The 144,179-nt window shown below is 41.2% G+C and overlaps 6 protein-coding genes across 7 annotated transcripts in view; 5 read left to right on the top strand and 1 right to left on the bottom strand.

The window, feature by feature from the left end:
- Positions 1-7,001, bottom strand: part of plekhb1 (pleckstrin homology domain containing B1) — a gene marked incomplete at both ends in the record, with an annotated part of 8,572 nt that extends 1,571 nt beyond the window's left edge. Inside the window, 5 exons of the mRNA XM_083987372.1 lie at positions 831-921; positions 1,009-1,048; positions 1,132-1,234; positions 1,341-1,493; positions 6,962-7,001. Of these exons, the coding sequence (XP_083843498.1) occupies positions 831-921; positions 1,009-1,048; positions 1,132-1,234; positions 1,341-1,493; positions 6,962-7,001 (427 nt within the window). The remainder of the gene's footprint in view (positions 1-830; positions 922-1,008; positions 1,049-1,131; positions 1,235-1,340; positions 1,494-6,961) is intronic.
- A 6,590-nt stretch (positions 7,002-13,591) lies between these two features.
- On the top strand, positions 13,592-55,617 carry tecta (tectorin alpha). The gene is made up of 31 exons (XM_083987371.1): positions 13,592-13,668; positions 14,811-14,872; positions 16,786-16,946; positions 17,185-17,324; positions 19,222-19,403; positions 20,059-20,315; positions 20,402-20,528; positions 20,672-20,788; positions 36,714-36,778; positions 36,881-37,020; positions 37,114-37,401; positions 38,125-38,262; positions 38,393-38,558; positions 38,704-39,116; positions 39,341-39,911; positions 40,002-40,612; positions 40,696-41,266; positions 42,154-42,782; positions 43,703-44,360; positions 45,264-45,463; positions 45,993-46,373; positions 48,028-48,314; positions 49,063-49,343; positions 49,580-49,690; positions 50,336-50,538; positions 51,675-51,838; positions 51,949-52,197; positions 52,509-52,671; positions 52,761-52,845; positions 53,008-53,127; positions 55,445-55,617. The coding sequence occupies exons 3-31, from the start codon at positions 16,808-16,810 to the stop codon at positions 55,546-55,548; spliced, it is 7,560 nt and encodes a 2,519-aa protein (XP_083843497.1). The 5' UTR covers positions 13,592-13,668; positions 14,811-14,872; positions 16,786-16,807; the 3' UTR covers positions 55,549-55,617.
- A 10,340-nt stretch (positions 55,618-65,957) lies between these two features.
- LOC310996633 (ubiquitin carboxyl-terminal hydrolase 2-like) lies at positions 65,958-74,976 on the top strand. 2 transcript variants are annotated; one of them, XM_083986065.1, is made up of 12 exons: positions 65,958-66,205; positions 70,520-70,567; positions 70,686-70,809; positions 71,780-71,891; positions 71,977-72,087; positions 72,251-72,315; positions 72,420-72,523; positions 72,661-72,741; positions 72,835-72,913; positions 73,463-73,570; positions 73,660-73,780; positions 74,121-74,976. In XM_083986065.1, the coding sequence occupies exons 1-12, from the start codon at positions 66,047-66,049 to the stop codon at positions 74,224-74,226; spliced, it is 1,218 nt and encodes a 405-aa protein (XP_083842191.1). In that variant the 5' UTR covers positions 65,958-66,046; the 3' UTR covers positions 74,227-74,976. The 2 variants fall into 2 exon arrangements, with proteins under 2 accessions (XP_083842191.1, XP_083842190.1); XM_083986064.1 differs by having other exon boundaries at positions 65,961-66,205; positions 70,517-70,567.
- A 12,684-nt stretch (positions 74,977-87,660) lies between these two features.
- tlcd3a (TLC domain containing 3A) lies at positions 87,661-123,246 on the top strand. Its single transcript, XM_083986284.1, has 5 exons — positions 87,661-88,002; positions 99,046-99,132; positions 103,059-103,278; positions 109,840-109,935; positions 114,690-123,246. Exons 1-5 carry the CDS (start codon positions 87,881-87,883, stop codon positions 114,993-114,995), a joined length of 831 nt encoding a protein of 276 aa, XP_083842410.1. The 5' UTR covers positions 87,661-87,880; the 3' UTR covers positions 114,996-123,246.
- A 1,250-nt stretch (positions 123,247-124,496) lies between these two features.
- On the top strand, positions 124,497-135,728 carry LOC310997681 (uncharacterized protein). Its single transcript, XM_083987469.1, has 14 exons — positions 124,497-124,683; positions 124,766-125,637; positions 130,477-130,537; positions 130,626-130,775; positions 131,132-131,290; positions 131,564-131,725; positions 132,014-132,205; positions 132,290-132,439; positions 132,546-132,608; positions 132,683-132,740; positions 132,819-132,944; positions 133,044-133,158; positions 133,679-133,830; positions 134,152-135,728. Exons 2-14 carry the CDS (start codon positions 125,113-125,115, stop codon positions 134,276-134,278), a joined length of 2,040 nt encoding a protein of 679 aa, XP_083843595.1. The 5' UTR covers positions 124,497-124,683; positions 124,766-125,112; the 3' UTR covers positions 134,279-135,728.
- Positions 135,729-136,890: 1,162 nt separating this feature from the next.
- On the top strand, positions 136,891-143,941 carry LOC310997102 (adapter molecule crk-like). Its single transcript, XM_083986707.1, has 3 exons — positions 136,891-137,383; positions 139,355-139,956; positions 142,120-143,941. Exons 1-3 carry the CDS (start codon positions 137,164-137,166, stop codon positions 142,252-142,254), a joined length of 957 nt encoding a protein of 318 aa, XP_083842833.1. The 5' UTR covers positions 136,891-137,163; the 3' UTR covers positions 142,255-143,941.
- Positions 143,942-144,179: the final 238 nt, after the last annotated feature.

The following is a 144,179-nucleotide window of genomic DNA, read 5'->3' as shown; positions in this document are numbered from 1 at the left end:
TGATTTCTCGTATTTTATTTGTTCAGTTAACTGAAGCTTGTTTGCATTTTCTCTGACATGAAGCTTTAAATGCTGCTTTCAAGTCCTCCACTCCCAATAATTAGATTCTGTGGGAAAATAGCTATCAGACTTTGTCTATTTATTTCTTATTGTCCCAGAGGTAGTCAAAATTAAATATGTTGAGTCCACAAATAATGGAATTGGCTTGAAATATTCACGATGTGTTTGACTGTAACTCCTCAGATGATTGAAACCTACATACACTACTAAGTACATTTATTCAAGCACTGTACTTGTGAATAATTTTGAGGGACTTGTTCTGTACTTGTGCATTTTTATTTCATGCTTCTTTATGCTCCACTTATCTGACAGCTTAAGTTACTAGTTACTTTAAAGATTAAGAGTTTACACAGTGGATGATATAACAAAGTTTTAAAATACAGCACATTGCTAAAGGTCACAAAAGTGGTTGACAACTTTTTTTTTTCACCTTTAATCGATAGTATATTCAAGAGAAAGACATGAAATGGGAGGCAGACAGAGGGGGGACATGCAGCAAAGGGCCACCTGAATCGGGATTTGATACAGTGCCGGCTGCAGCGAGGAGTGGACTACTGTATAGCCTTTACATATGGGGTGCCTGCTCTACCAACTGAGCTAAACAACGCCCCTGGCAACCTTTTATCCCGCAGAAAGAAATCCAACAATACTTTAGATTTAATTATTAAAGTAATAATCATAATAAGTAAAGGCAAAACAACAGACAGACAGTTCATGTTGAGGACTCGCACACAGCCTACTGTGTTTTCTGGGTATCTGTGGTAACATACCTGGTCCTGCTCCAGGTGTGATGTAAACAGTGCGGTAGTTATTGAGGGGGATGGCCTGGTAGGAGTCATCATATGGGTCATAAATGAATACCTAAAAACACAGAAAAAGCAGCATTTTTAGCACAGGAGTGAAAACAGGATCATGTTTCTGTCATAACCATGAACACAGCTCACTGACCGGGTTCCTTCTGGTCTCCATCAGGGTCAGTTTCCATGCTCTGTAAAAATTAGATAAACAGGAATGAGGGAGTGATTGTAAAGGAGGAGGCAGGACAGAGGAGAGTGTGTTGAGAGCACCTACATAGATTCATCTTCACTGTTGGCACACAGGTTGACTGTTGAGCCGTCCTTGAGCTGGACCACGATGAGATTCTCCCTGGGATTACTCTCTGGAGGAGTCACACCTGCAGCCAAGTTAAGAGAGCATCTTGTCAGTCTCTATAACAGACATTGCATTAGGTTCGGTACTTTAGTGTATTTGGCACTACAATCATGGTCTGTAACCAATACCTCCACACTCCAGACCAGATCGCACATCTACACATCTGGTCTTGAGGCTGACGCGGTGCTCCAGCTCCCGTCTGCTGTCAGTCTTGTAGAAACAAAGGCTCCCATCAATCCAAAGGTCGCACCAATTTAACTTCCAGCGCTTTAGGACAGAAGCTGTAAGACACATGTCACAGTGTTACATTGTTGTTTGTCCACATGAAGATCAGGGAAGTCAGTGTGTATTGGGTATTTACTGTAATCAGCAATATTTAAATCATCTTGGCAACAGCACATTTTAGTCCATGCCAAAAAATCAATTGGGTTAAATTTTGTTTTACATTTTGTAGTTTTCAGCTGATCATTGATAAAAAGAGAGTTCTGCCCGGCCTGTCAATCATCTTGGGATTAGCCCCCTTGCAGGCTATTTACATTTGAAACATGAGATTCTGAATGTAAACACAAACAGGTGGGGGAAAGCTACAGTAGAAGCACTGACACTCCTGTTCAGTGTTCACAGTTGTGACTTTTACAGACCAGTGTGACTGTTACAGACCAACCACCCCCACTGCCGTAGACGAGGGCCAGGCCCAAATCATGGAAGAACAACAAAACTGGATGTTCCAACTTTCCCAGGAGATGGAGTGGACCAAACACGAGCTGGCCAAGCAGAAGTCTCTCAAGAAAATGTTCATCAACAGAGAGAAGGAGACGAGAAGAACACTGGAGAAGCTCCAGAAGTACAGCGACGCAGAAACCCTAAGCACGGCAAAGATCGCCACCCAGGTTCAGAATAGCATCAAGCAGAAGAAGAAAAAACTCCTGCAAAAAGACTATGAGGAGCTACAGGTGGCGTATCTTCTGAGCCAGGAGAAGTTCACAGCTGAGCTCCAGAAGGAGAAGACGACCAACGCTGCCCTCCAAGAAAAACTGGAGAAACTCAGGGCTTCACACAGAGAAATCAGCCTGAGGTATGAAGCTGAAATCCTCACTATTAGGCAGCAGGCTGACAACCTTCAGCGAGAGCTTGACAAAGAAGTGACGGCTCGTGCTGACAGGGTGTCAGAGGACCACATGGTGGGGAGAAACCTGAGGGCAGAGATGGTCGTCCTCCATCGAAAGATGGCAGAGATCAGCCCCACTCAGAGAAATACATTCGAGCAGGAGCCGGCTCTGCAAAGAGACATTGAGCAGATAATGACTCAACTCAGTGTTCAGCTCTCACTCAACTGTGAGTTAACAGCGGAGCTCGAGGCTGAGGAGGGACAGAGGAACCAGCCTCCCCAAGAGACCACCAGCCCAGAGAGCCAGGAGGAGAAGCCTGGGGTTCAGCCCAGCAAAGAACTAGAGGAACCAGAGGAGCCTCTCCTTGTTCCTGATCCTCAACCCAACGCCGTGGCAATTGGGGTGTCGACAGAGATCCTGAACACCAAACCAAACAAGTCAGTCTGGAAGAGAGCCTGCCACTTTCTGGGGCTAAGTGAACCACAGACAAGGATTAACACCAGGGATGAAGACTTATCCAACTAAAAAATATTTTCTTTGCTTTTTCTTTCTTTTAATCTCTTCAGTTATTTTATTGGATGGAGTAATAAACACCACAAAAAATAACGTTCTAAAGATGTGTTTCCTGTATTACTGCATTACTTGTTCAGTGTCAGATATAGATATGCAGCTGTTCTTACTTGGGACATTTTATATCTCATTTCATTTCAGTTTGAATATAAATTGTGTGCTGTTTTTTTAAAGATAGCATTTTAAACTGAGAGAATTCAATGAGACAGGTTTGTAATAACACCTGATGGTAACTTAGCAACAGGTTTGAATTGAGCATATCCTAACTTTCATGACTGACTTGTAAATGTAAAGGCAAAGCAAGTTTATTTTGCCCATTTTTACAAACAGTTTGTCTCAGAAGGCTTTAAATAGTATCATATCTCTGCCGTTACATCCTCACATCAACTTTTCTTTTTGAAAAATAAATTGTATGAGTGTGTGGAGGGGTCCTAATCCCAGACAAAGAACAGACCGATTGAAAGTAAACTGATAAGATGAAATGGATTCATACAATAGCCTACTAATGTTAGCTCATCACAGCCGATATGTGGCCTAAATAGGAAATTGCAATAAAGGAATCCTAATGGTCTGTTTGATCTAGTTATTCATTAATTGATTTTAAAAGAATGAATCAGCAGCCAATGTATTGTAAATGAGAGTTTTTAAAATCCTCAAATATTGTTATCAGTCAGTCACAGTAGTTCCGTAAGATTAATGCCACGTCCCATTTCTCCCCCTTAAAACTTCCACTTGGTTTAACCTATAAGAAGAGTAGGTAGGACACTGTACATGACCCCAGGAATGGATTAACATTATGTCCCAGCGCTGTCCATCTGACCTGATCATAACATTGCCACAGAGATGCACTATGTTCTTTATTACAGTGGAACCTGTACATTATGTAAAGTTTGTGTTTTTATTTTGTTAAAGGCCCCATGGCATGAAAAATGTGATTTTTGTTATTTTTTCGTGCTTGGGGAGGTCTCTGGGCCACGTATATACTGCCCCATGCATCAAACTGGCCATAAACGGAGAAACACACACCGCCCATTTGTAGGAACATTCTCTTTAAGACGAGCAGATCGCACTTCCTCCTTTCTGTGATGTCACACACAAGGTAACTCCGCCCACCGTGACCAGTTGTTTTCTTTCAATTTTTATGAATGCAGCTTAGGTTTCAGTTACTTGCCTGTGATTGGCCCGACCACATGCCACTCAAAAACAGTCAGCCAATCAGAGGAGATGTTCTCATTCTCTCTTCTGATTGGCCAAATGACCTGTGCCTGCTAGAACACCAGAAAGAGGCAACAGAAAGGGGAAGTATTAACGATATTAAGCAGATCACAGGTACTCAAAACCAATGATACATCTTGTTAGGGATATCAGCAGGTAAATAAACCCAGAGAAAAGTGCACAGCATGGGGCCTTTAAATTGAGCCTTGTGTCATAATATTGTATTATTATATTAGGGTAAAATACATTGTTCTTGTGTATGTAGTTACAGATATTTCTATATTTAATTTCTGTTTTTCAAACGCCATGAAAAAAATACAGTTGAAGATCAGGGAGGTCAATGTATTGTGTTTTTTTCTAAGGAATATTTGAACGGTCTTGGCAATAATACATTTTTGTCCATGCTATTGAATCCGAATAATTATATTTTGTTCAGCTGATCTTTGTAAAAACAAAACAAAAAAAGCAGTGCTTTTGTATTTGGCCTGTCAGTCTGCTTGGGATCAATAACATACCTTGCATGCCCTTGTTTACATTTGAATGATGATATTCTGAATGTAAACAAACACGGGGGGGGAAAGTATATGGAACACTCATCTTTAAGAGAATGATTCCATTGTGACATCATAATAGTATCAGTCAGATATAGAAGTGTGAGGAAGAGAACATTTCACTTTACAACAGAAACAGCATAGACATAGCGTCCAGTCAACGTTCACAGCGTGACTTTACAATCAAGTCTTTGACAAAACCTTCAACCTCAACCAATGGCAACTCGCAGCTTAAACGCACAAAATGGGATGACCACCCGCCTCCCCACTGATGAGGGCCAGGCACAAATGATGGTGACCATGGAGCCTCAACATGAAATCTTTAACCTCAATGTCCTCTTGGGGAAGAAGAGAGCCAACTGTGAAGAACAGGAAAACCGGATGTTCCAACTTTCCCAGGAGTTGGAGTGGACCAAACAGGAGCTGGCCCGGCAGAAGTCTCTTAAGGAAATGTTCATTATCAGAGAGATGGAGACGAGAAGAAAACTGAAGAGGTTCCAGAATAACAGCGACGCAGAAACCCTAAGCACGGCAAAGATCGCCACCCAGATTCAGAATAATATCAAGCAGAAGAAGAAAAAACTCCTGCATAAGGACTATGAGGAGTTGAAAGTGGCGTGGCTTGAGAGCCAGGAGAAGTTCACAACTGAACTCCAGAAGGAGAAGACGACCAACGCTGCCCTCCAAGAAGAACTGGAGAAACTCAGGACTTCACACAGAGAAATCAGCCTGAGGTATGAAGGTGAAATCCTCACTATTAGGCAGCAGGCTGACAACCTTCAGCGAGAGCTTGACAAAGAAGTGACGGCTCGTGCTGACAGGGTGTCAGAGGACCACATGGTGGGGAGAAACCTGAGGGCAGAGATGGTCGTCCTCCGTCGAAAGATGGCAGAGATAACTCAACCCAGTGTTCAGCTCTCACTCAACCACAAGTAAACCACAAAGCTCGAGGCTGAGGGACAGAGGAACCAGCTTCCCCAAGAGACCACCAGCCCAGAAAGCACCTACTGAAACCACTTAGGCCTAACCTTTTTCATCTCTTTTTTCTCTTCTGGTTGTTTCCTGTCATTCTTTTCATTTCTTGGGGGTTTTTTTGTTCTTTTATTCTTCAAGCAAATCTAATAAACATAAAAAAAGAGATATGTTTCCTGTATATATTGCAACATGCTGCAAGTACTATTGATATATTGATATATTGATATATTGATATTATTGATTGATGTTGTTGTGTGCAGTGTTTTTCCAGCACTTACATCCCAACTGCCTAACCATGATAAGCCACTTTAAGACATGACCAAGGACAATAAATAGGATTATAAATTACAAAGAGTTTCATAACAGGTGAACTTGTCACTCTCTAGAAAATGCTCCAGTAGACCTGTTTAAAATGCAGCCCTGTTAGTCATCCGTGTTCATACTGAATGACGAATTCAGGTGATGTTTTTCTAGTGAAAAATATAATGTACAGTACTGGTATGTGGGGAAATTCAAATCACATACAACAGCACACACAATCACAACAGCACTGATCAAAAGTGAACTGATGAGATTAAATGGATTTATACAGATGTTAGCCCATCACAGCCGATATTTGGCCTAAATTAATAATAAGAAATTGCCATAAAGGAACCCCAATTGTATGTTTGATCTAGTTATTCATTTATTGTTTTTAAAAGAATAAATCAGCAGCCAATATAGTGTATATTTTAAGACCATTAAATGATTGATTTCAGCCTCAAAAATTAATTTTCCATTTTCCATCCAAATGTATAATCTTAATAATTTAGTGGTTAGACCTATGACCAGAAGATCAACACATTTCTACTCTACTGAGTTAGTTTATATATTGAAATTTAAAGTACAAGTTCCTTTACAAAGAGAAAGAGAGATACACATAATTTATTGTTGATCTATTAGGTCCTCAGAGGTATCATCTGATTGCAAAGAGAGAAGCTTTGCTTTCATATTTTCAATATTTGAACCGTAAAATCAGAGTAAATTTTTCTCTTTTTAGTCAAATTACGAAATTTGTTTTTGGTCTTAGCTTAAAAGTAAAGTCCCTGTTCGGCTGTTTGCACTGTAATAAATGCCATGTTTTGTATCAGTTCATATTAAAGTTCATACAGATAAATGTCCTCAGCAAGTTGTCAGAACCAGAGAACCTGTTATGTGCCAAAATATTATTTTGTCTAACATCTTACTGAGTTAGTTTTTAGTTTGTATTTAATTAAAATAATTATTATGGGTGAAATAAATAAGCTCTTCCCTCCTTGATGTCTGTGAAAACAACCCGTGTCCACTCACTCTGTCTCCACAGCCAGCCTGACCTCAGGAGGAGCGCCATTTTTAGCAACAGCAGTTATGATGACGATGGTGGTGATGCTGATGATGATTGTAATCCAGTATGAGCGGAATGAGGAATTGAGATTTTAGTATTTACAAGTCTAAATGATCCAGCATGTGGTTTTTGGCCTCTTCTGCCTCGGTTTATATTCCCTCCGTCCACGGGCAGTGAGGTAGATTATTCTTTCCTGGCCGGGACAGAGTGTGACTCACAGGATCATCGAGGATTAGCGAGTGTGGCCACGCCCTCTCATCTCCTCTCATCTTCCTCCTTCTTTCTAGAATGACACTTTCTTCCTCTACCTCACACCATGAGTCATACCTTGTTTATATAGTTGAATCCTCTGTATGCTCACAAACTAAACTCACGTGAGCTCTGTGCCATTCATTTCTGTGCACATCTCTAGCGTGCTTTTACAAATTAATCCCGGCACTGAAATAACAACATGGGGATTAGCCTGATTGTTACAGTCCCCAGGTCAGTTATGAGAGTCTTCCCAGGATTTCTGGGATATGCTGATGACATAATTTACTTAGCCTGTAAAGAAAATGCTAGACTCTCCTGTGTCACCTGAGTCACTTGATTGTGTTCTTCTCTTACATTTCTGGTCATTCTCCTCACCGGTCTAAAAGCCTGCTTTTGTTTTCCTCCATGAAGCCAGAGGGCAGTGGGGCTGTTTTATTGTGGTAAATATATCAGACAAGTGTAACAGCTTGGCCACCTACTGTGTATCTGTAGCTCCTCCAGGAGAGATTGCTTTTGTTTTTGGGAATCACAGAGTTTGTTCTTGTGGTTTAAACACCTGGACCAGCGTCTACTGCTGCATTCAGTGACTAGTGGCAGTTGTCTGCATATACCAACATTTAAGTTTCAAAACAGACATTTTTCCAGGGGTGAAAGGGGAGCATTTAATTTTATTTAATTTTATTCAGGTCAAAGTTGAAAGTAAATAAATAAATTATATTAATATCATACATATTAAATAAAGGAATACATTTAATTTGATTTATTTAATCAAATACATCACATGGCAATTCATATTTATTATTAGTTGACCATAAAATTTGTTAATTGAACAACAAGTAATTAATTCTGTTTTCAAATGTCCTGCCAGAGAGCAGCTGCACAAACTTGAATTGGGTGCAGGTTGCCAAGTTGTGGTAACAGATGGGTTGAAATTGTATGTACAAATATGTGTGGATTGTGTGCCCAGCTTGTGTTTTATACACAATCTGCCACCTTGGATAAGATCAGACATATTGTCCATACCAAGACCATGGGTCTGTGCATGATGATTATTTATGATGGAGGCTGAGAGCCATGCAAATTACTGGGGTTTCCCAGGAGAAACAACAAATCGGGAGGATGTCTGGAGATTACCTTGGAATACAAGAGACTCCTGGGGTGTTGGCACATATGTGTTTGTGATCTGCATCCATCATCTTCCTCCAGAGTCCTTCAAACAGACGGCTGTAGAAAGCATTTAATTTGACATAATACAATCCATTGAATCGTATCAAACCTCATGGGCATGTTGGGCATCGGCCAGAACTGACAGATTCACATTTAATATTTACATATGTTCTGCTTTACCCCATTCATTTGCTGCAGTGTGCATAGCATGATGTAGTATAAGACACTGGTGTTATCAATTATTGCATGTAATTCTAAGGAAGCTATTTTGCAACGTTGCCTATATAATGTAATAATGTTTGTTAATTGTTTTACTATATGTGCAGTGTATTACCATATGTTTAACAACGTTTGATTAAAGACAGAAAACAACCAGTAGCTTTATATCAAATTAATGATCAAACGTTTATTAAGCATACAAATAAGAAATATGGCTATGCACACTTTAAGGCCCCCAAATTAACTTATTTTTTTGTATGTGGCTTCTTAAAGCAACTCTCGTGGCTCTAAGAGAAATCACATGCAGGACATGTTAGTAAAGTTCAGGCTATTTCAACTGCTTGTTATTAGTTCGATAGTTGGTTAAATTAAACAGGCTTTGTTTGCTGTTTGATGTTTGATGGGACTATCTGAAATATGAGAGAGACACATGATCATTTTCCTTTAAAAAAAGAAAAAAGGATCTACTGTTTTCAATGTGCTGCCTCAGGCGAGACAGTTCAGTTACTGTTAGGTAAACTCGGTTTTGTATTGTGATGTTAACCTGGTGGTCGAGATGAGCAGCTGTATTATTGGAGCCATGGGTGGTGCTGTAACTGCTCCAGAATGGGACGCAGCTTTGGGACTTTAGACACACATAACCTCAACAACTGCTGACAATCTGGACAGAGAACAAGAGGCAGGCTGTCATCCTGTAGCCAGTTGACAGGTTGTATAAGGTTGTAGCTTATCTTGAGGTTCAGATATTTTCCCCAAGGAAAAGAATTGAACTTGAACAGTGTCTCTGAACTGTGCAAATGACTTTTGACACAGCTAAAAGGTAAAAAAAATTAAAAACTTCTTTAAACGGATGGGATTCTAATGGAGTCTGCTGAACCAATATATGAATACACATGATAGATCATGTGTAACTCAAACTGAGTGTGTGTGCATTGCTTACCAGCTCACTGTTGATGACGAGTTTGTTACTCAGGGTGTCAAATGATGGGTGTCCTTTCAGCATCCCATAGAGCACCACTCCCAGCTGCCACACGGTGGTAGGACGAGCCTTATTTTGCCTATGCATGAACCACTCAGGAGGGGCGTACTGAGGGGTCTAGGTCAGAGACAGACACAGACAGCTTTCTCCATGTTCAACACTTTCAACCAGAGATCATTAACTCAGCTGAACATTGCACCTGAGGAGAGGCGATAATGTCCTCTCGATTATACAAACACATGGGACATCAGATCCTGTTTGTACTATTATGTTTTCATGGTGAAGCTCTATGGCTGCTTCAGCTGCCACATCACGATCTGACTCAGGAAAAGAGAAGTGATAGAGGGATACATATCAGATCCACAGCATAAAGGCACCATTACCATAAAATGCTGTACACCCGCAAAAAGCCATTCTGTGACATATACAGTATGTCCCTATATCAACAGTGAAGTTGCCATAGGCCTCTGCAGTATTTCACATAAGCCTTAAGGGGATGATTATCATATCTCCTGGATCTATGAAGCTATAAATGTATTATATGTGAATTATCATAATGAAATAAGCCTAGTGTTACCCTCACATATTTCATTTAATTGTGCAAGTTTATTAAAATAGAATACCGACTTCTATATATTAATATTGAATATGTATATCAAAGTAGTGTCAGACATTTGGAACCTTATATGTAATATTAACATAATACTGACAGCTTTAGGGATGATATTCTTGTGTGACATACAGTATGTCTGTATTTATAACCATACAGTTGTATGGGTTAGACATACGTATAGGTTGGCTAAATGCATAATAAATTACTTTTCCATATGGGATACCTTTGCTTCGTGCTCATGCAACCACCCTCTGTTTTCCTTGCAGTACTGACTGACGTCCACACAGGGGTCTCTCCAGAACCAGCATCAACTCCTGGTCCAGATTGTACCAGTCCAGGAGGGACATTGCTGCAGAGCCCCCTGCTAACTGTGGTCCCCCTGTTGCGTTTAATGTAAGAACCACCTCTATAGGGACTTACCTCCCCATTTACTGTGAAGACATATGGACGAGTGAGACAATCATGAGTGTCCTGAACAGGCTGATCAGTAAAATTCATTATAGGAAGGACAGTAAGGTTAGTGATTGTGTTAAATGGAAAAACAAGGCCTTTGGGAATGTGTTTAATAGCCACCTTCAAGATAGAGACACAAATAATTTTCTGAAGATACAGTGTATTTCATGTGTGCATGAATGTGTGTGCAAGTCTTACAGGTAACTCGTCTGATATCTGAAAGCCAACAAACATTGAACCAAAACTTCCCTCTCCAAGTAGCTCCAGCTCCTCATATTTGGTGTCAAAATCAACTACACATAAACAGTGTCTGCGATTAGGCTAGTCTTACTTAATGACATAATCCTAATTTCAAGCCAGCCTTGAGTAATGAATTAGACATGCAAAGGCTACTGTTGCCCTTGACACAGCCTTAGTCCTGTTTTCACATTATCAACTCACTGATGCTGTTTCCTGATGGTGTGACATTGCTATTAAGGGAGCGTGTGGTAAATCTGGCCTGAGTGAAGGGTTGTAGGAGGCAGACTCATGAAGCAGGGTTCAAGTATCAAAAATATATATTTATTTTTTTACAAAAAGTGCCACCAAAAATGCACAGTGAACCCAAACAACAAAAAGATATTTACAAAAAGTATCAAAGAAATAACAGTTAACTCAGCTTAACTGAAAAGAACTCAACTCAACTCTAAAGTGAAACAAACTGTGCACTCTCCTGCACACCTGATGTCCTCTCTCTCTGACACCACACACTCAACTGATTTCCCCTGCATGCTGGGAGTCAAAGACAGGAGTCCACCTGGACTCAACCAAGCAGCAGGGAAGACTCCTATTTCCTGCAACAGGTAAGCATACAGTACATACTATCAATCTTCACTTCATCACACAATGGGACTTACCGGTAATATAATCTTCTCTCTCTCACACACACACACACATCTGTGCTCCAATACATGATATAATATCAAAACCATAAACATTTTACACTCACACACAATCTACATCCCCCCATAGATGGTTTACCTGATGACCTCACTAATGATGTCATCCAGGATATAAAAGCAGGAAGTACTGATCCTGTCCTCCTTTTGCCACTGAACCACATGGTGAGTATAAAACCAAAACCAGCAAAACAATGTATCTGTAAAAGTTACTTAATTGCACATAAACTGAATCAAACCAATAAACGTATTTAACTTAACATTACTTGTCCGTGTTTGATTTATCTGGACATGTTGATGTAAATGATCTGTACTTAAATATATAATGCAAACTCAAACCAAACCCAGGATTGAACAAAGATGGAATAAACAAATTACACAAGCATGCTAACTCAAATAGAAATGAAATGTAAAGGGACAAATGGTGTGGCCTCACCCACAGGTGAATGGTCCTTGAAGCTGTGACTAATGTCCTTTTGAGTGACAGAGTGCAGGGCTATTTGACCTTTAACCTTCTTTGGCTGCTGGTCTCCCCAGGCTCCTCACTGTCACAGCTGCCTTTTCTCTTGCTCCTCTTTTTCCTGGCCCCATCCTGGGAGACTTTGCTTTTGCAGAGCTGTCACCGACCGTGGAGTAAAGTGCAGATAGTTAGTGACCATGAAAGTTTAAAATGGCCTCTGTTCAGTCAGAGATCCCCGATCATAAAAAACAGGCCTCTTCACAGAGGATATTTTGACATGTTACAACAGGAAATTCACCTCGTAAATAATTGAAATTAGATTAATAATGGTTGAAATGAACTAAATTAAGAAGTACATACTTGAGCTCTGATGTGTGCTTTCTTTTGGACTACATTTCTAAGGAAGAAACTAAGTAACACCTGGCAACACATCAAGTTTGACCTGATAACAGTGAATCATAGCAGGTCTTTGTGAGCGCTTACCCAGGTGTTTCACAGAGGCTGAGGAAAGAACAGCATTTAACCCACTTGACATGGAAGCCATTGCAATAATATGCAATCGTGTTTGTTAGTATGAGGGAACATCAGGGAAACAGGGCGATGTGTTCAGAATGTGTGACATAGGCCTACCTGTTCTAAATACTGAGGGGATCCTAATCAATCTGAATGATGATAAAACTATTAGGCCTACACTATTACAAGCAACTGTTGCTAAGGTACTGTAGGCTACTGAGTGTAATTTCAAGGCACTGGTGAGCAAAATTTCAGGCTAGGTTACATTTCACTACATTATTGCTTTGCTTTATCCATTTGACAGCTGTAGTTACTATTAATATTAGGAGTTTTTGCAACAAAGAAACACTATAGTTGAAGGTGAAGACCAACATCAGACCTGTTACTAGCTTTCAGTTGTCCTTTGGTTGCATGTGGAGTTAGAGTGAGCACCACGTATTTGAACCATAACATATACGTTACTGCCACCTGGTGGCAGCATAAGGTATGTCTCTCCTGCTCCATTAAAACTACACACAGCCTACAGCATCTTGCTACTTTTCATCACTTTTCATATCTTCCAAAAAAAAAAAACATTGGACAAGTAAAATAGATCGATTAAAATCACTTTCAGACAAACACTATATCTGATCAAATGATTAATTGTTATCCCACCTCTCCCATCTCACTATAACTGGTTGCATGAAAGGCACAAAGTTATCCTGCTGTCTAATAACTACCAGTTGAATGACCTGATCAGAACATTTTCATTCAGACATTAATAATTATCAACAGCGAAAGCCAAAAAGGTTTCCTGCTTCATCTTATTATGTCAGAAATCATTCTATTTATAATATGTGCCATTTTTCAAAATAAGTAAAATGTATATGGCATTTGAATTGCTTCATTTTCCGAGCCCCCTCTGAAAAAAACCGAAAAAAACAAAACAAAAACGTAATGTACAGTAAGCAAACGAAAGGAGGAAAAACAAACAGACATTTAAATTACGTCAGTTCCGGTCGAGTAGGCGTGTCTTAAACTGTCAACTAACCCAAGAACAACAAAAACAAACACAGCACCAACGGGGGTTCCGGGGAATGGTGAGTGCAACTGTTTCAAAATATACACTATCAGTCACAAAAAAACACCAATAACAGATGAATGTGGTGGTAAAGGGAGGTCACGACGATGACTCGGCTTCAGCAGCCACCAAGTGTTATTACCCTTACCTCTGTGTGGAGGTAAAGTTAGCAACACCGCTGCACAACCTGCCTTTTCTGTACGTTGCACCCGTCGAGGTTAACGGACGGACACGGGCACCGTCGCCTGCTTTTCTGCCTGTGATATGAATAATATCCTCTCTCTGCTGCTGTCACTATGTCGAGGCCCAGCTTGTTGTTTTTCTACACTGGCTCCTGCACGGGCGACGGTACGGAGCCAGGCCTCGGTCTGTAACAGCCCCTCAAACGTGCCGTGCTCGGTCGGTGAAAGAATGTGTGGCCGAGCCCCGTTGAAAAACCGGTTTGTTTAAAACGGTTTTGCTCGTTACCAAATGTGTACAACAGATATAGTGAGAACTTTTGAGCTTTTCTGAATCAATTAAGGCGAAGCTTGAATACGGCATTACTAATTACTATTGCTAGTCGTTATTTTGTGGAAAAAGTGTAACTCTTTAAACCAGTTTGGCAAGTGGTGGAAGGCGACCGAGGGGGGCAGTAGAGAGCAGTTGTAAACATACAAAAAACTTACAGTATTTATAAAATTATTTGTCACAAATTGAATAAAGGTTCAAACATTTCTCATGAAAATGTAGCTACATCACTTAGAAACCGAGGCTGATCACTGATGATGTAGCCAAATGACTGTCAGTGGTAACAAAGGTAATGCAATATGGGCAGGTTTTTAAATGGACTGACATGTGTTTATCAGGCTTCTCTGAAAGTTGGGCTGGACTGAACCCCACCTACCATATCGTGAGTTGTTTACTCTGCTTTATCAGGAGCCCAGCTGTCACTGTACCTTTGCTTTGTCAGCCACACGTTTCTGTACCTTTGATGTGGGGTCGAGGCTGTCTTCCTGTGCAGTTTTTCCACGATTCATATACCACAGAGGTGTCAAAGACGTTTCACATTTACATCCTGCATGTACATGAATATTTCACTGGCTCCCAAATTCAGTTTATCTTGTTTTTGTGCTCTTCTGCTTCATCATCAAAGTTCTCATCAACATTTTCTCTCACCAGGGGAGGAGGCATGTGATGTGATGTGTTGCTGAAAACATCCTTTGGTCTCTGCTACATCAGAGGTAAGAAACAGGTGATCTGTGTAATGAGAAACTATCTATGACAGAAACATCAGGCAGAGTCCGGACGTAACGCTCAGTCTCTTGGCAAACACACAACCTCAGGTGGGCTGATTTTAAGATGATCAGACCCAGTTGTCTGAAACTGATAGGACTGATCGGAGTTGTGAGTCCAGGGCACCTGGTTAGTGTGTGTCTGTGTGTGTGAACAGTATGTTCTGAGGTAATCCCAAAATCTTAGTAGTACTGCAAAATTCTCATTTTTATTGTGCATTATTAATAGACTAATGTGACAATATTAAAGCAGGAAAATTAGTGACAGAAAGGTTTACTTACAGTTAGAATGAGTAAACTGTAGTCTCTGGCTTTTATGGTCCATAAAAAGTCAGTGTACACACTAAAAGTAGTTAAAGATTCTATCAAAATTATAGTCTGATTTTCTCTATTTGGGTATGTTCCTGCAGAATTTTATTTTTACTAATCAATAAGAATTTGCTTAACTGTTAAAATATATGAAAACACAGAAAAATGCACATTACAGCTTCCCAGTGTCCAAATCATCTTACAATGGTAGAATAGATAGTATATAGAAGAACAGCTTATCAAGAACTAGGAAAAGTTCATTTTTGCTAAGTTTTCCCATGAGATTGATTGATTAGTGAAATTGCTCCTGATTAATTTTGCAGTCACTTTGTCGAGTAATTGTTTCAGCTCTTGAGAAAATGACTTTCAGTAGGAACAGGTGGCTCAGCTTCACCGCATTATTAGTGTCAGCTGTGCACCTGCTCTTGTCAATGCTGCTTTGCCTCTCACGTTTCTGCTGCTGTGACTGGTGGGTTACACTGTGATGATGATGATGATGATGATGATGATGATGATGATGATGATGATGGGATATTTTTAGATGCTTTTATCCAACACATGGAGAGAAAAGAACCAAATGCAGAAGAAAACTTACAGGGTCCAGTGAAATGGTTTGAAGTGGATGATTGTAGCTGATTGACAGGGGGCAAGTGTGTACAGACAAACCTCCACTTAAACACAATCTGCATCCCTATATCTGTGAACAGCTGTGAACAGGCTAATTTTACCTCAGGTGTTAAACAAACACCACTGCTATTACTGCTACTGTTATATTATTAGGGCATGCTATTGCTAATGTAATCACTTTCAGTGGTATTACCAATCAATCTCTACTGGGAATACAGGGTTTATATTCCTTATCTGGGTTGACTTTATTCTTGGTCAGGGAATGTTTTTGAACAGACAACCTAGGCACTTTAGAAAATGCACATGTTGAGCTGTCTAATTAATTGGCTTTGAATGAAGAAATAGTTATAGCTAATGGGAAGAAAGGAAGTGCCATGGAGGGTAGAAGTAACAGATAAGATTCAGCTGTATTCGGTTTTATTTATTTGTCACAAAATACCTCAAAAAGACTATGATTTAATGGTTCATTGACAGAAGCCTAAGACAAATACATTCTGTCATGTTGTTTTGATCAGTACATCCTCTCACCTACTGTCACAAAACACCTTTATCTTGATGTTGTTTAAATAACCTGTAATGTTATTTGATATTGAGCTGCAGCACTGTATTAGATAGCATGTCTCTTCAACTCCATGAGCACATCAACTGTAGTTTATTTTGGACTTGATCTCACGTGTCACTATAAATACTCACTGGAGTAACATGGCCACCGCTAAAAATAGTCCTCTAGAAGTAGCCTACATTACTTCCTGCTAGAGGTATGTGTACTAGAAACTACAGTGTTGCACTGTTTCATATGTATACATTTACAAATATGCTTTGAGGGACAAAATGTTAAACTGAGCAACTAATAACTGATCCAGACCAAGGCCTGGGCCTGGTGTAACTGTGATAGTGACTGTACTGGGTGCTCTTTCCCTTCTCAGAAACCTGCTCAGGGTTGGAACCATGGAGTCTTCTTCTGATGAAGAGGAGGTTCGCACCTTCGTCCAGGTCATCAGTGAGAAGTACAACCCTGAGAATTTCCCCTATGGCCAAGGTGTGGGAATAGTGATCCTGCCCAGCCCTCCGGGATCCCCTGTCAAGGGTGAGAGATGATGCAGGGGACTATGTCGGCATTGACACCACTTTTTAGAAGTAGCCTTCAATAACACTTAATGTGAAGCCTCTTGGAGTGCCTTAGAAAAGCGTAATTATTATTGTTGTTTTTTTTGTTGTTTTTTTTTTGCCTACATCATCATATTATTATGTCTTTGAATAAATCAGAACATTAGATCTCCTCAATGTTTTAAAATCTGATCTGACATCAGTTCCCCTGTTTGCAGATCGCCTGTTTCTGCCGAGTGTGTTGGTTCTGAATTACTGTGGAATCAGTAAAGCTGGTGACAAGTCCGACATCGCAACTTTCTGCGCCCATGTGGTCGAGTTGGACCTGTCTCACAATCAGCTTAATGACTGGGGAGAGGTGGGTATCCTTTACAGATTTGGAAATCAAGAAGATTGGAGTTTGACTTGTGTATAATGCTTCTTAACAGCAGAGATAGGCTTTAGACAGAAATTATCTTTTTCATTTGTCTGCTCTGGCCTGGCCTGTCCTGTCCTGACTCTTAACTCCAACTTTTATTTGAGTGGTAACTGTAAGTTTCTAATAACATAATTCAATACTCAGTAGTATTTCATTATCAGTTGATATCAGAGGCACTGTGTCTTGTGACTCTCTTTTGTTAATGGGAGAGACAAATAAGCCCATGTGATATGTACTTGCCAAAAAAGTAGGGCAGTAATAAATCTGTGCAAGGAGGCGTGTTAGTTTTACTATGAGGGATGCTGACTAGTTAAGTGTGTGGTATCTTTAGCTGCTGCGGCGAGATTTCAGTAATGAAGAAGAAGAAGAAAAACTTAATTCATCCCCTGGAGGGAAATTCAAATTGTCCAGCAGCTTATATAACCTAAAATGATATGATATAAACGTGTATAGCCTAACAAATGGCATTATGCATTTTGATGGCAGCAGGAATGAAGGATTTCCTGAATCTTTCTGTTCTGCAGGTCAGGGAGATGAGCCTGTTCCTGTGGCTGCTCCTCTGACCTGTGAGAGTCTTGTGTAGAGGGTGTTGGGGGTCACCTAGAGTGGCCTTCAGCTTACACCCCGTCCTCCACTTAACCACAGCCTCCACCAGCTCCGCTCCCCCTCCCATCACAGAGCTACATTTCTTGATGAGCTTGTCTAGTCTGTTCCTGTCCCTTACCCTGATGTTGCCATCCCAGCAGACAATAGCAAAGAATGTAACACTTGCAATGATGGACTGATAAAACATGCGCAGCATTACATTACAGATTTCAAAGGACCTGAGTCTTCTCAAAAAGAAGAGCCTGCTTTGTGTCTTTTCGTACAAGGTAGTTTTAAGACTGAACCCACTCCATGTCCACCCCATCCATAGTCACGGGCCAAAAGGATCTCTTGGACCTGCCAAAGTCAATAATCATTTCTTTGGTCTTTGAAGTATTAAACAACAAGTTGTTCTTGTTGCACCAGTCCTTGAACGCCCCCACCAGGTCCCTGTATACATCTTCCTGTCCCTTCTTCACACATGCCACGATGGCCGAATCGTCAGGAAATTCTGAACATGGCAAAATACAGATTTAGATGTAAAATCCGCAGTGAACAGTGTGAAGAGGTAAGGTGAAACACAGTACACTGTGGTACTCCCACGCTGCTCACCACTGTGTCTGATATGAAGTTCCCCAGCCTCACATACTGTGGCCGCTCTGTAAGACAGTTATAGACCCACAAGATGATGGTTGGATCTACACCCATCTTCTCCAGCTTGCCAGAATTCTGGGTTACATTGTGTTGAAGGCACTGGAGAAGTCAAGAAACAGCAGTCTCACATATCGCCCAGGCTCATAATGGGACTGTCGCTGAGGCTGGTATTGTGCTTCAAAGAAAATTGACTAATGGCGCTCTGATCCATTGAAGTGCCTGAGTAACTAATGCCTGTGAATCAGCATGCACAGTATCAGTGCCTGGGAAATGGATCAGAGGCAGCAATAATGTTATTAATTTCACATTTGACATGCCTAAATGTGCAGTCTGCAGTGAAAAAGGCTTGGATAATGAATGATGCTGAACAAGTGTTAATAATAATGTAATTTGGAAGCCCAGGTGACGGTGTGACAGTGAGACAGCATGCGTAATACCAGGAGTTTGACACTGAATTATCATTATTGCATTATCTACTTCATCCTTTACTCCTGTGATTTCACTATAGTACAACTGTGCTAGGATGCAGTTCATACACTTCATGTTTTTACTGATGTTTCTTTTGTGTTCTGTATTTTCTATTAACATGGGTTGCCAGATCTGCACAATTGTGTCCAATATCCCCCACCTGGACTTCCTCAACCTGAGCATGAACCCTCTGAATGGCGTGGAGCTGGAGCCCAGCATGGCTGACATTTTCTCCAGGGTCCGACGACTCGTCCTGATTAACACACATGTCAGCTGGGACACCGTGCACACGCTCACACAGCATACACCGGAGTAAGTGACGAAACGTGGTCTAGTTCACTGTAAGCATGGAAAGGCCACCATACGGTGCAAATGTGTTTGTATGTTCTGTGCCTTTTTTTTTTTTTTTAACCACTGTGACCATGCCAAAGATGATAATATATACACTGCCTGGAGGCAATGGAAAAAGTAGGACACTGTCAACAGCAATCTGCAAAATATGTTTTGATGCTAGAAGCAGATTAGCCTCAGTTAGGTTATGTGTTTTAAAAAGAATGAAGACTATTTGTCAATCCACAGCTGAAAATAGTTTCAAGCAAATGCACAGTTTAGCTGGATACGTTTACTAGACACCACAGATTCCAGTTGATTTAGGAGATTATTCAAACATTTTTCATAAAAACAGAATAGAAACTATAAATTTGCAGGATGTGTTAGAGATGAACATTTCTTAGTCAAGGCAAATGATCTCAGAGACGGGGTGGGATCGTCAGAGGATATCAAGAAATTAACTTGCACCCTGTTTGTTTTGATGTTTTTATTGGATTTGTTAATAATATGACCTTCATCAACCATGAATATAGAGGGCTTAACGTATAGAGCCAGGGGGGAAAAAATGTAAACTCAAAATGCAGATTTGGTCCCATAGATCTCAAACTTGAACAATTCACTGTACCTCATAATCCAGGCTGGAGGAGCTCTTCCTGTGCCTGAACGGCTACAAGACTGTGTCAGAGTCCAAGGCACCCTGTCCGTCGCTACGCCTGCTGCAGATCACAGACAACCAGCTGCAGCAGTGGGCAGAGGTGAGGAAGTTTGGTGAGATGTACCCTTGTCTGAGCACCCTCGTGCTGGCAAAAAACAGCGTGGACTCGGTGGGGGACACTCAGGAAACGCTGCCGCGCCTCTTCCCCAACCTGCGCAGCATCAATCTCAACAACTCAGGTCAGAGAGAGATACTGAAGTGCTCAGTTCACATGTTAAGTGCATGGTGAAAACAAATATTCACTGTGTGATGTTTTGTCATTCAGGGCTTAGTAAATGGGAGGACATTCAACGGCTGAATTTCTTCCCCAAGCTGGAGGAAGTCAAAGCGATGGGGATACCTTTACTGCAGCCTTACACCACACATGAGAGACGTAGCCTCCTTCTAGCACAGTGAGTCCGAACCTTAACACATGAACATCAAATCCCCATTGCCATAAACACATGAGAAAGTTTGCTACCCTATTTAGTGTCTAATCATCATCACTCTCAGATATAAATATGCATAATGTTTGGGCCGCTGCTCCTGCCTGCAGGTTGCCATCTGTGGTGGTGCTGAATGGAGGCGCAGTGTCTGATGGAGAGAGAGAGGATGCTGAGAGGTTCTTCATTAGGTACTACCAGGACCGCCCAGAACAGGAGCCTCCTGAGAGGTACTCACACGCACACAAACATTTCTCACTTTACACCTAATTTTAAAGGAGGGTGTGTTCAGTGATGGATCATAAGCTTTTAATTCATTATAAATGCTCAGATGGTACTTATTTACAGTCTAAGCTACGCAATCTGCACCTTTTTGTCAATATTTTGGATTTAAACCAAAGCCAAAAGGGAACCTGATAAGAGAATAAGGGAATAGGTAAGCTGTCTGATGTCACCTTGGATTTGGTATCTAACAGTACTTCTCAACTGGGACAGTTGTCAGATTTGTAGGAACTGGGGTTTGATTGATCACTGAAAGTGAAGCCTGGTGGGTTGATGATGATTTTTATTAATAAAATTGTTTAATCTTTGAATTTAAAATCCTTTTTTTTAAGTTGTTTTTTTTCCTGTCTAGTGCAAAAAAAAAGCAGAAACTCATCACATCAGAGAATATGTTTGTCATCTTCACCTGACCAAACAGTTGAAAGAGTCATCTATCAAGATGGATGTCAGTTAATTTTCTGTCACGTCAGTTAATGGACTAATAGCACTAAAACTCACTGTTGCCAACATGTTTTTATCAATATATAAGTGTTTCAGTGTCTCAGACCCATAAATACAGCTGTGAGGCTCCATGAACCTGAATTGGGAAGAATGTACACCACCAAGTGTTAAAGGTACAGTATGTAAGAATGTGGCCAAAAACGGTTACAGCAGTCCAAATCAAAACACAGTGATCTGGTTTTTTCTCCCAGCCGTAGCGGCAGCTCAGTGGAAGCAGACTGAGGCTGAAACGCCACTGACGCCGCCGTGACTGGGAGAGAGCGCTAGGTGGCGCAACATGTAAATACGAAAATTCAAAACATAAACATGATTTGCAGTCTGCAAAAAAAAGATTTTTAATACGAATACTCTGGCTGTGCTATTGTTGTTGGTGAGTTCATCGTGTTATATGAACATTATTCCTGAGTCTCTGTGACATATTAGGAGGATTTTACGGCCACTTGCTTTAGATTTCTTACATACTGTACCTTTAACACTTGCTTCCACTGAAATGGCTCAGGTCTCTGTGAACACCTGTGCAGTTGTAACAATAGCAACAACCAGCACTTTGTCCTCAGCGCCTTGACAGTACGTGATATAATTTTCGGAAAGCGCCGCCCTCCTCTGGGGGCTCGACAGCGGTCAAAAAATTGCCCACGCTCTTCGCCGACTGCGTTCCACTTAACCTGCACAGAATGTTGGGGAGGGATTTGTGAAGGAAGGTGTAGTCCCTGAGTGGGGGAAACTAACCTTTGGGAGACAATGCCACCAGTCTCTCCGTGCTCAATGAGTCCTTTGTGCCGGGAATTCTCTGATTGGAAAAGTGATACATGAAGTAGCAGGTTGATTTTTTTCGTTTCTATTTTTTTAAATATATTCCGTCTGAAAATTGTAAACTGAGAGATTGATTTGTTTTCTGATGTAACAGAGCGGGAATATGATGGAGACAAAGTGGTATTTTGCATGCTTCACTGCGAGTATCCACACACAGGCCTTTGGACATGTTCGTCATATTAAATGAACGTTCAACTCCACGTTTAGACTTCCTGCTGGTAAATGCTGTGCTCACTGTCTTGGTTCAGAGCCAGATTCTCAGTGTAGGTCCAAGGTTAGGGGATTGCCATGAGTGCATGTGTGAGGGGTGTCGGACACGCTCGGTAAGCAGTGAACACACCACTATCCGCTTTCCCTTCAGATTGGGCTGTGGCCCTGCTAGCCTGAGAGATCAGAGCACTGCGGGGTAGGTCACAGCCTCTCAGGTGAACACATATGACTCTGGCTCTGAGTCAACAGTTCAAAACATAAAACCTATATCAGACTGAGGGAGGCTGATACACCACAATGAACAGAACTGTATGGAATCCGGGAAAAGGGGATAACAGTTGTGGGAACAGGAAACAGAAAAATAAAGAATGAAATGTGTTTGCTGGACAGGAAGGATTAGTTGCAAGAAAAGGGAGAAAGAGAAGGACCGGTTTGAAAAAAGAAATTTGAGAGTCGTGTTTCCAGTGGTCTAAGTAGAGAGGGACTGAAAAGGGGACTAGGAACTGGAGGGGAAGAGGGGAAATCAGCATTTTAACTTTTTAATCAGGTCGTCTTTCAACTGGAGATCTGGAGAAATGAGACGAAGTGGAAGTACGACTGAGTCAGCTAAGATCTGAGCTGGATAGCCTCTGAGTTTAGCTCCAATTCATGTTGTTTTTGCTGCTACTTTACTGTCCATTATCAAAGAATGCTGGAAAAGACAACTTGGAATGCTGGCTTGTTATCACCTGCAGCATTATTTGCCCCCATTATACCATGCTTACCACCCTTTAAATGAAGCCTTTTAGCTAAATGGCTTTTCCTAGAATGGCACTTTGTGCATGGTGGCTCTAGAGGAGAATTCCCAGGGTGGACCACAAGTTTTGGCCAGAAACCCCAGGCCAGGGGACCGGCTTTGTGGAGGAGGTTTGGGGAGGGAAGGGAAATTGCTTTGATTGGCCCAGCTGTTACAGTACCTTTGAAAGCGCTGGTCTTTTCTCCTGGATTTTATTTAATCGTTCCTGGGTCCTTATCTCAAACACGCATTCCCTTGAGGTGGCTGAGAGCTTTCTCACGGCGAGCCAGAGGCAGAGGCAGTGTTTCTCTGCCTCTGAAGCACACACAAGGAACATTTCCAACCACCTGTTTGAGCACCAATTTTTTATTTACTCATAAAAAATGAGTGAAGTTTGCAGAAAAACCTGAAATATCACCAAAAAATGTTTTTGTTTTCGTTGAATTTGGCAAATCCAAAATGGAATATGCAGCAAAGCCAAATAGAGACAGATTTTTCATTGAAAAATCTGTCTCTATTTGCCTTTGCAGACCTCAACATTGTTTGTGCCTTTTCTATGGTAGGTAAAACAAATCATGCTTCCTTTCACTGTTCAATGCACCATGTCCATCACAAAGAGTGAAATATGAAAGAATAAGTGAATAACCACAACGTCCATGGGTTCATCTTGAGAGGACTCTGTGTTGTATGTTGCCTCTTTATCACTATAAGAGCCAAAAACTGGACACATGGATCAAAAGAGATGATCCTCTCTATCTAGAATATATGTCAAGTCCTTTTTATATATATATATTTTGGCTTTTTGCCTTTATTCGATAGCACACAGTAGAGATAGACAGGAAAGGGGGAGGCAGAGAGAGGGGGAATGACATGCAGGAAAGGGCTGCCCGACGCGGGATTCAAACCGGGGCCGCCTGCGGTGAGGACTGTAGCCCCTTCATGGGGCGGCCGCTTTACCCACTGTGCCACGCACCACCCCATGTCAAGTCCTTTTTGAGATATCCAGAGAAGGAAAGTAATGGAAACGGCCTCAAGTTAAATATTTTTGGGGCTGAAAATTCAAAGAATAGGTCAACGTTTTGGAAAACAATTCAGTTTTATTCAGTTCTAGTGTAAACTACCCGTAATAACTCATACTGTTTAATGACATTTCTCCAATGTCTCTAGCTACAGTATAGATTTATAGATGCATGCAAATGTCAACATTTAATGGCACAACCAAATGTAACCAAAGAATCAGAACACAACCCCCCAAAAAAACCAATGGCTGGGTTCATTTGTCGATCTTTGTATAGCTTGGCCTATACAGATACAGGTAACATCTTTTGGGAGCTGTAACATGTCTTACAAGGACTCCAGTTGTTTTTGCCAAACTCTAAAATGATTCTGTTGCTCCACAGGGCCAGGTTGACCTGGCTGGCACCCACCTTAAGTTGGCATTCATTCCCCTGTTTATCCTAAAACCATATCTCAAATACTTCAACCAGACCATTGTGTTGTTTCCACTTAGTTATCACAGACACAAACACAGAAATTCCACCACAAAATCTCCCTTCGAGGCCAAAAGTGTTGTGTTTACATCTCTGCAACATGTGCATGGTGGGTTACCTGGTGGCTGTATTTCTAGATATTACATTTTGTAAAGAGCCGAGTTATCTGATTCCAGTCTTCTTCCTGTCTTCATGCTACTGTAAGCGAGGCTATTTGCCTCCCAGCCTTATCACAGATTGACATTAGTCTTCTCCTTACACTTTAGGAAAGAAAGCAAATAACGTGTTTCCTAAAATGTTGAACTGTCCCTTCAAAATTTTAGAAAAATTGTTGTGGAAATACAGCTGTTTTCATTATTGTTTATAATTGTTTGTTTTACATCTTCGTGGTTTCTCAGTGTCACAAGTAGCAAAGGCCTTCAGTGATCTGACCTGTGCCCATGCTTTCTCCCAGGTACCACATCCTCGTCTCCAAGTATGGTCACCTGGCACCACTGGCCGAGGTGGATCTGACCCCACGCGGCACCATGGTGGATGTTCGCTGGGGGGATAGGGTGGAGGCAGTGAGCCTCCGCCTGGAGCAGACAGTGGGTGACCTGAAGAAACAGCTGAGAGCTCTGCTCCAGCTGCCCACCAACGGGATCAGGCTTTTCTACATCAACCGGGAGATGTGCTCTGTCTTGGGACCTGAGGAGTTGAAGTGTGGCTGCCGGGCCCTCCACTCCTACAGAATCCAAGATGGGGATGAAATTCTAGTAGTGCCCAAAGTCAAAAGCCGCTGCAGCTCCTCAGATCTATGAGTGTGGCTTTAAATAAATAGGACCTAATAAGTTTTAGATAATGGACACTTACTGGATACTAAGTTTTGACTTGAGCCTTTTTTAAGATTAAAAAGGGTGATTTTTCAGCCTTGAATGTAAACGTAGTTGCTGTCCACCGTATTGAACAAATTTCTACAATAGTATATTTGCACAGACTCCAACATCCAGAAAGTTTGTGACTTAAGCCCAAGTCACAAATTTCTACACTTCAAGTGGCTCTAGCTAAGAAAATAATTTACATCTCAGTTAAGAAAAACGTTATGCAAATTCAGATTTTTTCTAAAAGAAAAAAACAGCTGCCATCGTTAGAATTAGACGCACGAATTGCACATTACTGTCTAAAACTAAAACCACTTTATAATTGGTGTTAATCTGAATTGGATTGAAGGGAAATCTATATATGGCTTTGAGGGATGGATCATTCTAAACCAAACTACTAATTTTAAGGCAACACAGTGGCAGGCAATGAATCTTAATGACTGCAGCCAATCTGAATCCACTAATTATTGGCTAATAGTATAACAAAGAATTTGTGTAACCTACAGCTCATGATTATGATCATGGTCATGAGAGGCTCAAAGAGGCTCCGAGTTTCTAACCTTTACTCAAAGAAAATAAGTTTACTGACGAGAATCATCTATCCTCTTCCTGGCCTGTCTGCTTCACGTGACTCTGGTTAAATGTCCTGGGATAACCTGCGAGCTGATGCACAAATGCAGTGTGTTTGGGATAACATAGAGCACATGGGTATGGCGCCCTGGCAGAAAGACGAGACAAGCCTGAGGTGAGCTTGGGTCTGGGACGGAGAAAAGAAAGGAGCGGTGATGCTCAAGTTACTGCAAGTCTTCTGGCTGTCCAGTTCATGAATGGAGCAGCTCTCTGTCCCTGCAGAAGCAGCTGAGAAACGTTGAGGCCCGGTCTGTACGGAAACCACACACCATTTGCTGTGTCATGCACACTGCTGGTTAGAATGGGTTCACCCAACAGGCTCAAGCCCCTCACCCACCACTCACCTCAAATCTGTCCTTTACATCCGTCTCACAAACCTGACACTTCTGGAGTCTTTTCATTCACAGGATGTGAGGTTGTGAACTTTAACATTGCCTTACATTTTCAAAACAGGGGCAAAATACAATATAAAGTATTTAACCAAAGGTAGTACGCTCTTCTCAGAAAGGCATCAGCCCCCCAATAAGAATACAATCTAAGATAAAGTACAAAAAAACAACTCCTGGAGCTGAGCTGAACGTTTTCTTTAGCAACCCCTGTGCAAGCTGCAGAACATTGGTACTGGTCTTCTTTCAGATGTAGATAAATATAAGACTCAGATTTTGATACCGGCAGAGAGAGGATGAGGTTGTCTCTCAACACTGTTGGTACTGTGTCATATTCTTTGCTCTTTCCACCACATGTTGTATAAACTAATTACCTTCCCTTTTCGAATTGCTAAAACAATTTCCCTCTGAGAATAGCCAGCAAACGTTCTCCTTTTTTTTTTTTAAGTATTGATCGTCCTGGTAGATACATAATATTTAAAAAATTATGCTTACTGCTGTTGTGTTCAATGTAAATGCTGTAGCTGCTCAGCAAGCATAGAATGGTGGAAACTAAAGCTCATGGCCATGGCAGCATGTGTAGTGGTGCCGTTTTCATTTTAGTGAACCTGCACAAACATAGGGAGAACTTGCAAACTCCATTCACAAGCAAGCCTACTAGCAAGAACTAGCCATGATCTGCCAGCCCAGTGCTGAAACATGCCTATGGTAGCCTCTCGTATAAAGCTACAGAGCAAGATATTGCCAATATTAACAAACCCTGAGCTGGGTGTTACAAGAAGGTGGTACAGCCTTGGCCTCAGTGCAGCTCGAGCTCAACAGAGGCTCTAAATGACATTTCAGCTGTTGGTGTTCACAGGAGAATCACAACTCCAACATCAACTGCTTTTGTTTGTGAAAAGAGTCTTGAGACTTAAAATGCAAAAGGGGTTTATTGTTTTTAAAATGTTTCTCTTGAACACTTTTATACCAACTTTACCTTCAAATGAAGCAAACGATGTTTAGCCTTGTGTTAACAAAATCATGTGAAAATGTGCTGAGGTGCCGTCAGCCTGTGGCAGGTTTGCTGTGCTGTCCTGATCGCGCCTCTGATACAGACCTTTTGTGTAGTAGATGACTGGAGATCTCTTTTGTTTATTCTGTCTTGACTCATTTATAGTATAATATTATTGTGACAGAGTCGGTGGATACCTGGGAAGTAATGGGATGAGCGTTTGTTTCTGGATCGCTGTGTTGGTTTGCATGTTCTGGTATTTTGTGATGTGTTTGGTATAAAAATGTGTGTGAGATCTGTCATTTCAGGGAATCAGTGTTGTTTATGGGCATTTGTAATTTTGACATCTTTAAAATATCAATGTTCCCGTCACCCTTACCCTCTTATCCTTCAGTAATACCAAATACAAAGATTATTAATAATTAAAAAAAAAAACTATAAGATAGTTGTTAATCTGAAATGCAGTTTACCTTGTGATATGGTGTTTAATTTATGCCACGTTTGCTCTCTGTAGTTTCTTGTGTGTATCTTGACATTTGTTTTCCTTCTTAAGATCATAGTTTAATGCAATTTCCACACCTGTACTATATAATGGTGCTTTCACTTCACTTAAAGAAATAAATTATAATTATTCCACTTTATTACAGTGTGAGTTTTTCATAGTTCAGGTCCACAAATTGAGTCTGCAGCTGAACTTCCTTAATGCAGCAGCAACACTCAACATGAAGCAATTAATTTCACATTTGATGTATGTGGAATTCAAGTTAATGATGCAAACAAATAAAAACTTAAGGAAATGCTGAAAGATACTGTGGCAGTAACCATCTTCCCCCTGCCAACCTCCACCATGCATCATGAACATGGCAGTAATCACCCACCCTCACCAGATGCCATGGAGAACATCTGCAGCCACTGGTTAGTTGAATTCATTTTGTAATGACATCCGTCTGGTCATTTGCATATCTTGGAAAATGAGACAGGTGATAACTTTACAGCCATTGTTTAAGAATGTAAAAATATTAAACCGATAAATTAGTTTATCCCACTAGTAGCTATTATCAGTTTAGCATACTTCCAGTCTTAACCATTAATGTCCAACCTGTCACATTAAGCAGGGTGATAATATTTTTAACACATTAGGCCATGAGTAATTATATTACCATTTGCTGAGTTGTATCCCTTTTTGTTCACATATTTGCTCTTATTTGCATGGCTAGCCGTTAACATTGCTTGTTCAACAGGCCATGCGTTTTCATAATTGCTGGGATTCCGTGCTATTTTCCTGGCTTTAGCTGAGGACAGCACATGTAATCTTCACAAATTCACATAAGCCCGTGTTTATCTCTTTGTGTAACACTAGAAAACAATGTGCCGGTTTCATTATGAAATAAAGCCTTTGCCACTGACCCGGTTTTAATTAAATTCAAAGATGCATACTGAGAATATACACTTCAGCAAAAAACAAGGCAGGTAGGCTATAGAAATAGTACAAATATGACAAGGGAATAATAGGCGTCAAGAAGAAGAAACAGGGCAACAGACAAAGCACTTCTCTGCGAAAATGCCTGACGTCAGGTGAATAGGAAAAGCTGATTGGTCATGTGAAAAGCCCGCCATTTTCCGTTTAAATACGCATGACGCAGTAGTAGCCTATGTGTTGAGGCCGTCGAATCTCTCTTCAGCTCGCTTCAGCTCTGTGTACAGGCCGGGGTCAAGATAAAGCCATGGTTCTCCTAATAATTAACTGCTCTGAGGTTAGTCCAAGAGTTTACTTTGTTTTAAGAGATCGTAGTGTGTTTGCCGAGATTTGAGCTTGTAAAAATTGTAGACAGTAGTTTGACTAAAAATGCTTCAAAACATGACCATCTAGTCAGTTGAAAAATCCTTACTGGGACATTGTGTAACTTATCCTGTTATCTATTCACGAAAATCAATTATTTCGTTCAAAAGTATGTTTTTCATTAATCAGTAATCACCCCCATCAACGAACTTAGTGTTCTGGTAAGCTCTGAATGTGCTGTTCATATCATTCGTGCATCCAGCGGGTAAGCTCGGTGCTGGCTGCCATGTCGTGTCGCCATGTTTTTACGTTCAGTGGCAGCGTGACGGAGACACCGGAGCTGTCAGCTCAGGTCGAGGTGGCCTCTGACCTATTGAAATTTAATAAAGTAAAAAAAAAAAAAAAAAAAATGTTCCAGTGTATTGTGCCATGTGGTGTAGTTTGACAAGCTCTGGAAAGTACTGATAGTTTTGTTTGTGTATTTTTTTTTTCTTCTTTAACTTTGGGATGCCAGAATCCACCTCAGGCCAGTACCTTAAGGTCCTACACAGCCAGCAAGAAATGGTAAGCCATGCACATAGCTACTCCCCTTTTCTACATCTACTAGTTTGTGTATGTGAAGAAATTGTAATTGTGTAGATGACATTGTTTCAGTCAGAAACAACAGAAAATATGAACAAATGGCATTAGTGATGAGCTAACACAAAGTGCTTTTGCAGGGAACTAAGTGCTGAAAACCAGCAATTGTGTAACATTGAAGTTCCAAGTTGAAGTTAGGCTATTTTTACAACTAAAATAAATTATTCTTGTAACCTGCAGTATGACAAACTGTGCAGACAGTTTTTATTATTCAGTGCTGTAAGTCAGAAAACCTATATTTGCCTATCGGACTTGGTTGGGAGAGGTGCAATGTGGCAGATCTACAAGATGGTAATACTAGTTTTAACTTTTGATTACTACTTATTCTGTTTTGTACCACAGGGAGTCCTCCTTTGACACCTGGACATTTCATGATTGCAGTGGACAAGACCACTGTGACTGGCAATGTACTGCTGTTTGCATCATACTACTGACTAAGCATCAGCTATCCACCACAACTGGCAGCACTCTGGAATTCTTGCAGAGACACAACTTGTGCCCAGATTGAAAGGTAAGGAATGAAGTGGGGTACTCGGTGACAAAATCCCTCATGTTACAGGCAGAAAGTACACGTGACTGGCATACCACGCTTGCAGATTTTTCTCTCATTCTGGAAGCTGCGTTTCATTCAAGCTGCAAAAAGTCCATTCCATACGTGTCAGGCGGTGTTGTGTTTCTGGGACATTCCCTCCCATTTCCCCCTCCTCCTCTTCTAACAGCATGGCTTTAATCCTCTGTGTGATACCTCTAGATAGATGCCACCCACCACAAACGACCACCACCACTCAACACCCCATTGCCAGCAAAGCCCACTTCTCAGGGTTTGAAAGCCAATAAGCTGTAATGCCATCATTCAGTCATAATAATACTCTGAATCACTTTTTTATGGACTGCAAGCAGCAGCTCTACATACACTGAAGTTCACAAGTAAAGTACGAGTTGTTATACTTTGGTTACTTCTCTAAACAAAATTCTTCTCAAAGTTAGTCTCTTTGGGTTTTCATTGAGGTTACCCAATATCCAAGTATAAAATGGACTGAAATGCATTTCAATACATACTGTCCTCAGAAGATCAGTCCTCAAGACTTAGGTGATCCTTGGATTTAAATCCAGCTCCACTAACAGGTCAGCCTTAAGGCAGCTGATGCCTTTGGTGTTTCCCTTTCATTTTTGAGCTAACACCTCCAACAGGTTGGCATTTTTTGGTTCAGAATGAAATATTTCATCAGATATCTCCACTTAACTCTGTCAGTGAGCTTGGAGATGCTCACCATTGGGAAGTTGGACTGATGGTAGAAGATGTATGCAGATGTATTGTATCGATCGCACCTTGCAACTTGTTGAGTAAAGAGGACCTGGCTCTGCAGTTGGTACTCTGATCTGCCCCATTGCATTATGAAGTGGGACCTAGGGCAGGGGGCCTGAACAGGGCCTTTTGTGTGCTAAGGTGAAGGAGTCATTAGGGCAAGCAGGTTTGGGTTACTGGAAGGAGGTTCACCATTGTCAATGGAAAGGAAGGAGAGGAGGGCAGGGCAGAGCCAACCGCTGGGCATAAGGGTTGAAATAGAGTGGCCCGATCCACGGATTAGGTGACTGCCAAAGAGCTCAACAGGTATCCAGTCCAGGACCTTCTTTGTGAAGGTCAAGCTTGATGGATTCTCCAGAACTTGTGATGCTGGATACTTTGACCCTGTTCCCACACAGTACCACCCTGCTGTGTAGAAACCTTTGATCCATTTTCTCTGTTTCTTGATAGCAATTTCCAAAAAGTGACTGGAGTGGCTTTGCATTCACTGGGGCTCCTCCATGTTAAACCTTTTGGACATAAGATGATCACAAGGTCTCAGGACCTTCCCAGCAGCTGTTACCTACTCTTATCACGTGACTGGGCAATTCTACCATCAAAAGTGAAGTTTCACTATGTGTTTTGATGCACTGTGGGATATAGCTAACAATCCCTTGGAAGTAGACAGATTAACTGTAAATGAGCAAATATGATAAGACATTTAACTGACAAACTAATTGGATCTTAATTGTTCAAATCCATCAATCATTTCCCTTAAAGGTTACAACTTTTCATTAAAACGATTAATTAAAAAAACAAAAAAACATCCACAGAACATCTAGAGGGGTGCGGAATTAAAGTATTAATTTTACTGGAGAAAAAAAAGTGTAGTGTAGAAATAATTGTTTTATAAATTTTGACGGGTCCAAAATATGTAAATATTTACATTGGCAATGTCGACAGGAAATGATCTCTGCACCAACAGCATTAGTACGTTGATTTCACGTGACAAGGCGCTCAGGGGGTGCCAGATCGTGCTGTCATGCTAACCAACGGTCAGCTGGTACTGTCAACATGGGAGCTGCTGCTCGTTAAATACGGTTAGCGTTAGCTTAGCTTTAGCTACTAGCCACTCCCTATAGTCATACCTGGCAACCAGCGAGAGCGGGCGAGTGCGAGTGCGACACCTATTGGCCGGCAGGAATTAAAGCTGTAGCTAACACCTTTAAGTCAAAAATCGAAGAAAAAAAAAAGTGCATTATTGTACACCAAGTGCCATAACAAATATAAAGCCTACCTGTACAGATGCATGGTTATTCTCTACTGGTTCTTTTCTACAAACCTCTTTGCATATAATCTTGGTTATATTGGTTATATTGGTGGTTGACCACCCACATTCAGAGAAGAAAAAAAGGATCGTTATCGTTGCCGATTATGTTTTATTTTCCTATTGAATTGTCCTGATGAATGGGAGAGTAAGGATGCAAGTGTGAGAAATCAGGTGTATCAACCCTTTCCCACATCTCCATCCTCAACATTTCCCAAAACACACACAGCCCCTAGATCAGGAAGACCCCCTCCCACCCCAGCCCATAGGTCACCTGTTACTGTTGAATTATTTGTCCGTCTTTGTGTGACACTCTTCTTAAGAGTATGTGACCATTTACACAACAAGGCGTGGGATGTATAAAAGATGCCTCTACAGAGAGCCTCGATGCTGCTTAATGGGGGCTCGGGCCCTGCCCTCAGTCCTGGAGCCTTTCACACATCTTGCTCCCTGCCTCTCCAATTACTTCCACTGTCCTACTGCAACAAAGACCTAACTGACTGCCCTCTCCTTCCCAGACCCTATCAGCACGGATCCACCTGAGATTTCCCCATGCTATCTCTCCAGCATCTATGGAAATGAAGTGTCTTGAGGCTGTACCTAATTAAAAAAGGAGGTCCACAGAGTATCCAAAGTGACTCATGTTAATTCTGTAACTCTACCTACCACAGAGCTTGAAAAGCAAGGCTTCAGACTGTGTGTGTGTTTTTGGTTTTTGTCCATAAATGCCCAGGAGTGAGACTGTACTACTTTGGCGAGTTTGTGTGCTCAGGTGCCCTGAGCCTTAAATGTACTGAGTGAACTCAGGAGAATTACTGTTACAGAATTAACATGAGTCACTTTGGATACTCTGTGGACCTCCTCCTCTGGTAAAGTCTATTCTACAAGAGAGGCTGAATCCAAAGTCAGCATTGAGGTGGACTTTGTTTTACACCAGCCATGATAAAAACAATTTGATTGGGGGAGAAAGATGCATTGTTCATTTTGAGAGATATTAACACAAAAATGTTTTAATGCCTCAGATGCTGAGTCTAACATTACGTCTGTTATTCAAACCTATTTGTCCCAAAAGCAGATACAGTGCACACAGTGCTTTCTACCAAATTTTTTCACCAAAGACATTTTATCATCATTTGGCTCATTGCAGGTGTAAATGACAGATCCTGCCCCAAAAGCTTGACATTGATCTCTTGTGAGAGCCTCTCTTTGTACAAAACATTCCTCTTCTCCTGTATTTAAAATATGTCTGAAAGCAGCATTTCCCCTTTTGGTGTTTTTTGTCCACCTGCCTCCATCATTTCCAAATCTCTGACCTTCTCTCTCTCCTTACATATTGCTCTGTTTCTACTCCCTCGCTTCCCCAGATTCCTATGCTGTCCCTCCCCTCAACTACCCTATCCTCCTCACCCACCCCCTTTCCCCAAACACTGATCTCAGATTAAGTTGAACACTATCCCAGGTAAAGTTTGCACCTGTTTCCAGGGGTAAAAGCTCCTTTCCACAGCTACAACGGGAGCTTTTCAAATTGCACACTTTTCTAAGGACAACATTACTTTACAGCCAACACAAACCTGTGGATTGTTGTTGCTACTACTGACAGTGCTGTGGAGCTGGAATTGGACACGAAGAGCTCTTCTATCCGGACATTCAACTCCTCCACAGACCCTCTTCTCCCCCTCTTCTCTTTTCATCACCTCAGCTGCTATCACCTCTACTGCCTCCTTTTACTCCCTCCATCACCACCACCACTCTGTGGATGGTCCTCAGCTGGATGGGACTCTGCTGTGAGGAGGTTGCCAGGTTAGACTAGTGTGGTGCTAGATGTCCGTCTTCTGAAGGCAGGTGAGTATTAAATCCCCTTCTTTACATAATTTCATGATTTAACAGTTTTTCAACAAGGAACCCGGGCCTTTTTCTCATCAGATACATTATCTTACAATTTCATAATGCTCCAAACATGGACTTTTCCTACATGTCGGTTATGTCACACAATTTATTACGGTTTGGATAGCATCTCTAAATGGCATCGCCTAAATGGCAATGTTATTATTATTATTATTATTAATATTAATCATTGTTAGTGATCCTGTCGTTGCACACAGGCAGACCCTTAACATTGAAATGATTATGTCTGTTTCAACTCAAGGTGAAAGTGTAAATTTGAGTAATAAGCAGGTAAATTAAAAAGAGCTAGATATTAAGAGTGAGAATTTTTCACAACCTGATGAATATTTCTTTCCTTTATCTTGGACCTCTAACATTTTTCTTTTGACCCTTGGTGTTTGTTCCAAGCCCATGATTGTGATTTTTCTACTCTTTCTACTAATATTAGAATTTAGTCTGACACTGACAGGTCATTGACATTTATTTGCTTTTACTGTTCATGTTAATTGTAGTATTTTCACCACAGTGGAATTCTAAATCCATCTACACAACTGAATATCGTTCTGGTTGAGTTGTTCACCTCAGAGATAAACATGTCAAAGTGTACTGCATCTTTTAGTTTCTATGGGGCTTTATCTTAATTGCCCCGCTAAAAGGCACCAAGTTAATGCCCGTCAGATAAGATGGTGAGTTACAAGAGTCAAAAGAGCAATTGTGTTAATCTCTCAGTTGACAGTGTATGATGAGAGGCTGATGACATTACAGCAGACCTCTCTCAGCAGTGCCCACTAACCTTGGCACACCTGAACACAATTTACCAACAAGCTGAAAAGAACTTACACATCAATAGAAATTAGAGATTAGAAGGAAGAATCCAATTGACCTCACATACCTTGTGCATCAGTACTGGCAGTCTTGGCTGTGTATACATAGACTCAGTCAGAAATCAAACCAAAGTCCAGATTGAAAAAAAAAAATCGAACAAAGATGGCAGCACCACTGTAGTATTTTTAAATAACACTTAATTGGCCAGTTCAAGTGTACAAGATCAGCCACACTTAGATGTAACCACACACCTGTGGTCTGACAAAATAATCGAAACGAAAGAGTCCACTTACTAACGTTTTCAGGGTTTTAACTGGCAACTTGAGGTCAACAGATACACCTGTTATTCTCACTTTAATGTGTATTTATATTATGATGTTCTGGAAGATCCAAACATGAATGCAGGAGAAGCCAAAACAAATAAACCTTAATTTTGCCCACAGCCAAATCAACATTACAGTTGATTATAGATATTGACCCAGTAACTGAAATTTATTTCAAAAGTATTTATATATACTGTATCTATAAATCGCTCAGGTACAGGTACGCTCAGTGGTGAATTTTAAAAGGCTTGCTGAAGTTCACATGTTATTTCTGGGACGCCCAGAAAAAACAGCTGGTAGGTAGCAGGAGGCCAGATGGTCACCCCTCATCACATCTCTAAAGTGTCAGAATATGTTTTTTATTCATTATTTTGTTGACAAACTAATACATACTTGAAACATTATGGTTAATTCTTTCACCTAAAAATCATCTGACTAAATTTGGTTAAGTCTGAAATGACACAGTAAAAGGTGACAGTTTAGATTGAGAAAGGCAGAATGTCAGTATCAAGGTTAAGTTTTATGTCCTGTGTGAAGTTTCATTGTATTTCATCAAACAATGAAGATTAGTGCCATATGGTGACTGTAAAACTTGGCTGTACATTCTACTTTGCCGATGGGAATCTTGCCAAACCAGGCACTGAACAGCCCCAAAGGGCCACTGCAAGGACCTTGGCAATTCAAACCTGCTCACTTAAAGCCATTAGTGCCCCAGTGTTTATGCTCTTCTCTCTTCAGCCAACAAGGCATGGATGGTTCCCAAACAGAAGTGGTAATGAGGTCCTAAGCAGCCTTGCTGCTGCAGACACAGAGACCCAGTTTGATCACCTGCAGGGAACGAAGGCACAGAGAGGCCTGTAGTTCGCTGTTGCCGGGGTCACATGGGACTGTAAGGCAAATGTGATCCTGACACATTGTTCTGGCATGCATAATGGGGCCTTTTCAGGACTCCTCAGGGGAGACCTGGGAGCCTGATCTTAAAGAAGTAAGGAGACGTTGCTTTGATGACTCTCCATCCTCTCCGTTTTTGCTAACAGCCTTGTTTATGAGTAATTGTAAAATGACTCAAATCTGCCCACGTTTCCACGAATTTAAGACAGATAAAGTAATGTTAGTGCAATACGATGTCTAATCTCACTCTGTTTTCTTAGAATGGTCAGGCCAGGCTGTCCAGTCATTCTGCTCCACCTGTTCAGCATCTTTGCACAGACAGGAGGTACGATGATATAATTCAGTATCACAACATTTTTTTCATCTTTTAGGTGTCAAAAAAAGTCAAACTTTTTAATGAGCTTTTATGTTTTATTCTCATTTTTAGCAAGTGCTCAGGATATCCTGTATCCATATGGACCCGGCCATAGGGATCTAGAGACCCCCAAGATGGATGATGGGAGTTCTCTGGAAATTACTTTGCTCATTCCCTTTGTTTTCTTCAATGTCCCCTACCGTTCCATCTACGTAAGCCTTGAACATGCTCTTACTATTTGACAGAAAGCTATGCTCCATCAGCCTGTGATGCTTTAAACACAAGCGTTTTCTTTCTGTCCACAGGTCAACAACAATGGGGTGATCTCCTTCCATGTGCAGGTCAGCCAGTTCACACCAGAAGCTTTTCCCCTGAGTGACAGCAGATCGTTCATCGCTCCACTCTGGGCAGATGTGCACAATGGCATCCGTGGAGACGTCTACTACAGGGAGTCGACTGAGCAAGAAATACTGGAAAGGGCAACACAAGATGTCCGGAAGTACTTCAAAAATATGCCCACCTTCACCGCCGCCTGGGTCTTTATCGCAACATGGCACCAAGTCACCTTCTATGGAGGAAGCCAGACAACCCCAGTAAAGTCACATCAAATCATATCAAGCTTTCATACCTTAAAAAATGTTTTCAGTGTTAATTTCGAAACAAAATCAGTTTTAGCTCTATGTTGTATGGAGAAAGATCCAATGTGTTCAGCCCTCTGAACAGAAAACTGCTGACATCTCAATCATCTCAAATCAAGATCACCTTATTTCATTTGCAAAGAGCGTCGGTGCAGGTACAGACATTCACATAACAACGACAGCCTCAACAGCACATCACATGGCAGTAGCCACATAAACACACATGTGTACATGGAGGTGCAGTTGTTAGCACTGTTGCCTCTCAGCAAGAACATTCTGGGTTTGATTCCCAGGCCTGGGGCCTTTCCTGGTGGAGTTTCTATGTTCTCCCATTTCCTGCATAGGTTCACTTGGGGTTCTCCAGCTTCCTTCCACAGTCCAGACATGTACATAAGGTTGATTAGCGACTCGAAATTACCCGTATAGGTGAATGTCTCTATGTGACGGCCCTACGATCAACTGGAAACCTGTCCAGGGTGTACTTGTGGCAGCTGGCTCCAGCTTCCCCACGACCCTGCATGGACAAACCATATAGATGATGGGTGGACAACATAATATATTAAATGTTGAGAGAATTGGTCTTCTTTATAGTATTTCTCTCTTTTATTAAAGTTCTATAATGGATGGACTTTTTTTCCTCTTTGTAACATCATTTTAATCCTCTTGTTTGGTTACCAGGTGAACACATTCCAAACTGTATTAATCTCCGATGGCGTAACGTCGTTTAGTATGTTCAACTATGGAGAAATCACATGGAGCACGGGCACAGCCAGTGGTGGAGATCCACTGACAGGACTGGGTGGGACAACAGCTCAGGTATTCTCACAGTGGCCACAAGATCATTTCATTAATGATGATGATGATGATGATAATAATAATGGTAATAATTAATGGTATTTTGATAAATATTCAACCTCACATTCCTCACACCGTTCCCCATTTTCAGTCAGGTTTTAATGGCGGAGACATTGGTCACTTCTTCAACCTGCCAGGATCACGGTCAAACGATGTAGTGAACATTGAGCAGTCGACCAACGTGAATATTCCCGGGCGCTGGTTCTTCCGCGTAGACACTGAACTGATAGATCCAGCCAACGGCTGCAGTTACAATGGTAAGTTCTAACGTCATACACAGATGATGATGTCTATAAAGGTTAATCATAGCACCTACAGCGTCTTCAGTTCAGCAAATACAAGAATGGTCTATGAAAATCTGGAATAAAAAACCCCCATCTGTTTTTCCCGCATGCTCTTCAGGGCGTTATTACAGACGAGGGGAAATCTTCTGGTTGTCTGACCAGTGCTCCCAGAGATGCCGCTGCCTTGATATTGACAACGATGTTCAGTGTCAAGAGGCCCCATGTGGTCAGCTGGAGACCTGCGAGCAGCAGGAAGGGGCCTTTTACTGCCAGCCCACCCGCACCAGCACATGTGTGGTGTTCGGTGACCCTCATTACCACACCTTCGACGGCTTCCTCTACCACTTCCAGGGCACCTGCTCCTACTTGCTGGCTCGGCCTTGCTGGGAGGTGGCAGGGCTGCCCTACTTCAGTGTGGAGGCCAAGAATGAGAACCGTGGCATGGCCTCAGTGTCCTGGCTCAGGGATGTCACAGTGGACGTGTACGGTCACCGAATCCTGTTACCCAAAGGCAGTTTAGGAGCAGTCCAGGTGAGACTCCTTAATATCTCAAACAGTGTTTGCATCTTGGTTAACCTCTTGGAAGAGTTGATTACTCATTACCTCGTCGATGCTTCTTCCTTGATGTTTTTTGAAATATCTGACCATAAGCTGATGATCAAAAACATGTTTCAAGTGAGAGTATTTTAAATTTGCCTAGGTATGAACGGCATCCTTTGTTCTATTTCTGAATTTCCCTCTGTCCCTGTCTCTAGGTGGATGGCTTGATGAAGACCTTACCTGTGCAACTCCAGCTTGGTGCTGTCCGGGTGTATCAGTCTGGGGTGGCCATTGCCCTAGAAACCGACTTTGGACTGTTGGTAACCTATGACGGCCAACACTATGCATCCATCTCCCTACCCAGCTCCTACTTCAACAACACTTGTGGCCTTTGTGGCAACTATAACGATGACCCTGCCGATGATCCTGTGCTACCTGACGGCTCTCTAGCAGAAAGTGTGGTGGAGCTGGGGGGCAGCTGGAGAGCAGAGGACACAGACTGGCGCTGTACTGACGGCTGTGCCCAGAACTGCAGTGTGTGTGACCCGTTCACTGAAGCCTTCTACTTTCGCTCAGACTACTGTGGGCTCATCAACAAAACCGATGGACCTTTCAGGGACTGTAGAGCTGTGGTGGACCCCACAGCCTTTGTGTATAGCTGTGTATATGACATGTGCAGCAACAGGGATAACATTACCACACTCTGCCAGGCCATCCAGGCCTACGCTCTGGCCTGTCAGGCCCTGGGCGTCACGATACGACCCTGGAGATCTCGCACCTTCTGTGGTGAGACTCTGTTTGATAGCACAACTCTTCATCTTACATTTGTTTGTTTGTGCCGTCTTACATAATTTCTTCTCTCCTATTGGCTCTCAGCTTTGTCGTGTCCAGGGTCCAGCCATTACCAAGTGTGCACAAGTGCCTGCCCTGCCTCCTGCTCGGACCTCACAGCTCCCTTGTATTGCGCCCACCCTTGCACCGAGGGCTGCCAGTGTGACCCGGGCTATGTCCTCAGTGGCAGCCGCTGTGTACAGCGTGAAGACTGTGGCTGCGAGCATAACGGCCTCTATTACCCCCTCAATGACACTTTCTGGGCAGGCACCAGTGGTGAAGAAGGTGAATGCACCCTCCGCTGCTCCTGCGGGCCTGCCGGGGAAGTATCCTGCTTCAATGAGTCCTGTAAGGAAGGAGAGGTGTGTGTGGCGGAGGTGGGCCTGCTGGGTTGCTACCCTCGGAGGGAGGGAGTGTGTTCAGTCACCCAGAACTCGGTCACATCCTCCTTTGACGGCACCTTCCTGCTGTTCCCAGATGACAGCTCTTACTACCTGCTGAAGCTGTGCGGTGCAGTGCCGGCTAATGCTTCCTTGGTGGAGGTGAAGATAGGCCGACGGCTGGTCAACAAAGGCCCTGATTGGAAAAGACCTGTGGTAGTTAGGGTGGCTAACCTGGAAGCTCAGGTGGGAGGGACAGATTTCGACACAGTGAAGGTTAGTATACTGTTTGTTTTTTTTGTTTTTGTTTTTTCAGATGCTAAATGTCTATGGCTATCACTTATTTCTTTGTGTTCCAGGTGAATGGTGAGCAGGTGGGGCTTCCGTACGTCCATCCAATGGAGACAATGATGATCTACAAAGCACCAGGCAACACCACAGTGGTAGAGTCCCGTGGGCTGCTTCGTGTCCACTACGCACGGCAGGGATTCCTCAACATCTCCCTCTCCACCCTCTTCTACAATGTCACTTGTGGTCTGTGTGGTGTCTTCAATCGTAATGCCACTGATGACCTCCGCCTCCCTAATGGACGTCATGCGGACTCAGCTGAACAGTTTACAGAGGGCTGGCGTGCCATTGCCGACGACCTCACCTGCAATGGTGACTGTGATGACCTGTATCGCATGTGCACAGACCTGCGTCTCTACCAGAGTCCGTGGATGTGCGGCAACATCAACGACCCAGGGAATAGTTCATTTCTGGCGTGTCACGCTGTGGTCAACCCTTCGCCGTTCTTCAGAAACTGCTTGTATAACATGTGTGTAAAGGAGGGGAACCATTCAGCCCTGTGCTCTTCGCTTCAAGCTTACGCCAGTGCCTGTCAGGATGCTCAAGTCGGACTGGCTTCCTGGAGGAGTGCCACCAATTGCCGTGAGTAGATACAGCTGTACTTTAAAGGACCAGGCTTTAATTCAGGCTTAAACACTCATCCTGACTCTCCCAACAGAAAAATGTCCCAACAAATCCAAATCATCATTATCATGCATCTTGGTAAACAAGCTAGTTCACAACCATCGAAAAGTAAAATGTCTATCAATACAGTGTCTGTTTGGTATAGGATATGTTTTCATCCTTCAATTTGGGAACAGGATTTTTTTTTAATTACCTCTGCAGCTTTGTTTCAAATAATGTCAAAATGTGTAAATATCTTGCTTGCATGCTAGCATCAGATCCCTGATTTCTCCTTATCCCTAATTAAGATTTGCAGACCTTCCCACAGCAGCCATATTTGTTTGGAATATCAGCAAAAATACAAATAATATTAATTAATGATAGCTCCAATTATGCAATATTGCATACTTGCAGTTAATTAGACCTGAGGTGAACACATTAAATTATCTGTGTGTAAAGATCCACTAAGATTCTACTGTACTTTGATTTCACCACTGGTCATAGTAATGAATTGATATTTAACTCTTTTGTTAAAAGGTGTATTCCATCAAAACCACACCCTAGGGCTTGAAAAAAAAACCATTCTGAAGATTAGATTGGATTTACAATAGTTACTCAGATCCCTAGTGACAACACAGTTTGAAAATGTAGTGAAACTTCTCAAATCACAGTAATAGCATCATCAACCTCACAACTGGCTGTTCATATGCAACAAAGTTTTTATTTTTCTACTTCTGTTTGTCATTAACAACGTTAACTTCAACTTTAACTTAAAATCACTTTTTAGTCCTACATGGATTGGATTGGATTATTCTACTAATATGAATTTGACCTTCTCTGTTTCTTCCTCCACTCTTCTGTCTCAGCTCTTCCCTGTCCTGAGAACAGTCATTTTGATGAGTGCACCGGCGCCTGCCCTCTGACCTGTGCCAACTTGGATGAACCTGAAGAGCCATGTCCTCTGCCATGCCAAGAGGGGTGTCAATGTGAGGAGGGCTTCGCACAGCGGGACGGTCTGTGTGTGGCACGCAGTGACTGTGGCTGCATGAGCCACGGGCGCCAGCTGGCCACTAATCAGACTTTCTGGACCGACTGGGAATGCCAGGAGCGCTGCTACTGCAACGGCTCTGACAACAGTGTATACTGTCAGCTCGCACCTTGTCGCCTTGAGGAGTACTGCCAGGAGAGTGACGGCCTGTATTTCTGCCAGCCGCGCACCGAGGCCCTGTGTGTGGCTGCTGGTTATGGACATTTTCTCCCATTTGGTGATGTACCATTTGAGCTTCAGAGCTCTTGCACTCTTAGGATGGCCACCACCAATTGTGGGAGAGAGCAAGGGGACCAAGCAGCAATCACTGGATTGTTTCCTCAATTCAAACTGGCAGCTCGTAATGAGGAGAGAGACACAGGCCAGGCGATTTGGGTGAGGGGCTTTGTACTGGAGGTCTACAATTATGAGATTGAAGTTTCTCAAACCTACAAAAACACTGTTACGGTAAGCACACAAAGTCCTACAATTTTTTTTATTCTGTTGGGGTTACCTGGATAGAGGGGTGAGGCATTGGCACTGAAAGAACCCACTGAATTTTGGTGCCAGTTCAGGTTCCCCACTTTCCATAAGATATGCCATTTTTTTTACCCTTTTAAAAGTCTCAGGAAACAACATTTGGCTCTTGATGTAGAAATGTTGTCATATTTATTATGTATGAACTGGATCTGACAGATATGTAGGATTATTTGGCCTTGGCAGAGGTTTTTTCAGTGGATATTTATGATTTAATTTTTCGCATGACCTGTGAAGGTTGAATTTATTTATTTTTATGTGAGGACATGTTATTTCTAATCAAGCCGATAGAATAACCAGTCAGAGGGTAAATTCCTCTTTGATTGGCTTAAGGTGGATCTAATTTCAATGGGCATCTTTTATCGGGCTGGATTTGGCTCAGACAAAACCCCGACCCTGAGCGACATTTGGACTGGGTTCACAAACTGCCTAAAAGATCTGAGTGAGAACAGAAATGACACACATTACCCAACACACTCCCTCTCTCTCTCTCTCTCTCTCTCTCTCTCTCTCTCTCTCTCTCTCTCTCTCTCTCTCTCTCTCTCTCTCTCTCTCTCTCTCTCTCTCCCTCACACACACACGTACACACTCACACACTTTTTTTCCCCATACTTTATGTTTCTGTGTTTTCCCCAGCTTTCATTTCAATTATATGAGAAACACACAGGAGCTCTTTATTTTGTCATCCAGTGGTACCTGGGTTTCCCCACATACTTTGAAAATATGCAGGTCATTTGGATTAGAAACTCTACACTGGTACTTAAACACTTAACATAGGAATATGTGTCAGCTGAAGGGAGGTGAAACCTGTTCAAACTAAAGCCCGTCTCTTTGAATTTCTCCTCACTCAGGTCAATAAGGAGCGTTTGTACCTTCCTCTGAAGCTGGGCCCAGGAAAGGTCAACATCTTCACCTTGGGCATGCAGCTCATTCTGGAGACAGACTTTGGCTTGAAGGTGGCCTTTGACTGGAACACTCTCCTCCTGTTGACTTTGCCCCGCGACCTCTACAACGCCTCCTGCGGCCTGTGCCAAGGCATGCCCTTATCTCCACCCACCCTTACCACCACTGACTGGGGCATGGCCTGGGCAGAGAGGGACACCTTCTGCCAGGTGGGTTGTGGAGATTCCTGCCCGCGCTGTGGCCTGGGAGAGAAAAGCGTGCAAAACGACGCCCCTCTCACTGTGGCTGATGCCAACTTGAACATGGGGGCAGACGACATGGCGAACAACGTAAACACAGGCATACGTTTCCACATCGGGGACGGGCTGTATGTGTTTGTGGAGCCCGAGGCGGTGAGGCTGTGCGGGCTAATTGTGGATAGAGGAGGTGTGTTTGCACGCTGTCACAGCAAGGTGGCACCAGCCTTCTTTTATCAAAGCTGTCTGCAGGACACCTGTTTGGACCAGGGAGCTCAGGATACAATCTGCAATTGGCTGCAGATCTATGCCAGCACCTGTCAGACCCAGGGAGTATCTGTCACTGGCTGGAGGAGTGACACACCATGTGGTGAGTCTGGGCTCACCTTGATTATCTCTGCAGTGGTCCTTGTATTGCTATGAATGTTATTTACCCATGCAGATAGTTTCATCATCTCTATCTCTGAGATTCCTACATCCACTACAATACAGTGGAAGTGAACAGAGTGTGTTTGTGGTTCTCACACTGCTGCAAAACTTTAAAATGTCCTTAGTTGGTGTGAATAACCCACAGAACACACTGTCAGCATTTTAATAGGAACTGTTTCTTCAGATTATGGTACCATTAAAAGTTTTATCTATCTATCTATCTATCTATCTATCTATCTATCTATCTATCTATCTATCTATCTATCTATCTATCTATCTATCTATCTATCTATCTATCTATCTATCTATCTATCTATCTATCTATCTAAATTAGATTTTTCAATGTAATAAGTACCTAAAAAACAAATTTGGTTGACCTGTATTTTACTGAGTTTGAAGCATCTGAACACTGAATGAATATATAAATCACTGAAATTTCATAACTCTATTAACACATCTAAAATATGCAATTATATAAATAGCAATCACAGTTTATATTTTAATGGGGATTAATCAAATTAGATCCATGTGTTAATTTGTGATTTTTATTGTGCTGGTTGTGATATTTAGTCTTTATGCTAAGCTATGCTAATGAAGCTATATGTCCATTTATATGAGACTTGCATTATTTTCAACCTGTTGTTTCTCACAGTGTTGAGCTCTTTGAAACAGCGGTTGTGGAGTCACATGAGTTCTCCATGTGGACAAATGAGCCTCCCTCAAATATTGTCCACAAATATTTCCCTTTGAAAAATCAACACTTATTAACACTGTAACATTTCCTGTGTGTACACTGGTCGGTACAATGATTAGCTAATATCTTTGCCAACCTGCCTGCTCCCAGTCCAGAGCTGTCCACCTAACAGCCATTACTCCAGTTGCATGTCGGTTTGCCCGCCTCAGTGCGCCCCAGCCCGGGGCCAGAGGGACTGCAGCCAGGACTGTGTGGAGGGCTGCCAGTGTGACCAGGGCTACGTGCTCAATGGCAAGAGCTGCATCCTGCCTCAGAACTGTGGCTGCTACACGGATGGCAAATACTATGAGGTCAGTGTTACATCCAGCACCATATGTCTGTTTAATTAATCTCTTCCTTAGCCTAGTCAGTCACAGTACATAATGGCAGTGACACCAGCAACACTCAGTGAGGCTGGTTTTACAAACTATCCTCACCTTTAACACATGTGAGCTTCATTTTCTTCCAGTTTAATGTCAGATGCATTATGCATAATCGGACCATGAAACATCCCGTGAAGAGGGGGAATGGTGTGTGGAGGGGGAAAAAGTCTGAATCATGTTCATGTAAATATTTGCTTTGGATAGGACTGCAACTACCAATTATTTCCATGATAGATGTCGGTCTGTTTTATTTCTTTCACATTTTTATGAGACAATTCATTAATTAGACATTTGAAAATAAAGGAAAATATCATCATTTCAAAGTCCAATGTGAATAACTGTTCCCTCACTAAGAGCTCTAACCCTCTATAAACATTCATGCCACAGTTACAGTTTTTTTTTTAAACAATGTTTTCATTGACAGCCTCTTTTCAGTGGACTAACTTCTTTACTTCAGCCCAAACAGCTGTTTTGGAACGGTGACTGTACCAAACGCTGCCAGTGCATCGGACGCAACCTGATCCAATGCGACCCGAGGCGCTGCAAGGCGGAAGAAGAGTGCACCCTGCGCTACGGAGTGCGGGGCTGCTTCGCGCGCCGCTCGCAACACTGTGTAGCGTCAGGCGGTGGAGTCTTCAGAACCTTCGACGGGGCGTCGCTGCGGCTTCCGGCCTCCTGCTCCTTCGTCCTGTCTACCAACTGTCACAAGCTGCCGGACCTCTCCTTCCAGCTCATTGCCAACTTCGATAAATGGAGCACGCCCAACCTCACCACCATTTCTCATGTCTACCTTTACATTAATGAGGAGAATATACTCATCTCTGGCAGCACTATCAAGGTGAGGGAAGTATTAAACCATGTGAATTATTGATTATAGTTTTTCAGCCAAATATTGGAAATTACTGATTAACCATTATTATGCTCTTAGATTTAAAATTAAACCCCTAAAATGACTTCCTGTCAAAACTGCATTAATCAATAGTCAATATTGATGATGCATCACTGAGCTACATGTGATTGAAAGGTTTTGCTCATGTAGAACTATCACCCTACATCATGGCATCAGGTCAATCAAAAGAGACTTCATTCTGATTTAACAAGTAAACTTTTATTGCCGTGAGAAAAACAAGAGTGGGAAAGTGAGAGAGAGATGTGAGTCTTTGGCAATTAGACGCCATTATAGCCTCACCATATGAAAAGCGGATGAGCAGCACAGTTCAATGATCTTCACCTGGATATGTAGACCTGAAGTGAATGTGGAGGCACAGCAGTACAGATGACAGCCGGAGAGAGGAGAACAGATTTTAAAGTTTGACTGGCTCAATATGACTGGCTGGTTGGGATCACAACGAGATCTGACTGGTAACCGAAAACACCAGTTGACTGATTATAAGAGTTGAATGAGAGAGAATTGGCTTAATTTCTATAGAGCCTTGTAGCATCTCTCAGCTCATTGTCTTTTAGTTTTATCACCTGCTGCTTTAATGCTGTGATTTATCCTCACAGCTCTCATCAGCCAGCAGAATAAGTTCCTATAAATCAAGTCTATCTTGTCAGCACCAAGTGGAAGAGAGACAAAGAAACCAACCACAGCATTTAACAGATAATGGGATATTGTATTACTTCCTTCTTCCCAACATAGCCCATCTCGGTTTAATAGAACTATTATCTCTATTAGGAGATTTCTTTTTGTATATATTACCATCTTATTTTCCTCTGGCTTTGTGCTGCCTGTGGTCAAAGACGTCTTTATCAAACTTCTCCTTGAGAAACTAAACAAACAGATCCAGTTCAAATCTCCCTTTTCTTACTTGAAAGAGTGCTTGAAGTCCAATTTACCAATTACCCTTGCACTAATAGTCTGTTAGATATCCTTCAGTTCTGGCTTTAGGCCACATCGTTCTACTGAGAGTCCACTCACAGAGGTAATCAGCAGGTCATTAACTACCTCTAACTATGGCTCCCAGTGAGTCTTAATCCTCCTCGATCTAACTGAGCCATTGACTAAAAGATTTTTTTAAATTTCCTTAAGAACCATGTCGGAATCAGTACAAGTGCCTTTAAGTGGCTCAGGTCATATTCACCAAAGCACAGAGTAATTATGGTTCCATATCAGATTGTCACAATCTTTGCTTGAAGCAGTCTCCTTTCTTCTCTCTTACATGCTGCCACTCGGTGATATCTTTAGAGTGTATGAAAACAATTTATACAATCCCTAATCCCAAATGTTTTCTATCAATGATTTGACAAGGAAGTAATCTTTCCCTCTGACACAAAGAAATATTATCACTTTTTATTTTTCCCTGCATATTTACTGTTCACAAAAAAAGAGTAAATATACGTATATATTTAATGCTCAATCTGTATAACACTAATTCTGTTCTCATTTTACTGACAGTCAAACTTTAGGTGAGAGCGTCAAGTCTAATTTTAATGATGTGTTAATGAAAATGAATGAATCTAAGTTGCGACTGTGTCCTGTCTGTTCCCAGGTCAATGGCACACCAGTATCTGTGCCGTTTCTAACTGGGCTCATGACGCGTCTGTCCTCATCCGAGGGCTTCATCGTCATTGACACACCCCAGGACATCCAGGTTCGATACAACCGCTTTAACACGCTGAGCATCACCATGGGCCAGAGGCTGCAGAACAAGGTGTGTGGGCTCTGTGGGAATTACAACGGAGACCCCAGCGACGACTACATCACCTCCAGAGGCAAGCCGGCTGTCAGCGCCCTGGAGCTGGCCCAGAGCTGGAAGACCAACGGTATGCAGAACAGGTGGGTGAGGCCCGGCACAGGCACTGTCTACTCAACCTGTTCTTGTGAAACCTTTTGCAGACTGAAAATGATCTAACAAATATACAGAGACATTACCCAACTAAGCAGCAGTCTTTCTAGCTTCTTTTATCTCATTTACTGTACCTTATCCATTTGGTTCTCTAGTGTCTCCTCAACAATTTCTCCAGCAATTGAGGGTGTAACTAAAAATGCTCTGATATTCACTTCCTGGCCTGTACAAAAGGGTTCACTTTTACAACTGGCTGGTGAAAGTGAAACATCCAGGAACCTAAGAGGATACCTCCACCCGCAGAAACCAAAACAGAACCAAGATGAGCCTGAATATCTTTTAAATTCTCTCTTAAAGAATGCTAAAGTTGCATCTGATTGATATATGGTCTGTTGAAGAAAAGAAGTAGAAGTAAAGGGAAATTTTGTGGATGACTTTAGATACACTCAGGTTCACTGGCTTCTTTTTCTAAGGGACCTGACCAGTAGCTTAGAGAGCACCCTCTGCAGGTACCCATTGATTTAACACCTCATGTTGTTTATACAATTCATCCCCCACATTCACTAACCCAACACTCAAAAGCCGCATACACGGACTGTATTGGAACAGACTATTCACTGGAGTAGTACTCACTTAGTTTCTGACAATTTGAGTCCATAAATACTACACTAAGTCCCCATATTTTGCAGATAGCAAAACTGTCTGTCTGTCTGTTAACTATCTGTCTTTCCTCTCTAGTTGCGATGAGACCCAGTACGTGGCTCTGGCCCAGTCTTGTGACAACACAGCCGTGCTGACGCTTCAGGGTGAGGACGCCTGTCAGAAGCTCACCCAGCTGAAGGGCTTCTTCCAGCCCTGCCACGGCCTCCTGGACCCCCGGCCCTTCTACCAGTCCTGCTACCTGGACGGCTGCTACAATCACCGAAAGGCTCAGGTCTGCGGCTCACTGGCAGCCTACGCCGAGGCCTGTCGCTCCCTGGGCACCCTCACCACCAAGTGGATCACCCAAGAGAACTGCTGTAAGGGCACCGCGAGACACTGGCCACGTTGTTTAAAACAAATACTGATTTTGATTCTTGCACACTCAAACTCAGTATTTTCATTTGAACTCTTCCCAAGACCCACTACAACAAAAGTGAAACCAGAAATTTAACACTGTCCTTTTTCTCACCTGATCAGTCAGAAAACTGTACATCGATGTTTAACAGAGCCGCGTGTGTGTGACAGTTAACATTGTGTGTGGACCTGTCTTTAGCAGAATGGATCTACGACCCCTGTGCAGGAGAGATCTGCACAAACTTTACCTGTGAGCTGGAGAACGGAGGAGACCTGTGTGGCTGTCCAGAACTACCCACCTCCACTGGAGGTGAGGGCTTCACAGGACGGCACCAAGATGTCCTCCACATATATCATATATCAAATAGTGTCATGCGGTTAATAAATTAATAATATCAAAATACTCTTTAACATTCAGCAACTAGACGACAGTTGTAAATACTATTGATGTTATAATCTTACATCAATTTGTATTCATTTTTTTTAATATACACATTTTTGGGTTATTTAGGACATTGTACCGAGATATGTGATAAACATCTTTTCCTTTTTCGAAAAATACAATAATCGGTACTATTTTATTGTTGTTTACCATCTTATAAAGAAGCCGATGCTCATATCAGTGATAAGCTGAAATTGACTGATTGTATCAGCCATGTTTTACTTGGCTCTGTTGTCAGAATCATATTGCTGCCCCTTTTTAAACTGTACTTTGTCGTTTCTGAGACCATAGAAAGTCAATTCATTTAAACTCTGGAAATGGCTACTCTGAATGAAACAATTTAACATCCTGGTTATCGCAGTGGTGGTAGATAAATGGTAGAATGAAGTTGAGGGGGAAAAAACTTTGTGTTCACTAACTTTTACTAAGCATTTTTGTTTTTATTTTTTTATTATCATCATTGACCTTCCTGTGCACTTACAGTGGAGTAAATGTGATGTTTACCTGTGGCAGGTGATGATGACATCATACAGGCCGAGGTGACCTGTAAGCACGCGCAGATGGAGGTCTCCATCTCCAAGTGTAAGCTCTTCCAGCTGGGCTTCGAACGAGAGGACGTCAGGATCAACGACGAGCACTGCGCCGGCATCGAGGGAGAGGACTTCATCTCCTTCCACATCAACAACACCAAGGGACACTGCGGCTCCATTGTACAGGTGAGTGAACTGACATTACTTCATGGTCTTTCTTCAGGAGTACAAATACTTGTTTGTTTTTTTTGTCTGTAGTTTTTGTTTTACAAGAGACATGGTAAGGCAAGGCATCTTTATTTACGTATATAGCGCATTTCATACCAAGGCAACTCAATGTGCTTTACATAAAGACAAAACATTTAAAAAGAACAGCATAAAACAGCATAAAAACAAACAATTTTAAAAAAATAAAAAAGTAAACATAAAACAGAGTTAAAAGCAAGAACAAAGGAAAATAAAAAAGTAGAAGAAAAGAAAATGGATAAAGTTTAAAGTTGCTCACAGTTGGGGCTGATTTCAGTTCTGCTGGTAGTTTGTTCCAGTTGTGTGCAGCATAACAGCTAAATGCTGCTTCACCATGTCTAGTTTGATGTGCTCCACTATCTGGCCTGAGTCAGTAGATCTCAGAGCTCTACTGGGTTTATACTCTAACATGTCATTCATGTATTCTGGACCTAAACCATTCAGTGATTTGTAAACCAGTAGCAGAACTTTAAAATCTATTCTGTAGCTGACTGGGAGCCAATGTAAGGTCTTAATAACTGGGGTGATGTGATCTGATCTCTTTGTTCTGGTTAAAACTCGAGCTGCAGCGTTCTGAATGAGCTGCAGCTGTCTGATGCTTTTTTGGGACCGTTACAGTAGTCTAGTCTACTGGAGATGAAAGCATGAACCAGCTTCTCCTGATCAGTTTGGGACATGAAACCCTTAATTCTGGATATGTTCTTAAATTGATAAAAGGCTGATTTGGTGACTGATTTGATATGATGTTGAAGGCAAGGTTTCAGACTTGGTCTTTAGTTTCTAGAGACAGTGACTCAAGATGTTTACTGACAGCAGAGTTTTAGTGGGCTGTTTCCCTAGCTAGGCTAACTGGGCCCTGACTCTAGCCGCAGATTTAATGGACAGAAATGAGTTTGAAACGGATTGTGTCAACTCAGGAGGAGAGAGAATCAGTTTATTTCCTGAACTTGTCAGCCATGTAAATGATCTAATATGAAATGAAAACAGGTTAGTGATGTGTGGACTGTCCATTCAAGCATCCTTGCTTCTGTTTTTTGTTGCTGAATGTTCTCAATGTCCCTTGATCCCTGTGACAGTCGAACGGTACACACATCATGTACAAAAACACAGTCTGGATAGAGAGTGTGAACAACACAGGGAACGTCATCACGAGAGACCGCACCATCAACGTGGAGTTTTCCTGCGCCTACGAACTGGACCTGAAGATCTCACTGGAGACTGTCCTCAGACCGATGCTCAGGTCAGACAGAGCGCAGCAATAATACGTTTAGCTCTGATTAAACTAAATGTCACGACTACACGGTCGGCTGCTTTTACTCATCCTCCCTTTCCCTCCCCCCTGTGCTCCAGCGTGATAAACCTCACCTTACCGACCCAGGAGGGGAACTTCATCACTAAGATGGCTCTGTACAAGAACTCCTCGTACCGGCATCCATACAGGGAGGGGGAGGTGGTGCTCAGCACACGGGACATCCTCTTCGTGGGCGTCTTTGTGGAAGGGGCAGATGAAAATCAGCTCATCCTCATAGTGAACATGTGCTGGGCCACTCCGTCCCGCTACAGCAGCGACCGACTCCGCTACATCATCATAGAGAGAGGGTGGGCACTCAAACACACACACATATCCACAAATAGGGCACACACTTCTTTTTTATGTTTTGTTTAATTTGTATTATTCATTGTATGAGAATATCAGAAAATTGAGTCTCCTCATCAAAATATTTTAAATTGTTGGACAACATTGAGATATGACCTCAGCTTTCTAGTTATTTGATAAGAATTTAGCAAAGTTTGATGATTCAAGTGGCTGCTGAATAAATATGTGCTGCAAAAAACCACCACACAGAGGAAAACCTGAACTCAACACAGTTTATTCCTTTGATGTCTGGCTGATGTCTGGCTCTCACCAGGTGTCCAAACATCAAGGACAACACCATTGGCATGGCTGAGAACGGCGTATCTCTCACCTGCCGCTTCCACGTCACCGTCTTCAAGTTCATTGGGGATTATGATGAGGTCCACCTCCACTGCGATGTTACCCTGTGTGACTCGGAAACAAACGCCTGTAAAGTGGTGAGACACGAGGAAAAAAAAACATTTAGAAAGTGGCAATGAAACAAATGTCGGCTGCGTTAATGTTTGTGTGTGTGCTGTACATGCAGAACTGTCCACACAAAAGAAGGATGTACTCGGAGGACAGCGACCATAAAGAGCACATACTGTCCGTGGGGCCTATAAGAAGGAGAGGTAAGTATTTTCTCACCATGAGTCCATGTGTAAAACATCTTCTCCCCCCTGGATGATTAATCCCAGAAAGTCCAACAAGGATTCAAAGAGCAGGAATGATGCTGCCGATATTTTCCAGCTCTGTTTGTCAGCTTTCTTGACTCTCGTGTCATGTCCTCTCAGAATCAGACTGGTGTGAGGATAACAATGGCGGCTGTGAGCAGGTCTGCTCTAGTAAGGGAACTGGGCCGGTCTGCAGCTGTGTGACTGGGATGCTGCAACGAGACGGGAAAAGCTGCCGGAGTAAGAAGCAAACACACACATGCACAGACGATAAAGGATAAAAATGTCTAACTTCCGCTTTACTCAATCATACTATATCATACTAATAATGATGAGTAAATATTAGCAACAAATTAGTTTTGTTTCCCATAAACCAGGTTTAAATAATTATGCCCAAAAGTTGCCATTGAATTTTATTCTGGTTCTACGTAGGTTTATCGCACCAGTTTTAACTAGTGTTGGTGGTAACACAAACAGTCTTCACAGTTTACAGTAAATTTACTGCGTGTACATCTGAATCTAGTTACATTGAATAAAACAAATAAATCATTAAACCATAAGCTGACAATGAAAGTAGTATTTTTATCATTTGCTGTCTTATGTAATGTAAACAAATTAAATGAACTAAAAGTGCCACAAACCGAGAAATATAATTTCAATTTTCAAGACAGTCAATATGAAGGGCATTAATGCAGTATGTTTATGACAATAGCGCAAATAGAGTTGAATTACCCAACTTAAATTTCTGTAAAATGTTACCTCACTTGATGTTGGTGCATCTTATTTTCTACCTCTAAGCTTCAAAGTTCACTTTCATGTATCATAGCATTTAAAATGCAGAGTTAAAATTCACATTCACACTGGCCTTGAACCCCAAGATGCCACGATGACAAGCAGAGCTGCAACAAACTGCTTTAATGTGTCAACACTCATATGTATTTTCCATTCTCAGTGTGCAAACATCACCATTCTACCTTTCAACCTGCTTATGAAACACACCTGGTTTGGAGATTTCTCCCACATGTTTATTGATGAAATGGCAACACAAGTTGGATATTTGATCCGTAACAGAGACATTAAGAACCTGCGTCACACTCGCTGCAGAGCTAACCTAACACTACCTTGATGGAGATAAGAAACAAATTAACTAAACAACATTTGTGGTCTGACTCATTTACTCAAGCACTTTCTATTGCCATTGTGTGCAGGGCGTTGTATGCAGGATATTTGTCAGCTACAGTGCTGTTCAGTTTGGGTTTGGTTGCATTATGGAGAGTTCTACTTAATCCCTGTAATCAGGAGGGTGTGAGTGAGAAAGTGACACTGCCAGAGTCCAGTTTAAGGTAAACACTGAGGCCCATATTCAGCACAGGGAACAGTTATGAGCACACCATTCACAATTGAGTGAGGGGAGGATGCTAAAGTATGGTAGCAATTACCCTGTTGCATTGCGTCATTGTCATGCATAGGAAAGTAAATATTATTATTTTTGCCATAGGCGTAAAGGCATTTAACAAACAGACTGGTCTATTCACACAGACTGCCTTCAGTCATGGATCAGAAGACTGTGTCGCCTGCAAATCAATGAGCAGGGCAAAGAGTTCCCAGAGCAGATAAGAGTCTAAAGCTTAGCTGCAAAGATGAGGGAAAAAATAAAGTTTGAAAGGGGAATAATAAGAACCTAGAATAGTATTATAGGTGAAACACAATGACAAACTTAAAGGGATAGTTCAACGGAACGTTAAGAGACAGAGTTGTTTTCGAGGCAAATGCAGAGACTGCTTGCCGAAAAACTGCCCCTGACAGGAACGCGCATCAGCTGTTTTCCATGAATTTACCACGAAAACAACTCTGTCTCGGAACGTTCCGTTTATTGGATTGTGTATTTGATTTTAGAACGCTGTTCTAAAAATAGCTTGCATTGACAATTAAAGGAACGAACCTACTCCTAAAACTATAAAGATTATGGCAATGGGCCAATTTGCCAAAATGTTGAACTATCCCTTCAGGCAAAACACTACCGCTTTGGTCCACAGGCGCCGCCAAACTCAACCAAAACAGAAAGTTCTTTAGTATTGCTTTAAGGTGAGTGATCTCTTCAGGACGCCGAGCAAATCGGCCTGCACACATGAAGTCTGGGGTTTATTATTGTAATTTTATTCAACTTTGTTGAAGCCACAAAAACAAACTGTGTTGAAATAATCTAATTTACTGGTAGAGAATTTATCACAAAAAAACTATTCTAACAATTAATAATGCATTATTTTACTAAGTTTTCACATATGTACAAGTCATTGGAAAAGGCAGGCTGTCTTTAAGTTACTCTTTACAATTGTAGTTTGTTGTTATTATTAGGTATTTTTTGTTGCGACACCACATTATTTAGATCAATTAAAAAATTGGTATTTTCATAGAGAAGCCCAAAAATGTGTATTAAAAAATAAAAGACTTTACAGTCCTCCAAAAGGCAATTTAATGAATAAAAAAGCAGTATAAATGTATATTTATTCAATTTGAAGTAGCGTCGTCTACAGTTGATGATGTCTTCTTTTCCCAGCCGTGAGCTCCAGCTGTCACGTTACACCTGTGGTTCCTGTGCTGATTGTCAGCGCCCTGATCTCCATGCTGCTGCCTCGCACTCACACTCCTCTCTCTTCCTAACACCCCACGAGCAAAGGAAGGACACAGACGAAAACAAATCAAACACATAAAAAGACTTGAAGATGCACAGTGTATCAGCAGTGATTAGCCGTGTAGATCAGCCGCGCGCCAGTGTGCACGTGTAGACAGAAAACATACAGTACCTGTGTCTCTAAACCCCTCCACTTCACAATGTGGTATTCTCCAGCTCCACCTCCTATCATTCCCCTACACCAGGGATGCCAAAACAACTTGTCAGTCACTTAAAGCCACCAAATGTAGATTTTGTTTGAGAGATTATAACAGTAACAGATTGCTCTGATGGTTTGTGCCACAGTGTCTGAATGACGCCAAAGAAAAAGTTCTAATCCTACACAAAGTGGATTTTTATGTATATTTAATGCAAGACAACTAAAACCATGTGGTTATGGTCAAACAGTGAAAAAGTCAATGACAGGTAAGAAAACAGATGTGAGCAGTGGTGTGAAATACAGATGCTACTTACCAACCTCCACCTGCTTTACATTCCTTACATTATCTTCTACATTGGAACTGAACATTACTACTCAATGTACAGAACAGAAGCATGATGAGTGCAATTTCAAAGAGACACAGCGGCATTGTCTGGATAATAACATGTACATCTACACGTGCTATTAATTCTCATTATCATGACTGAGCCGGCATTGTGATTGGTTCTCTATATGCAAACATTAGTTGGTTGCAGCAGCTACAGAGCGCATGTCAAGTGAGGGGTCCTCCTAATGAGGCCCTGCACGCTCCTCGTGAGGAGCTGCCATCGTGCACGAGGCGATTGTCACGTGACGGTGACATCACTTGCAGACTCGTGGACTTGATGGGTACATCCCTGGGACGTCTGCAGGTCTCGAGGGCTGTTTAAGCCAGGAATAAATCAAGTTCATGAGAGGCATCAAGGCGACTTTCTAAAAACTTCTAGACAGTTTATCTGTCTTATACTCTGACCTAAGCAGCTAGAGTTAATTACTCATTTCATCAATCTGTTGATTGAGAGAAAAAAATAATCAGGAACTGGACTGATAACTCTATAGACATTTTAGAAATGTTAAGGTGTCACATTTGGCTTCAGAACACTGGTCTCTTACATCATAGTGAAATCAAATTGATTCTTCAAAGAAACGATCAGCAATCAACGATAGAAATTTTGTTTATTTGTTTGTTTCGTCTAAAATCTAATTTAGGCTTCAAAATGTCTAATATCATGTGATAAGACCTATTAATTGATTGAATTATAAAGCATTACTTTTATAAAGTACATCCAGCTCAACAACTCATTTAATGGTTGATTGATGCCTGTTAAAAACAAGTCTCACCAGGTCTTAAGCCTTAAGAAAACAGAAACATTACAGCGGCCCTGAAAGCTCAACGCCCAACCACTTCAAACACATGCAGAAAGACAAGGTGCTTTGTGGAAACAAGGCTCTGAAACTGATGGCCTGAATGTGTCTTAATTTTTCTTTTGCTGAAAGGCTCACTTGATGCAAGTTAGTTGACCTTATAGTTTAGTATGTGCAGTACATAATCTAAAATGTGGCCAAACATACAAATGTCATTGACACCTGGTCGAGATCCAATCACAATGCAATCCCAACCACTTCCAAATATGGTCTGTCTAGTTTGATAGTATTTCCGTTACAATGCATTCGGTGTGTATTTGCATGTCCTTATCCAGACAGATTTTTACCATGTGTACATGTACTCTAAATTTCCTACTGTAATAGAGTCTGAGAAAAGTGCATGAATATGAACACTCCCTACTACCTATTAGACAGTAGTACTACTACTGGCTACCTTAAACCTCATTTATTTACTTCCTACTTGACCTCCAGATCAATGACTGTACTGTAACTTAGTAGTGTTAACCGAAACTTACAACAGCTTGGGGTGGCTCCAAGGCTGTGGATCATGTAAAACTCCTGTGACAGGATATTTTATTCTACAAACACTGACATCCCACATCCAAAAATGTACCGCCCATTGTCTTATGCCAAAGTGGAGTTTATAAGTGAGTATTTATCTCTGAGGAGAGCACCTTGTAAAATGAATTCTCTATATTTTAAAGTCAGATTTTAGTGTCACAGGATGTGTTGTGGCTGTAAAGTGATGCAGTCTGTTGTGCCATTAAAATATTTCATTTCTGTCTTCATCAGTTATAGTCTTCTCATATCATCACACGTAGTTTCTAACGCACACTGACTCTCTGCTGATTCTGAACGTCAGTTGGCTGAGGAGGATGGACATGTGAGGATGTGATACTGTCATACTATCAACAGAGAAAGTATTGGATTGTGTACGGACGGTCCCCAGACAATGGCTCTCAATTTGGCACCTTATGTGATATATGTCAATGTGTCGCTTGATAACTTGTGTGGAAACCTTCAGTGTTCCTTACTGAAGCCAGTTGAGATTCTCAGTTTTGGTTAAGTCAAATATAGGTATTAGTCGTGTTTTGCTACCTTCTATGTACAAATGTACAGTCCTTTTCAGTTTGGTGGTTTATGTCTGACTTCTTTTTTGTGTGACCATGACCAAAAGATGTTTTATCTTCTGAGAGCAGCATCACCCTACTATGAATAAATGAAGTTCTCAAAGTCAATGTGAGTTGAGCTCATTTGATGCACTATATGAAGTAGCCATGTACAAGTCAGGGCTCTACCTCCACCTCGCTCAAAATGCAATGTCTTGTATTGGTCATGAAATGTACAACAAATAGATAATAATAGATAAATGTGACCGGCACTAGGGTTACTAATGTATGACAACGCCACTCTCTTTAAGGGGAGAGACCCTGGACCAATGACTAATTTACAGCAAACATTCCCCACTCAGATTAATGCCTATGGCAAGGACAAGCAGAGACTCTTAAACTTATGTACAAAAATAACAAGTTCATTTCAACAATATTCCATAAGCAATAAGATGAATACGTTTTTTATAGGATAAAGCAACTAGTTGGACACACATATAACCAGGTGAATACCACTATGCATTTAAAGGTTCGAAGGCACTGCACGCTTCAAAGGCACTACTAATAAAAGACTACATTGGAAGTAAAGACTGTGCTATCAGCTAGCTAACATTAGTGAGCTACATATACAGTCTATGGTAATAATCCACTTGTTTGGAGATTTAAGGACATGAAGCCAACAGATGCCCAAGGTTTAGAAATCATTCAGTCCACTTTACAGGTTTTTAAATGTGAGACCCAAGAACAAATCAAGGCAATATGTAAGTATAAGTATAATGTTTCAACACCCCTGAACTGCTGTTTGTACCTCTTTTTTTAAGTTTCCATCAAGAAGAGTTAGACTTTCCTTCTTAATTCAGATTTACCTAATTCGAACCCTGGTAGAGATTTGACATGGTAAAACTAAAGGAATAAAAACAGGATTTCGAACAGTGAGTGGAGATGTCACATCCGTCCCCAGTGGAAGTTGCGTCCTTGACACATGCACAGCATAATAAGAGGTAACTTATGTAGAAGGCACACTTAAAGTGACTGCACAGTACAATTTCAGTTTAAGGCAACACTCCACTCACACAAACAATGTTAGCCACATGGATATGAATCAGTTTATAGGCCCTCCAACAGCATTATTGTCCTTATATCTAATCACAAATGGTAATTCCATCTCTAATACATAATACATTATGAAACCTCTTCTGTTTCACTTTATTGCTTCAGTTCCACTGTTGTCTGAACACATACACAACATAGAAGTGGCTGCAAATGGCAGGTTGACATAGTAAACAATGAGTGTGAACCCTCTTATTGATAAGACCATGCAGAAGTAAGGTCAGTGATCTACTTTGGGAATTGCATGTTTAAATGAACTGAATAACATTCAGTAGCTGATTTTAGTTACAGTAAGTATTGTTCTACTACACAAGTAAAAGCAACAATCCAGTTAAAAATATTTCAGCCCATTCAGTCTTATTCTGTCACATGTAGGTCAGTCAGGACTCCGATTACTTAACAGGCCTTCAGTTATGTTGACATGCTGGTATTGAAAACACTGCTCAAGTACATGGCTGCCTCTTGTCCTCATTTGCTACCCTTTGTGGTGAATGTTGAACCTGTTGTGTATCTATGGTTACATAAGTTTGTAGGTGTGTGTACTGTATTTATGGGTGTGTTTGCAAGTATTTGTGTGTGTGTCAGACTCTTTTCATTTGTCAGATTGTCATCCATAATTACACATCTAAATATGTGTTGCACTGTAATTGTTGTATTATTGCGTTGCATTTTTCTGTTTCCTTTCTTTTCGTACTGCTAATATTACGTATATTGCTGGACACAATTACATCTTCTGGAAAAAGCAAAAAATCAAAGGCAGTATTTTTCCAAGTGAGGCATCATATTTGTCTGCCTCTCAGAGAGTCAGATAATAGAAATATTTAATTTGAGTGGCTGGCTGCATTAGGTTTTCGATGGATTGTTCACCCGAGGAATTTAAATTCACAGAGAAAATGTTTTGTTGCTGTCCTATGTTACATCCCTATTTATCCAGAACTACCAGTATCAAATATAAACCACTTCCAAAGTTTTTGTCATAGTTGATGTGTGACAAGATTTCCTTGAAAAGTTCTTGAGATTTCACGCTCACAAGATGGATTATTTTTTTCAGGCCACTGTGACCTTCATGGCTGACCTTTACTCGCCAAAAGCTTATCAGTTTGTCTTTGAGCTGAAGTGAGTGTTTTTGCCACATTCAAATGGTCTTCTAAGGAGTAACAGAGATATAGCATTTATAATAATTGGACAGACAGCCAACCTGAAAATGATTCATGTTTTAACATTCATTATGCCCCTGGTTGTGACTGATGCCAACACACAGTCATAATAATTGTAAAAATAAAAAAATAAAAAAAATTAACAGAGTGATAAAGTCCTCAAGCTGAAGAAAGAACAATAATAATCCAACCATTCTGCAACATCTGTGAGGCCTTGGTTCTTTTACAGCCAATTACAACCAATAAAACACCAATTCTATTATAGTTCAATTCAGTTTTATTAGTGCTAAAACATAGCAGACACTATCACAAGGCATGTTGGGTAAGGATAAAACCTTCTCAACTAATAGCCTACAATACAAGATTTTTTCGAAATTATTTACTCAGGTTTTACTGAAATCAAACTCAAGAGGGTCAAAGATCCAGTTTTTACGAGTAAACTAATTCACAAAAACAACCAAACATCTATAACTATTTAATAAGCTTGTAGAATAAATTTAAGTTTGACTCTCACAGGAAGTTATGCACCATATAACAGTGAGATAGATCAATCAAAGATATTCACCGTCTTTGGATCAATCAGTTCATGTTTAAAAAATCTTGCGCGATTTGCACTGACGCCGGTGCAAATCGTGCGAGATTTGGACGGACCAGGAAGAGGAGCGTCCACTACAAACAAGCTTGAAATCTAATATAATACATAGGCTACATGCTTGAAATATAGACTTATTTAATTTTTTTCCGGAACAATTTCGCATTTCGGGGCTTCAATACAAGACGGACATTACATACGAGCAGCATGGAGGTATTTGGATGTTTTTTGGTGTGTCTTTTTGTTACGAAGAAAAGTGGTATCCATTTGCAACCGTTATATGGACATGCACTGCTATGCCGAGACCCCCTGTAACTCAGAGAAGCCACGGATAACTCTGAAACTTCTCCCAGCCCTTAGTCGACATGAGGGTGAGTACATAATGAGTGCAATTTGAATTTTGGGTGAACTATCCCTTTAACAGAGATTTGTTTTGACCTTCTGTAAGTTGGTACATATTGATAATTGATATTAGGCCTACTGACGTCTGCAACATTTGGCTCCCGTAATTATTAGTATTATTATTATTATTATCATTATTGAATATTTTCCAAAGCAGGCCTCTCATAATAACACTGCAACAATGCAACAAATTTGGCTTTGATCAGCCGAACCACATATAAAGGTAGTTTTCATTCTTCTGTTACATGTTATGTAATGTTGCTATTGAGTCACGCATGACTCAGTCCTCTGCATAAAGGCAGCAGAGTGGTGACTCCCTGTAAACTTTAGGTAACTACTGTGTTTATAGAAAAGAAGGTTTGCTCAAACATGAGCACTGCTGAAGGTATTCCCTCCCTGACGTGCATTTGTGTGGGATGTGGGCCTCGCCTGGGGGTGGAGGGGCCGAGTGGAGGTGTGTGTTTGCATGCGTTTGAATGAAGGGATCGGCTCTGCTGTCGTGGGAGGAGAGTGTTTGAAGTTGTAATTAAAGCAATTACTTTTGAGAGGGCTTTCACAGTGATTTTATCTCACACCAGGAGCAGTAGAATCCTGAAACCTGTATATCTGAGATCATTCATTTTTATTGCACGCATGTTCTCTCTCTTCTCTGTCTTACATAACTGAGAATGCTCAGGTGATTATTAACGATCGTTCCAACACACGGTGTACTGTCCATGGCTGTTAATCCATTAAGTCTATAAATTACCAGTGTGTAAATGTCCATTTGGCCCAAGAGTTTATACCAAATAGAAACAAAAGGCCACTGGGGTCAAAATGGCTTCATCACACTTTGGACTCACGCATTCAGGGTGTCAGGGTGGGTCTGGTTATTCATTTTTTTTAATTTTACTTTCAAGACCCCTTTAGTTCAACTGGTTCTGTGTTTTTGGAGCATTTTTCAGATTATTTTTATTACATAAATTTTACTTTTGTGTTGTTGTTTTTTTTCCTTTACTTGGCACGTATGCAGGAAATGTTGGAAAAGTTCAGATAAATAATGTGCAAATCTCAGCATTAATCTGTGTATAACTTTAGGTACTGTGGCTCAGGAGGTAGAGTGGGTTGTTTACTAGTCAGGAAGGTTGGTGGTTTGATCCCCAGCTCCTCTTGTCTTTATCTTGGTCATTTGGCAAAATACTGGACCTCGAAAAATAGAAAAGTACTGAAGGCACTGTACAGTATGTGTCAGTAGCTTGTGAAGTGCTTGTGAGTGGTTGACAAGAGCTTTTAAAAAAACAGACTCATTAGTGTGAGTTTAAAAATCTCATTGGTTTATCCTGTGGCGACACTGAATATCCAAAGCAAATATTTCTGAATTGGCAAAGTTGTGTTTTAGCCACACTGGCAGATAGAACTGGGTTTGAGGAACATTATCTCACAGATTATCTCCTCTAGCCTCCCTGAGTGCTGTCACAGGTCACTCCTTAGCAACTTCTCCCTGACATAAACCTGGAAGCGTCTGTCCCTGTTGAACCTGCAGCGACAACGAGCCGCGACTGGAATGTGACAGAGTCATCAGTTTGCATTCTTCTTCTGTGAATGTAAATTACTGCTCCTGCTGGGTTTACCTGGATACCAGTACTGTTTGAGGTGTTCCCCCCGTTCACATACTGCGTGTACATTAATTGTTTCCATGGTGTGGTTGTTTGGTATGAATGGAATTACATTTCCTCGTTAGTTACTGGACAATACAGTTTCATTTTTAGCACAGATACAGCTGAAATTCATCAGTTTGTTCTTCACCACTGGGCTCTTAGGTTTTGTCAGAGTAAATGCCATATTGAGTGTCATAAAAACACAATAGCACAGACTTAACGCATAGTTAAAACCTGATTCCTCTGCTCAGTACGGTCTGATACGAGAGAGCTCTGGACTTTGCTCAGTTATTTTAACATCCTCTCATTGCAGCCAAAAGACGAAAGCGAGTATAGAGGGGTCGAAGGACCTGTAAAGGTTTACGAGGCAGTAATCAGGCTTCTTATCAGGTCAGAGCTGGACCTGTTTCAAGTGAGATGTGCAGTATAAAGATTTAAATCAAGGTCAACACGTCTCTCTGTGAGGGGCTGAAGTTTTGGATGGTGGAAAGGAGCTGATGAGAATTTTTATTTTCTGTCAGCACATGATATTCTTTCCACCTTTGGTTAAGCATCTGCATATTTGGTGTTAGATTATCTCTGACAACAACAGAGAAAGATGCCAAATGCTGATGGTTAAAAGTAAAACAGCTCACCGTATCTTCTACTGGACAGTGAAATGTGAATACTGTGGTACCTTCGTTTCTGCCCATTTCAGAGCCATTTCTGCAGAGATCAGTTCATTTTAAAAACACAACAATGACTATAGTCAGATGGTCTCTCAGCCAAAGTGCTTCCTATGCTGTTTCTTCATTATCAGCACTGATATGCTGACTGAAGTGGTGACTAAACCCAAAGCTCTGCACTTGCTGCACCTGCGCCCTTGATACTAAATCATACAGCATATAGCTCTATTCATAAGGTCTTATTGTTGTCTGGCTGTTAAATTGTTAAGCACTGAATAAAAAAAAGATTATTACATAATGCATCTATTCAGTTTCCAGCTCTCTAAACCAGTACCAGCTCGATCTCCTGTGAAAACAAACGTTGCATGCTTTGGCTTACAAGAAGGATAACAAAATAAATGGCTTCTGTAAACTGCAGTGGTTGATTGCAGAGAAGAAACTGAATGTTTAAGTTTCTTCATTGCCTGTCCAGAAATTGCCGTTATTTCCCGATATCACAGTCTGTGTATCAATGGTTTGGGTATCAAAATTTACGTAAAGGTGTTCAGAAATGGCCGTTTGTCCTGTTTGTCGCGCCTCCTTCTACGAGTTTCCACGAGCTGCAACACGAGTTTACCCAAGTAAGGAAAACAAATTTGATTGGTCGTTATCGAGCGGGCAGAATATTCAATGTTTGGGGCGAGACCGAGCTCGGTGTGTGTGTAGACCACAGTCTATGGTGTTGTCTCAGACGTTTGATTGACGGATGACGGATCCAATATCAGTGGCTGATGAATCACGAGCAGCATGACGCATAATTCATGCGCCTGCATTATCCAATGCGAAAAAACGCACTTTCATTACTTGAAAATAGAATTTTGCACAAAGTTTCGGCTACATCGTCTGATAGATGAGTTATTAGCTACACTAATTTTATGACCCAGAGTGGAATCAAATTCATTTTTCTTTTCTGTACACCTTTAAAATACCAAATACTCAGGAAGAATATTTCCTTTGATTTTTGTTATTTTCATTGTAGCAATGTGCAAACACTGCTTTAATGTTGCAGCTGTAAAAGCGAGGTTACTTTTAACAGTTTCATATGCTGCTGGGTAATCCATATTAACCCTAACCCTTAATAAAGGTAGTGTAACAAAGGTAAAATATTTCTCTCAAAGGTGAGAAGAGAAGACTGTGGCATAAAGGTGAATGTACTTCATTCCATGTCAATGTCTTCACCTGAGTAGGTTACAGGTATTTTATATGACAAATTAATGAGTCAGAGACGACTTCATTTTGTCCGACAGTGCTAAAAGACCTTTAACTCAGGTCCTGTACAATCTGAAGACCTGGATTAACATCAGGTGACCTGTAACACTCATGCATCTTCTTTAACTCTGCAGTTGAGCTGAGAAACAAGTGTAACCATCCTTATAATCCATAACTGTAAAATCTAATAGTTCAATAATGCAAGTCCAGCATATTTATTTGGCATATGTTACTAATTGCTGTTCTGGTTAAGTCATTCTCAATAAAAAAAATTAAGAAAGAAAATCTCATAAAATTAGTTAACAATTAAACCAGTGTCTCCTAACCATTTGGCTTGTGGTCACTTACAATGTCTGCTTGTGGCCCTTTGTGCTGGCCCCAAATACTACTCACGACTTAGTTCTGATGTCAGCATTGTCCTGGTTTGCTGGACGCAAAGCAAGTAGGGTTTTTACATGGGCTTTTGGATTTCTGCAAAAAAAAGAAATACAAATAGTAGCTACACCTTTTGTTCAGCACAGTAGGCTAATTCAATATCCAATCCAAAGTAAAAAGCTAATGTTAGGTTATACACTGATGTAGCCATTTTTAAGGCTGATGAGGGGGTCAAAAATGGCCGGAATTCTCCTTTAAATCCAAAATAGCTTGGCTGAACCCTAATAGTAGCAAAGTAGGCTATAGCTCCAGCTTCAAAATGTTACAGAATGGAACATCAATCAATCAATTTGTTTTTTACATAGTGGTGTTCACACATAGGCTAATGTAGCCTACCTACATGCAAAACCTACTTTCATTTAAATTGTGAATTTGTATTTTCATAGTTTCTTTCAATGCGCCAAAGCAGTGCTATGACGGTTTTAATGTTTCCAACAGCACGTAAAGGCAGCACCGGTCGTCTCGGGGGTGGGAGTGGGCGTTAACGTCACACAGTAAAAACTCCGACACACGCCGCCGCTGTGTTAGTTAGTGTTCACCACGGTGAGGTTGTGCACAGGTGCCCGACGTCACACACCGACACACTGCAGGACAGGACGACCACCGACCACCGACCCGACTCGACAAGACTCCACTCACCGCCGCTTCGCCTGCACTTGGTGAGCGACTTGAGCGGGATTTCACCGTGTCTGGCCGCATACAGTAGCTAGACACCCCGGTTCTTGAACACCAACAGCAGCAGCAGCAGCAACAACAACAACAACACCATGCCGTCTCTGCGTCACTCCTACACGGTGACGGTGCTGGAGGAGCCGCCGGCCGCTTTACCCTTGGACAGACACGACTCGCGGCGAAAGAGCCCTTCTTCACTGTCCCGGTCCGTGCTGGTGTCCACGTTCATGGGTCTGATCATCAACCAGGCCAAGGTGAGTCCAGTCCCGCAGCACTACCTCTTTATTCCCTTGTTATTCACGCAACTTTTATAAATCTGGTCCTCAGAGACTTTTAAAGTTGTTATGCACTTGTCAGAAAAGGGGTGCAACAACTCTAAAGATCAAATTATTCACGTTTTAACTGTGATGTTTATAAGTATGAACAGTAAGTTTTGTCCTAACTATAACATGAATCTACATGATTGGAGGGTTTGGATATTTTTACATCACAATGTAAAATAGAAAACTCGATATATTTCACCTATCTATAATAAATCTGTGTATTTGTTGATATGTTTCTGCACTGACAGTTTGCTGGCTGGTTATGAACACCAATACAGCTGACAATGACATCAACAGCCACGCAAATATAGCATAACTGTAAACGATGATTCATGTCCACAGAAATATCACGGTGGTACTGCAGGAGAGAGGGGGGATAGAGTCCATTAAATGCAGCATAATGCATGCACACAGTCTGTGAATGAAACCAGAGGAAGAAATAGTTTTAAAAAATCTGACCATGATATTTAACTTTCCAGTGACATAAGAAGGAGGGGGCTCCTTTGTGGTGACCTTTAGGTTCTTATCAGTGCACAGGGACAGGGCTGGAGGGCTGTGTTTGTGTGGGGAGATGGTGTTAGGTTTAAGAAAAGCAGAAGCCTGTATCAGAGCAACAATTAGTGTGTGGCATTTGTTGCGTAATGGGAAGGAGCTCTGCTGATAAGGAATGTGTCCAGACTGTCACCTGCCTTATCATCCGCCCCGGTACATTTTGTTCGCTCCAAGCTCTCAGCCCACAGCCTGCACATTCAGAACGAGTGCATGTGGGTTTGAGGTGTTTACGGAAGCGTGGTGGTGTGTGCAGCCTGAGGTCACCGTCTACACTTGATGTCCTTGTGTGGTTGGTTGGTCGGTTTCCCACAGATGATCTGCGCTCTCTCGGTGGTCTGCATGCCGCTTGTGTTTGCACAGCACAGATATTTATAGCACCAACTTATCTTGGTGTAACTGAGGAGGTTTGTCAATGTAGTTGTCAGTGCTTATGTAACCAGACGTCAGGTGTATCAGTACACCACTTTGCTCCAAACTGAAGTATCTTCTCCGTGGTGAGTTTGGAGCAGAGACATTCATAGTCCCCAGAGGATTAATGCCATTGGCTCTGCAACAAACAACGTAACAACATCAGTTCAAGAAAAAGTTACATTGAAATGCTCATTACAGTTTCCCAAAAGCCCAACGTGATGTCTTCTGATTGGTTGGTTGGTCCAACCAGTCGTCCTCCATCCAACAGATGATGACTTTATTGTCACCACAAGACTGAAAAAAGAGACAAATCTTCACACTGAAGATGCTGCAGACAGGAAATGTAGCATTAGCCTATTATAAAAAATGACAATAAAGAATGATTGCAGATTAGTTTTCTTCATTAACTAATGATAAACTAAAATGGAACTGTTAAAAGTAACTCCACAACTTCTATCTAAGAAGATATTAAAGATTTCTTTTTTTAATTTCATGTTTTCCTCTTTTAGGACAGTAGCAGAAAAGTTCCTCTACTTCAGTGTGGTGTGTTGGACCTTCCCCCAGCCCTGCTGTTAATGTAGCAGGAGTTTTTTTTTTCTCCTTGTGTTTATACTGTATCCATGGGAGTGGCATAGCTGGCTCCATGTGTTGCTTCTTTCGTCACATAACACGGCCTTGACCAGGCATGCAAAGCTGGGTAAGGACATCACGTTCTCCAGCTCCCTGTCTCTCTCTGAACTCATGCCAGTGGACCGGCGTTGTTCACAACACACATTTACCAGATTCACGCATCACTTCCTCCCTTTTCTTGGACGGGTCTTTCAAATTACAAGCCGCCTGCCGAGCGTGTGCCGAAGGGGGTCCGCTGTGGTCAGTACTCACCGGAGCAGTGCGGCAGATTGGGACTCGCACCATATGGTCACCTTCAAATGCTGCAGGGAAAAGAAGGGGAAGATAATTGTAGCCAAGCAGGCAAGGAAACAGACTGTGGACTGTTTATAGCTTATATTGTCACAGATCTATTTTCAGGACTGAAAAGCTTTTGGAACAACATGATAAACAACACGAGGCACCAAACCTCTCCTCTGAGAAGTGTCGATAAGGATAACAGCACGTTAGGATTTACTAATCTCTTCATATTTACTTAAAACAGCAAATTGCTCTGTTCTCCACTTATCTCAAGTTCTAACCACTGTAGACCAAATGTAATGAATGTGCAAACAGAAGTGCTGCTGATGTACTGTACTGTATAGTGCACTGGGTAATACAATGGAAAACTCCAACTCTTTAACGCCGGTATGTTCAGTGATTCACAGGGAGCTGCTGTTGTGTGTTTGCACATATGTGTAGCGGTGCCCTCATTTACACTTCCGTCAGTGCATCGCTGGCCTGACGCTTGGGCGTCAGCAGAGGCGTCGGTGCATGACCGCGCTGACTCGCTCCGAGTCATCATGTTACACAGTTACTATGTTCCCTCATTCAGAACGAGCTGCAGGTCGCAGGTCAAGATGTCATTCAGGCGGCGGCCAGAAGGGCCTGCGCGGTGTGTATGGGTGGTGCAGGAAATGTCAAGTATGTTCACCACAGTTTTATAACCTGTGTGTTCAAGGACAATCGTAATTAGGTCAGTTGTACTTAAATGAAGTTTGACCTCAAATGAAAGCTTATGCAATAAAATGCATGGAGAGGTCAATCCAGGTTGGCTTGGCTGACGACCAAGCATTAAAGGAGGATTGTGTTGGCGGCGGTAGGAAGATTCACTCTGCAGCAGCTTGTCAGACTCAACCTGAACACAACCAACTGTTTCTGCCACGGTTCAGATCTGAAGCTATATCTTCGGGTTACATCCACAAATGTATGTCTTAACACAGTCTGAGAAGAAAACAGTACATTTTCTCACAAAAATCAGGTTTGAAAAACTTAACCTGAAACTAGGCTTTTGTTGAAAAATGTCAGAATTTAATCGCAGGATTTAATCATCCATGACTGGTTTGATTTACTGACTTGACATTTATGGATTAACTTTCTGACGATAAGATTTCATCCCATTTGAAAGCAGCTCATGATTGTGCAGCCTAAATTTGGTTTGAAAGTGGAGAAACGTCTCAGTCACAGCAGGGTATGAGTGACCGTGTTCCATCCTGAAGTAGTCCCTACTATACATTTCACCCAGTGTCTGGATGTCTTAACGGGTGTTGAGTCCGGTTCATCCAGGACACATAGACCTGATACAGATACAGTTCACATGTGCCATAATGGCCTGTGTGTTTCCAGCCTGACAATAAAAGTCATGGGTGGGAGACGCTGGCTGCTCGTGATTGCTCCCAGATTTCATGGTGATACAAACATCAAGAGTCTAAAATCTAAGAGTTAAATCATCCGTTGTTTCAGATTGTTGCATCAGTCTGATTAACACCACGCACACCACCAGTGGCGCCAGATAAAACCAGAACCAAAGAAGTTGATCCGTGAACTCATGCAATGATTGGCAAAACAGACACCACGTCCACCGTCCTCTCCTGATTCTCAGTAAAGCCGCCCCCCCCCCCCCCCTCCTCAACGTATGTCAGATGCTCGTGTTGAGGTCAGGAAGCATGCGGAACAGCAGTTGATCACCAGTGTGACCGTCATATGAATTGAATTAATTCTTTGCAGTCCCTTCGGGGGGAGTTCACGCTGGAGGAATGTAAAAGAGATGCTGTCACTGTCACTGTCACACCGAGACCTCGTGCGAGCTTGATCTGACATTCGGATATGACTGTCAGCGTGATGCGAACACATGCTCAGCCCATGTGATAATTAAACACCCTGAAGGACCACACCTCTGGCTCCCCGGGGCCTTATCAGCAGCACATATGTTGTGAGTCAAACATAAAAGTGGAAATAAGGACTTTCACTTTGACTCAATCTCGGTTGGACCCACATCGGTCGACATTTTCCTTTTTTCGATTGACCAACCTGCTTGTACTCATTTGACGATCGATAATCAAATTCGATTGGATTTGTCTTTTTTTATAAAGTGGCAAACTCGTCTTAAAAAGTCAGTGAAAAAGTTACATCAAGCACAATGAGTTTGAGGTTTGTAGTCTGCTCACACACGCCCTCCTCAACCCTCCAGAACTTTTTATGGTCGACTAAATTCATTATGCTGTTTTATTCGCTGTCTAGCTGCCTGTCAAGTGTCTCTCATCCTGCGCCGTCTAAGACCTTTCTGTTAAACTTGTCATTCCCACCGGAATACTCGGGAGTTAAAGCAAATCTCTCCTCTTTGTCTTTCAGCAGAACAAGAGCCCCCAAGGCCTGGTGGGACTGAGGAACCTGGGCAACACGGTGAGTGTTTGTCCCGTCACCGTGCACTTTGACCCTAACCCTCACCGCCTGAGTCTGGACCTTCTTCTTTTTCTTCTGATTAATTCTTGTGTTTTATGTTCTGTTTTGTGGTTTCCAGTGCTTCATGAACTCCATCCTTCAGTGTCTGAGCAACACTCCAGAGCTGAGAGATTACTGCCTGAGGAACGTCCACCGCACAGACCTCAACAACAACTGCCGGACCAACGTGGCTCTCATGGAAGGTAGGACGAGACTCTGAGCTCTCACACCACATCTTATCAGCGACAGCGAGGAACATGAGTCACTTTATGGCTGAGCAAGAGTAGGTCAAGCTATTTTCAATTATATGTAATTTGTACTCGTCAGACCCAAATCATTCAGCTGTTATCAGTAAAGCCACCTAACTGCAGACGTCACATCATACTCCTACAGCTACTATTAGTCAACATATAAAAAGCCTGAATTTCTTCTACTGCAACTTTGATAATTGCAGTTTAGTTGTTTTTTTCTTCTTGATTTATGTAACAACCTAATCTTCACTTAGTAGCTGTTCATGAGCTTTCAACATCATCTCATGGTCTTCATCAGGCTTGGGTGTTGTCACATGACTCCCATTTACTGATGAAGATCATGAGATAGTAAGTGGGCGTTGAGTTGAGCGTATTTAATCACACATATAAAATCGCCTAGGCAACCAGCTGGTGCATTTTCTATTTGCTCTTTGTCTCTTCAAACTGTTTCAAACTTTTTGTTTTAGACACTTTTTGTTTTTTGGTTGTGTTGTTATTTTATTTGCACAAACACCTTGTAACGGAAAGGTGCTGTATAAAAAAAGTTTATTATTATTATTATAAGGTCAAAAGTAACACATTACAGTTGGTAAGGTGGATATTTTTTATCATGATTTTTGGTACTTAACAATAAAAATCCAACTGCAACAAATTACCTTGGCTTCATATGTATCAGGGTTAAAATATAATCTTTATTTTCTTTTAAATAAATTGTACCATTTCTAGAAATTTCTTAAAACGTTGCTGAATTTTTACTAAAAAGCAGAATAAATTAGTTTGGAGAGGAACTCATTGGTATCATCATAAAGGGTTAAAGTTAAGTTAGGGTGTATATCCTGTGACGGATGTTCTTGCAGATGTGTGAACCACAGAAACATTGTGTTTCATGCTTGTGGTGTCCTCTCTCCACCTCCTGTCTCAGAGTTTGCAAAGCTGACTCAGAGCCTGTGGACGTCTGTGAACAACGAGGCCATCAGCCCCTCGGACTTCAGGAACCAGATCCAGAGATACGCTCCCAAATTCGTCGGCTGCAAGTAAGTCTCCCCTCGGCCTGCCTGTTAAGTTGTGTCATTTTCATGTGGTTGGGAAATAAGTAATTCTCCCTCTGTTTCTGTGCAGTCAGCAGGACGCCCAGGAGTTTCTGCGCTCCTTATTGGACGGTCTTCACACTGAAGTGAACAGGGTGACAGTCCGCCCCAAGGTGTCAGTCGAGGACTTTGACCACCTCTCGTAAGTCATCACGCCAGCCACCTCTCACCTTCACCCTCAATATGTCACTCATAATATCCCGTGTCTGCTGCAGGGCAGGCAGTGGTGCAGTTTTATGGCTGTTTCTGAACTTTATATTCCTCTCCAGTTATGTGAAATAATGTGATATGACGTCTGTTCACAGGGATGATGAGAAAGGCAGGAGGATGTGGAATATGTACTTGCAGAGAGAGGACAGCAAAGTCGTGGGTAAGTCTTTTTTGGGGGGCTGCAGCTGCATCATAACCTCCAAACCACTGCTGAATTTGGATCCATATTAAATGCAATCCTCCATCTTTTACTTCTGTCTTTAGATCTATTCGTCGGTCAACTGAAAAGCTCTCTGACCTGCACCGCCTGTGGCTTCCGCTCCACCATGTTTGATCCATTCTGGGACCTATCAATACCTATTGCACAGGTCAGCACACACATAGACTTTTCAAACGTTTTCCACATATGGGCTAACCTTCAATATTTTATATTATAGTATCGGATGGGCTATTGAGTCTTGTAGTTTTGCTTCTTCTTGACTTGACACACTTTGCGTCTCCACAGAAGAACTCAGGAGAAGTGACTCTCAAAGACTGTTTGAAACTCTTCACAAAAGAGGACGTGCTGGATGGAGACGAGCGGCCGGTGAGAAGCCACACCGCACTCCTTTGTAACCATAATGTACAGGCCGTAGAGCTGCAGCGTCTCACTTCCTCTCTGTGTTTACCTCTCCCTCAGACATGCAACAGATGCAAAGCCAGAAGGAAATGCACTAAAAGATTCAGCATCCAGAAGTTCCCTCAGATCCTTGTGCTTCGTATCCTTTTCCCCACATCTCAACACCATTTAAGACTTAAGAGTATTCATATGCATTTGAATTATTATCAAACACTCATTTACACTATAATCTTATTATACATTAATTTGTTATGTATTCAGCAAAGAAAAGCTTGGACAAACCCTATACTGAGCGTCTCCCAGGAGGTGGAGACCAAACATAGAGCTAAAACAAGACTAGGCATGAAACATAGAATAAAAACACTGCAAATTAATCTTAATGTTGCTACTTGTCAAATTTATTATTCACGTCTAATCTGTTGATCCCAATAACTTTATTTGTCTTGTTGGCATGTTCTGCTGCCATCCAGGGGCCAAAAAATCGATGAACAATCAAACGTGACGATTATTGAGAATGTGTCAGTGCATCATATTTCATGTGCTGATCGTCTTCACCTGTTGCATAACTCAGCCAAGAGATGCTGCAGAGACGTGAAATAATCCTGTGTGTTGTCTTCAAATTGCCCTTGAAGTACAACAGTGTTATTCTGAAGCGGTTTCTGTTCCTTGACTCGGTTTACCCACTCAGACCTGAAGCGTTTCTCAGACTCTAACAACCGAGCCAGCAAACTCTCCACTTACGTCAACTTCCCACTCAAAGAGCTGGACCTGCGGGAGTTTGCCTCAGAGAGCAGCGGTAAGTGTCTGCAGAGGACGACATGTACTTTCCAAGGTCAGCGGGATTTGATGAGCGTTGACTGACAGTGATGTCTCTCCCCTTTACAGAGCGTGCTGTGTACAACCTGTACGCTGTGTCCAACCACACTGGAAATGCTTTGGGAGGCCATTACACGGCGTACTGCAGGAACCCTGCACTGGGAGAGTGGTACAGCTACAATGACTCCAGGTATCTAGTTACATCCACTCAACTGTCATCGTATTACCTCTATGTTATCTTATGAGATTGGCAGTAAAGCTGTGCAGTATAATTATATTGTACAGCGTGTACCTGCTGTCATGACATTGGCCTCTTTCTAAAAGGTGTGTCAGCATGATGGTTATTAAATGTGCAGGTTGGGTGTGTACATGTGTGTACCTGTCTGTGCGTGTCAGTCACTGGGAGTGGGACGGTTCTGCAGCAATTTTTAATCAAATAAATATGTAAATAGTAATTAAAAAAAGGTACCAAGGAGCATTTGTTTTGTTGTTGTGTTATAACTACGGTGTGTGCTGTGTGTTTTCTGCAGGGTGAGCCCAATGTCCTCCAGCCAGGTTCGCAGCAGCAACGCCTACGTCCTCTTCTACGAGCTGGCCGCCTCCCCACACAGCAAATATCAGACATGTCGGCTTTAGATGCTGTAAAAGAGAGAGGAGCGGTGCTAAAAGCTGGGCCTGAGAGAAAAATGGAGCAAGACAGCGCCTGTTAGGAGAGAGCTCCACCTAGTGGAGACTTTTCTGCCATGACAGACTGGATACGAAGCACAGAGACGGGTTGCTGAGGAAAACAAACACACCCTTTAACCTCCATCTCATGCGTTTTTTGAGACAGAAAGTGAATGTGAAACCACGTTGCACTTCAGGGTTTCAGACTGAGCTCTTCAGCTGGTTGGAGCTGAAGTGACTCTGGAAAAAACAGAAGAAAATCAGCTCCAGATTGTGAAAAATAATGTTTTCCAGTTTATTTTCACTCCAAAATAAGACATTTTACAGCCGATCATGAACATATTCTGTTCATTAAGCGGATTTTTCTTTTTTTACACTTTAAACATGGACTATTAACCTTAAGGACATGGTTGTGGGTGGACATTGCAGTGACAGAACACCCCACACACTGAATGCAAGATCTAATTTATTCTATTTAATATGATGTCAGTAATTTAAAGTGTGCACTGCATATGTCATTTAACAAAGGCTGGTAGGTTTCCTCTGAGAACAGTCAAAAACGCGAATGAAGAGGGGACGTTTTATGTCAAAGCACATTTTATTTTTGTATAGTATTTATGGGCAGCGCAGTGAATGTAACTGTACTGTGGGGAAAAACCTGCCCGCACCAAAGCAGCTGTGTAAATATGCATCAGTGATACTTCTACCAGGAATAAAGTTGCTGAGTTTAAAATGAAAGCCTGTTCCGAGTCTTCACATGGTCAAAGTTCAATGTTGCCTTGTACCGTATTATGTCTTTCCTCTTGTTTTACCTTTATTTATTCAATAGAAGCTGGGGTTCACAAGTGCTGCATTAATAATAAAGACATTATATGTTTTATCCGTTGGACGCAATCTAATCATGTGACATACACATCGCAACAAAAATGCTTCTAATTCATAACTGGATGCATGATGATTTGCCATAGAGTGTCACTAATCGAATTCAACCAGCAATAACTGATTCTTTTTGCCACTTGGAGCTAGAGGTTCAATCTGAAAACATAACATCCGACATGTATAACCTTACAAAGTCACTGTGACAGACATGTTAGCAAACAGTTACCTTTTTATACTTGTAGCAGACAAAGGGCCTTCAAAGTCATGTGTCTGTCCTCCTGACAGTTTATATAGCTTGATTCTCCTTTGAGCTCATTTCTTTTGTCTACAACTCTACACCAACTTTCAGAGGAGAGTATCTGATGTTCATTTGCCTAATGTTAGAGATTGTTTCAGCACATCGCTCACTTTGTATGACATTTGGTGCTGGGCAGGTAGAGTACAATTGGTTCATGAGATAATTTTTTGGCTGTGAAAATTAGGATTTTGAGCATAGATAGATAGATAGATAGATAGATAGATAGATATACTTCTGGGGTAAATGAGCAGATTGTGGTCAGACTGAATTTATGTCAGAAGCACCTATGACCCACATAAAACAAGGCCATCTGCAAGAGGTGCTTGTTTCACTTTGCACCGCTAGAGGGAGCCATGTGCCCTGGTGATCAGGGGGTTTGAGCGTATTTGTGTGTGTCACGTCATGTTCAATCGTCACACCTGATTTGATCTGATATTCAACAAACATAATAAAACCAACACATGATCTGCACCCACAGGTGTACCATTGACAGCTCGCATGTAGCTATTTTCTCTCTTTCGTCTTTAAGTCAATTCTTATCCACACGCCACTGAGCTTGTTGCCATGCCATCTGAGGGAAAAGAAATGACCATGTGTGTGAGTGTGTGTGATAGGGTTTCTGGGGCTGAGACAGATGATCTGTCTGTGACTCGGCCAGATTGTGAGGAGAAAAGATAAAGTTATCGGAGCGGAGGCCGAGTGTTGTTGCAGCTGTAACACTAACTGAGACTCTCCCACAGGGATAGTTCAGATGTCACTCTGTCTGTGGGATCAAAGACATGGTAGCAAAACATACAAGCGTTGTGAGAGTGAGGGGTTTTCAGATTGATTGATTGATTGATTGATTGATTGATTGATTGATTGATTGATTGATTGATTGATTGATTGATTGATTGATTGATTGACTGAGTGGAGAACTGTTTGGACGTGGTTTAAAATTCCTGTGGCACGGTCCTTAGCACAGTGCCATCAGTTCAGACTTGAACTATCCAGGCTTAGGTCTACTCAAAGTTAGCTGGATAATGATCTAAAGGTTTTTCAGGTTCACCCTTAGCTCCAGTGACCTCAGAACTCTGTGTGGCACTCACATTAGCTGGTCACATAGTGTTAAAGAAACCTCAGGGGAAAAAATGAAAATATTATCTTTAGCCACGCAGCCAGGGGTGGCAACATTAGTCTGTTGGTTCAACACATTTACAGTAAGTCCAGACTGAAATGTCTTGTAGTTATGTATGTAGAGGAATGTCATACCAGAAGACTGTTCTTGCCAATAATGCAGATACAATGAGAGTTTCTATTTAAAAATTAAATAAGACCTTAGTCTTATTCAGAGATCTGATATTTCAACAAGGGAGATATGGACATATGGACATCGATTCAGTGATGGAATATTTACAAAAATCAAGCAATAGATGAAAAATTTAAAATACTAGAATAATAGAACCGATTACTCACGTATATAATAATTTATTAAAGCTATATATATATATATATACAAATACATAATGTGTGTCTTTATTCATAATAAACACAGAGATAGGACACTCCCCTCCCCCAACATGCTCACATAAGTACACATATGCACACACTCCCTCTGGCTCCCATGCACACCATATGGGCTGATCACACAGCTCAGGGTATTAACAGTAATTTGTCTGCATGGGAGCAGTGCTGTTTTCAGTGTTCTTACTGAGCACTCCCAATGTTGACACTTCCATGGCTAATGACCATACCATAAAACCACGATGGCCTTCTGTGGGCTAAAGTCCATGGATCCATGCTGAGTGAGCTCTAAGGGTTGATGTTCGGCCCCAGACACGGCAGGAGTGTAACCCATTACAGTAGTAACCTCTCATTAGATTATCTTTTTGTCTTTTAGTGATAACAAATTATGTTTTTTGTCAAAAGTAATTTTTTTATTGACATGTCACAGAGCAATCACCGATACCACCTTTAGAGTGATTTTTTTTTTTTTTTTTTTACCAGTAACAGACAAAGGATCGTCTCCAATTAGGCTATTAATTACAAAAAACGCTTTTATTTTACCATTACGGTTCAAATCTCAAACAGACATCAGATTCTTTCTTTCTTTCTTTTTTTAGTGGCCTTTTTTAATTGATAGGACAGTATAGAGACAGACGGGAAAGGTGGAGGCAGAGAGAGGGGAAATGACATGCAGCAAAGGGCACACAGGGGGATTCAAACCGAGGCCGGCTGCAGCTAGGACTAGCCTCTGTATATGGGGCACCTGCTCAACCCACTGAGCTATATGCCTCCCCCCTTCAACAGATTCTTTATTGCAACTTCACCTTTCCCGCTGTAAATGATTAATATGCTGACATACTGTAGGAGACCCCAGCCTCAATCTTTAGGCTACAGTCTCTAATATATTGATTATCACACGTTAAATCTTACCAGTCCCCTAATAAATTAACAAAATGTGTTGACAATTAACTCATCATCAAATAGAAGATATAGCCTATGCTTAGCAACTAAATGTCTCACTCCAATGCTTGTTACTGTATGCTCCACCATTGGAGTATTCTAGCATCTTTTAACTGACTATTTTGGTTTTGGTGTTTCTAGTAGCAGCTCACAGAAATTTTGAGCAACTAAACTGAATGTTTTTTCAACACTAGCCTAATTAGTAGGACTGAACTTAGAAGAATATGATTTTAGCAAACTAAGTGAAACTTAGCTAGAGCTTAGCTAGAACTCAGGTAGTTGCCATTGGTAGGCTACATTTTCTAGCATTTAATCAGGGCAAGTTGTATTTTTTAATACTTAGTTTTTGTTTTTTGTTCAAACATGTTAATTTTAGAGATGCTGGTCGGCAGGATTTGTTTTCACTGGATAAATCAGTTTTTAAGCCTATGCTAAGATAAGATGGACTAAGCTCACTGGCTGCTAGCTGTTGGACAAATTGGTATTGATCTTTTCGTCTAACTCTCTGTAATAAACTAACCAAACCAAACTACTCCTTAAAATAATTCAGAACAATTTGACTTGATACATGATTTCTTTGGATGCTAAGACTTAGCAGCTACACCATGCAAGTTTTCTTTATGGCTTCCTTCCCTTGCCTTTCTTTTTCTTTACAGATTAGGCCTACAGATGTGGCTGCTAGCTAGCCAGATGTGGGAACAAAACATGTTTAGGCGTTTTCCTCATTTATGCTACCATTCCCTGCACCAGGCTAAAACCAAGACCTTTCTCAAAGAAGACCTAAAAACGAATCTGATGTTGTTCTCCCTAACTCAAAAGTCAGTAAGGCATTAAAGCACTATAGACATAGTGACTATAATTTTTTGCTCAGAAAAGTATTACATCACACTAAGGCTTTACAATTTCAGAGGTCAATAGTCTGTGGTTTTCAGTAGTTTTACACTCTTTCAGTTTGCCAAGTGGATATGTTATCAGTTTGGGGAGATAACAATAGCCTATCAGATTGCACTTCAATTAACTAAAGTTAGACTTTGACTTCTTCCTTATTAGTGCTGCTTATTTGGTTTTTAGACAAAAGTGTTCTCAAGAATGAATTTTCACATTGAGTATTTACCAATAGGCTATTGGATGGAAGGACTGAGCTGAGACCAGTTTGTCTAAAATTACATGGAAAGTTTTTTTCTAATCACACAATCTCATGTCTTTGTCATGTTGTACATGTACACATTAACCTTATTGCACTCATAAAATGGACAAACAACTTAGACTTGCCAGGAAGTAGGCTATTCTACTTATATAATCGACACCTGGACTTTAATCAGAGATCATTGTTGATTGTCTTGTTTTAAAGATGTAACAGAAATCAAAGGAGTCAATTAAAGGGAAAACGTTTTTTTTATTAAATGTACAAAGTAATTTCAAAGCATTTTCTCTATACAATAAAGACCCAGTGTTTAAACGTTAAGACAGGCAAAGTGGCACACAGGTCTAATGACAATCCGGCTCATTATTAAATACATTCCACCACACTAAGGAAATACAAAAGACCAGATAAGTCAACTTACTTCAATTCCCTGAATGTTATTTTTTTTATCAACAAAAGATAAAGGTCTAACATACAACCAGAAGTAAATAAGCAAAGCAGTCAAATTAATATTTTATGTCTTCCTCCTTGCCCATTACGTACATCATCATAGTTCATTTACACACATTGGGCCTCTCAGACAAGTTATATAAAGTTATTGGGTTCAGTAGTGAATCTATTAGAATTTAGGATGGTAAATATTTAGCTCAGGATCCATGACCATGTAAATTATTGTTTGGCAAGAACTGGTCTCAGAGCCTCCCAGTGTACTTCAGTGCACCAAAGACACCACCACCTGAAAAGAGACAGATGACTTTAAGTTTTCATTGTTGTACATGCAAATGTGAAGCAGTCACAGTATGGACTGTTAGGTCATTTATTGTAGATATAACTTTAGTTTCCCATGCTACTCTTCATTCTTACCAGCTGATGTTTGCATCATTCAAAAAATGCCTTTTTAATTTTACATAGGCTAATGTGAAATTTATGTAAGTGTGAATGTGCAACATTCTCAAAAACATGGTTAGAATTGGCATTGCTACAATTTTGAATGTTTTTACTGGCAATTTGACAGCAACTTCCATAGATGGGCAGCTGATTCATATGAAAAGGTATAAGAATAAAATGTATGAAGTGTGAAAGGCCAAATCAAGGTTATGTCAAAACAAAAGTTCAAATAACAGATAATGGTAAAGAAATGTTTTTGCATATTTTAATATTTTTGTGCTTGCAAGTTTGATTTGACTTGATTTTTTTATGTTTCTACCCTTCCTCCTCAGCTGTTCCTGCTATCACACCAGTTACTGTGCATCTCTTGACAGGCTGATTTCATTAGAGAGATTTGCAGTGGTTCAGATGCTCAAGATTAACAAGGAGCCCTCATTGTACTCACCAATTGCAGCTACCCCAGCTAAAGAGCCGATGGTAATACCAGCTATGGCACCAGGTGAGAGCCCTTCTGTAACTGCCACAGTGGTACCTGATCCTTCATTTGGGGTTGTTTGGTCAGCTGTGGTGGGTGTATCAGCTGTGGTGGGTGTATCAGCTGTGGCGGGTGTAGCTGTGTTGGGCAGACTGGTGGCGGGTGTAGCTGTGTTGGGCAGACTTGTGGCGGGTGTAGCTGTGTTGGGCAGACTTGTGGCGGGTGTAGCTGTGTTGGGCAGACTTGTGGCGGGTGTAGCTGTGTTGGGCGGATTTGTGGCGGGTGCACTAGCTGTGTTGGGCGGATTTGTGGCGGGTGCACTAGCTGTGTTGGGCGGATTTGTGGCGGGTGCACTAGCTGTGTTGGGCGGATTTGTGGCGGGTGCACTAGCTGTGTTGGGCGGATTTGTGGCGGGTGCACTAGCTGTGTTGGGCGGATTTGTGGCGGGTGTAGCTGTGTTGGGCGGATTTGGGGTGGGTGGGGGGTCCTGAGTGGTGGTTAAACCAGCTGTGGTGGAGACAGAAAGGGTTGAAGAAGAGTCATTAAAATGCTGCACATGAATATCTGCTTAACAATATTGACATCTACATTAAAGGTAGGGTTGGAGATCCTATTCTGGAGCTTTTTTTTCTTCACAAAATTGTTTAAAATCCTCCTACTCCGATTGCAACCAATTAATTAATTGCTTTTTCACAAAAATGAAAAAAGTCAGTCACCAGGAATAATCCTGTAAAAACACCATCCAATCATCGTGAATGCAACGTTAAAGTCAATTGGATCATGATGTGTCAATAAAGCTACTGTCTCTTTCCCTCCCTCCCTCCCTCCCTCCTCTTCGCTTACCACTCTTCGTTCACTAATCGCATGCGTAATCAGAGTCTTCAGCAAGTTACGACCGCACAAAAGACAACAACAGTAACCCAGAGTAGCCTACCGCACTCCAGTCTGGTAGGTGGTAATCTACAACTAAACTTGATGCTGGATGGTTCATTATGATTTTAGGTGTTTTCTTTCACGTGAATGAGCCATGAGAAAAAGCTGGAGGAAAGTTAGCGATGCTGCTCAGTGACAAGCCGAGTCACTCACATTGGGATTACATTGGGTCGCGCCGCTTAACCTTGATGTGAACCAACACTGAACAAGCATTGCGTGTTCCTGTGCTCTGGAGGTGTGGCTTCAGAGGGAAGTCTGAGGAAAGGGGCTTGGACTTTTGACCTGTGTATTTTCAAAATGTGGTCTGCTGGAACCGTTTTTCCAGGATCTCCAACCCTATACTTTTAAATTACATGCCGTGTTTTGATAATGGGGTAATGCCAAAGATAATAAAGCTAATCTTTGACCCAGGAGCTCCACCAAAGAAGCCTGGCTAACCCTTTTAACAAACACTATCATAATTTATTTCTCTGGTTCACTTGAGATATGAGAAGTTGTAAAGTAGCCTAATACATTTCATTCTCACAATAAACAGCTGTCATTGTACAGTCATGCAACCAAGTGTACTGTGTATGATTTTTTTCTAAATTACATTCTTCCAATGTTTTAATTATTTTTCCTCCACCATAAAACAATTAAATGTTGTGATTTGGTGCCAAATGGATCAAATAATCATCAAACCAAGTGCAACTGTTAGGGCGTAACAATTTTGGGTATACGGTTGGGGATGGGCCTCCCAAGAATGCTTTGATGAAAAATTTATGGTCAGGTTTCAACCTATAATAAATTGATAAAATTCCAACAGTAAACCAGGAAGTTCAACGTCATAACTTTAAAACTGAGTTAAACATTGTCCTGTGCCCCATCAACCTCTACACATTCATTTTCAATTCCCTCTCCTCAGTTGAACTCACTCTTGTGCTCCTTAATTAAATAATTTATAAAAATGTCAATTTGTTGCTCTAATGGTTAATTAACACTTTAGTAATGCTTTGTATAATAAGCATTAGCATTGTGTTGCCAGTTTGTGAAGAAAGTTCTGATTGAACAGTTTGACCACTTACCATCTAATCTATACCACAACGTATTAATACCCATTCGTAATGATAATTAATTAACAACATTGGAACATTTGTGTTAAGACAACATGAGAAACCCATGAACATTTATTAAAGGGATAGTTCAACATTTTGGCAAATTGGTCTATTGGAATGCTCCCTAGGTTCGTTACCTGTGATTGTCGGTGCAAGCTATTTTTAGAATCGCAGAGCAAAGCCGCGAGCTGCTCAAAGCTATGCTACAGAGGCTAATGGGATTTCTTGGTTTCCCTAATCAAACTCATCAAATACACAATCCAACAACTCTTAAACGCTCTCATGGAGAAGTTGTGACCTGCACATTCACCACGCCATGAGATAATAACGGAACGTTACGAGACAAAGTTGCTTTCGAGGCAAATGCAGAGACTGCTTGCTGAAAAACTGGCTCCGACGGGAACGCGCATTTGCATGAATTTACCTAGAAAGCAACTCTGTCTCGTAATGTTCCAATTTGCCAAAATGTTGAACTATCCCTTTAACAGACTCCCAGCATTCACATCTCAATTAGTAGGCTATTGTAGTATAGCCTTTATTGTCATTGCAAAAAGACAAAATGTAACAAAATTTGCAGTGTCACAAACAAAGAATCAGAAAACAGAGGGTTGACCTACAGTAGCAATAATTGTGTTTTAATAATGGTTAGTTTTAATAACTGATTTATAAACATGTTACAGCTTTCTTAAGGGATGGATATCATGTTTTTACCTGTGCCAAGAAGGCAAAGAGTCAGTACGATGAGATTTACTTTCATTGTCCCGAAGATTCGTGTCAGCGCCAGAAAAACAGGAAATAAATCGATGTTTGGAGGCTATGCTGCAAAACATAAGTACAAACAGAGACAGGCAATTAATTTATGTGTAAACACATATGTAATATTCTTCTAGTTCCTCTCACATTGGCAGGAAATGTCTGCACACCACATTCATCATATCCACCTCTATGGCGTCACATCTTCAAATTTAGTAGTAAACTCCCCTAAACTGATTGATGCTATTTTGAAAACTAATGCAAATGTATCACTGTTCCTGTCAAATAAAAGAAACAAGTAACATAACTCACATAAAACTTTTGGACTCCAGTCTATGATAAATATAAATTCATAATAATTAAAAAAGGATGTATGTATGTCTAACACTAAACTCATAAAAAGATTTTCAGGCAATGATTTATCTGTAATGTTTTACACAGAACTACAAATTTATTCAACACTATGGCAAGAAAACATTTGAGAAAAGCTCCATCACTCACCTGAGAGGATGTCAGTGATGACTTTACCTGAAAGACTGAAGGATATTCTCTGATGCCTGCTTTTATTATGCTATCACACCCCATCATCTCGAGCCCTCCCATCTGATGTGTGTCTGTGTGTGCGTGCGTGCGTGCGTGCGTGCGTAAGGTGACACATTACCTCGTTTCAGTCAGAAAGACAATACAGATATTGATTTTATGGGTTTATTAAGACAGGGCTATACTTGTTTTTTTATGGCTGTATATTGAGTAGACATTGGTCAGTACATTTCCTCTCTCTTTCCTGCTTAAATGCAAGTAAAGGTGAGAATGTGGGAGGAAAAACCAGTAGTAGCAGCTTGGTGTATCGTCCATGAATTGATGGAAGACATTGTCCTTGTGAGAAAAGTCAGTACATAAACCGTTGTTTATTTTAACAGCGACAACACTCTTGCCTTAACCTTAACCAAATCATTCTGTGCCTATAAACCAAACTAAACCCCAACCACAAGACCAGAAGACTGTCCACTCCACCAAGGGCAGCCACAAAATCCCCAAAAGTTCTTATGAATAAGAAAGTAATGCTGAGTAAGAAAGAAAGTAATCCTGAGAATTAGGTTATAGAACCACTTACTGGATGGATTGATCTCTTCTTCCAGTTGTTAGCACTGTTTTGTGTAGTTTGAGTTCATCTAGCCAGCCTGTAAAGACTGATGTTACAGCCTGGACACAGCCCGGAAAAGTGAAAATGATAACATGTGCCTTACCTTGCTCTGTTTGGTGAGCTGTCCAGCCGTAGCTGAAAACACACAGTAACCATGGCACAGCGGCATGTCATTTACATGGATACAATGTGAAAGACGCTCAGATGCCAATTTTGCCACAGGACTACCCTTTAACAAGAATAACAACAAAAACACCCCCTGCAGCCCAGAAGCTATATTGACTCCACTGATGGCAAATGTAAAAACAACAGTGTTTGGTTGCAATGTGGTATTGGTACAGTCCAACAATTGTGAATTAGTAAGATGACGTCAGTGTAAGTGATGAACAGGTGAAGACCCAGGATGGTAGCTAGTATGGGTGATAGGATCTAGACCACACCTTCAAGCCCTATAAAAGTAATGAGGTCCGTTTACTGGAAGAAGAAACTGAGCTTTGGCTGACGTAGGTATAATAAACCTTACAGTAGCACAGAGTGGTAGCCTACCATGTTTCTTCGTCTTTTCTTCTTAATCCTATACTGGAAAGTTAAATGAAAACATTCTTGCACAGTCAGTGCAAGAACATTTACATGTGTGATGACCCAAAGTCATACCTTTATGATTTGGTAACACTTTACAATAAGGGTCCCTTAATTAACGTTAGTTAGTACATTATTAAGCATTAATTAACTGTTTACAGATAGTATTAACAATCATTATTATGCATTACTTAGGTTTAGGAAACACATTAATTAATGTAGCCTATTAGTAAGTGGTTAATTAATGTTTAGCCTACTACTAAAAGTTAGTTAAGAAATTATTAAGTAATAATAAAAGTTGAATAATGTAGCTAATTAGTTATCATATGCATTACTCAGCATTAATTAACACATTAGTTTATATATTAATGCTTAATAATGTACTAACTAACGTTAATTAAGGGACCCTTGTAAAGTGTTACTATCAGCTTTTCAAAGCTTTTAAGAAAATCAGACTTATCTATAGCATTGTGGCACTTTTTTTTAATGAATGAAATTTGTTTATTTCGGTCACACTACACCAATATCAAAATCAACCATTTTGTGTGAACAATTTAGCCAGCACATATTATTCACAATTGCAACCATACACACACACACACACACACACACACACACACACACACACACACACACACACACACACACACACACACACACACACACACACACACACACACACACACACACACACACACACACAAAAGAAAATATCATACAGTGACCGAAAAGGGAATAGGCTGAAGCCCAAGGCTTATATTTGCCTTTCCTTTACACTCTATGAAATTAGATTACCTAGAATCTCAACAGAACAAAATAATAAGATGAAAGTAATCATTACTGTATTTTATGATTTTTCATTATTTTACATTTCAAGGCTTTCTTAAAACTCAACAAAGAACTACATGTCTTCAACTCATCACTGAGCTTATTCCACATTTTGAGTCCCAAGACTGAAACAAATTGTATTTTATATTAGCCTAGTTCTCACTTTACATATTTCGAAAATCAATAACCCTCTTAAATTATAGTTTCCTTTTCTTAATTTAAATAACTGAAGAATTAAAACTGGAAGGCTGTTATTCTTTACTCGAAAAATGATTTCCATTATTTTTAGGAACACAATATCTGTGAAATGCAGTGGTTCTCCATGCAGGGTCCTGGTGGATCCCAAGCCAATCCAAGCTGACACACTGTAGGGTGAGGGCAGGGTACAACTTCGGAAAGTCGACTGCTTCTCCTTTTAGAAGGTAATGAAACTCTGTAGGCCTACTTCAGATCATCATAAGGGCAGAAAATAACGTGGACCCAACGTGGATTTTGGCACTGATCAAATCATTTACAGCCTATTTGAAGCCATCAATGTCTGGTCACTGTCCAAAAATTATCAGTGAGTCATGGAGATTTCTAGAGGTTTAAAATGGGTTCTCTGTTACGAAATGTTAGACTTTAAACTGACTAGCTGAATGATTAAAATTGATTATAGGCTACGGTGCCGTCCAAGCAATCTGATTGGTCAACAAGACATTGGCGGGCTGGACAGTTTTAAACAGTTTCAAATAGCTAGGTTTGGTTTAAATCTGTTTGAAGATTTCACCTTGAGCACGTGGATTACAAAGTGAACTGGTTGGGTGTTTACGTGCTGACGAAACAAATGTTTAGAACGTGCGTGCAGCCGTGAGTGTTGTGTTAGGTTGCAAAGAAGTGCTACAGCTGTGCCAAAAACAAAATAGAAACATTGTTTGTTGAGCGCAATCTTTGCTGTTATAATATTTCTCTTTATTAAACAGCAGTGTGACATATGCCTACTTTTGGAATCCAGCAGCAGGAGAAGAAGCGAGAGCCTTTTGGAGTGGGAGTGCGCAATATTTTTTGTCAGACAAGACAACATCACCTGGGGCAGAGCGATTGATATCGCTCTGACATGGGGCTTTTGGAAACTGTCAACAATCAATTGATTAACTGAGAATAATTCCAAGACTAATCAGTATTGAAAATTAGTTCCACATAACCGAATGTCAGGGGTGGGTTTTGGAGTTCTTTTGTCCTCCTCAAACAGCATGACAATTATTAGGCTATTAGCCTACACCTCTATAAAGGATCCATCAAAATGAAGCCTTAAGCTCATTAAAGCTTATCTAAGTCTTCTAACAGTGTGCATACTTCATATGCTCGTATATAGCCTACTAAACCTGATGATTTCAGCACCAGATCATTTCTGGAAGTTAGCAACATCTTCCTCTAAAATGTAGCCTAACCCAGTGAAAGTCAATTCAATTCAGTTCAATTCCATTCCATTCCATTCAGTTCAGTTCAATTCACAAAGTGTTATTTATGCCCAGGGGGCAAGTTTGAAGTGGATGAAAAGGTAAAAAAAAAAAAAAAAAAAGTACAGATAAAATAAAAGAAGGGTACCTTTAAAAACATACTTGTGTAGGCTACTTAATTTCTTTCACCACTAGAAAGACCGTTACAAAAATATAGTTATGAAATTGACTATTTAGTAGTTTAGTTTAGTTTTATTCACAGCGGGGGTCATTGCAGTTAAAAACACTCGGGTTAGAATAACAAAGATTCGTTCTAAATTGTCCATGTTTGAAAAATTATGATTAAAGTTTGACTTTCAAAATAAGAGCACTGAATTGGAATTTGTTACTGCCCCTGGTTGGCCACTGCGCTGGGTCAAGTCTTTTATTTTGACAACCCACTACAGGAAGTTCCGTGTGCTCTCTCTTGCTTTTAGCTCGACAGTGGTGCTGTCGCCGTTGCCGTTGCTGCTGCTGCTGCTACTGCTACTGCTGCTGAGCCTCACCATAGAGAAGTGTGTGAGTGTGTGTGTGCGTGTGTGTTTGGATGGTGGACTGTTCCCGGTGAAAAGCACCGAACTCCGGCCGCATGAAAATGCTTCAACGCCGCGTGTAAAACGGGAGAAAGTGTCGGAGGGGGGAGAGAGTCACGTCTCCAGGCAGCTTTACAGGAAAATACAGGCAGGATGTTGCAAGTTTTAGCTTGTGGCGCCGTAGTTTTCCCCGGTCTGTTCTTCGCCTTCAGGAGGATCCTGCCGTGCGTGTTCAAACACTGGAGCGATGCCGACGTGGTGCTGGTCAGCGAGAGGTAAAACCGGCTTTATTCATCTTCATTTGTGTAACATTTCCTTAACGAAATAACAGCCAGCACTTAGCTCGTTTGTAGCATTGGAGCTAGTTGTGTGGCAGTAAGCTAGTGACAGCACCACTCATTCAGTTAGCTAATGTGTTGTTTTTTTAAATGCATTACAGTGACTGCTGCTCAAAGGAAATTTAATTTTCTCTAAGTGAAACGTTATTACTTCATAAAATCTTTTTACATTTGCTATGCTTTTGATGTAAAAAGACGCAGTTATCCCCGAATAACCTTTACTTGGTATATTTGCAAATATCACAGCAAAACTATGGGTGCCTGGAAGAATATAGGAATGCAATTGCGATGCCGCTGAGGACTAAAACACAAAACCAAAGTACAGGTGCACACTGTCCTGATGAACAAGTGAAGCTTTATTTGTGTGTGCATGTGTGTGAACGTGCATGTATAAAATAGTTTAGTTCATTTTATTTTATTTTATTTTTTACTTACAATATGATCGAGTGCTCAAATCTCCCTGCACGTTTTCATCATTCACATCCTGTAAGTAGCCTGAGACCCGAACTGACATCATGATAACCTTGCACCCACCAGGGAAATGACGTTTTTGCTGGAGGTGAACGAACTGGGTTGATCCATGAGAGCAAACACAGAAAGTCTGTGTAAATAAAAAGAAATACAAATTCATATGCAGCTTCTACAGCAACTTAACATCCCAAGCTTATTGAGCTGCATAGTAGTAATAATTAATTTAGTGTGTCTGTGTCTGTGTGGGTCAGTGTGACTTGCTCACATGTGCACAGCTCAGTTCAATGCTCATTTGTACGCTGTCACTCTTGCTAATCCTCTGAGCTCTGGTCCGAGCCTACTGCTGAGTTAGCTATGCGCTGGAAAACACTGAACCCTACTCCTGAACAACGCTTCTACTAATTTACTAATGCTCATCTAATGGAAAATGTTGTTCTTACAGGCGTCTCTGCCTCAGGGGATGTCACGCTGCTTGTTCTCCACCACTAAACCAGCCCTTAACATCTACTGTATCTATTCTGACACAGATCCCAAGCAGGGATCATGCTAGTTTGCAACTCCACAACGTTTCATGTGCACGATAAAGCCACTCTTATTGTTGAAATGTCCTGTATCTAATCTGTCACTGAATGATTTTACTTAAAACAAAAGAAACCACTGTTTGTCTGAAGATAATGATCAGTTTTGCATGACTTGCCCCCAGCTAAATGTAAATTATGATCCATAACAGACAATGGTTTTCAACAGACAGTTTAGGAAATGCACGTTAGCTGTAAGATAGCTAGCATCACTGATTGAGTCGGTGCATTTCAGCCTCTGATGCATCTCCGATTTTGACAGAAAAAACTTGAATTTCTGCCATTTCCCTCCAGTTTTTCTTCCTTTTCCTCATCTGCCCACACATTTACTGAGCAGATTCATAAAGCTCCAGGATAATTTCAGATTTTTCACTTAACGTCAAACATTTTTCAATGCAGCTTTGTGCTAATTCACCTATTGAATTTGCTTAATTTTCTGTCTGAAAACACAGTTTGACCATGAAAAACTCCCACTGAAACCAGTATTTTCCTTTGCTTTATAGTGTAAGTAAACTGTACCAGCTGTGTAAAGTTGGAGGAGTATCCCTGTTATTTGTTCTCCTTACATTCTGTTGCATAATCGGGTAAAATCAGGTGACTGTCATCACGTACTTTGTCATCTTATTCTCTGTACCACAAGGTGTTGTCATTCCATTCAACTCCATCCTGTTTTCTCTGCTCATCTGATTGTCATTGTCTTTGAAACACTGCTCACACCTCATTAAAGTTGGTAAAGAACACAGAGAAAGATATACGTACACACAGATGCAACACAGAGGAAGATGACCAACACACAAAGAGCTGTTGAGAGGCAGCAAATAACCTTTTATCTAGTGATTATTTGCATTATCACTTATTCTGACGTTACGCTTTTGTTTAATTGGTTATGCTTTGTTTGTGCGAGGAACGCTCCAAAGCTCATAGATGTTCAGTTTGCTATTGGATTCGGATAAGATAGAGAAAATCAGCATGGTTCTAAATTTGTACTTGAAAATTTTCTTGAATTATTAATGGAATTCTAAAGTGGTTACTCATCAATTTTTGAACAATGGATTAATTGAGTATTTGTTTCAGCTCTGATCATCTAGTGTCGTTACAGGACATCAGAGAGTTGCATTATCCTCAGTTACCAAGTTAGCATACCCAGGTGAGCTAGAAAGCATGCTTAGCTAAAAAAAAACAATGGGAAAAATAAAAGCGATGCCTGCTTTAAACTTCTATTACAAGTTTAAAGCAGTAAAGTACTTCTCAAAACTTGCCCCATCTAAATTCTTACTTGCCCGGCCTAGGTTTTTTTTCTGGCTCTGTGGTGCATACTTTCGCTCATGACTTGTATTTTACTAAAAATCCTTCCTGTTGACTATACAACACTACACAACACTAATTTCTTCAGAAAGCAGTATTTATTATAATTACAAAATGGCAATCATTGCAGACATGTAAAATTAAATGCTATTTCAGATTATTTGACCAGTAGCAGTTACACCCTCCGTCCCCTATCTGAACAGGTGAGCCACTAGTTTAATACAGTTGAAATCTTGAACTGAAGGGCCTTTAATGGCCAAAAACATTAACCTGGACAACATTTTAAAGGGATAGTTCACTCAAAATTGAAATTTCGGGGCGGTGCGTGGCGCAGTGGTTAAGGCGGCCGCCCCATGTAGAGACTACAGTCCTCAATGCAGGCGTCCCCGGTTCGAATCCCGCATCGGGCAGACCTTTCCTGCATGTCATTCCCCAACCCATTCCCCCTCTCTCTGCCTCCCCCTTTCCTGTCTATCTCACTATGTCCTATCAAATAAAGGCAAAAACACCCAAAAAATATACTTAATAAAAAAAAATTCACTTCAAGAAATTTCACTCATTATCTACTCACCCTCATGTCGACTAAGCGTTGAGAGAAGTTTCAGAGTCCTCTGTGCCTTCTCTGAGTTACAGGGGGGCTCGGCGCTGCACTGCATGTCCATATGACGGTAGCAAACGGGGCTCACTTTTCTTCGTCCAAAAAACATCCAAATACCTCCATAGTACTCGTCTGTAATGTCCCTCTTGTATTGAAGCCCCAACATGACAAATTGTTCCGAAAAAAAATTAAATAAGTCTATATTTTAAGCTTGTTTGTAGCGGAAGCTCCCAGTGTCTCAGTTCACTGCTTTGCCTGTGTTTGTGCAAATCTCGCGCGATTTGCATTGACACCCAGTTTACGGGTGCGCCGAGCCCCCCTGTAACTCAGAGAAGGCATGAAAGACTCTGAAACTTCTCCCAACCCTTAGTCGACATGAGGGTGAGTGAGTAGATAATTATAAATTTCAATTTTGAGTGAACTATCCCTTTAACAGATGGCTCAGATTTTATTCTTTCATTGCATTCACATGCTGCAGTGGACAGTGGACAATTTAGCTTCAGTATTAATGCAGTATCTAAAAAAAAAAATTAATAATAGAAAAGACCAATTTAAAAAAGCATTTTTAATATGAAAATGTTCATGTCCATCTATATGGCAAGGCAAGGCATATGCTCATCAATAGGCTACTTGGTTGGGGCCATTTGACTTGAACTACTGGAGATAGCCCAGACCTTTCCATGTTATTCTAGTTTATTGAGATGCCCCTGTAAAACTCAAGAAGGATGTGGGACAACAGTGACAGGGTAACAGCTGTGTAGTTCGGTTGAAGCACCGTCTCCAGGTGTGTTTACCGACAACAGGACACGTTAGCCCGTCGGTATGGTAACGGTAACAGGTGACTGTTACTGCGTGCGTCTGCCCCAAGTCTGAAACATCAGCCGATTAAATACGATGAGCCGCGAGCCGTATAGCCTATCTCACCTGGTAGAGCACACCCGCTGCAGCGACCCGGTTCGATTCCACCTAGTCCTTTGCCCCGCGTCAATCCCCCTCTCACTCTCTCTCCAGCTCTCCTTTCAAAATAAATGCATAAAAAGCCCGAAAATAAAAAAACTAAGAAAATCTGAGTCGGTGCTTGCCCGACCGGGCAAGTCTGCACAGGTTCTACTGGCCCGCTGGCGATTTTTACTTGCCCTCGGCAATCGGGCAACCGTTAATGTCGAACCCTGCAGTACCAGGTGAAACCCTGGCCTACAGGGTTTTCCCTGGGTTTTTTTGAGGCCAAGGTGGCAAAGGCCCAGGGTAGCACATTATTTAACCCTGAAGTAGTGCTGAGGGTCCAATGTGACCCGTTTTTACATTTGAGAACAGTAAAATCACCAAACATTTTCACTTTGACTTTAAGTTTACTTCTATTGTGACCCAGAATGGGTCAGACATGGAAATATTTCAACTTTTTAAAAAGAATTTAACAGACACAAGCAGTAACTTGTTCATTATGACAACACGATATTTGCTGAATTGGTCTTTCCTGCCGCTACACTAATATTATGATATTAACTCTGATATGAACTATATCTTATTATTTAACTACTTAAATCACAGTACTGATTTGTTGAACTCATCCTGATGTAAACATTATAACTCGATATCCAGTCACACAAGCAGCTCCATGTTTGCCCCGTGTGATGTTCAGGGACAGGTCAGGACAGTCGGTGGACAGACAGAGATCTTTAAGGTTGAAGTTTATATTAATTAGGGGTGCACTCACTGTGAGACTGTGACCCGACCACGTGTCAGCTTTAGGAGAGGAAAACTCTGCTGTTCTCAGGTCCACCGCGACCAGCGCTTATTTTCTTTTCTTTTTTAGCTCCGCGGTATCGACCTGGCTGAAACACAGGAGGACACGCTGTATTTATCAAAGCTTGGTCGCCGTGCTTGGACACCGGGTCAGTTCCGAGTCAAACTGGAGAGACACAACCTGACACCGGACACTAGAGGGAGAAGCAGGTCGGATGTGCGCAAAATGGCGTCGCTTTGGGTTGTGAGCGCACATGACACATTGAAAGTAATGCGCGCAAAAGACGCTACATCTGAACGGCCCGCCTTGGTCTTAAACAGGCAGGCAAGACCCTGGCCTACTGACTTCACAGTCGTGGAGATTATAACACTCAACATCACCAGACTCTTAGCTTAAGAGGCTCATGTCCAGCTACTGTACGCCCTTTAAGTTTCATACAGCAGTAGTGCTCTTAATGCCTTTCTCAAAGTGTAGCCTCCAATACATAGTTCATACTATAATTAAACTGTGTATAGCAGACTTTTTAGTAGATAAATGTAGCTTCAGCGATCAGCAAATCAATCAGTGACATGCTCTTATTCTGGCTGCTCAGTTGTGACAATTTGATGCCTTTACTCGTCATATATGATGGTAAACTACATTTGTTTGTTGGTCCAGTAAAACAAGATTTTTCCATCTGAAGATTAATTGATAGTGGAAATCATTGCCCTATGTTTAACAGAACTGATGCTTTTCTTCACAGATAACTTGATTTATTCCCACAGTGTCGGCTGTCATATGATAACCACTTCCACCCATCTTCCACTCTTTAACTAGTGACCAGTAAATCTTTTCATTTCTCTGCTCATAGTTTCCTGTAACTACTTATTTTGTCTGTTTTAAATATATGATGATCACATTACAAAAAGGTTTACATTTTGAATGCTGGGACCAAAGTAGCGAGTAAGTAAATTTTATGTAGGTTCAGTCAGTCAGATCAATTGACTCCAACCAAACTGCTTAAGGAACAATGCGTCCATTTGTAGGGTTTTGATGGGGAGAGGGAGGTCCTTCTCACCATGATTGCACTTTACCCTGCCTTTTCTGCCTCTGCTGTCACTTTTTCTCTCGCTCTGCTGCAGCGCCAGTGGAACAACAGATTAAGTAGCCCATTTACTGGAGGAGCAAAAAAAAAAAAAAAAAAACGCTAAACACGCCACTCCTGACTGTCCGACACTACATGTTACGGAACATGAAAGAGAAAGCGGCCGGCGTTGAAGGAAACGGTCAGAAGGAAGACTTGGTTGTATTGAAAGGGAAGCTGAGGTTGTTCACCGGCCTGACACAGCAGGAAAGAAAAGACAACATTGCCGAACAAGGCAACGAGGCATTCTTCCCCTTTTCCCCTCCGCATGCTCCTCACCCTGTCAACCTCAACCTTTCACCAGCAGAGAGAGAGGGGGTTACTGGCGGACACACAATGAATGGGCTGTGTTAAAAAAATCTGGGTCTTGTGACAAGAGTATGTGACCATACAGCCCTAGCAGGCAGCGAGGCGTGGGGGTAAAATGTGTGTTTGGGGCAGGGGTAGAGCTGGTAGGGGAAGGAGGGAGAGAGAGTCAGATGGGGGGGAGAGGGCAGTTAGCATTTTCCAGCCCAGGCCTGTGGTTTTCTAGTTGCTGGTCACGTGGCTGCATGGTCCGTTGCCTTGCCGATGCTGGTGTCATGGCCGCATTCCCATGGATATTGGTGTGAGGTGACAGCAGATTCGAGCAGGAAACCTCACAAATGCACTCTTTGTTTCTCCGAGCCTGCCATTTGCAGAGCACTATAACTTGTTAAGGAGAGAAAGAAAGCGGCTTTTATTAGCCTTGTAAAATTAGTCTTGTTTACAACAGGACTTGAAGTCTAAAGCTTTGCCTGCACCAGAGAGATTCGCTGGTCCTTTTGGTTTCTCCTAACTGAGGCCTGACCTAGGACCTGAGTCAATGGGGTCCAGATGATATTCAGTTAAGACAGCGTCCACCTTGAATCTTTGGAATAATTTGTCCAATACCCGAGTGGGTACACGAGGGCACACCTGCTCCCGAGTCCCAGCATATGAGAAGAACTTATTTTTGTGGGGCAGACAGAGTAGGTGTTTCTGCGAGGGTCTGTTGGGATTGATTATTAGTTTCAGATCAGGTCAAATTATTCAAAAGTTTGAGATTGAGTCGGACCTCAGGGCAATGTTGAAAGTGAATTTATTCACGTCATATACGTCACTGTAGATTTTCCTCAGCTTCGTTTTGGAATAGTCTTAACATTTTGGATCCATGATGACCTCTAGCCCACACTCCAGCCCCACAATGAAATATTAATGAGCTGACAAACAAGCATACTGACAGTGTTGCTATTTTCAGATCCTTACAGTGGTCGTGGAAGACCGATGCGTAAAACCATGTGGTTTTCTGCCTTTGGAAGCATGAATGCATTTAATTCAACTCTGTTACATTATTAGATATCATGTGTTGTGAGTGAGCAAATAAATGTTTATGGAGTGCCAAAAATAAAAAAAAAGGGTTTAAGTAAGTAAATCCTTATTTACTTAATACAAATCTGACCATCGTTGTTGGTCTGATGGTGGCTCTAGGGACAATTCAAAGAGATTCAGAACTGTAAATTACACATAATCCCTTTTATCCCTTTGTTTTGGAAGAGTGTAGTTCCAACACTGCAGATATGATTAATTTCTGGTGGTAAAATGAATTGATGGTGCAGTTTTAATTCTATACCAGGCCTGCAGATCACAAGAAAATGTTTAAAGAGGATATTATTTTTCCCTTGAGCCCACACGGTCCTCACATCCATTATGAGCAAGGACTTGAGTAATTGTCCCACCGGATGCAATTCACTAGGTAATCTCTGTTTGTCTTCATTCATAGCTGTAGGTGGTGGCGCTGACGAGCAGTTGGTGATGATAACGTAATTTTGAAGTCGCACTGAAACACAGTGGTGTGTTAAAGGGGTGACTGTCTATTGCAGCGAGTGCTGGGGGAATAAATTACATGTTTTCTGATTTCAAAGCAGCTTACTGTCGGTGCTGCCAAGTTGGAGAACAGCCAGGGAGAGAGCTTGCCTGAGCAAAAGCAGCCATTCATAGTTTGAACAAATTGGTGACATAATCCAGCATCCCGTTTTATAATGGACAAAAAGTAAAACTTCTGTTGGGGAAAAATCAGCATCTCTCTGACTGAACGGTGGACATTCATCAAGTTTTAATACACCAAGATAGGGCTGCAGCTATCGAATATTTTAGTAATCGAGTACTCTACTGAAAATTACATCGATTAATCGAGTAATCGGATAAAACGTATTTATGCTTGGTTAAAGAGCAATTATGAATACACAAGAGAAAATAACATATTTCACTTAAAGCAGAAGTAAGCGATATATTTGTGTTAATATAAGTCTTAAATAGTTCTATCTTCCGACAGCAATCACTTACATAGAGTGTTTGGACCGAAACACAGGTCTGTCAGTCACTCTGCTCTGCTCTGAGCCGAGGAGAAAACTTTTCTCGTATCCTACAAGTTTTATCCAATGAGGAGAGAGAACGGCATGCAGGGCTGTGTGTGCAGCCAAGGGATGCGCGTGAATGTGGTGAAGTAGGGACGAGGACTGTTATGGTGCGTTCAAGGCAGCCCGTAACTCGTGTTTTTCCGACCTGTGAAGTCATACCAGTTGGATCTGGTACGAGTTCACGGGACGGAAGTTACGAGTGGCCGTTATAGTGACTTTCACAGGTAAAACAGGTCGGAAAAACACGAGTGGGTTGCCTGGAACGCTACAAAATCATAAGTCGTGACTTGAAGCTGTACTTTACGGTTTCAAAAGCCTGCCTGGAACGCAGCATTAGCCAAAACGACCGGATCGCTTACTTCTGCTTTAATAATGAATGACCAATTGGTTTCCTTTTTTTAGAATCAACTGTTTTTATTTCTTAAATTCACAAGCAAGTATTTTCTGGTCTTGAAACATTACCAAAGAGGCAACTGCTAACATAAATAAGAATAAATAAAACACAAATAAAAATAAATAAAATAAAATTACTTTCAAGATATTATTATTATATTATTATATTTTCCCGCTCCCTCAGTCAAACACCCGTACGTCCGCTTCCTCCTCCTCCTCCTCCTTTCTTCCCCGGTCTCCCCCCGCCCCCGCCCGTTAAGCCGGGTTTCTACCGAATCAACGGGCTTTTTTTTTTTTTTTTTTTTACACACCGCAACATATGGTTCACGTCATGATAACTTCTGTATTTTTGGCCATTCAACCTTCCACAGTCCATAGTCCTTTTCTTTGTTTGATATTTCAAGAGACTTTGGTGGGTCAAGTAGCCTAACCATGGATAGTTCCTTGTCCTGCTGTGTTGTCGCCAATATCCCCCCAGCCCCCCCCGGTCATCGCGGCCATCGCCTCGCCGCAGCCGCCCCCCCCCCCCCCCCCCCATCGCCGCCGTCCGCCGCGGAGGGGGGCCCGCACGGTTACGTTCTTAGGTTACGTTACGGCGCACGTTGTGCCACATTGAAAGTAGTCCGTGCGGCCGCTTGAACTACAATTAAATTAACGATTCCTCGAGGCAGAAAAAAATCCTCGGACCATTTTTTGTAATCGAGGTACTCGAATTACTCGAGGAATCGTTTCAGCCCTACACCAAGATTTCTTAAACTTTCAGATTGGGGATACTCAATGTGGAGTTGTTATTGACCAGCTCTCAGAAGTTCATAACTTGCAAGTACACGCTCAAGATAGATGTGTGAATGTTTTGTATGTCTTATGCCATCTCACATAGTGACACTTCAAATAGAGATGTGCCAAGTTCTCCTATGTCACAGGTCTGTTTATAGACGAGGAAAGCCGAGGCCAAGTGCTGCTAATCCCATGATGGTACACTGAACTTGTACATCTGACAGCGCGGGTCGCTCACCTGAAGGGACACCTCTGTAAAACTTGACCCAGATTCACCGTGTTGTGTCCTGCTGCCAGTCACAGGTCCACAAATCAAATATGAGTTCTTGGGTGAGACCAGGTTGGCACTTTAACAAATACCAACGCAAGTTCCTCATTTACAATCATGTAATAACTTCTGTGGGTGATATCAGGTATCAGTCAGTTGGTTGGTTACATTCTTGCATCTCAGAGTTACCATGATTTAAATGGTGAAAACTAGGCCTGTACAATTAAACAGAGTATTACCGTAATGGCTAATGGCCATATGCAGAATCCAAAACCCAGCAGCTGCAATTTAGTAAAATGTGTCACAACATACCATATATTAAAGGGGAACTACGCAAGTCGGACACTTTTTTTTTTTTTTTTGCAGTTTTGGTCGCTTATTTTCTCTACGTTGCTTCCCCTACAGTTTCAGAGTGTATATTTTCACTGTTGTAAAAACTCACCGCTAACCCTCCTCCCTCCCCCCAGCCATGTGCATTTGTTTTCAGCGAAGCCTACGAGAAGGAAATCTGTGTATTGATGTCTGCCGAGGTGGGTAACGTTAACAAGGGATTACAGGTTACTAGGCGTGTTTGTGTTGTAGTGCTGTAAAGCGGTCCATCTTTGCAAGGTTGGTTTTCAGCCAAGAGACACTAGGTGAAAGGCAGAGAGCCTCCATTCTCCTTGTAACAAGTCATTTAACCATCAAAACTACTCCGAAGCTGTTTAATTAAGGTGCAAATCATAGGCTACACACATGACCCAACAGAAATAAACATTATCAACATTTTTAGATATTTAAGAGATGCCGAAATGACGACTCCAACTGAAATTGTGGTTTGCATCTCAATCAGTTATAACCCTAAATATAGTTTGATCAATTTTGTGTTTAATTATGCCTCCAATGACAAAAATCTTGTATTCTCACAATCATAATTTACAGATTAAGGCATTATTAGTGCTAGATTAGAAGACAGAAAACTAGGGGAATATCCAGCACAAGAAGAACAAGAGTGGTTCACTGTGAAAGCAACGGGAACAAGCAGCGGGTCTCACTGAGCACGGGTGTTGAACATGTTACACAACTGAAACCTATCATGGTGCTGCAATCTTTATACAAATACAAATGCTGATTTCAAAACCATAAGCAGCCAAAGCAGAAAGTTTGGTTTTAAAAGTGAGGGATCGACATGCTGACTGTCTGTAGAGCCACACTGTGTGTGTGGTCATGAATGCAGCCGTCCAGAGTGTGATCAGCAAATGTTCATCAGTCACTTTCCTCGACCTTTCTGTCTCTCAATCGTTTTATGTGTCTGTCTCTTTCTCAGACTGGTGTCCTCCATCCATGCCATCATGGCCACCACAGCAGGAGTCATCGTTGTGTCATCATGCCGGGGCAACGTCATTAACGACAGGTTAGACTCCATGTTATCAATCACCCTCATCAAACTGTGGTTCCTTATCTTAACCTCTATTACCCTTTCTTAGCATCACCAATCAGTTGCAGGACCATGAACATATATTTGTTAGGTTTATGGTGTGATCAAAGGATTCAGAAAATGGAAACGTGGCAGGATGTTGTTCACACTCATGGTAAAGTGTATGTAATGTATTGTACCCAGGAAACACAACCAAGGCAACACACTTGGTTTCCACACCACACAGCAAAATAAGATAAAGTTGGTTCTCTACGATTTAGCTTTAACAAGCCACTTGGATTTTAATTTTCAAAATAATGTATGTTGTAATATTTCTAGCTGTTTTATTTTTTATGGGATAAATGCTGTACTAGGCAGGAAGGGGGGTTTATTCGTGTTCCTACACTAGAATGGTCCAAGGTTCAGGCTGCCCTTAATATCCAGGAAGAACTGTTGATTGACCCTGCTATATCTGTACTGGATATTGTGCTACTGTTTTCACCTTGCAAGATGTTGAAGGTATTTCTCAATCATTCCCAGAAGATTATATGGTTTTATGACACATTTTACCCCATAAATCAGCGGTGACGTCCATCAAGAAGGTGAAGCACAGCGGTTCTTACTGTGTCATTTGCACGTATCTATTACAGAAGGGAACTCCCCCCAACTGCGTTCCTTAATCATTTAGCTGCCTCTTCCTGCTTCCTGATCACCTACCTGGCAGCAAGTTAGTGTTAGCATAGCGTTAGCCTCCACCAAGCAGTTTAGGAAAGTGTAGCGCTAGGCTAATGCTAGCCTATTTATCCTACTGAGTCAGCGGCCAGACCAGGGCAGGGCAGGCCCAGTTTCAGGCTGCTAATCTCCGCCACCGCTCCCCTTCACCCACAGGGCTTAAGTCCTCCACAACGCTGCTCAGTTCGGCTGTCCTGTGACGTGCACACGGCCTGGAGCTTATCAGACACATGCTCCGCAGTCAGACCATGAATACTCTAATACGCCATCACAATCTGTCACTTCATTTAGCTTGCTGTGCCTCAGTGGCAGTAACTTTTCAAAGGTTTTGCTGTTGAAAAACCTTCGGCACTGAGCAAACTGTAGTGATTGTAGCTTCCCTCCTGGCTTTTTTGGAGTTCAGTAATTACAATGTGTAGAAGCAGCAGCTAACCCAGCTAACCAGTGTCACAAAGTTCGTCTATCCTGTAGAAAACATTCTCGTGTATTCTAAGTTATTTACCTCGTTTTGGCTGCGTTCTTTATCAGCGTAAAAAAAAAAGGTGTCATCGCTGAGTCATTACTGAGAAAGAGATGAAATCATATCACAAAGAAATTACACGAGTAGACAGATTTTAAACAACAACAATCAGTTTACTGACAGACCCTAAGGTTTGACCCAGCGTACTTCCTGTGGTTGAGTGCTGCAGTAATGGATTTCTGCCAACCTTCATTCTGGGTGCACTAATTAGGGCCCAACTTTTTTCTTTATTTTATGCTAGTGATATCTGAGAATTAAATAAAATAGAGATGAACATATAATAGCAGATTAAAGTAGTCTTACAGACTTAAACTGTTTACTCATCATTAGAGGTAGAGTCTAGAGGTTTGTTCGGTGCAGTTTGTAAACAAAACATTCAAACTGGGCCCCTCCTCTCGGGCTCAACTGTGCAGTCTCCTGCCCCTGACAGCAGCAGCAGTAGTCAAGACAAGTCAGGACTCCAAAGTTTAGGAAATACGGTCCAAGTGAAGTGCTGGAGCCGTGGGCCGATACCTGGCCGAGAATTATGCTGTAACGAGTAGGAGGGCCGTTGTGGTGAGCTGGGAAGCAGGTGCTAGCGGCGGATGCTAGGATAGAGTCCGGAAGCACTTGCTAGCATCTGGGACAGCTAGCGGGCCTAGCAGCCCTCCTACTCTACTGCACGGAGCTTCACCTGAGCTTTGTCATTGGCTGGAGAGAAAACACGACTCTCCACCCAGAAGCGCCCACATGAACAGCAAAACAAAGCAAAAAAACAAAATACCGGCGGGAGGAGGGGGCTCTGCAGACACAGTCACCACCACACATGAGTAGAAGCCCATACAGTAGGTGATGATTAAGCTGGATTTCATTTGTATTGTCTGGTGTTTATTTTTGAACAAAAACCTCCAGACTCTACCTTTAAATTAAAACGTGAAGAAAAAACATGAGAGCGTTAAGATAGAAAATGTTATTAAAATGATTATTTATCCACCATCTGTGGGATCCGACAGTGGGTTCTTTTAAATCAGGAGTTGAAGACTGCATTTGTCTGCCACATCTGAAGCAGCCTTTGAAATGGGTTGGCCTTGGTTGCACCACTGTGACACATTCGGCCTTCGAATGCAGCCTCAGAAGGATGGGCTCCTTCAATTGAGACGCAGCTAATGTCTAAAGCTACAAACACAAACTTATGGTATCGCTGAATCTGCGTAACTTCACAAATCCTGCAGAAATATCACTGCTGTACATGCACTCACTGATGTCCTATAATACAGCTTAATGGGATAAAACAGACAGAACTGCACATGCCCTATGTTATACAATGAAATGCAAAACACAAATCCAAAGCATTTTGACCAAATGGACATCCCTTCCTTCTCTAGTCTTAAATGCACCCTGAACTTATCCCAGAACAGTAGTCTGATCAAGTGGAAGTTGCAGCACAGTCCACAGAGGTGTGTGTGTATAGGATGTGTGTTGGTCTGTGTGTTTGTACAGGGAGGAGTGTTTCTCTTTGCGTGCTTCTAAAAACAGTCCCTGTGTATTCTCCATGGCTGTCCTTAGCACAGCAAGTGCACACACTATAGAGTTGAGTCATGTCGCCTCCATTCCTCCCTGAGCTGTTTGTTGTGCCTTACTGATCTTAATCTCCATCCACTGACCTTAAGAACCCAGTGCAGGGTCAGAGGTCAGTGGCTCAGCACTGCCCCGCAGCTTTACTCCGTTCTGTCCACATAATTAACCATCACTTGTAATCGTTGCTCATTAGCATGCTGCAGCCATCCAAGCTTTTTATTACACTGTACTTACATAAGCCTGCCTTATGGCATCGCAAGCTTGTGTGAGGGAGGGAAGACATATAGGTTAAACGAGTGTCTGTGCGTTGACTTCTGCTCAATATAGCCTGCTGACACAAAGTGAATGTAAATGACATTATCTGAAATGGATTTGATTTGCTCAGAAGCATTACAGTTGTGTACATGTGTGTAGGTGCAAGGATGTAGAAAACAAATATTCAGGTTTACAATCAGATTGAAATGTTAAAAATGACACACACCTGGGGCGGTGTTTGGCTCCGTTGGTAGAGCAGCCGCCCCATGTGTTGAGGCTGTAGTCCTCACTGCAGGCGGCCCCGGTTCGAGTCCCGCGTCGGACGGGCCCGGCCCTATCCTGCATGTCATTCCCCCCATCTCTGCCTCCCATTTCCTGTCACACTCTCAACTGTCCTATCGAATAAAGGCATGAAAAGCCAAAAAAATATACTTAAAAAAAAAAAAAAAAAAAATGACACACACCCACAGATGCAAGTTTTTTTTTTATGTTCATGAAACTCACAAGTTATTTGGAGATAGGTTTGATATATCTGATGGGATGGCAACAGCGTTTGATCAGTTCAGAAATATAGCAAGGGCATTCAAGTTTCTTCAGATGGATTTGTAATCACTTTGTTTTGGCTTTTACTTACTAGTGTCGTCATGGGGAATAAACACTTTGGTTTATGCCTGATGATGATGATGATGATGATAACAACAACAGGAGCTTTACACCACACTAAAATGGTCATGTAGTAAACATTGCCGTTACTGACACATTAGTGTTCGACATTCTTCAAGAGCCCTTTGTGTAACCATCTAAATAAATCTGTGTTTCAGAGTGAGCTTAGTCTCATATTTAGTTTTTCCTCCTTCAGGTACTGGCTGGCCACCTACTTTGTCATCTGGTACGGCGTGCCCTACATGACGTACGACATCTTTGCCATGTACCTCAGTCACTACTACCGCTTCCGCGTCAAGGGGCACGAGGACTACAAGCAGCATTCACTGAGGACCGTCAACTCCTTCGTCCGCAGGGAGTTCCTGCTGGTGCTGCACCACATCGCCCTGCTCACCATCCTGCTGCCTGTGACACTGGTGAGTGACAACTGAGGTGAAAAGTGAATGAATGCAGGCAGCCAGGTACCGATAGTAATGGATCTGGACCATCTGAGAGACAGGAAACAGTGCTGGAGCTAAAACCACAAGGCTCACAGGTCACAGTCTTCATCTACAACATGGGATTACTGGGTGTTTACTACAACTGTCATGGATCTCATGGAGTTGTTCAGTGGAAGCAATTCACTATTTACAGTATGTGAGTTTAAGTTATTTAGTGTTAATGTGATTTTTTTTTTAAAACAGCCTACCTTGTTAATAGTGAATCATTTCACATAAATTTAGATCTGAAATCATAATAATCAGTCATGATGCAAACTGAATGAGTCCCTCGAGTTTCAAGTTTTCTTTGTTTACCATCATTTACCAAATTATAATTATCCTGATTATCCATACATTATTTCAATCTTTTGCACTGAGCATTTTCTTTTTTTTTTTTAAAAATAAGTCACTGGTTTGTATTTATTTCAGTAAAACACCTGAGTCAAGCTGAAGAGAGTTTGACGTCATTTGTCATAAATAATATGTCATGTGTTTCTTGGATACTGTCCACTGCCAGTAATGCATCATTAGTGCGTGCTATAATGCGGCCCATTGTTTTTAAATCAGTCCTTGCTTTAAACTGCATTATCTCCTAATGATTATTTAAGTGGCAACAAAAAAAAGACACAATGCTTGCTGTCATGGATTATCTATGGAGTCATTTTCAAGTCTCTGGGAAATGCAATACATCAGAATTAGATTAATGTTATGCTCTGGGAAAGTGGTTTGAAGTAATGTCAAATATAGAAAACATGAAGTGCATTATAGCATTTTAATCCACCTGGTCCTCAAAACACTTCGCAGGCACTTTGAAATCCTGAAAAATGAACTTTTTTAAACTCAGTTTTTTCCACAATTATTTTCTAGAACTTTCTTAGAGAGTCTGGAACAAAAATCTTAGCATAGTTTTGAGCATCCTTCAAGATAATTTGGCCATTTTAATGCTTTTAAAAAAAAAAAAAAAGGTGTGACAAAACATGTAATTTCCATCACAAATCTAAAATAATTTTAATACATATTGATACGGCCTGCAAAGTTTCATTCCAGTAAATATAACAGGTGCTCTTTGAGGAGAATGTACTATATGACACAAAAAGATAACCAAGAATATGCAAAACTGAGTATGGTAGTAGATAACAAAAAATAGCACTCAAGTAGCATTTTGTAAAAATCCAATTGGACAGTTGCTGAGATGTCATTCCCCAAGGGAGCACTGCATCTCCCACTTATTCACTGGGAGAATCATTTGCCTTTTTGTTACCAGCTGAGGCTCTGGGACAAGACCAAGCAGATCCTGTGGCTGATGCCACAAAACATCATCTCTCATGGGCCAGAAGAACCAGTTTTTGCTAATTTGGCTCATCGTTTTCATAAGGACACAACCTCAAAAAAAAAAAGTAAAAAAGTACCTAACTGTTGGCCACTGTTCAATTACTGTATCATCAATCATAATTGGTAACTTTTCAGCCAATTCAATTTAGTAGCCTCCTGCTACGAACATACAGCGGCTAACCAGCTGCTACCATAGATGTATTATAACCCCGTAAGCAGAAGCGATTGCACCGGGGAAACATGTTGCTAGGCAACCATGTCAACGACACATTCTATGATTATTTCGTTATCACGAGAAAACGGACTTTGTTATCTCGAGATAACGAAATAATAAGTCGTTATCACGAGAAAACGGTAATAAAAAAATTATGGACGTGGCCGTTCTCGGCTTCCGTATAAACCAAATGAATTTGAAATATGTTTTTTCAAGTTATTTTAATGCAAAGTGAAGTTTTACCTTGTTGAGTTTTAGAAAGCTATGAGCTGTAAGTGCTCATTATGATCAGCGTCAAGCATAGATGTCATTGTCTGTCTTCACAACCCTACTGTCCTGTTAGGGTTAATAAAGGCAGCAGTAATTCTATGTCTGAAGCCCACTCCTGTGTGCACTCTTGGGTGTACTTTGTCACAAAAATGAATGACCCATTACACAAGGATGGCCAATTACACAATTTCTTTACTAAAACCTTGTACTTGGACACCAAACTCCTGGTCAAACTCCAACCACAGCCTGACTGATTGACTCTGTTGGTCCAATGGGAGGAAACGAAAGAGTCCAACTCCCTTAGCTCAAAGGAACAACAAGTGTTCAGGCCTCAGAGGAGTAAATAACAGGAAAGGAAAGAGAACAGTAAGCTATTGATTAGTTTCTTTGAACAAATCACAGCAAAATGTTCAGTATTGTTTTCTTTTTTGTTCTTGTATTGTTAGTGTTGTGAAAAGAGTTGAATGGTGAGAATGGGCAGGAAGAGAAAATGATGGGTGGAGGTTGTTTTCTGCTGAGATACAAGTGTGAGTGGGACGTCGCAAAGCTTCTAATGAACATGAAAACATCAAAGATTAGGAAAAAAATGATTTGAATGGATGAACATGCAGAAGTTTGTTGTTAAGTGAGGGGAAAGGAGGAAGCAGGCAACTTGGGCGGAAGAAGGCGCTGGAGTTGTACTGTGGACCATGATGACTTTTACTGCAGGTATGACCTGCAAATTATGAGGCTTAGTAAACTGTTCAACAGTCAAGTGAATTCTTGTAAGAGCACACAAGGAAGTTTGTTGAAAGCATTTTCAAATTACTGACCTACATTGATGTTTTATATATATATTGTTATCACACGCTAGAATGATGTTATCCAGGAACTTTACAGCGGATAACAGTATTTATACAGCCTCGGAGTGAACAAAAGTATGTAACCCTCCTCTGTCAGTAGTATCCCAGGTTAGCAGGCCAGGTGCGGTGGAAACCCGGCCCTTTTGTTTGCAGCAGCAATATGAGATCACATTACCCTACATTATTCAGCTCCAGCTGCAGTCATCCTGTCTTTTCTCTAAACTCACCACCCCTCCCTCTGTTTCTCCTCTTGTTCCCTCACTCATCAGCTTTATGCCACTTTGGCTCGCCAGGGTAATACATGAGCCCAGCAGGCTCACCCAGCAGCCTGTGAAAGGACAGTGACATGCAGGAGGAGGGAGAGAACCCAACCTTTAGGTGTGGATTGTGTCGATTAGTTGATTAGTGTGAACAGCTGGCTTTGCTCAAAGTCGATATTTGGACATGCTCGAATAGAAAAAGCACAGCTGTAAATAATATGACAGAGACAGTATTCCATTTAGATCTGCACATTTAACGCCTCGGGTATTGTACTGTACACACTCACCTAAACTGAGCTATTGCACTTTCTGTCCTGTGAAAAGTCAATATTTCTGCTGTGAGGCCTTTTGTCCTATCAGCATAAAAAGGTAGGTTCATGATAATAATCCTGCAAACTGGCAAATAAGCCTGACCCTGACCTTATTAAGCAGATCACTGCTTAGTCACTGTGACCAACCAGATGTGACCGGTCCACATCACATACCGTTTTTTTTTTTGTTTTGTTTTTTTGGACAGTGTCATGATAAAATTAACTCAGATGTAAGTTAGATTCATTCAATCATGTCGAGTCTGCAGACTTAATTTTAATGTTTTAAATTCTAGGGGGAAAAAAGGGCACTGGTGGCAGGTATTACTGTCTGCATTAATGTTGTGGCCTCAAAGTGTGTTCTTCACCTGGTTTTAGGGCTCTTCATATGAGATGAGCAGCTCAGAGTGGAGCCACTGATCCTAAACCAGTCAGATCGAGGTGTCATCGCGTGGCCCGTTGTGTAGATACTGTTTTGGCAAGTAGAGACAGGAAGACACCTCGAGAACACCTGAGGGATTACATGTCCCAGGTGGGATTACTTCACGGCCCATTAGGCGGCGCTGTGGTGGAGAAACTTTTAATTGTGTTTTTTTTTTGTTTTTTTTTACTTTTAATTGTTATTGTAAATCTTTTGCATTGTAAATCCATCTCATTTTCACATGTGCTTTTCAGGCGAAACGGAGGACGGTTGCTTCCGCGAAGTTCATTAATTTCTGATAATCTGAAACTTCGAAGGGCATTATCCCGCTTATACCATGGTCACTTACGAAATAAATAAATATTAAATTTATTATTAATGCTTTAATGTGGTTTTTACCGTTAACATCATGAGTTTTTCACAAGAACCGTCTGAGCGGACTATTTAATATCTCTCATCGGCGATCAAAAGGAGACCCGCTGTGGCCGCAGTGTAGAGCCACAGTCTGATAGTCGATCAGTGAAGGGAGGTGACGGCTTAAATCAGGGGTTCCCAAACTTTTCCAACTCAGGGCCCACTTGAACCGCCCTCATTACAGAGGCCAAATAATCAATTTCAGTGCACTTTTTTAATCTTAATGATAAAGATAAAATAAAACATCAGGACTGAAAGGACTGAAAGTAGCAGAACACAGCATGTTGCCAGCTCATGGACCATCCTGAGTGAATCCTGAATTAACGCCTCTGCGTCCTCCATTAATTTCTGATAATGGACACCACGTCAGGTATTATCCCTTACTTAACCTACACCCTGCAGCCAATCAGAATCGAGTATATTCACCCATACCATGGTATAAAATTCAAATAATTCTTCAGACAAATGCAAAACATACGACAGAAACAACCACAAATACACCTTTTACTCCCAGTGGCCTCAGGAAAATCAGAGAATTGTGTGTTTTTATACTACAATGAGACTGGGATATTTTCATACTATAGTAAATTAAGCAGGTTAATGTCTGATTCTAACACTTATGGATATACAGTACTATAAAACAAACACACATATAAGTAGCAGGTGGGGCGGGGTGAGGTAGCCAGGTAGTTTGTTAGGTGTGGTGTAATGTTCCCCTCTGTGGTCTCAGCCATTCTTTCATGGGCAGATGGCAAAGCCACGTCTGGAGCCGCTCATACTTTATTCATCATCAGCGTGCAGCAAGCTAGGCTACCAGACAGTGCTTGTCTTTTATTTTGGAGTCTCTTTATCCATCTAGACTGACTCACCTATTCTAGGATGGCCTCTCTTAACCACACAGTGCTGTGCTACTGGTCAATATTTGAAAGCTTCATTCATTACTTATGTACAGGACATCACTCCCTCCTCTGTCCCAGCCCACCACTCTCTCCCTTTTTCTTTTTTTTTTAATAGCTCTAAGTTTTGGTAGATTGAGACTTCTGCCTGTGTTGTTTTTTTTTTTACAAAAAAAAAATATATATATCTGAAGTGAATTTTACTGATCAGCTGCTGGGTATCGGCATTCAATTTGGTCTACCTTAATCTGCTTTTCAATTGAAACATGCTCAATATGTCACACATGTGTGAATGTGTGGTTTCTATTCACAGCTAAGGCAGTATATATTTGTTATTTTATCCAGGCTAAGAATATTTATTTTTAAAAAAGTGCATATACACAAGGAGCTGTGTTTGTCCACCTGGACCATATAATCATAGCAGACCGTAATGAAGGCTGAGGTCCTGAGCTGTCTTTGTAGCCAGTTACGTGTTTTTGGTGTTCAAACAGTCCTACACAACTCACATAAATATGATTGTGTTTGAGAGTTTATGAAGTGTTTTTGTTGTGTAAAGCACTTCCAGCATGAACTTAATTTGATTATGACTATATTTACCATTCCAATGGAGTGATATTTCCTAGTTGTCCGTCATGTACTTCTGTGAATCATTCAACTTTGATGTGTAAATTGGGAGTTATTAAAGCATCATCTTGTCACATGTGTTTACAGTGAATGTTTGAGAAGAAAACTTCCTGGTGATAAATTTGTCAACATCATAAATGCACTTTCTGTTTTGGTGTCCTAGGAGTCACTGTGAGAGCAGGACTATTTTCTGTCTGCTGTCCAGGTCTCCCAAATCAACAACCCTCATGGGTTGTGTCCTGGGAGCAGCTGGCTTCTGGATTCAGACTGTTGGTTGTAGATTAGAGGAGAATCCTGGTCTGCATGTTGAAGTCAATCAGTGTCTCATTTTTTTTATGCAATTACCATCCTGGCTTGCAGAACCCTTGTTTTTTGTGTCTTAAACAGAGCAACAAGACTCATCAAAAAAACAAAAAAAAAACACCCTGGCTTAATCTTTGTGCTGCTCTTGATTGATAACTGAAGAGAGGCTGTCAGGATCCTGTCACAACAGATCCACACTGACATCCTCCCTGGACAAATATTACAAAAAATACATTTGAAGGGTGGCTTTTAATCGGGTCGCGTTTTGTCTACAGTCTCAAATTGGCATTGCAAACAGCCATGTGAAGTATACAGCAACCTGATGTCTGGGTTTCATTGGAGAGCGTCGAATGCAGGTTGAGGCACAGTTTCACAGGCTTTTACACTCTGAAGTATTGAATGGGTAGAAAAAACATTTTGTTCAACTTTTTAGAAGATAAATCTTTACATTTTAAATCAGAATCAGCCTTTTATGAACACGTTTGTGACGTCTCCCTTTTTACTGATCCATATCCAGACTTTTCCAATGGCTGTCCTTGGATATCAGCTGTGTTTGTTTCCATGCTTGTGTTTGTTTGTTCACCCTCCGTGTGCTCTGTTTGTCTGCTCCTCAGTTCTTCAGAAAGGACCAGGGGGACTTCTTCATCGGGTGCTTGTTTCTAACGGAGCTCAGCACTCCCTTTGTCTCTCTGGGGAAGATACTTATTCAGGTGAGACGGCACATACACATTTGCATTCACCACACTCAACCTGGGAAGTCGTACATTGGTCACGTATGCTGTGCCTCTTCATTTAAAACTATCAAAGGTGAAAGGTTTGACTGTGTGGATTTATATAATAAGACTGAAACGGCAGAAATATTATACAACCACCATTACTTTCTCAGACTGGTCAGCTACCGCACAGCCAATTTGGGTAATCATTCACTAAAGGACCAGTGATTTTTTCAATCATAGCTTAGCAACCATAACCAGGCAGTAGGGATGCACATGATTAAACATTTAACCATTAACTGATAACAAGAACTTTGACCGATTAATACTATCAGGTTTTTTTTTTCTTCATTAGCTCCTTATGTCATCAACTCATGGGGGCGTGTCGACACGTGCCTATGTGCCAGTTACGCACCGCAGTCCCCGTGAGGGAAGGTCAGACAACAAAATGTAGCCTACACGGACATCATCTGTAGCAAAAAAAAAAAAAAAAAAGGACGTTGTTGAGATCTCCAGCCGGTTCACCTGCAGCTCCACAGAGGAGCTCTGCTGTTCTTCTCTCTTCAGCCTGGTGTTTGGCTGCACTTTGTATAAAACAGTTCAACATTGGAAGATCTAAGGAGGGGAAAAAAAAGTGAAAACCATCTATGGCGATCGCCCCTGCAAACGTTTTAATCTTGTTCACAAATTGTTCAGCATATCCAAAATGAAAAACAAAACAGAAACATATATAAGTGTGTTTTTCTGCTCAAATAGGAGCATGGCTGGCTCCAGCATGCTAACCAAACTAAGCTACCAACTTACCAAGGCCACTGAGTGAGCATCATTAACCGCTTACGTTTCTGGGATACAGGTTACAGGTTACATCCACCATGTGGTATTTCCACACTCTGCTGACGCTGGTCTTTGATACTACTTAATAGGCTAACATTAGCAGCTCTGTCCTACTTTGCTTTGTGACGTTTACGCCACAGCAACCGCAGCTAATCTTGCATATTTCCTCATAATTCTCTAGGACTAAATAGATCAACGCTGAGAACAATGTTTCTTTATATGCATCAGTCTTTAAGCACGGTATCATGTATGAAGCCATCTAGTGCACATTCAAGATCGTTTCAGCATCCTTGTTTTGCGTCAGCAGGAGACACAATTTTCATTCAACTCCTAGATTGATCATTAGCTTAATTAGCCATCTAGCCACAGCCGTTTCCACTGAAGTCGACAAAATTATTTTCCTTGGAAATGAAAGGCCGTTTTTACCCATGTTATGTCTGAAACCTCTGACCAAAGCCTGTACAATTATATAATTGTGAAATCTATGGTCGCAAGAATGGAAAGCTTGACAAGTGGGGCAACTAAGGAACTAAAGGGGCAAGCTAGTGAACGGCCATTTTAGCTGCTGAGTGATAACAGGCATCACAATCCTTCACGTGGCCCTGGTAGGTCACTGGATCTGAGTCTTCCATGCTAACACCTTCTCCTGCATAACCTCGCTTACAAGAACGTGTGAGACGGAATCTGCACTGTGACAACACTGTGTGTTTTTAATTTGTTCACAGTTCAGCACAGTTAAAAGCATGTTGGACTGACTTGCATTGCTAACTGACAGTAGGTCAGTCGGTGCACTAGAATGGGCATTGGGCATATTTTGTTTCTAAAATTCACTGGAAAACAAAACACTTTTAATTATGTGCTATAGGTAGTAGAGCAACCTGCACATAATATACAGTACCTTGGTATACCTAACCTCATATAGGGGAAATGTCCAAAATGCCTCTGCATTGCATGAGTGCTGAGCACAGTAAGTGTTTGCTTTTAATTTATTTATCTACCACTCTACTACGACTACTACAAATCTCTTAACTGAATGGAATAAACCACATGCGGATACATCATCAGGACTCAATATATAGTCAGGCCTCAGCTGTTTGAGATACTGTTGTGTGTGTATTTCACACATGTACTGTATGTGTATAAATAAGGGTTAGCCTCAGCCTCAGCATTGTCCTTCTATACTCTCTGGGTAGGCAAAAAAAAAAACATTAATCCTTGTTGTTTTACCGTTTGTGCTCAGGTGATAAGCAGTGTCTTGCATCATCAAAAACCTGAGGATCTGCATTTCATTTGGGATGTAGCTTGTCACTGTACCATCAATAATTAAGGCGCACGGCTCACTCCAGAAAAACACACACACACACACACACACACACACACACACACACACACACACACAAAAAAACATCAGTCGGCAGCATTAAGCAAAAAAGCACTGCACCCTCTCCCTGGCTCTTAACTCATCCACTGGAATTAATGCCCTCATTAGTTCCATCCATACAGTGGGCATTACCTCGTATACTTGGACAAGCACACATGTGTTGTATAGTCGAGGGTAGTGTGTCCGTGTCTTAGCAAAGCGCTAGTCTAAGAATAGAAGCCTTTCTGTGAAATCAGTGGACCGTGGGATTTCAGGTCTTTGCTGACATCTGGTGTCAGCAGAGAAAAAGAGCAAAGCAAAGCTCCACTGCTTCCTCCTCGTCTCTGAAATACGCTGCCCTCCTTTGGACTCAATCAGCACTAACAGAAGCTCTGCCAGACATTTTCACTGCTCTCAACAGCAGCGTTGATTCCTATTGATCTCTGCAGCGCAGACTGGTGTCCTCCCAGCCTTTCACATTAAAGACAGTAAGATCTACTGAATAGTGAAAGGTGCCTATAATAAGTAACTGCAACAAATTCAGATTTCACATTTACTTTTCAATATAGTTTTACATTTTATTGAGATTATTAGGATTAACAAAGGTAATGTATGCAATCTAATCAATATGAAGTAATCAACAGGAAAATTAGGACACCATATAACGATATCAGCACAATCAGGCTCTATTGGCTCAGGTTTAGCTAATTAACATGCACATAACTTTTGCTAATGTTAGCATCACATGTTTGGCATGCATCATAAACATGCTAATGTTGAAGTCTAGTCAAACCAGACAGTGACACAGCAAAAATCATCTGCACCAACTTTTCTCCACTGATCAATGTTGACTATGGTTGGGTTGTAACACAAGACAAGAATGTGTCTTAAGTATTATTGCATGCTATCATGCTAGTCATCTGTGTTTGAGGGTCAGGAGATCTAGTTTAGCGCTCATGGTGGGGGTCAGCAGGGCCGGCTATGGCGTCCAATACCCAGAGTCCAACCCTAATCTCAGACCTGAAGTTCTGATGCATATTGTAAAGTATTTTGAAGTATTTTTCAGTATTAATAAATATTAAATAGCTACACTATAAAGGAGGTCTTGAAGCTATCTCAAGGACCTCTCTGGATTACTCTGGTATGGATTTTACAATTAGTCCCATTGAATTGGCAATTAGGGGTCTTCATCTTCTCCAATGTGATCCATTTCTGATTGAAATAAAACGTGTGACTGGGCAATAGATTTAAAATCAAATCCACTGGTTTTTATTGGATTGCGTAAAAGAGAGGTGGCTCAGTGAATATGGAGTTGTTATATGGCACTTGGTCTGGGCAGTGTTTAGGTCGGCATAGTTGCCTGAGTGCGGTGCATTTGTGTCAACGCTGCCGGACCTTGATCTGCTCCATCTGCCTGGAGTCTCCATTGTGAAAGTTAATCACAGTAGCCTAACGTATCATTGGTATGTAAACATGACCTACCACGCGCCTTTTCACAGTTTTCTTTCGATGCAACACTCTGTCTTGCCAGCAGTGTCCCTCTGCTGATGTGCACGGCTGTAGCAGCCCAAACCTTAGCACGTGTTGTGTCTTCTTGTGCTGTGTGTGTTAACCTAACCTGGAGTGGCTCTATTCCAGCCACATTATTGGTTCAGCGATTGTTTGTAAAAAAAAAAAAAAAAAAAAAGTAAAGTAAGATTACGTCGGTTAGAGCAGTGGTTCCCAACCTGGGGGGCGGGACCCCCCAAGGGGGGCGCCAAAGATCCAGGGGGGGTCGCGAAGCCCTCTTGATTTTAAGGGGTTTAATAATTTTAATGTAATTAAAATGTTAAATAAATGAGTAGGCTACCGTAAGCACTTAATTCATATATGTGACAAAATCAACTAAATTCAAGGGCCACTTTAACATTTATTTGTGTATTTAAACAAATAAATTGTAGGCCTATATCAATAGATGATTGAATATCAACAGTTTTAAAACATTAAATACAGCAGGGAAATATCAGTCACAATGAATTTGAAAAACAGCATGGAACAATGAGAAAAAACCTGTGTAAAATTACAACATATTCTTCAGAACTTGTACTTTTAAAAACACAATTATGTTTTTAAAATACAAGTTCTGAAGAAATATGTTGTAATCATACACAGGTTCTCCTGATTGTTTGTTCCATGCTGTTATTAAATTACTGAATTATAATAAAGTATTTCCTATAAAAGAAGTTATGATGTTCCTTATTTTATTTTATTTTACATCCAAAGTTTTCAATAGTAAAAATATGGGTCCCTTAAGAAAAAGGTTGGGAACCACTGGGTTAGAGGGTCTAAATGTTGGTTTCGGTATATTTTCTGTTAATTGCCCAGCCCTATACACACATACCCAACCTAACCCATGACATAACCAAAAACATGGGCAGAGTTGGTTTTTCAACCTACTTCAGAGCAGGGTTAGAACTTGAAAAATGTATTATGAGTTTCTCTTTATCTTACTGCTACGTTTCTTCATCCCTTTGTCCTCCCCCTCCCCCCTCCCCTTTATTGTCTTCTCCCCCACCAGCTCAGCCTCCAGGACTGCTGGCTGCACAAGGCCAATGGCGGTATGGTACTGTTCACCTTCTTTATGTGCCGCATCGCCCTCTTCCCCTACATGTACTGGATGTACGGCCACCACTATGGCATCCCGCTCTACAGCGTGCCCTTCCACCTGCCGCTGTCCACCAACCTGGGCAACTCGTGCATCCTGGCGCCGCAGGTCTACTGGTTCATCCTGCTCTGCCGAAAGGGCTACCGCCTGTACAAGCGTAGCCGCAGTCCCGACGCGTCTCCTGTGGCCGCCGTCACTGACAATTCTAAGGACGATTGATATCCGGTTCATGATTGCTCGCTCAAGCCGCACACTCAGCTACTAACGCAACTACTTTTGCAAAGGCACTAGTTTGACTTAACACATTTCAAACCCCACCATCGTACTGTAGTACACCAGGACTGCCTGCTCTTGTCCCACAGCTCCTGGGCATTCTCCGCACACTTTAATTCCTCTGTTACAAATCTGCTGCCTACGTGGACCTCTCCACCGATCTAATTCTACTACTGAAGTTTGATGATTTTGGTGTTTTTGGATTTGGCTCGAGCCTGGATATTGAAGTGCTACCCTGCATCTGTCTACATTTTCAGCACTGTGGAAAGGTCATGTTTGCTTCATTGAGAGTAAAACATGGAGCAAAAGCACCAGAAACTGAAGAGGAGCTTCCAAGGACAGACAGTATCTTATATCTTACTCCTACTGTGTTTACAGCCGCTGCTGATTTGGAGGGTCTGTTACAGTGTGTGTGTGTGTGCGCGCGTGTGTGAGAGTGTGTTCTTGAGTGGCTGTTGCAACAGGTTGTATTTATTTTTATGGTTTTCCTGTAATGTTGAGTTTCTTCCCTCATCCAATCACTAATCACACTGACAAGAAGGATTAGGACTAGGCAGTATTAAGAAGAGGAATATCAGTAGCAGAATAACAGCTACCCATTAATGTGATGTAATTTTAAGGTTCAGACTTTCCAGCCCTGTTCATTTAGTTCGTAGTTTCCCATTCAGCATGCAGACCTGCAGCAACAATCCCACATTCCTCACTTTACCATCCAGTGAATTATGGTCCTGGTTGTTTCCAACAGCCACCCCCCTTCAACAGGGAGCTAGCTCTGAATGCATCGTGTGTACCCATTAATTAACGCTTTACCCATGCCCACGCAAGGATTTCAGGAATTTCTCCTGTTTTGGACCACCATCAAGAGATTTTCTTTTTGAGGGAACCATTCTTCATTTTCATGAAATTAATTAATTGCATGACATAATATATGTCCATGCTGGATATTTCAGACCAGGCACCTCTTACCAGACCCCTCTGTTGCTAAATATCTTATATTTGGACTCGCCTACACCAGAGTGCAAAGATTAGTGTTCAGATTGTGAGTCCCTGCTGTGTTGATGTGTATTGTGTGTGTATGTGAAGGTTTTTACCCACTTCTGCAGAGCAGAGGATGAGTTAGTTTTGTTGCTCCTGAGAGATTCAGCATTTGAATCCTCAGTCTTTGTTAAGATGACAGTGGAGCGTTGCAGCTGCCATAGAGACGCTGCCAGGCTTGACAGCCAGAGTTGACGCAGGGCATCTTGGGACGACGGAGTCTTTGACGGTTGCTTCTGGTCAAATGTCAACGGCTGCTGAAGATTTGTTGTCTCCTGTGGAAAGTCAGTCAGACCGCAGGGGGCCGGGAGAGTGGGCGTAGGAAGGAGCGGGTGAGACAGTGATGCCTAATGTGGGACGAACTCAGGGCCAAGGTCAGAGCAATAAGTTGAGCAGTGGTTCATCAGGGCAAACTATTATACATGATTTTAAATTTCTTAGCAATTAGCCACAACACACGAATGTATGAAACTGATCCTTAACATACTTTTACGATTGCACCCAATTTTACTGTTTAGTTTCCCTGAGGCTCCAGATATTTATATGCACTTGTGTATCAGGTGTTGCATCGAGCACTTCACACAGGGCTGCATGTCATGTTTTTAGACATTTACACCAGGTTTTAATTTCGCCACAGAAGGAAAATAGTTTTAACATATATCCAGAATAGTGTAACTAGACATGAGATGATCATTTTATCATGCTAAACATTGTTTGTTGTTGGATTCACAGTTGCATTAAGACATTTATCTTAAAGATATCCACCTCACATATCAAATAATAACTAGAATATATTATTTTCAAGAGTTCTGCAGGGTTTGTTTCATACACTATCTACACCGTGGAGTTAGTTTAACTCCCAGGATAATATTCTTGGTCATTCAAGCTTTATACTGAACTAACTGATGGAAAATGCGATAATGGCCTTTTTTTTAATGTCCAGCCAATTCAATCTATGCAAAAGAGGCTGTGTAGCATCAATACAACACTAATTTCAAGTCATATCTAACTGATCCACGCCTCTGTATGTTGTGTTCTTTAAAAAAAGAAAAAGAGAAAAAAAATGATTTAGGGACCCTACGTTTGTTTTCACCATACATTTCTACGGGGACTACCCGCCGCAAATATTTACCTCACCTGCGCTTCAAGTTCATGTAATGCTGACAAAAGGAAAAATGTGTTTTTATGCTGATTCATCAGTTTTTGTAGCATATGACGCCTTCACTGGAGTTCTGCAGTTTGGATGCTGACTTGATAGGGCCGTCAGTAAAGCTAACGTGAAAGTCCTTTTGAATGCCACCCACCTAAACTACACTGTAGAACGAGAACTGGTTTGGCTAACAAGCTAACAGACTTTTGTTTTTTAAGTTGTGGTGATGTTATCGTAGTAGCGTTTTGTTAAAGGCAGCAGACAGCTTTTAATACACAATACATTCGGTTTTATTAATTCAGTCATTAATTGCTGGTTTCCTAGTCAAACAGCAGCTGTGGGACCACTGTTAATGCTGAAACATGGTGTTTCAGGTGTTAATATCAGCCACTGAGCATTACTAGCCACAGCAGACCATTTAAGGCTTGTGAAAGCAAATCCCCTGAGTGCACTGACCTGACTGAGGGTGCGTTTTATTCCTTGTGAATGCAGCCTGTGTTGTTTCTTTCACAAGGAATAAAGTCTTACTGTAATCAAGAGAAAAATTGCATATGAGGTCAAAGTGGCAGTTCCACTGTTTCACTTTTGGATTCGGACAGACAATTACCATTTTTTTCCCCCCTTGTTCAAATTGTGATATAAATTTCTTATGAAGTGACAGCCCCCATTACTTTAGGGCTCAAAGTCAAAAGTTTAAACTTGTTAAAGGTTAATTAAGCCTGCTGAGAGGCCCAGTGAGCCTCTGTTGCATTGTGGGTTCTGTAGTAGTTACCATGCCCTGTGTGGGAGATCTTGTTCATTTCTGCACTCCTCTATGGCAAACACACTGGCTGCCACTTCTTGTGGGAACAGCACTGAAGGGGAAAAGGTGATGAGTCGTCTTGTTGGTAGACAGACGGACAGTCTGTTTGCTGACCAACAGCATGAGGATGAGGGCGTAAGGAGAGACGAGCTGCTGAATGATGGGCTTATTTGTCTGGTTTGGCTGGAGCCCAGGAGAGTGCAGGCCTCTTTTGTCTGTGATTGACTAGGCCACTGTTACTGGAAACATCCTAGGCCCTCTGTTCTGCTTTCAGCACTTTCTCTTTTTTTCCCTTTTTGTTAGTTTTTTTTCTTTTTGTTTTACCGTCCTCAGCCTCTTAGGACTTAGGCAGTCAAAATCAGTGGTTATCCCTCGAGTCAGTCGTTTTTTTTTTCATTCAAAATGAAAAACTGCAGCTCATTGCTTTATGCCACCAATTGCCTTGCCTCACCACCTGTTTGCAGCCTCCACCCTCTCTCCTTCCATCCACCTACTCATTCATACGCATCCCGGCCTCCTGGCTGATGTGCTCTGCAGACATAGTTGCTGAGCGTGTCAACAGAGCAGAGTGAGCCCTCCCTCCGCTCTGCTGCCATCTGTCGTCAGGATTATCTCCTTGTCCACTCAGCAACTAACAAGCAGAGCCAACTGGGATTAGTAGGGCTAGGTGGGCAATTCCTAATAAAACTGCATGTGTCTCATTTAGTCTGCTGCCTTCAGATACATAGGTTTCAGTTTTCAGCCACCATGACCTCACCCTCCACTTAATACTCTGTGAAACTGACATAAGGCTCTGTTTTTATTGGATGAATAGACTGAATAGATTTGTGGCTGATATTCATAATTATTCAAATTTTATTGTTTTACTACATAAAATTGTTTGGTACAAGACGCTTTCCCACAAAATTGTATTCTTGTTTCATTTTGGGTGGAAAAGCCTTTTTATGACAAAACTTTTAAGGTGTAAGTAGCCTGTCACAGTAGAAAATACATACTAAACTGTACTATAATAAAAGTACTTTTTAGGTTTCAAAAAGTTTTCCCAGGGAGTCTTATTTTCACAGGTGCATTTTACAGTAACGGAATTAAAACCTGAAGTTCAGTGAGCTGGACCATTAATATTTTAATTGCAGTGTCTAGTCTTAGCTTTGAAATTATGGAATATATATAGAAAATATGACATTCCACTATATTTCAGTTGCATTTACTTGTTTTAAATCATATTAACTTTAGGAGCTCAACCTTTCTTTTCAAACAGTCTCTTGAACAATCTTTATGAGGACATACCGTATGTCCAACAGTGAATTAATATTTCTACTTGGTACTTAAGTTCTCAAATTGACTTGAAGTTGACAGGCCAACACTTGATTTTTAATAAAAATAAATCAATTGTATCCAATGATTTAATTTGAACGGTGATAAACTGATAATTTTCACCATTGAACCGATCACAATGTTTAGATCTTGTACGTTTCATAGCTGCTGGATGATGAGCCACATTACTTCTGGATCACTGCCACATTAAATCACTTTGCACATAAACAGCATCTGATCCGAAATCAGAAGGATCCTTTGGAAAAAATCGTGAAAGCTTCATGGCAGGTAGAGTGCACGAATCTCAACAGGTATATTCTTTGTCACGCAGTAGATTCTTAACATAGAAAGTCTTAAATTCAACCTCTTTGCTCAGGGTCTGTTGAAGTTTGATGAAGTTGTTGACGTGTGTGTATAGAGGTTTATTGTAAGATGATTAACTGTGAGACAGAGTGAAGATTATCACATCTAGAATGATATGCTGATTCTTTACAATATGTTTTTTATTTTGATTTATTTTTTTTTCCTTTATAGAGTTTTCTTCTATTTATGCTCTCTGACATGGCTTGTGATACTTCAACTCCTGAGAGTTGGTAAACCAAAGATTGTCAGGCACTTTAGTTGATCATAGTGACTGTAGTGATATATGAAGAGAGATCAGTTTGATTTTCATTAGTTTAGACATGCTGTAGATGATTTGTCTTAATAGCCAAGTGACCCACTTCTCATTTAGAAAACACAAATACCCCCCAGGCTTATCCTCTTTGTTTCAGTCGGGGAGAGTGACCAATATGATGGGGTTGTGATGATGGATGTTTCCTCTTAGGAAGTAGTGGAGCAAACGAGACTAATCAGGTCTTGCATCAATCTCCGCTACATGCAACCTTACACTTTGAGTACACTGAAATGTATAGGATAGTGACATTTCACTCTGGTTGTGAATCTATATAATGATTTCACTGATAAACCTTTTGGACACATCAAATATGATTTTTGATGAAATTAAAATGTATGAATGAAAGTTTGGAAGGGTTTTATTCAATCGTGTGCCACCTGTTGAATGAGAACATGGACACCACAATTAACCACTGAACACCACTGCACCATGCTAACACTACTGATGCTCCTACACTATGTTGAGCAGTAGCTGCTTTCTAGCTAACATTATTCATGCTAACATTTTGGCACATTTAGCACTGTTGGGTGCTTTTAGACTACATGTCAGTGGTAGTGGTAGTGAGCACCAAACTAACACTTAATGGGTGGTAATGTACCCTTAGTACCTATCCCAATATGCATTGTGGGCCTGTATTGAACATCAATGGAAGTATTTTTTTTTTTAGCTCATCCCATCAGCTAACAGTACAACTGATAAAAACCAAAGGGAACAATGGTTGCTATAGTTTATTTTCGGTCTTGACATGGCAACTCATTGTACAATAGAAATTACAGCTCAACATTAACACAGCAGCTAGACAAGGCCTATAAGAAAATAATAACTAAAATGAGCAAAACAGAAAATATGCAAATCCAAGTAAGTAAAGAAAGTGTACAATAGACATTTAGACCGAAAGTTATAGGCTGAAGCTTATCTTATTTTGCCTACCCTATTATAACTAAAAACTATCCAATCTACTAGTTTCTTTTATCAGCAAATAAACAGTCAAAAAAAGGAAAAAAAAAGCTCTACAGCATCACAGTTCATTGCTCTAATTTATATGAATTGAACACCCCTTTTTTGAGTGTTTTTTTAAAATTAGATTATGGTACTGCATGTTTTGTGGTTACTAGAGGAAATGAACCACACTTTGCAACACAACTGAAATGGCGGGCACAGTGCAAACCGTCTCAAGTGACGGGAATCAGCAAATTATAGAATATAGAATAATTTAGGAGCTAGCTCAATTTCCTTGCCAAGGTTATTTTTTTCCATAGAGCCTTTCTTGAATCAGTGTTAGGTTACAAACTGGTCAAATCTGAGCGTTAAAAAAGAGATAACACAAACATTATTTTGGTAGCTTCCATTAAATTCAGCTCACATTTAGGTTTTGACAGCCAAAAAACACTAGCCCTATATATATAAATGTATGGTTTATGGCTTGTTGTTGTAGCCAATAATGCTACAATGATTTAATGATTTTAATTAAAAACACTACTTTTCATCACAAGTTTTAAATTTTCATCTACAAATAAGTAAGACTTGGCTCCATGGTATATGCTGTTAAGGAGCTGCTGCACCCTAATATCAATAAGCATGGAGCCAGCAGTGGCTAATTTTGGTGTCTGTTTTCCCATCATTTAAAGGGCAAGTTGACAAAGGCATGTGTTAATCCCTTTGTCATTTTACATCTAAAAATAACAAACCAGCGAGCCCAACAGTTATGACGCTTATGCGCATCTCTGTCATGTTTTGGGCGTTACTGTGGCTTGTTGATATGTGAATGGAAGTGATAACGGTGTGTGGTTTCTCTCCCGACACTCTTAGTATTTTGCTGCTCTGTATCGTCACATATCCTCGCAGGGTTGGTCCCTCTTCTCTGGGCATCAAAGATAGAACGGTTTTACAGAAACAAGGGGAAAAAAAGTGTTTTAACGCTACTTTCATGTCATGATGGATATAAATATGAGCTGGCAGTTCGAAAACATCTCATATTTAGCATGACAACGGCCTCTGAAGCCAAAATAAGACATAAACATTTGTTAGGTTTCATCTGATATGATGTGAATGTGGCGTTAGACTCAAGAAATGCACATAAACTTGACTGGGGCGCTGCAGAAACTGTGTTGCTGGGACTGATTTTGATCTGTGGACAGCGAACCAAATTTGGTCTCCAGTGCCTTGTGAAAAATCTATTTGTGATGCCCACAAATCTCAGTATGAAAGAGCTAAGCTGGCAGGCAGTGTTTACAGGTTGTGGCTGTATTTATCGTGTTTATTATCATCATCATTATCATCATCATCATTGTTATCAAGTCCTTGAGGAGAAGTACACTTTTTGTCACAGCGATGATCGAGAAAAGTCTCATTGTTTTAAAAAAAAATCTTGTTCATACCTAAACTGGTTGAAAATATTTGAGATTGCTATGCATTTACTGCTAGAATGAGAATAAAGCATCAATTTAATTATGTTGAAATTAAAGCCTTTACATTAATATTTTGTCATATTTCACATTTTGTAGCATTTTAATCTATATTTTCAAATTATGAAGCAAATCCCATAATGTTGTTTTTCGATGTATCATAGGATGAACCCCTTTAAAGCATAGACATACTGTAGTCTTAAATATGTTTGCTGTGTTGTTTTAGACCTTCCATCTGTCCATTTGGTAGATTTTATGTTTTGGAGATGTGAATTTTATCGTTGACCTGCTGTTCAATAGTCACCTTTTTTTTTTTTTTTTGCAATGGGTGTGTAACTGACTTAAATGCAGTACCTTCACAACCTTTAACACTTCCTGCCCCATGTTATTTTTGATAGCATTCTAATTTTTCATACATATATCAGATTTGAAGCATCTGTCCAGTTTTTTTTTTTTTTTTGGAATAACACAAAATTATTGATGTAAGAGGATTCATGTACTGTAGCTGCAATTTGTGAATTCAGAGCACCCCTTTAAAATTCAATAAATTTGATTTGATAGACTGTTTTGAACAAGTCTCTGTTTTGTTTTCCTTGTCTTAAGTCTGCATGCAGATGAATTTCAGTTGAGTGTCATGTTTGACTTTGGGCAACAGATTGTATAGTTTGGCCATTACTAAATGATGCATCTGTGGCATCATTGTAGATGTAGAATACAGTGATTTTTGCCATAACAGTGAATTTACAGTAATTATTTGACATTATGATGCATGTTCATTTTCTTGAGAAAAATCTATGGTAACAAAACCACTGAGAGAAAAGAGCCCTGACAATGTTTAATAAAATATCTGAATTTTCTCTTTTGCAGTTCCTTTTATTTAGTGTGTGCATTTGTTCAGTGCATTTGTGTCATCATGGAGCCTGAAGCCTGCCTCATTCAGCTGTAATGTGAAGTCACAGCCACCTGAGGGCACTGCCATTTCAAGCTGACTGAGGCTCCATGCAGACTTCATCAGAGGTTTGGTGAGAGTCATTACACACACCAATTTATCTGACACTCTTTCCAAAACACACGCTGGGTGCAAGACTCATTGCAATTCTAAAACCTGTGTATCTACTGAACCGAACCATTCTTGTGTCATCTTTCAGGGTAACATTTTGCCCTGGAAAACTTTATTTTTACAGACACCAAAAAAACATCTAACTGTAAACTGATTTATTATTATTTAGTCTTTTTCAGCAGCGCTAACTTTGGCACAAACTGCCTGAGTACAGCTGTTGAATATGTTGAATACACCAACACATGTTTGATACATCTGTTTACTGTATTTGAATATGTTTGACGTGTCATAGCACTTAAAATATCAACTTAATACAGTATGTGACTTTGTCTCATTTTCCCCACATGGAAAATACAATTTGTATTATTCATTTGAGTGAAATTGATAGTGGAGGGGAAAAAAACCTCTCCAAAACTTTCCAAAAACCTGAACATGGATAAGACCTGGATCAAAAATGACGACTGCCCCCACTTAAATACACAGTTTGATTGATTTGGTTCTAATGAATTTAGATTTGACAGTCTGTCAACCTTTTTGTGACATTACTAGATATTATATAAGCTATTGCCAATCACTATTGTCTTCATCTGTTTTCTCTAAATGTGACATGTGGTTGTGTTAAAGTCCTCAGACATCTCAAAATTACAGTATCTAACATCACAACCCATTTAGATGTTTAAATCTAGGAAAAGGTTTGCTTATTTCGAACTGGGACAAATTGAAATGCTGCTTTTTCATGTTGCACATTTTAAGATAAGAAACCTTGGCAGTTGCTCAGGCAGATCTGAACTTTCTCTGTATTTAGCTTCCTTTCATTATGAGATTACTCTTCATATCAAATTGACCCCAGGAAACCTCTCAGTCCCCCTCTCTGCTGTGACTTCATACAGATTTATCAGCAGCAAAGGGACAAAAACTATTTGAATAATCCTGGCCCCTCCTCCCCACTCGATCCTTTCAGGCCCCCCCCCTTTGTACGTCCCAAAATATAGAGGCGAACCTGTTGCACCCAAGCATGGGAGACACAGATAGCTTACACACTGAACAGGGGAAGCAGGGGTAAACGTCTAGGAAGCGCATAGTGGATGCACGACCAAAGAGGACGTCTGCTGCTTCCACCAGATACCTTGGAAAGGCTGGTTTGATCATTCCTCAGCTCCTGCACGCACCGAGAACCTGATCCGCCCGTGCAGTACGTAATCTCTTTTCCCAAGATGACATTGTGCTTGAGTTTTCCATGACTTATAAATAACAACCGCTCTTGCTTTAACCAGATGAGAAGAGAGGGTAAGAGAACACGCACGTTGAGAGAAGTCCTCCATGGAGCTCGATGAGACCTCACTGTGCTGCTGCCGTGGAATACCGCAACCCTGCTCATCCTTTAAAAGCCATTTGCATCCTCAACTCTTCAGGAAAACTGGCATGGAGCTCAGCAGACATCTCTGAAATATTTTTAGCTGGAAGGAGTGAGTAGAGACTATAAAATTATTTGGTCAGGAACTCGAAGGTATTTTAAAGGAGGTGAACCAGATAACGAGTTGAAGAGGTGAAAGATAAGACAAGTCGAGAGGTTTGGTTTCCGAGCTCCACGCCCGACCACCCCATCGCGAAGAAACAAGCCATGGATGCAGCCACAGAGGGCGTTCGGGAGGCGATGGTAAGTGAGGCTCTTGTTGAGTTCAAGGCCACTTTGGAAGCTGCCGTGAGGGAGGTACATGTGGATGTAAGCGCTTTCAAGCAGCGCATAGAGCAGAGGATCGAGGAAGTGTGCGTCTCCAATGGACCCTTGGCTGAGGCGGTCACCAGACTGCAGGAGGAGAACCTGCAGCTCAGGGGAAGGCTGGAGGCCCTCAGCCGTCTGGTGGAGGGTCTCGCCGGGGTAAAGGTTGGGAAGACGCCCGCCGAAGTGACGGGAAAGAGCAGAGAGGAGAGTTTAGAGAATGGACATGCACAGATACACTCCAAGGCCCAGGAAGACAACAAGAGGGGTTTGCTTAACTCTGGAAGATCAGAGGACTGCCTGTCCAGTCAGTCCACATCCACCATCTCTGAAGCATCTGCATCGAGTGGAGGATCAAGCCACGTTGCTGCTGCTGCTGCTCCAGCTCTGCCTCCATGGAGAGCAAAGAGACATGCTGAGATTAACGTAAGTATCCTTCATGTTTTTCCACAAACACAGAGTTTAAAAAGTGGTCAACACCTAATCACTGTTTACATGCACCTGCTCTTACTCCCTCCTCTCTGTAGATCTATGAATGTGAAAGCCCATCAGATGCTCAAACACTTCAAAGTGGTTTATAATACAATGACTCTACAACCCAGTAAATATAACACAGCACCAATCCTTGTGAGATACATGATATAAGTACCTCAGACACATCACAATTTGATATACCAGGAAGTGAATGTGCCCTTGCATTGGACCATGATGCGCTACTGCCGGTGTTACAGTACACTGCCATGCCAAGCAGCCTGAGCGACTATGTCATTATGTTTTGAGGGACAAACACTTTTTACACGTAAGCACTTGGCTCAGAACAGACACCTGACCCCACACATCATCCTCTCGGAGGCACATACTGTAGCTTTTGGCCTTATAGCCTGCAATCTCACACTTTGCACGCACCTTGTATCCCTGCCAGGTGCTCAAACAATGTGCGAAAGGCCCCGTGTGATCCTTCCAAATGTCACAATAGACCGCTGCTGCATCATCCATCCAGGAACCGGCCTGTCCACAACTAAATGGCATGACTGCGTACAAATACTATGTCCCTGCTAGCGTGAGGATTGAGGAACGCTGCTATTTTCTGTGCATGTTAAAAGTAACCTTTTAAAAGATCAGACATGATTAAGAACTAAGTCCACCTGATCTATTAAAACCTCTGTGTGAGAGAGAGGATAAGAATCAGGATTTGGTTTTGTTGGACGGGGGCCGCGACCAAAATCTAAAGGGCTCTGTGGTATGTTTGTATATATATTTAACCTCTGACATCACAGGTTTATGCAGGGAGAAGCAGTATAAGCAGCTCCTTATAGGCTCTTCATCAGCTGTCATTAATATTATTAGAAATTAGCACACAATTATTTTCAATTGGAGGCTGGAAAGAATAACATCTGGTATTATTGACCCTGTATATGATACTATTACTATTATAATGATAATATTAAAAAATACAAACCTTATTTATCACACTTTGCTCTATAAGAATAAAAGCAAATTGTACAATAAGATAAAGGCAGATTAAAGGACAATAAAAAATAAATCATAGAAAGATATACACAATATGAGAATGTAAATAAGAAAACTGAAACTAATAGGAACAGTAAAATATGAGAGAATTAATTAAAAGCCAAGTTAAATAAATTGAGTTTCAGCTGTGAGCATCTCTTTTTCCTATATGTTCACACTAATGAATCTAAAAATGACCCCACCGCCACAAACACACATATTTGCACAGTTATTGCTCATCCCTGCCCCCCATCAAGCCCTCCTCTGCCTTTGACCTGCCTTTATAACTGCAGGTCCTCCAAAGGGCACATGTATTTTTGGGTCTGTGATTTGGGAGTTAGCTGCAGCCTTTCGAAGCCCCTGCATGCTCAATACCAACTTCAGCTTTCGCCTCAGAGACACATGTGGAGGGGGGGACAGGGACTGATGTAAGGACCACAAGTTTGAATTGTCAAAGTGATTAAGGTTTGTTTTCGGGAGCTCACAGCCAGGGATGCAGTAGACAAACAAGACCGAGACACTACTGAGTATTTTTGTAACTGTGTCGACAGTGCACAAATTGTTTTTCCTTTTTATGACGTAACTAACACTCTCGCTCTGAAGACAGGCATATAAATAAATCTCTGTCCTCAAATCACTCAGGAATCTAGCTTCCCAGCCAGACCAGCTCTCAAATCTCCTAATGGAAAGTTGAATTGCGTCTACATCCCTGTCAGTAATACCCCCCACTCACACCCTCGGAGGGGCAACCAGCTGTCCTCGTAACACACCCCCACCCCACAGACATTCCTCTCTGCTGAAATCACCTGGTCTTTTCCCCCCTGTTAGCCCCCCACTCTGACGTAAAACTGTTCAAACCCCCACCAACACTAAGATAACCCCCCCTGTTTGATCAGTTAATACTGTGACTCCATCATTTTCAAATTTGACGTCATCCTGTTGAGCCCATCTTGTAGCAGATCTAACAATTTCTGTAAACCAACAAGTTTAAAATTTTGAATCTTTAAGTTAAAAGTCACAAATTTACAAGAAAAAACATGGAAGTTCTGTTCGGAACTCATAAACAGCAAAGAGCCAACTATCACCACCATCATTATACCAATTATACCATTATACCACAAAAATGAAAGTATAATACGTCCAAAAAATATTTCTCTTCAAAGTTCTCGTTTGAATATTTGCTACAACCACCAAAGCCCTTTGAGACAAACTGTTTGTAAAAAAAAATGGGCTACAAATAAAATTGCCTTGCCTTGCCTTCAACTGGTCTGTTCGCTTTCAATTCAGAAATTTGTGAGAAATAAAATTATCAGGAAATAGCCTACATGCTATTTTAGCCCAGAGTCAGCAAATCATTATTGTGACTCTGCTTTTCCAACATTGTAAAGTGTAGAAACTGAAATGTGAAATGTTATGAAATGTTTCCCTACTTGATTGAAAAAAAACACAAATTTTCAAGTTTTCCTCACAAAGTTGATTATCTTTTCTTGTAAATGTGTGGCTTTATAATGTCACCTGTGTTTTTGCAGCTTTAAATGTGAAAATGCTGAGTTTAAACTCTGAAGTTTACCTCCTCTCTCCCCTAGGATGTTTGGTTTATAATATAATAATATAAAAGCTCTATGCTATCGTAATGAACAGATCAAACACTGAGTGAAATAGCCCCCCCACCCCTCTCTTCCCCTCTATGTCTTAATGTACAAACAGCTACCTCAGTCTTTTTATACGTGCTGCTGAGTGCTACCCATTCAGACAATTTTCTCACATGTCTCCAAGAAGAAACCAGTTCCAGGTGCCTTAAAATGTCGTATCAGAAATGTCTCAGTCGACAGCTGAAGTCCTTCTCCAATTAACCACATACGACTGATACAAATCTATCAGTCTTATGTGGTTAGCAAACGTGTTGCAAACAGTCACCTATTTATTTATCTATAAATTAATTTTGGGAAGAAAAAAAAAAAAATCTAAAACAAGGAAGTCTAAAACACCCCAAAATATATTTGGCTCTTATTTGCTAAATGCTATGCTACATTTAGAAGCTAGTTGCAAACTTTTAGCTGAAAGCAACTGGAAATTTGCAATGAAAACAACAAAACTGAATTTAACTGTAAAGTTGTCATGTCAGAACAAAAACAAGGAACTGAAAGGTGATTAAAGAAGCTCAAACGCTCAATCTGAGGGGAACTTGTGGGTGTGTGTGGGTTTATTGCATCAATCCGCAAATTCTATTTACAGCAGTTATTTAATACGTTGTCAATATAAAGATATTTATTGGTGCCACTTTAATGTTGGCTTGCTTTTGAAGTCATGATAGAAATAGAAATGTATATAAAAGTTTTAAAAAATCAAATCAAAACGAAACAAAAATCAAACATAATCTCAAAATATTATTTTTGTCACTTCTGAAATGATGTTCATGGCCGTGTTTGTGTTTTGTCAGTATGTTTGCATGTTTCTAAGGAGCTGAGGTGACATGGAGGTAAACCCAGTCAGGGGTTGGGGGGCTTAACAGGGTCAGACTGTGATATCCTACTGCAGCTCCTGTGGAGCCCACAGATCACTGTGGTGCTAATCTCCCTCCTGACGATGAGTTGACGGACTTGCTGCAATGGCTTTATTGTGAGGCTGCGCGTCTCTGGAAAGCAAAAGGCCGAGGGGTGGGGGGCGGGAGAGGGGGCAAACACAGGCCAACGCTTTGGGCTGATATACTTAGGCACTGTTTGAACCGCTCAGGCTAACTCTCTGATTTCCAAAGCCTCCATTTGGGTCTATATTGGGACGTAAGAAGAGTGGAGCGGAAACTCTTGCAAAGGGGCTGATTGCAAAATCTAAAATAGCCTCTCAGTGGGAACACGGGTTTGTTGGCCACAGCTGACATTAAATGAGAAGCTTTCAGCTGTTGACAGCTGAGGATCACATATGCAGAGTTAGCACAGAGATTTAACATGAATGATACAAATTACTGATTATTTTTAGCTCCACAGTCTGAAAGACAAAATAACTCTCTTTGTTTGTTGTGAGCTGATCAATGTTGAGGCTGAAAAGAAAAACTAGTGATGTTGCTAAGGCAAATGTACAAAGAGACAGAGTGGGCCGCATGTGTTATATAACTCGTTTACCTTCCTGAGGTCATGGCTAACAAAGGAAACGTTACTCTTCAGCACAGTCCTCCGTTTAGCTTTACTTTACTTTTTTAATACACCAATTTGTGAATATAGCCATCCCACTGCCTCACACTTTAACTAGAAATCTGCATCACCCACCATCAATGTTCGAGGTTACGCCATTACCAAGACAGCCAAATGAAGCAAGGCTGATGTGCTGGTCACGTCTGAATACCCACATCAAGCAGAAGTTGTTCCAGCGGTGTCTTGTCTGATTCTGACTCCAAATTATATTTATTTTTAGACTCTGAATCTCACTTTTTTTTTTCTTCCAGTCCGATATGACTCCACTTAATGCTAAACTCATTAAAAGTGAGAGTCAGCAAGCGTAGTGTCTAATGATATTGCTCCTACTGACTGTGATTGAGATTTCTGTGATGTGTAGTGTCCAGACACAAGAACCAAAAAAGGATCCTCCAGGTGTCTCCTTCTTCATATGTGGATGATTTCGTTGAGACATTAGTCCTCCATTAAATTGGTCTTTCAATTAGTCATTTAACTTTTAATGGTGACTACTCAAAATGTCATGAATTTAGCTAATGAAAGACACTGTTGACCTAAAACACACCTGCATGTTGTTTTTACGAAACAGGGCACTGATGCAAAAGGAGAGAAGGATTTTGCCACAGCTGCGCAGGAGACCAGCAAGCAAGGTAGGCAGATATCACCTGCAACGTTTCAAACGGGCCGACCTGCTGACCTTATCTCACCTTTTGTTACATGTTTTTGTTGTTGTTGCAGAAAGTTCATCAGTGGATTCAGATGCAGCTCAACCTGCTGGAGCTGCTCCTCAGTCCCACCAGCCGCTCACCGCCATCACAAAACCAAACCCAGAGTCTTCCAGCGTCACCAACTCTCTTCATTCGACACTGGAAACTCCCAAAATGCCTGGTAAGATATTCACATACATTACAGTCCATTACATGCTACAATTTTTATTAGGATGGATTCATTTTTGAAACAATAAATTTGATTGGGTTAAGGTTAATTTAATCATGTAGCACTTGTCAAAACCAGACAATACAAAGTGCACAGGTTGTTTTGTTTTGTTGTGAATCAATTTTACTATGAATTTGTTATACATTTCTATTTGTAGTAGTTACCTTCAATATATTTAGAAGTAAATTAACTCCATCATGTTTCATCAAACTTGTGATTATTGAACAGTGATGCAGATAAATCTCTGCTGTCATTACTGTTCAAGATCATTTGATCATCAAGTGTATGAAGAATCTTTTCTCTTTCAGACCAGGAAGATTCATGTCCTCTAACCAAACCCCATTTTCCCCTCACTGCAATGACTAAAGCGAGCTCTGAAGCTCCACCTGTCCCTCAGTGTCCTGCCTCAGTGGCCAAAGCAACCAAAGAGCCTCTGGTGGAATCTATGGAGTCCTCTGCTAAATGTGGTGAGTGGAGTTTGTTATTTTCTTTTTTTTTTGCTGTGTAATTGATGCATCTCTTCATTTATTTAATCCCACTGAAGCAGCAGATCTGCTTTGCAATCATTTGAATTTCTCCTTCATGCAGCTGTTTCTGTCACAACAGCTCAATGGCAACTCTCCGTGGAGACGCATAATCACAGATTAATAGACTCTATTTTCTCTATTCTTATGTCCAAGTGCTTTTAACATTTCGTTCCATTTTTACTTCATTCTTTATTCTGATTCTGTCTATTTCAGATGCTGTTGAACTGCAACCCCATCTTCCTGTCACTGCCATGACAACCAAAGCCAGTCCTGAAAGTCTGCTTACCAACAAAGCTGCTCCTTCTCCAGCACTGGTGCCTAAAGTTGGAACAGAGGCTCCGACGGGGGAGACGGGGGAATACCCTTTCATGAGAGGTCAGTTAGTGGCTCCATTGTGCCATGTGTCTGTGTATGTTACTGAGATTCATTCATGGGACTATTATAACCTTGCTTATAACAACCTAGCACCACCTTAGGGACCACTTACCAACCAATAAATAACACCCTATAACCACTCAATTATGGTAACCATGCTGCTAATAAATACATAGGAATATAATACCCTAGCAACTAATTGTTATATTATATTACATTACATTACATTACATTATATTATATTATATTATATTATATTATATTTTTTTATTTTATACACTTGTACAGGTACATCTACAGCAAAAGAGCTGAGGTCTCAGGCACCCCAGGAGCAGTCAGGCCCAAGATCTCAGGGTCTTCCTCATCTTCCCCTCACAGCTGCCACTAAGAGCAGCTCTGACACTTCTGCTCCACTGAAATCTGATCAGAGTCCTGTCGCTGAATCCCCGACAATGAAGCGAGGCGAATATCCATTCAGGCGTGAGTGCACGGCGGCCACTTGTTTTGTTTTGAGATTTTATTTTGCCTGTTTTTCACATCAGTGATTTTTTCTCTTGTCACTAGATGTGAATGAACCCAAGCCACACTTGCCTTTCTCTTCCCTGACCAAACCCAACACAGAAACTCCATCATCATCTGCACCAGCTCAGTCTTCAGGTAGCTCAGTATCACAGGACCCCACAGTAAAACCTGGGGAATATCCTTTTAAGAGGGGTGAGTGGAACCACAGATGCAAAGACCTGATCATCTGCTCATGCAAATGTTTTAATCTTGTGAATTTAATTTTCCGTTTGCGCTCAATCTCCATTTTGGGATTCAGTACCAGTTCTGAAGACACCCAGTCCCAGTCTGAAGAGAAGTGTGAGCTTTCCTCAGTCTGCAGGTAAAATACTAAACTCTTCGCATCTGCAGGTTTTTTCAATGATGCCGTTGCTTATGTTGTTTTTCTCTTTTCAGAGAAATTACTTCCCTCCAAATCAATCATAAAATCAGGTTTCTCACCTAATTTGGACAAGTAAGTCGTGATCATGAATTCTGAAATTAGGTCCCTGTTTAGCTACTATGGTTAAACTAATGCCATGTTTCTCCACAGGAAAGCAAACAAGCCAGGGGGCCTTGAGTTTAAGCAGGATATAATGAAATCACAGACACTTCCACGCTCTAATGGGGCTCAGGCCAAACGGGCTCTATTCGAAAGGATGAACTCAGAGCCTACCAAGTAGGTGTTTGGAATATTTTCCATTTCATCTTAATGCATATTTTCAGTCCTGTAGTCATTTCATTTTCCGGTACGGTGAGCTGTATTTCTCTTGAACAGGCCAAAAGACTCCAAGCCAAAGCTGAAGCGCTCTCAGAGTTTTGGAGTGTCCAGTGCCAGTGGTATTAAACAGATTCTCCTCGAGTGGTGCCGCTCTAAAACCATTGGCTACCAGGTATGACAGTGGGATTAACATGTAATTCCTCTCCTGCCATAGCTCCCCTAATAACTAAAACACTCTTGAATCAGTTATGTATTCTGTCACCCATAGTCTTTTGAGCCACAATGAACCCTAGAGCCCTAGTCTCATCTTGAGGTCCATTTACTAGCTGTTTCTGGAACTTTCAATCACAGTCATCTCATTAAAGTGTCAAATTAATTTCCCCCATGGAATAAATAAAGTCTTTATCTATTCTTTAAAAAAAAAAAAAAAAAATGAAATGCAGATAACAGAAACATTAAATTACAAACCACAAAACAATAAAGTCAATATAGTTAATAAAATCATAACATCTCATGCAGCTTTTCATTTGACTTCATGTGGCCCAACATAACATGGACTAGGCTACGCTGTGTGGCAGAATGTGCTATGATCTTCTTGAAACACACAAAAAGTAAAGAAAACAATGCATTAATGTTGGGGCAGTGTTGTTAAATGTGTTTAATGAGATGTCATTATCATCCTTGTTTCTCAGAACATAGACATCCAGAACTTCTCATCCAGCTGGAGCGATGGGATGGCTTTCTGTGCTCTCGTTCACTCATTCTTCCCTCTGGAGTTTGAGTACAACGACCTGAACCCCGCTAACCGCAAACAGAACCTACAGCTGGCATTCACCACTGCAGAGTAAGCAGCCTAGCATGGACTGAGTGAGTGTGTGTAGGCTACTTTGATTACATGGGAGCGATTGATATTTCCAAAAGGTAACAAACTGTAAACATTTAAAATAAACATTTGAGAATCTGATCGTCAAGTTGTGAAATTTAAGCTTTAGAATGGTTTAGCATAGCTAACATGCTTTGCGTGCTGTGGAAATGAAGGATTCTAGCTGTGTGTTAGCATTTCTTTTTCTTTATGTCAGTGGAAATAGATCATTGATATTTTATACATACATATATATATATATATACATATACTTCACTACCATGTTATATTTTTATATTTCAGGGAGCAGGCTGACTGTCTCCGTCTGATCGAGGTGGAGGACATGTTAGAGATGGGCGACAAGCCAGATCCCATGTGTGTGTTTACATACGTCCAGTCTCTCTACAACCACCTGAAGACGTTTGAGTAACTCTGTATCAGAGTAGATGAGAATATCTAGACATTTTTAACCACAGTGTGTTGTGAACACTTTGAATTGGCTGAATTTATGTGGAGCCCACAAACCAGCCTCTGAAACCACTGTTGTTTTCATCACTTACTCAATAACAATAGAGTTTGACAAATATTTTTCTCTGCCAAATCACATTTGATCAGTTTAATACTGTAGCCTATAGTGTTGGCCAGTTTCTTCACTTTCCTTTAGCCTTCAGAGTGGACAATTTATTCTTAAAATGCAGTGTCTTATTGTGTGTGTTGCTCTAATGTTGCTGTATTTTAAAAGGGGCTTTTGTGTATTTCTCACATCAATCACAAAGCTTTAATAAAAGGAAGCAATTTAAGTTATGATAATAGTTTGTAACAGCTGCTGTTGATCAATCAGCATTTGGGAACACGAGTGATGTTACAAATCAAAGTGTTAGAGATGCACCCGTTACAATAAATTTAAGTCTTGCCTATTGACTCATCTAATGTGGTAAAATAAAGCTATTTTTTAGTAATATGTTTATTTTTTATTATCTTTGTGTCAGACAGCACAACAGTGACAAATCCATTGAGGACGTGGAGACTAAGTGTAACTGTAAACTGTAAATAATTGAGGTATTAACAATGTGCATGGAAGAGTGTCATGTTTTCAGTGGCACAAGATATAAAGTCCAGGAGCCAAACTCAGAGCTCAGTCAGCTCAGTGAGTCAGCATAAAATTTATTAGGGTTGACTGCTGCCAGTGAAGGCACTTGGCATGACACTTACAGGGACTGCAGGTATTTTTACGCTATGAATGTTTACACTATTACACAATTAAATATAAGGACAACAAAACGTAGCTCTTAGCTGTCATCACATCACTGAAGTGCCATACGTAAGTCACATGATGACAACTGAGCCCACTGCTACTGTTGAGGATGATCATGAGATACAGTTGAAAAATGAGATGAAAAAACTTCTAAGTGTCCCCACACTTAATATTTTTCTGTCAAGGGACTTTTCTTTTGTGTCCACAATGACTTTCTGTAATTTGATTTCCTGCTGTTCCCAGTTTAATAAATTACATTTAGCATTTTGTGGGTTTCAAGAGATAAAACATTAGATCCTGTGAACTTGGACTTCATGGATCATTTTCTGCTATTTGCTGAATTTTTATAGCCTGGACTAAACAGTAGCCTACATCTATTAATATAGGCTAAATAATAATCAGATTAACCAATAATAGACATGACTGTTACTTGAAACCCTAATTGCCATATGGTTGGATTTTAACCATGTATTTTGTAAATCTGAGGGCAAAAATGATACAGTGTGGTGAACCAGGCCAGTTATAATCTATGAACAACTCATTACTTGTCAGACAAGTTCATTTAAATGTCCAAGGGTCCTCATTAATTACACACATATAGTTGGAAAATCCCTGATGAAAATCTTGTTCATGTAGGTTTTTAACACAATGGCAAATAAAGCTTTATGAAAAATGGTAGATGTTGCAACAAATGCCCAGAAAAGTTTGACTTGAAGTAAAATAAGTGTAGCCTACATTGCCATCTACTGGTAGAAACTATTTATGGCAACAGCTTGACCAAATAGCCTACCTACATTTCCCCCCCTTGCAAACCTTTCTTCTTTTTTTTTTAAACTAGCCTACTTAATGAACCTTGCCATCTCAGCTGAGCTTAGTGGTGCAATTAGTCAGTCTATAATGAGAGAACTATTCACATTAATGTTTGTTGATTACATTGTGATATTGTTGGTATGATGTGGTGTTAGTTGTCTCATTGGTCATTTTGGATTTTGAGATTACATGTTGTTGTATTTTGGTTTATTCTACTGTTGAAAAAGAGAAACTAAATGAGGGGGGAAAAAGGAAAAAGAAATTTGTGTTATAGGACCAAAAAAAAAAGCATGTTTGTGTGTTTCTTTCAAATTAACCTAAACAACAACAACAAAGATAAATTGCCTAACACGTGATACAATCAAAGGAAGATGTCATATCAGACAATAACCCAGGTGGGATAACAACAACAATATTGGGAAAAGAGAACAAATTAATAGTTAGAGCTGCACCTGTTTCTCTTTGTTTGTTGTGGTGTGGATGGGTTTTGTTTGTTTTAAAGGGAAGAAGAAAGAAAAAGAGTAGTCTAAAGGGAGATGCAGAAGAAAATCATTAAACTAATAGGTCAAATAATAAATGCATTAAAAATGAGGGTCATATCAGTACGTAGGCTAAATAATCAGTAATAATAAGAAATGTAAAAACAAAAAACCCATGATGATTAGGAGCAACAATCTGCAGAAAAGTTTAATTATGGTGCGTTCAGGACTTCAATTTACTTCTGAACACACAATGAACATTTGAAGCTACCACATTGTTCCGTGTCTTTCCTTCGGGTTTAAGTAGTTATAGTCATTAAACTAATCTGGTAAAAGTATGACGGACAAACAACGGAAGTTGTACCAGTAAGAGTTGTCGTTTAAAAGCAATATTAGAGACGTTAATTCGTATCTACGTTGTTTTTAAGGGGGCGTGAATGCAGCGCTTCCCATTGACCAGGCATCCCTTCCGGTAGATGAGGTCAACGTTTCCCTGGATCCGCCATTTCAGTCCAGGAGTTTCTTGTTGCACATTAGTTTAGGATATTTTTTGTCATTTTAACGTGCAGCAGCAGTGGGGAAATTGGGTTTTTGGTGCAACATTAACTCGGTTAACTCAAACGCCTCGACATTGTTTAGTGGAAGTTGCTGAAGTCTCGGTGTTGCACTGTTTTTCCAGCGGCAGCGTTAGTCAACTAAAGTTTTGTATGAGTTGCGGATAGGGAGAGGCGAAGGGGAAAGGCCTCAAGCCTCGGACGGGATTTCACAGCCATGGCCGGTAATTTTGATGCCGAAGACCGTGCTAGCTGGTACTGGGGGAGACTGAGTCGGCAGGAGGCGGTTTCTCTTCTACAGGGGCAGAGGCACGGTGTTTTCCTGGTGAGGGACTCGATCACCAGCCCCGGTGACTACGTGCTGTCCGTCTCAGAGAACTCCAAAGTGTCCCATTATATAATCAACAGCATCAGTAACAACCGGCAGTCTGGCACAGGTAACGTTGAATTATGTGGCGCACAACTTGCTGCTTCACTGACCTCACTACACGTGTTACCCCCCGAAACTAACGTGACACTTTATTCCCATTTTTAATTCAGGAAAACTGGGATTTAGCTTCCGTAACTTCCCACTCATGAAGCCACGCCAGACTCCTATTAGGAAATTATGATTTTAAGTTGATCTCAGTCAAAATGCTAATTAACTAGTTGTTTATGCCACAGCCGATGTGTACAAGTCTCCGCAGAGAGTATACTTAATATCGGTCTATATATGATATATTTATCTGCACACACTTTAACAGAAATGAGAAGTTAAACATGTGCTCTCCACCCACCGTGGTCTATTTTGGATGGTGTTGCTAACCACTTAGCTACTGTGGATAAACCTGAAGTCTTGCTAAAGTGCTAACACCTGGACTGAAATGATGGGGTGCTGCTGTATAGAGGCTGAACATCTTGTATCAGATATATCAGATGGACCTAGTCACATAAAGGTTATAAGTTTAGTGGTTCACATTGTGCATTAGCCAAGTGAAGTGGAGTGGAGCACTTTTTCAAATGGAGTTTGGCTGAACTTGAGCTAGCAAGCTGTGTCAACAACTACACTTAAGCTATTCAGCCACCATTCATTTATTTCCCCTGGTTGTGGCGGTGTTTTGTCCATGTTCAGGCAGCAGGACGGTGGCTCGGCGGCCAGCGGCAGTGAGGTGGGCTGGGCTGCTGCTGCTGCTGCTGCAGTAGATATGAATGGGACTGGGCAGGCTGGGCTGTCACAACTGGAGGATGACTGGTCAGATTGGCGTCTCAGGAATGTCTGTGATCCTGCCCTGTTGCACATACATAGCCCTGCTCACAGGTCTGCTGCTGCTGCTGCTGTTGCTGCTGCTGCTGCTGCTGTGCCTTTAGCTCCCAATGGCTGTTGCACAATTCTTGTCCCATCTGGGCTTCCTTAGCGTTAGGTAATTTTGATCTTTGTCTCCCCCCTATTGAAAAGCCAACAGTTGTGTGGGCCATGGTGGCAGTTATATTATAGTAGCATGAAAAATGACTGACTTGCGCAACAGCAAGTTACATAATTTAGCAAGTGACTGATCCAACAAATTTACTTTGGTACAGTTCACACAAAGTAGTTGAGACAAATCAAGCAGAGACTTGTTTGCCAGTGACAATCGAATACCTTTTTGCAGGGGGCATGAGCGTAACAGCTTTATTCAACAGTCACTCAACCTGATTAATATCAATTCTGACTAAGTGCATGAACATGATTACTAAGAAGTCAAGTCTTTACACTCAGAAGTGTGAAACGTCTCAAAATTATATCGTATCATATGGGGACCTATGGATGAACTGGACTACCATATGGCGTTATTGTATTTACATGATATTTGTCTAATGTGATGAATTGTTTTATCATTGATTTAAATCACTGCATTTCCCCAAACAGACGTTCTGGTTACTTTAGTTGTAATTTGTTAAAGATATACAGTGAAAGAATACGGTAGAATTACAGCACCCCTGTCTGGGAGTGTCTGGATGTGGGCCTGGTCATTCAGAGTCTCATCATCCTGCTGCTGTATTTCTGGGATGTGTATGATGTTTGTATGGTGTATATTTGTGTTGGATGCCTTCAAATGAAAAATTGTAAAGTGGGTGTCTGGGTGAGGTTAGATCCCCCAGTAGGATATTATTGGATTTGAACAATAATGCTTTCACACATGCACCACAACTCATTTGGATTTAACCTGGAGAAATCGTGGTCCAGACTTTAAGCAGACTGCTGCTCGTTCCCATGGACAAAATCTCTGTAATGTCAGAATGAGTCAACGTGTGACTCAAAGTGAGTGAGTCGGCGTGTTGATCCCCACTGTACCTAGGTCCTGTCCCACACCAAAGATATATATTACTGTTCTGTTGATTTGTTTGCATCATTTTGTTTTACCTTCCTAAATTCACTCTCTCTCCTCCAGGTTTGGTTCCTCCTCGTTTTCGGATCGGTGATCAGGAGTTCGAGGCGTTGCCGGCCCTGCTGGAGTTTTATAAGATCCACTACCTGGACACCACTACCCTTATAGAGCCTGTGAGCAAGGCCAAGCACACAGGCTTCGTCAGCGCCGCTGCCGGCGTCCCTCAGCAGCCCGAGGAGGCCGAGTTCGTCCGGGCGCTGTTTGACTTCCCCGGCAACGACGAGGAGGACCTCCCCTTCCGTAAGGGCGACATCCTGCGCGTGCTGGAGAAGCCCGAGGAGCAGTGGTGGAACGCTGCCAACCAGGAGGGCAGAGCCGGCATGATCCCCGTGCCCTACGTGGAGAAGTACCGGCCCGCCTCGCCCACTGCTGCTGGCCTGGGCCCCCCGTCGGCGGGGGCTGGACAGGGGGGGCAACTCGGAGGGGTAGCGGGCAGCACAGACGGAACGGGGGCCACGGCGGCCAACCCTCTGGGCGACCCAGGCCAGTACGCTCAGCCAGTCGTCAACACTCAGCTCCCCAACCTACAGAATGGGCCTGTGTATGCCCGAGCCATTCAGAAGAGGGTGCCCAACGCTTACGACAAGACGGCGCTCGCTCTGGAGGTAGCAACGCCACCCATCATTCATTTTCCTCCAAGGCTGTCCTCCTATTCAGCGCTAACCTCTTCGCCTCCCTGTTGTCTTTTTTTGTTTGGTTCTCAGCTGAGGCAGCCCTAGATTGTCCTGCTTGTTAATGGCTTACTCATGCATGTGAGCATACACACAAAGTATCTGTACAAATGCAAGCTGACAGCACACATGAAGACAGTCACAGTGGGATGGCTTTATAAAGAAGGACAGACAGATCCTTTACAATGGCCCTTCTTTATGTACACACTGGATTCATGTGAATGTTACATTCATTACTGCTGAGTAAACAAGGCTCACTGGCCCTAGTTGTTTTCTTGAAGCAGATAAATAAACAGTGTTGGTTCACATCAGCAAATAACATGCAGACGAGGAGGTTGAAAAAGTTCATTTGAGTCCAGTTTTTAAAAAAATCAAAGTATCTCGACATCATATGTAATGTTTATAACAGCCACTTCGCTGTCGTCAAACCTGCGAGCCGAAGCTATGGCTGGCGTTAACAATTATTTTGATGAGTGATTTTTCTGCTCATTTTTTCTTCATAATGTTTTTATTTTTATATTGTCAATCAAAACAGTGTCAAAGAAACGTCTTTGAACGCACAAAATAAGACATGTAAAACAGCCAATCTTTACATTGGAGAAGCTGCAAGCAATAATATTGCTTATCAATTTATCTTTTTAGTAACTTATTGACTATTCAACTACCAGTAATTGTTTTAACTCTGTCTGATACCAAGTGATTATCCATAATGTAGAGCACAATAGTGTTGTGTTGCCTTGATTAGTTGTATTTTGTAAACCTGGACCAGTGTTGGTGTGGCACCAACTTTCAGGCGGGCCACCTCTTCAGCCCCCGCTGTCAGTTGTTGGGGCTCAGGATGCTCTCTCTCTCTCTGTATTTGAGTCTTCTCAAGAAACACGGACGCCACCATTTTGTTTGATTTAATGAGAGCGGAGGACGGTGTGTACGTGTGCCGCTGTGTGAGATGGAGCAGGCTGGATGACACTGCACAGTGTTTATGAACCTCTGCTGTTGTCAAAGTGGGTCACAGTATATTTGTTAGGTCTGTGTGGTTAAGATTCACAGTGCTGTACTCACTTCAGAGACGACAGAGCGGTAGAGAATTTTACAATTTACATTTAGGAGCTTTATTTTGAAATTAAACCTATTGTAGTTGTTATATTTACAGCACAGTTCATGTCCACTTACTGTTGTTTAGTTTTAGCATATCTGCCTCAACTCTTATACGTTTTTACACTATTAACCAAACAGATTACCGACCTATTTAATGTAGGTAGTGCAAGTAAGACTCAACTGACATATAAATCGAGGCAAAAGAGAAAAAAAAAGTAAAATGCATCTTAATTTCTGTTATAAAGCTGCCCCAGGCTTCTGAATTCACTCCTTTATCTCAGATCTGTTCAGCTATTTAAATATTTGTGGTTTTTGCCTTTTTACTGATGGATGTTTCTCTTCGTTGGAGAAAACAATCGACCAACTGCAGCTTTGTAGGTGGAGTTCGAGAATGTGGATAATTTGGGACAAAGTTGCTCGCTGCTCAGATATATTCATGAAAAATGGTGACAGAAAAATGAGATTTATACGTACACAGCATGGATTTAAATTGACTCAGAGAAGTAAGAGTTAATTGATGATTGGTTTAACCGGTTAATTTTCCTCCACTCCAAAACTGGCTATCAGGCTGAAGGAATGAGGCAAAACAAAAAGTCACTTGTAGATGAGTTTGTGGCATAATGTCAACATGAAGAACTGAACATCTGACAGGCTTGACGAGTCAGGATTGGCTCACAGAAACTCTTCACATTTAATAGAATATCACTTTTATATTTAAGGCTTTCCAAAGTCAGTGTCATGTGTTTAACTCTTCCCGTATGTCAATTTAACTGGGACATTGTTGTGTGGTTTTGCGGCTCAACAGTTGTAAAAATGAAGATGGGTCAGTCAATACTCGGTCAATACCTTCCCTTCTGCATGCTTGACAGAATTGAGTCTGTATTGATGGGTTTGACTTGCTAGAACTGATTCTGCCAGTCGATGACACGGTGGAGGGAGGAAGTGTGTAAATGGGAATCGCCTCCGTGCATTGATTTGTTTTCTCTCTTTGTCATTGGACAGGTGGGGGACATGGTAAAAGTGACCAAGATCAACGTGAACGGCCAGTGGGAGGGCGAGTGCAAAGGCAAACGAGGCCACTTTCCCTTCACCCACGTCCGGCTGTTGGAACAACACCATCCTGAAGACGAGAGCTGAGAAACACACGCACTCCCATCACCTGTGCACATCCCTTCTCTTTTGGCCATTTCCTCAGAACAAAGAAAAAACATATTTATACAAGCACACAGCACATGAACCTATGAGCTAAACCCACACCAGACGTGTTGGGCCGTCAGTCGTACCAAGAGTTTACACTAAGGTCAGGCTGATATCGGTTTGCCTTTTTTCTTTTTTTTTTTTTTTAGGCCTGAATTGGCATTACCCACTACAAGTGTTGCCTTCCTCCTTGACTACAGCCTCATAAAAAATCTCCAAAACCTGCAGTGAAATATTTCCATCGGGTAGACAGTGACTTATAATGGTATAATATTTATTCCTCCAGTGCATCCAGCACAGAGAGCTGTGTTTGGCCTAGCTTAGCTTCACCACTAGAAACAGTGCTAAACTGTAACCGAGCTAAATCAAAAGAGAAACTTTCAAGCAGTTTTATTAATGTTTGGCAGAGATGTAAGACAACGTGTTAACAATTTCTTTTGGATGGTATCAGTCAAACTGTGTGGCAGAGAGGACCACTGTGTGAAAAGCATCCAAATAAACTCTGATGTGATTTGTTTGTGGTGTGAATGCAAGACAGACCAAATGCAGGATTTAGTCATATTAGCCATGATCTCGTGACTTCCAAAGCTTCAACTATCCATCCGCTCACTAGGAGCTGTTCAGATGATTGATTTAAATTACCCATGATAATGTGGTGACCATGGTAACATGTTACATGTCATTACATTAATTAGTCGTCTTTAAAGATTTGACATGTGACGACCACCCTTTAGTGTTACAGACATGACAGCTCTTCTTTTTTTTGTCTTGTCTGTAGCTATAAGGAATTACAGCGATCTATTATACTGATAGTTCCCTGAACCATTTAATTTATCAAGAGCTCTGTGTGTCACTAAATCAGATCATAAACTCACCAGGCTGCTGCTGATCTGATGATCAGTGTCTTATGTGTCAGTCCATATCATTTAATGTTTACAGTTATTTTTTTGCTTCTGTTATAAATTGTGAACCAGACAAAGAAGGATTACAAACTACAAGGCAATAATGTATATTTTCTTCTTTGGTCAGGACCAAATGAACAAACTAAAGTAACTTTCAGACCAGTTAGGCATCAGAGACAGATATTGAGTGGGAAGGGAATCAAAATAGTTAGACGAGAGAATTTGACAATAAGCAGAATCCACAGTGGGCAGTGTCAGGCACCTGTAACCGGTATCAGTCGAACCCTAGTTTACACACCTCCAGCCCAGTATTGAAATCTGCACTGCACATACACAGCAGAGTCAGCGCCTCTTCTTCCTCCTCATCATCATCATCCCTGCCGGATCTGTGTCTCCCTGAGTCCCGCCCACTTTATTTCATTCACATACGGAAGGGAAAAAGAATCGATTGCACACAGGAGACGAAAACACTCGGCTCCTCTCACAGAATCATGAATCAGTGAGTTTTTGTAGAGCTAGACTGTGAACCTCAGAGCGAAAGCGGACAAAGACCTTTTCCTGATGACGCCGTCTCGTGGAGAAGAACGGTCCTCCTTGCAAAGACGACTTCACCAACTCATTACATACTACCCACACTACAAACCAAGTCCTCTTTTTTTGTACTAAAAGTGGAAAATATTATGATGGAATTGACTATATAAATATATATATATACACACACTTTACATTGCTTAATACTGTAAACTTTTGTTTTCTTTCCTTACATTTGATTTTCTTTTACTTTTTGTTACCAGAGACTGTGTGCCTGTTGTTTTTATGTTCCTCTTTGAAAACACTATTCAGCGCCAACATGAATGACTTCCAGTGCAGCAGCGTGAAAGAACAAAATAATCACCGTGTCACAGAGGACGGACAGATCCCCCGAGGCTGCCTCAGAGGATGAGATGAGAAAGGTTGAGGGAT

This window comes from Trachurus trachurus (assembly GCF_905171665.1).
Source record: "Trachurus trachurus genome assembly, chromosome: 14".
Classification (NCBI taxonomy): domain Eukaryota; kingdom Metazoa; phylum Chordata; class Actinopteri; order Carangiformes; family Carangidae; genus Trachurus; species Trachurus trachurus.
Note: the sequence above shows the minus strand (reverse complement) of the source record. Positions and strands in the feature narration are given on the sequence as shown.

Bases quoted from the DNA above. Each gene is read 5' to 3' on its own strand.
- LOC310997102 (XM_083986707.1), top strand. From the start codon at position 137,164: ATGGCCGGTAATTTTGATGCCGAAGACCGTGCTAGCTGGTACTGGGGG. The intron at 137,384-139,354 runs GTAACGTTGAAT...TCTCTCCTCCAG, and splicing joins CAACCGGCAGTCTGGCACAG to GTTTGGTTCCTCCTCGTTTT. The intron at 139,957-142,119 runs GTAGCAACGCCA...GTCATTGGACAG, and splicing joins AGACGGCGCTCGCTCTGGAG to GTGGGGGACATGGTAAAAGT.
- tecta (XM_083987371.1), top strand. From the start codon at position 16,808: ATGGAGTCTTCTTCTGATGAAGAGGAGGTTCGCACCTTCGTCCAGGTC. The intron at 38,559-38,703 runs GTAAGTTCTAAC...CATGCTCTTCAG, and splicing joins CAACGGCTGCAGTTACAATG to GGCGTTATTACAGACGAGGG. The intron at 52,198-52,508 runs GTGGGCACTCAA...GGCTCTCACCAG, and splicing joins TACATCATCATAGAGAGAGG to GTGTCCAAACATCAAGGACA.
- LOC310996633 (XM_083986064.1), top strand. From the start codon at position 66,047: ATGCCGTCTCTGCGTCACTCCTACACGGTGACGGTGCTGGAGGAGCCG. The intron at 72,316-72,419 runs GTAAGTCTTTTT...TTCTGTCTTTAG, and splicing joins AGAGGACAGCAAAGTCGTGG to ATCTATTCGTCGGTCAACTG. The intron at 72,524-72,660 runs GTCAGCACACAC...GCGTCTCCACAG, and splicing joins TATCAATACCTATTGCACAG to AAGAACTCAGGAGAAGTGAC.
- LOC310997681 (XM_083987469.1), top strand. From the start codon at position 125,113: ATGGATGCAGCCACAGAGGGCGTTCGGGAGGCGATGGTAAGTGAGGCT. The intron at 125,638-130,476 runs GTAAGTATCCTT...TTTACGAAACAG, and splicing joins AGAGACATGCTGAGATTAAC to GGCACTGATGCAAAAGGAGA. The intron at 131,291-131,563 runs GTGAGTGGAGTT...TGTCTATTTCAG, and splicing joins GGAGTCCTCTGCTAAATGTG to ATGCTGTTGAACTGCAACCC.
- tlcd3a (XM_083986284.1), top strand. From the start codon at position 87,881: ATGTTGCAAGTTTTAGCTTGTGGCGCCGTAGTTTTCCCCGGTCTGTTC. The intron at 88,003-99,045 runs GTAAAACCGGCT...TCTCTTTCTCAG, and splicing joins GTGGTGCTGGTCAGCGAGAG to ACTGGTGTCCTCCATCCATG. The intron at 103,279-109,839 runs GTGAGTGACAAC...TCTGCTCCTCAG, and splicing joins TCCTGCTGCCTGTGACACTG to TTCTTCAGAAAGGACCAGGG.